This window comes from Pelodiscus sinensis, chromosome 1, assembly GCF_049634645.1.
Source record: "Pelodiscus sinensis isolate JC-2024 chromosome 1, ASM4963464v1, whole genome shotgun sequence".
NCBI classification, from domain to species: domain Eukaryota; kingdom Metazoa; phylum Chordata; order Testudines; family Trionychidae; genus Pelodiscus; species Pelodiscus sinensis.
The window spans coordinates 115,856,402-115,965,490 of NC_134711.1; the positions used below are offsets into that span (position 1 = coordinate 115,856,402).

Sequence of the window (109,089 nt, forward strand, 5' to 3'; positions counted from 1 at the left end):
ACACAAACTCTACTAGCATGGGCCCCATAGGCACTGGTGTGCGAGGGGAATGTGGGGAACGTCTTTGCTTCCACGCCAGTGAGCGTTGTTTTTGTTACTTTTGCTTTTGACTCGCGTGCGCTCCCAAGGGACTTTTCTGTGGGTCAGTGGCTCCCAACCCAAAGAAGTTTCCCCCTCCCTGTTCTATGGCTTGGCTGGGTCTTGCTGAGCGCTAGGGTCAAGGTCGCTGAGTTCAGTCGTGCCAAGAAAGCGAGGACAAGCGGGAGGGATCAGCCCTGAGTCGCTTGTAGAGGCTGAAAACGCGGGTCACAAAGGCGGGTCGTCCCCCCCCATAGTGACGGGTCCCGCCCCCCATAGTGACGCTGCAGGGCGGCTCGTTCCACGCACTCAGCGCGCCCGCGTCATAGCAACCTCGCCCCTCCCGCTGGCCATGCCCCGGCGCGCGCTACGTTGTCAGGCCTGGGGCGGGCTGGGTCACTCGCTAGTCGCTTCTGCTCAGACTGCCCCTCCCCGAAGGCAACGAGCCAGCGAGCCCTGGTTTCCTTTTACGCCTCAGGATGGAGGGGGGGGGGGAGGGGCTGCCTCAGGGGTATTTTTGACTCCGGGGCGGGCCCTGGCTGCGGCGCTGCTGCCCTAGCCCAGGCAAGGGGAGCCGGGGCCCAGCTAAACACAGCCACGGCCCGACGTTGGGCGGCCCAGCGCCCGTTGGCGTCACGTGGGCGGAGGCGTTAGGCGGGCGCCGCACACGCGAAAGGAAGGTGTTTGAGCTCCGCCGCGCGCCGTAGTCCTGGGACCTTTCCCCCCGCCCAAGTCCGGACGTCGAGATGGCGGCTCCCGAGCGGGGCCGGTTTGTGGTGGTGGGCGGGGGGATTGCGGGCGTCACCTGCGCCGAGCGGGTAGGTACCGGCCCGGGCGCGCGCACTACTCGCCCTCCCCCCTGCCAGGGAACCCCTCCCCCACCCCGCTGTGGAACGCGCGCGCGCCAATCGGTGTCCCTGCCGCTTGCCCTGTAAGAAAACCTCAGCCCCGCTGGAGCCCCCCTCGGCCGCCAGCTCCACCCGCCGCTGTGCCCGCCTCCGCCCCCCCCCTTTCAACTGTGCACGCAGCCCCCCCCCCATTCACACCGCCCCGCCCACCTGTGCCCCAAAACGATGTCGCTCTGCTTCTTGCAACCTCTTTCGCCGTGGACTTGTTAGTTATTTTATGATCCACTCTAGTCCCCCCCCCCCCCCGATCCTTTTCTGCCGTTTTCCTTAGCGGTCGTTCCCCGTTTTTACTTGTGCGAGTGATTATTCCTGCCTAGGCCGATGCTTTGCATTTGTCCTTCCTGAACTGCATCCTGTTTCAGACCGTTTCTCCAGCTTGGCCAGAATGATTTTAAATTCTAATCCTGCCCTCAATAGCGCTTGCAACCCCTCCCAGCTTGGTACCCCAGGTAAATTTTATAAGTGTACTGTCTATCCCATCATTCAAATAATTTAAGACTATATTGGAGAAAGGGATCCAGGACAGATCCCTGGAGGACTCTACTCTGTGGCTACGTCTACACTGGCATGATCTTCCGGAAAAGTTTTCCATTGAAAGCATTTTCGGAAAAGCACTTTTTGCAGAAAAGCATCCGTGGCCAATCTAGCTGCACTTTTCCGCAAAAAAGCCCCGATCGCCATTTTTGCAATCGGGGCTTTTTTGCGGAGAACAGTACTGTGCTGTTTACACTGGCCCTGTTGCGCAAATGATTTGCGCAAGACGGCTTTTGCCCAAATGGGAGCAGCACAGTATTTCCGCAAGAACACTGACGATCTTACATGAGACCGTCAGTGTTCTTGCAGAAATTCAAGTGGCCAGTGTAGACAGCTGGCAAGTTTTTCCGCAAAAGCAGATGATTTTGCGGAAAAACTTGCCAGTCTAGACACAGCCTGTATATCTCTCTTTCTCCCCCAGTTTGACTGTGAACCATTGATAATTGCTCACTGAGTGTAATTTTCCAATCAGTTGTGCACCTATTTTATAGGCTATGAGAACATCAGACGATCCAAAAAGGCCTTACTACAGTTGGTATAATATATAACATCTATGGCTTTCTCTTGTCCGCAAGTCTTGTTACCTTCTCACAGAGGATAATAGATTGGTTTGACATGATTATTAACAAATCCAGGTAGACTCTTACTTATCACCTCTCTGAAAGCATCTGCTCATTGTGCATCAGCAGTCACAAAAACAAGAGTTTACCATTAGGAAAGTGTTAGAAAATAACAGAGAAAATATCATCATGTCCCATATCTTGAAAGTGTGCAGTTCTGGTCTTCCCGTCTCAAAAAAGATATTAGAATTGGAAAAAGTTCAGAGGACAATAAAAATGACTTGGGCGGAAGTATAGAATGCAGGGAGCTGCCGAGGCAGAGGCACACTCCTCTAGCCCCAGCAACAGAGAGCTGTCGTGGTGGGGGATATGTATGTGCCACTGGCCCCAGCAGCAGGGCGGGATTAAGAAAGAGGCTTACAGCCCAGGGTAATGGGGGATAATGGGGGCCCCTTAGCTCAGAGCCCTGGGCTGCAGCCTGTAAAGCCACTATGTTCTGGGCCAGTTCTTTGGGGGTGGGGGCAGGGAGAGGTGGCACCATGTACTGCCATTCCTTCCCTCCCAGCTGGAGCTGTGTCACTTTGAGCATTTGGAAGATCTGTCCCAGCAGCTCCTGTTGGCCAGGAATTGCCAAACTGGAGCTGTTTCCTGGGTAAGTGGCCCGCACCCTAATTCCCTGCCCTAGCCCTGAGTTCTCTCTACCACCCTGACTCCCTTTTAGATCCCACACCCCAAGCTTGAGCCCTTTCCTGTACCCTAACTCCTCCCTAAACCCTTCACCCCACTCCCACACTCCAAACTTCTCTGACCCACTTCCACCCCAGATCATCCACATGCACAATGAATGTTATGTGCACCAATATGGAGGTGATGTGTTACACATCATCTCCATATTGATGCACATAACAAAGTCCATTCCTCACATAAATGTAAAAAGTTAGAGGGAACACCAAGAATGGGGGCTTCTAAATGAACTTCTGAACAAACAGGGAACATAAAAATCAGGAACAGTCTTGTGGTTAGAGCTCTCATAGCTGTAATTCCAGTTTTCATTGGAAAACCAGTTCCCAGGCATGCAATGCCCAGGGTATTGTGAGGGATTGGGAACGTGATGAATGTCATGGGGGTGTTTGGGAATGGCATAAAACCCAATTTCTGTAGTGGCTGAAGGGGGAGTTGGGCATGGATTTGTGCTGATTGCAGGCTAATGAGGCATTTCAATATCTCCCTTTGGTCCTCCAGAAGTTTTATCATCTGCTCCTACCTACCCCCATATCCTTTCTTGGCTTTCCTGCCTCAGTCTCATTAATTGTCGCCCTCCATGCTCTTGTTTTGCTATGCGCTGAATCTATTGACTTCAGCACTACTCAAAACATATCCTTATTCCTCCTGGGTCTGATGCAGGTGCTCTTTTAGTGTGAAAAGTGTGTTCTCAAAGGGAAATGTGCAGAAGGCAAAAAAAAAAAAAGAACAGAGACAATATTGTGAGTGCACAATATGTGAATCACAAAGTTACACCTCTTTCTCGCTATCCTTATAGCACACAGATGGCCATGAGTCCCAATTATGGTGAGTTTGTGGGTGGGAAAGGGCAAGAAGTTGCAAAGCATGATTTTCAAAGGGGTTATTAGAGAGTAGGGAGCTTATTTTGAATATTGGTACCCTAGGCTAGGGTAATCAAACTTGATATCTCACTCCTCAGAGTAATCTTGGATGCAAAGAGCCATCTCCTGCGTGTGGTTTCAGACTGACTCCATATGCTGCTTGTCTGTGTGCCACTCTGGTCCCTGTAGCAATAATTGCCTGTTGGCACGACAAAGCTTCCTGCACTGGGGAGAGTAACAAGGCAACAGATTGCAGAGTACCTACAGGAACTCTACTGTGGTCCCTCATATATGGACAGGCTCTTTTAATTTCTGTCCCTTATCCCTCCTCTCCTCTACCATATAGCAAAGTACATGAGAGCTCAGTCTCCTCTCAACATGCAGTATTAAAGCAAAACGAGCACTTAACAGCGCTCCCCTTTCCTGCATCCTTCATGCCAAAGCTAGAGTGCTGGGATTAGCTAGATTCTCCTGGATTGTAAGAGATGTTCTTCCTGTGGCACATTTTTTTTCATCAAATTAAAAATCAGTGGCTTCAAATTAATGCATAAATTCGCTGTTACTGCTTTAAAGTACTTTTGTTTAAAAAATTGTCTTTCACTTACCCACAGATTGTATTCTAGGAACCTTTGTTATAGAAACAATATATGCAAATTTTAGTCATATTTTTTTTGCTAGAGGAGTACGGAAAAGAGTGCCTCCCTGGCAAACCTATCCAAACCATGAATTTTAAACAGCTTAATAAAAATTTTTCATAGCTTCAAGCTGCATAACGAATGCCTCAAAAAGTCCAGACTTAGCCCAAAATTATAATCCATTTTCTATAAAACTTACTCAGAGATACCAGATTTTCACCATTCGTTCCACTGTCACAATTCTTTAACACAATGCTAAGTGAGTTACCACTGTCCACTAATAATTGGACCTCCATGGCTATAGGCTCTTCAGATCTAAATTAGTGTGACTTTATACCTCTCAGTTTGGCTAGTATTATGGTATGAAGGATTGTCTTCTGATTAGGTATTCATGCCACAATATGAGTCTTATGAATATCTGTCTCTATATATAAAAAGTTTTTCCTGCCATGCAACAGAATGACATCATGAGTCTCTCTGGTTATGAAAGTGGCCAGAGAGAGTGGGTTTGGCAAGTGTAGTAAGCAGGAGGCAGCTCCCTAGTATCTGTAATTAAATAAAGCCCTGGACCTGAGTCAGATTCACTTTCATGGTATCACCCAACCCAAGTTTACCCTTCTGTTAATGAGAGGTAATATTTGCCTATGTCTCTGGGTTTGACAAGACTATAATAATTAATATGATAACTTTTGGGTTTTTAGAACTGTTACCTTATTTAAAGTAAAATTCCACTTACAGCTGTGTTCATTCATCATTGTCTCTCTTTCTTTACAAGCTGGCTACAGAATTTCCATCAGAAGATATTCTCTTAGTAACTGCTTCTCCAGTTATAAAATCAGTAACAAATTTCAAACAGGTAAGAGAAAGGTTTAATGTTTGTTGTGTGTATAATTTAGGGCCTGACCCTGCAAATGCTTATAATTTCAGTCTCTTGCTCCTTCTCTGCCTCTGATCTATTCTAGCTTTCTTCTTTCAAACTCCCAACCTCAGTCTCAATTCACTCGTTCGGGCTCCTTGTCAGAATTTCTATACCTAGCCAGTTCCATTTTCTCTCCTGTATTCTCTTCCAGTTCCAGTCTCAGCAGATTACTTTCCCAGTCTACTACTTTCCCACTCCATGGTCTGGTTTTTTCCTCCTCTGCATTTGAAAGAGACGGCTTCATCCTCAATGCTGGCCGGGTGCCAACAAAAGAGACTATGCACCCCAGTGCAGAATAGTTATTACAGCGAAAGTCTGAGCACCCATCGACCTGGGCTGGAGCATACCAAGTTGCTTTGCAGGGATGGTGCATGCAGAATCTGGTCACACATAGGAGCTGTGAGAGAATGGATCATGATCGGTTGCTGTGTGGAAATGACATGTGCGTTTAACCAGATTGCACTAGGAACTATGAAATGCTGAAGCATGCATAGTGAGAATGGAATTTTTGGAGATTTTAGCTGTGAATCTCTGAGCTGAGATTTTTCATTCACTTTAATCACTTGGCCAAATGTTGGAGGTGCATTTTCACAGGAATAGCAAAATTCATATCGCTAATACAAAGGCCAGCCTCCTGCCAAATTTCAAGTCCCTGTTCAAAGCATAGGTGTCATGGATTTGTTCAAAGAAAAGATCAGAATTTTATATTTGGGCAAAACAGTGTATTTTTTCTAGCCTTATTCTCAGAAACAACTGAAATGTGGTGGCTAATTTAAAAAAAAAGGTTGGGGCAGACACCCAACATGGAACATTGCAACCCAAGTGAATTTAGTTTTGTAAAGTTATAAGCAACTGAAAATAGTCTTAAAATCAAAAGCATAGAGCTATCTTAATAATAGATGGTTCTATGAGACCCACCTACAGTAATAGAAATTAGATATGGAAAAGACCTATATGATTGCCTAGTTGATACTCGAAGGTCAAGTACAGTATTTTATACTATTGTACATAGGGATGTGAGTAGTCGACTACTCACTTCCCCCCTTGCTTGCCTGTATACCAGAGGCAACAAGGGGCGGGGAGAAACAGGAGCTGGTGCTGGGGAGGAGTGGTCTTAAAAGCCAGTTTCCCCTAGCACTGTCTCCGAGGTGCCACCTGCCCCCCCCCCCCCCATACTGCTGCCTCTATTAGAGGCAGCAACGGTGGAGGGGGCCAGGAGGTAGGGGAGGCTGCTGCAAAGCGGAGGGCGGGGGCAGCGGTTCCAGCTCTGTCCAGACTGGCACCAGTCTGGGACCTGCCTCTGCTGCAGCTGTGCAGTTTAAATGTAGTAGAAGCAAATTGTATCAACTACATCATTAGTCAGTTACCCACCTCTTAACATCCTTAATTTTATAGTTTCAAGTAGGGACGTCAATGTGTAGACGACGATACGATTAATCAATAAGCCTCATGCACTCCCTTCTCCCCCTTTCTGCCTCTGTATCAGAGGCAGCGAAGGGGGAAGGCAGGAGTCGGTGCCTGTGTGGAGCCAGCTTTTATGCTGGCTCCCCACGCCTGCGGTGGTACTTCTGATAAAGGAAGCAGCATGGAGAGTGAGGGAGACAGGTAGGAGCCGATACGTGTGAGGAGGTGGTTTTCAAGCCGGCTCTCCATGCTGGCTCCGCAGACCTGCCTGCCCCCCACCTTGCTGCCTCCTACAGAGGCAGGGGAGGCAGGCAAGAGCCCGTGCTGGGGGGAGCTGGGTTAAAAGCTGGCTCTCCCTGAGCACTGGCTCCACAGAGCCTCCTTCCCCCTCCACCTCCAAAACAGCATCTGTCCGCTGTGGGCCCAGGCTGCTCCGTGCAAGAGCAGCTTCTGTCCACGGGGAGCTCGGACCACCCACGGGCAAGGACTGCTGCTGTGGAGCTGCCTCTCTCTGCAGGGAGCTTGAGTGCCACGCAGACGGAGCGGCCGCTGACCTCAGATAGAGAGGCAGCAGTGCAGAGTGGAAAGGGGCTCCCCATGAGTGGGGCAGGGAGTGCACTGGTTGCCAGGCCCCGCCCCCTTGGACTATTGAATGAATAGTCCTGTTATCGCTAACATTATATGCAGTTACACAACTGTTCAGTTACTTGCTATCTAACAGCCCTATTTTCAGGTGCTTAATCTAGTCTAATTTTAAATTTCTTAAGATAGGGATTTAGAAGTCCAAGTTCCATTTTAATGGTAATGCACAGCTGAGAGCCTTTCTCTGAAAAGTTTATTAACAGACATGTATCTAAATGCTTAATTTTAGCAGCAGCTTTCTAAATTGGTTGATGAATTTTCTGTGGGTTGGTGCTTTAAATTTACTGATTGGGAGTGAACATAATTTATTTTCCAATCCGTAGCTTTGGTTAAAAGCTTAATGAAAAAGAAAAAATAATTAAAAGATAAATGATCTGTCTGTCTCTCACACACACATTTTGTTTTGTTTTTTATTTTGTTTTTAAACAATAGGTCTCCAAAACACTAGAGGAATTTGATGTTGAAGAACAACCAAGCAGTATGTTAGAAAAACGGTATCCCAACATCAAAGTTATACACTCTGCAGTGAAACAGCTGAAAAGTCAGGAGCATGTAAGAGAACTTTGACTTACCTGATTTTCTGTGGCTAGTGAAAGTGAATGTGTTTAAAAAGAGATCCAATTTTCAAATGACATATGTTAATACAGATTTTCTAATTATTTAAATTAATTTACCAAGATTTAGAGCAGGAGAAAAATGACACAGTTCACTTATAGTGCACTTTTAGCAGATATGTAGGTGATGGGGTAAAAAGCAAACATAAGTCATTAGAAAAATTCAGTGACTAGGAAGGTTAGATCAAGACTCCTGACGCTTCCAATATATTGCATGGATGTTTAGAGCAGAATAGCAAAGAGGTTGATCATGAAACCAGAAATAGTAGAAATGACATGCCTGAAATTTTCTTAAATCATTAATTGGAGCTCTCTGTAAACTCTAACTTAGTTTATTGACAAAGAGAAACCAAAAACAGTATTAAGCTTATACAGTTATAATAAATACCTTTATTTCTGAGGAAAACAAAATCAATAAATTCCTAAATTATGTTCTCCAGCAAAAATAAAGTACAGGCAGTCCCCGAGTTACGCGGATCCGACTTATGTCGGATCCGCAGTTATGAACGGGGTTTGCTCTGCGTCTCCCTGGTCTGCTGGAGACCAGCAGACCAGAGAGACGGGGAGCAAAGCCTCGGAGGACGCCGGCAGTGGGACAGCAGACCAGGGAGACGGGGAGCAAAGCCGCAGAGCACGCGGGCAGCGGGACAGCCCAGACGCACCGCGGCTGTCCCGCTGCTGGCGTCCTCAGCGGCTTTGCTCCCCGTCTCCCTGGTCTGCTGGTCTCCAGCAGACCAGGGAGATGGGGAGCAAAGCCGCGGAGCACGCGGGTAGCAGGACAGCCGCGGCCCATCTGGGCTGTCCCGCTGCCCCCGTGCTCCGCGGCTTTGCTCCGGACGCCTGTGGTACAGCAGCTGGGGTGCTGCCGGTTGGTCCCGTAGCGCCACTCTGGGCGCTACTGGACCAACCCGGCAGCACCCCAGCTGCTCTGCCCCAGGCGTCCTGATTCAGCCACTGCTGGTCAGTTTCAGCAGCGGCTGAACCAGGACGCCTGGGGCAGACCAGCTTGGGTGCTGCTAGGTTGGTCCAGTAGCGCCGAGGAGCGGCGCTACTGGAGCAACCCAGCAGAACCCAAGCTGCTGTGCCCCAGGCGTCCCCAAGTCAGCCGCTGCTGAAACTGACCAGCGCTGACTACAGGAAGCCCGAGGCAAAGTTGCTCTGCCCCGGGCTTCCTGGAATCAGCCGCTGATCAGTTTCAGCAGCAGCTGACTTGGGGATGCCTGGGGTTCTTAAGTTGAATCTGTATGTAAGAACTGGCATCCAGATTCAGCCTGTTGAAACTGATCAGCGGCTGATTCCAGGAAGCCTGGGGCAGAGCAACTCTGCCTCGGGCTTCCTGTAGTCAGCCGCTGGTCAGTTTCAGCAGCGGCTGAATCTGGATGCCAGTTCCGACTTACATACAGATTCAACTTAAGAACAAACCTACAGTCCCTATCTTGTACGTAAACCGGGGACTGCCTGTATACATAGTCTCTCTGATCCTTGTTCAGTATCTTGCCTATAGAGTAAAGTTGAAAGGCTTTGTTTTTCACTTCAGTATTATTTGTTTACCCACTTTGAGCCAACTCTGTTTTTGCTTTTATTATATGTAACCAGTAATTAATTCGCTGTACTTAGGTTACGGTAGTATATTCATATTCTATATCGGTTACGCTGATGTGTGTTCTGAGGTAGAATACGTTATTAAGACTGTTCTTTGTGTGCGTTATTAGTATGTTGTATTTTTGTTTTAGGGATGTCCCCTGGGTTGGCTATTATGACATTTTGGGGATCACCCAGACCAGTAACCTTGGATGGCCTTAGTGCTCTGCTGCTAAGGCTCAGAATCCTGACACAAGTAGCCAGACCACAGGCATAAAAGTCTCATCCTTACTTCCACCATACTAGTTACTTCTTTTAGGTTGACCCCAGTAGACCTTCTGGTCCTGGGTCTCCCCAAATGCATCATTTGACTTTGCACAGTCTCAAAGACAGAGGAAATATGTCTGAGTGTCACATAGTTAAGAACTTGGAGTAGGTAGATTTGGGGAAACTGAGGATAGAGTCATCCTGCAAGGAGTAATGAGGCAGACAGAAGCCAGAGTGAGATCTTTATGCTTCTGGGCTGGCTGAGCCCAAGCAGTTTAGCATTTAGGCACTCAAATTTATAAAGTGACTAATCCTTTTACTGATCTGGGTAATCCCCAAAAGTCACAGCAATATTGCATGTGTTCATCATCTTTCATGTCAAAGGATCCCAAAGTCCTTCTATGCTCTTTACAAGATAAACAGAACCATTGTAATATAACTTTCTGGTAGGTGGAGAACAGCAAATAAACTTGCAAAACGTTGAATTTTAAATATTCTGTGCTGCAGATTGATGTGGCTTCCTGACAGTGCTGCTTTTTTAGGATTTGATTCAATACATATTGAAGTCAGTGATAGCCTTTCTATTGACTTTAATGAGTTTTGGATCAGACAGTTGATTGATCAGATATGGCAATATGTAAAGTTGCATCTATTGCACTTATTTTCTTTAGAAGACCTGAGGGGGAAACATTATTTTGGACACAGATCCCCAAAAGCAACTATTTATACCACAGACTGCCCCAACATAATTTTGTGTACATACATGCAAATTAATCATAGCCTTCCATTCTACAAGTACAGAAGTAATCTCTGATATAAAATAGCACTAGGACGAGTAAAACAATGTAGGTTTTACCAAGATATACAAGTTAGTAAAAACAGTCTGATGCACAAAACAGACTCTTCCCTCAACACCATAACAAAATACAGAGTGCCACCAAGAGGCAAGCTTTATATTTTGTCTTGTAATCTTATTAAGTTTACTATATGCAATTTCTGTTTTAGGAACTCAGCACTCTAGTAAGTGTAGTATAAACTGCTAGATAATCAGTAAGAGAGGACTTGACTTTTTTGTTTTAACTTTTCCCATAACCAGTAAAAGCTTTCGATAGAAGCAAAATACTGTGATTTCTAGGTGTTGACTTGTAGATGGTTTTCCTTTTTAATCTTTTAACAGAAAATATTCACTGAAGATGGCAAACACTATATATATGAAAAACTTTGCCTATGCGTAGGAGCAAAACCTAAGATCATTTTTGAAGGAAACCCATATGTATTAGGAATCCGGGATACTGACAGTGCTCAGGTAACGTATTTTCATGGTTCATAAACTTGTTCACATTTTGCATCCTAACTTCGCATATGTGGTTAGTCACAATGTATTGTAAAAATAATTGTGGAATGAAATGGATAAGAACATAAGAACGGCCATACTGGGTCAGACCAAAGGTCCATCTAGCCCAGTAGCCTGCCTGCTGACAGTGGTCAGCACCAGGTGCCCCAGAGAGGGTGAACCGAAGACAATGATCAAGCGATTTGTCTCCTGCCATCCTTCTCCAGCCTCTGACAAACAGAGGCCAGGGACACCCATTTCTATCCCCTGGCTAATAGCCTTTTATGGACCTAACCTCCATGAAATTATCTAGCTTCTCTTTAAACAAGATGTTTATTCTAACAGCAGAAATAAAGAATAAAAACCATTATTATACATTTTAGAAATGGTTAAATAACTCTGATGTGCCATTTTAAAAAGTAAAGATCTTCATTTTCAAAAACAACTCATGAATGCATAGAGTTTTCTCATCTGAGAAACGTCAGAATAAGCAAAATAGTAGTTTATTTTGTGCTGGTGACAGGTGTCAGATTGAAAACCTACAGCATAAGCAGCAAACTTCCCCTTCTTTTCTTGCTTACTACATTATAGAAATGTCTGCACCATACATTTTTATCTCAAGTTCAGTACTTGCCAATTAACATGAAGTGTTCAACAAATTTGTAAATGTTTGTGTGGACACCTCACACATTTGATTCGGGCTGTTAATTCGTTTTTATAAAGAAATTGGCTGTCTATTAACTTGAGCTAAAGAAAGAAGTCTAAGTAACCTCTATGGACAAGAGGATCATTGTTTTCACTGCCTCTCAATTTTTTATTTCTCTGTTGTGACCAACAGCAAGGGTGATGAGGTGTATTGTATATTGATCATCATAGTATGGGATGGAGGCCACTGGCTCGTTCTTTCCATAAATTCTCAAAGCATCACCAGATTGTCATGACTCTTGATTACTGCTGATCTATTTTGTATTATCTCATAATTACTTGGGATGCTATATTGCAGTGGTAGACGCACAGCTCATTGGGGTAAGTTGCTTGTGGGCCTCTAGATGGGTTTACCTTGCATCCACAGATATGGCTGCCCACAGCTACCATTGGCTGTAGTTCACTATTTCTCTGGTCCAGGACTGCCCCAGCCCTGAGCCTCCCACCCCACAGGGGCCCATTAGGGAGGTGAGTGGGACTGGAGCTCCACCTCCCCCCCAAATTCGTATGTGGACATTGTTAGCTGTTCCTCCTTTGCCCAGGAGCGAGGGGAAGTGCACAGTTTGCTGCATTCCTCACTCTGGCTGGAAGTGCAGGGGGCAAATGACCTGTATATTTTGCTCTCTCTTCCTGATAGGGTCAGGAATGGGAAAAACAAGCAGCCCTGGCATGAATCTCGGGGCAGGGCTCCCCTCATTCTCTCCCCAGCCTCCTCCCCATAGTTGCATACTCTCCCCTACCCAGAGCCTTATCACTCCCCAACCCTGATTCCTGCACCCCTCATACTCCTTGCCCTGAGCCCCTCGTTAAGGACCTGAGCAACGTTGGGTAAATGTGCAAGTAGGTTATGTAATTCAGGGACTTCTTTTTCTTTTTCAAAAATCTCTTCTAGCAAAAAAAGAACAGTCTGTTAAGTCAATGTTATAAATACAAAATAGTCTCCTTATCGGGGTCTATTTTGACTTTTTACAAAATACTGAGTGAAATAAAATTGCACTCAGAACATGATTTCAATATTGGCTTTTAAATACAGTATATTATTTCAGATGAAATGTGCTTTAGTTGGTTAGGAGAAGAGAAAGATTCCTGGATTTTATCACAAGCTCTGCAATATAGTTTTATCTCAAGTTCTTATCTTTCCCCTCCTCAGTTGATTTATCTGTAAGAGCAATAGTAAACTGTGGCATCCTAACAGAGCTATAAAGTCTTAGTTAACTTCAATAAAATGCCTTAACATAATTAGATATGTATCATTCATTATAATTATTAAAATTACACGTTTGAGAATTTGAGAGGTACAGTATTAAATTATATAAATTGATCAAGTCTGAGTGACCAAAATACTGTAAATTGTCTTTTTTTTTAATATAGGCATTTCAGAGTCATTTGGCTAAAGCTAAAAGAATAGCAGTTGTGGGAAATGGTGGCATTGCACTCGAATTAGTGTAAGTAAATTATTTTCTTAAGCTACTAAAAAGTGTGTGCAAATAATGACTAGAACAACTGGGCTGCAAATTAAGTGTGTGCTGGTTTTTTGGCAGGGGGTTTAAAAACCTTCATAATAAAGTTGTAACTATTATTTGTTGATGTTTAGTAAGGGCATTGATAAAAATAAATACTTTCACATAACATGTAATTAGACTGTGGGACTCTTTATCACAGAAGATTATAGAGGCTAAGAATTTAGCAAGATTCTAAAACGGACATTTATATGGATAATAACGTCCAGAGTTAAAATAGTGTAAAAATAATTGCAAGGGATATTAAAGCTATTTTCTTAACTGTTAGAGAGTAGAATGAGGCCCTATGTGGGAGTAGGGAGTACAAATGCAGAATGTTTTCTACTATATATGTAGCTTTGTCTCATGAAAAGCGGGACAACGTGTAATCACCATAACCAGTACTAAAAGGCATATAAATAGCATGCATACAATTTCTACTTTCAGTTTTTTCTTCTGGTATGCATTACATTTGTCTCTATGTTTAGGAAGGAAAGCTCCTATCCTCCTTTTAATCTAGATCACTCACAAATAAAAATTTCCTCTGGGGCAATCCATAATTTTATCCATTGTTGAAATGTGCTTTCTAGGTATGAAATTGAAGGATGTGAAGTGATATGGGCTATCAAAGACAAAGCCATTGGGAATACTTTCTTTGATGCGGGAGCAGCTGAATTCCTTATTCCAAAGCTAACGGCTGAGAAACTAGAGACAACAATTGTTTGTAAAAGAACCAAATATACAACAGAAGGTACCATGAAAACACTTAAATACACTTTGTGCTTTAGTATATTAGCAAATCAGTTGGCAATTGAATTTACACCAACATCCAAAATCATCTGTAAACCTGAGCTCAGCCAAATAAACAATATTCAGAAAAACTTCACTGTTCAAATAGCATTTCCTCTTTAAAAATATAAACAGACAACAAAGATTTTAATTATCATACTGCAAAACTAAACTATTAATTTTCATTTATGAGAGTATCTGTAGTATAGAGCTGTGAAGATTATTTAATTTAATTTATATACTAGTATATGTGCATTTACGGGTTGAATCTCTGTCTGTCACCCATGAGACCTGACTGGTGCTGAACCAGAGAATTTGCTGAACCAAATATTTTCTAGTGGTATTACCAACACTTCCACTGCTTACTGGGCTCTTCGAAAATGTTTAGGGGTAAATTAGAGCTAAATAACTGCACAGAACACTGAGAGCCAGGATGATGGCTGTAAGCAAACTTTACGGGACTGGGGGAAACTTGGTCACACCCATGATAAGTGGACATCTAGCCAACTAAAATCATACCGGACCACGTTCCCAAACCAGAGAGTGCTGGACTAGAGAGATTCAATTTGTATCTCTATCTGTATTTGATGGTGTGTATTATATAGTTGCCCAAGAGTTGCAGGAGGTAATAGTAGTACAGTAAAACTCCAATAGTCCGGCATCCAATAGTCCGGCACTCCTGATAGTCCGGCATCAAAATGGCAAGAGCCTAGTGAGTGAGCTTCAGCAAAAAATGAGTCTCAAGGTAACAGCGGCGGCAGCTGAACTGAGCAAAAAGGGTAAAAAAGGCTTACAAAAACTAAAACATTACAGTATACTGTATACAGCAGGCATGTCCAAAGTCTGGCCCGCGGGCCAGTTGCGGCCCGTGTTCCGCTTTAATACGGCCCCCCAGGTAATTTGGCAATATCTATCTTTTATGGCCCCTAACGAATCCATATGTATTGAGATGAATACATTGTAAAATCTCAGTTAATGTCAGTTGGTCTAAATCAGTTATAAATATATTTGGACACAACATGTATACTTGGTGTTATGTTCCTGTTCATATTTTTTTAACTTAAAAGTTGACAGACAACCGTTATTACCAATAATATGTAATGTACTTTACAATGTTCCTGACATATATTTCAGCTTCCTGGATTTTTTTTTCATCTGGCCTTCAGAGATGAAAGGCAGAGTGATTTAACACCTGTTTAGATTTGTCATCCATGTGACGAAATGAAAAGTATGCCGTTTGCAATAAACTTTGCATAAAATAGTTAATTTGCATTTAATTTTACTGGTTCAAAGAATGTCAGGCAAAATGGTCGGCCCTCACGCATGTTCACTTCATCAAATCTAGCCCTCTTTGAAAAAAGTTTGGACACCCCTGGTATACAGTATGTACAATAAAAAGGGCTAATATACTTTATATACATTATATAACGTATACAGTATATATATATATATATATATAACCATCTTATAGTACCTCCTGATAGTCCGGCATATCTGATAATCCGGCACCACCTAGGTCCCATAGGTTCCGGATTATTGGAAGTCTACTGTAGTTGGAAGCACTTCACCCTCTTAATACTATATTAATGCCCCTGCAGATGTTAGGAGATGCTATTTTCAGTACAGTTTCTTTTGGATAAGACACAAAAGTAGTTTTCTAACTTCTTGTGATCATTCAAGATCTCATGATAATAGATGCTTTTTAAAATACCCCCATTTGTTTTACTTTAGATATTAATATTTTTTCTGTTACAGTGAGGACCTGCATTCTCTATTCATATAAGTAGCCCCATTGGTTCATGTAAGGGTCTGCTGGAACAGTTCTTTTAATCTGTTAAACTATTGCTGTGTGCTTTCACACAGTAGTTTTGGTTTTTTTTTACTATGCCTGTGGCTGCAGTGTGACTGGTGGCTAAGAGATGAAAATGGTGTTAAGAATATAAAATAAGAGATTATAATTCTGAAGCATATAATGTGTATGGGACGTAGTGACGTGTTTTGACTCCAGCACGTTGTTATCCTCCCTTCTCACCACAAGGTCGCACTTCTCTCTTCATTGGAGTTGAGAGCATTTTATAATAGTGTATAATGTCTTTGAGAATATGAATCTGATATTCTCCACATTCTTGACTTCAGGAAGTGAGAAGGAAGAAGGAAGCGTGGCAGCAACTGACAAACTTGGCAGTGCCTTAGGCCCGGATTGGCATGAGGGCCTACATCTTAAAGGGGCTAAAGAGGTAAGGCTGGCATCCTAGCTATATTTGTTTAGATGCTAAATTACTTCTGACTTTCACTGATGCGAGGAGAATTGGATCTGTTGCTTTGTGATTTTACACCTTTATCTTCAGATAGAAGCTCAGATGTTTGTTTCTGCACTTCTGTGGGTTTGTAATGTAGTTTTAATAAAGATCAACAATAGCTATTTGCATACTCTAACTGTGTCTAGACTACAGGGTTTTTTTTTAAAAAAAAAAACGCCTTTTTTTAAAGTGGCCTTTTTTAAAAAAAAAACTTCACCTGCATCTAGACTGCTGCCACGTTTTTTCAAAATTAAATCAAAAGAATGTGGCAGTTTTTTCGACCACGGAAAACCTCATTTTATGAGGAATGACGCCTTTTTTCAAAAATGCTCTTTTGAAAAAAGGCATTATTAAACATAAGCAGTGCTTTTTCGAAAGAGAGCATCCAGACTCCCTGGATGCTTTCTTTCAAAAAAGCGGCTCTCTTTTTCGAAAAAAGAGGCTGCTGTCTAGACTCTCTCTTTCAAAGAGGCTTGTAGTCTAGACATACCCTAACTTCAGCTGCTTCAAATAAAGTTTAATCACGGAAAAAGAGGATAATGAAACTCACCTAGAGATAGAGCACACAACAGTTACTTATCACTACAGATATAGATGGTTCCTTTTTTAACTTCTTGCATTAGTATACAGACAGATATCTATCCTATCTATCTTTAAAATATAAAATTCTAGAAGCTAAGAGGAGGATGGAAATTCTTGGGAGTCTTTGGCCATTGGAAAGAGGCACTTATCACACTGCCTGGTATGTGACACAGCTAAGAGTACCAATCTCAGGTCAGACAGCCAAAATAAAGACCATGTACTTCAGACTGGTGCTATATTCTTTCATAAGATTTCACTAAGTCAGTAATGGATGTGTGCTTCCAAAATACTATACTAGTTATTGTGAATTCACAGACAGTCCCCCTGAGGCCTTCTAGCCCCTCATGTACCAACCAGGCTTCTGTGATAAATGATTATTAAAACCAGACATCACATATATTAGGTTCTTCCAGCTCCGGAGAGCCAGCCACTTATCCCAGGTCAGAGTATACTTCAGATCTTATCCAAAAACGTGCTGGTCTGTCCTCCGTCCATTATTCAAAGCTTCCTTTATTAGAAATCACAGGGGGAGGGAGGAGGGCCTAGGTTGCCTTGCCCCCCCCTCAGAATTTCTTCACACACTCCGAGGGGGCCATGCCCCCGCAATTTGGGAACCCATGCTCTAAACTGCGTGGCAGCACAGCTTCACAGGTGATTAATCAGCTCCGCTCAGTCAGTCAGCTCCATGCTTGGAGCCCTGAGTCTCTGACTGGGCAGGGCTGATTAATCACCTGTGAGGCTGTGCTGCAGCATAATTTAGAGGGAACACTGTTGGAGAGGTGCAGTCTGTGGACATTTGGTTGGCTGTAATCAGTATAAAAAATGAGAACAGCACAAGGATTGAATCACAAAATGATTCAGAAAAACTGTGGCACCTCTCCATGACTAACATAAATGATCCCAAATGTTAGTCATAGATTGAGCTCAGAACTGGAATAAGTTGAAATGTGGCTGATCAAACACAAGAATGAAGGAAGGAACTCAACAAATCCAAATCTGTGTATGTTGTCATAAGAGATTGTCACAAATCATTTAATCAAATTAGTAGAAAAACTATGGAATTGAAATAATGAAAGACAGAAAAGTTGAATTCAGATTTATCAATTTTTTTAAAAATATGCATCTTTCTCTAGACAACTCAGTGTCAGCTGAGAATGTCTTTAGCACATTAAGAATAGTGATAGAAATGTAGCCGTGTTAGTCTGGTGTAGCTGAAACAAAATACAGGACTATGTGGCACTTTAAAGACTAACAAGATGGTTTATTAGACCTCAGGAAATGGGTCTGGACCACAAAAGCTCATCATCTAATAAACCATCTTATTAGTCTTTAAAGTGCTACATAGTCCTGTATTTTGTTTTAGCACATTAAGATTGTTTTGGTTAAAACTCTGATACAAAGGAAGTTAGGAGAAAACAGATAAGAATTCATACTGAAAGGCAGTAACAAAAGGGACTCAGTAAGTCAGAGTTCAACATTTGGGATGTTCTTTTTCATCTTATTAATATTCAATTGAGGGTAAAGTTTTCTAGCATGTATCATTACACATAGCATGTGTTGTTATTGCTAATTGTATATATTGTAACTGAATTTTCTCATTTAGTTTTCTCACAAGGTTCACATTGAAACACTGTGTGAAATAAAGAAAATATACCTTCAGAAAGAATTCATACAACTTCAAAAGACCTCTTTGTCTTTTCCTGAAGATAATTCAGATAACCAGAATGCACACCCAGATGAAGGTAAGTATCACACAAGAAACAATATACAGATACTAACACTCCTTGAGGAGGCAAGCATAACAGAAGTACAATATATTGGCATATTTTTGTTTTAAAGCAAATAAAATCGATGGGGGCAGCTAATCTGTTCCTGCAAATGAAGTCAATGAAGCTATGGAAACTTACAATAGGGATGTTAGATAACATTTATTTTAGTAATTGTGTAGCTTCAAAAAATATATTATCGGTCACGTGGTTACTAAAATATTTCCTGGGAGCAGGGCCAGCAGCCAGTGTGCTCCCGGTTCCTCGCCCCACTCCTGTCAAAGACTGCCCCCGGTTCCTGGCCCATGGTTCCAGCCAAAGACTGCCCCTTCCCCCAACACTACATCCCGTCACTGCTGCCTCTGTATCTGTTTAAAAATAAGTTCCCTGCACAGACTGGCTCCCATCTGCCATCCTGCACAGCTGCCTCTGATACAGAGGCAGCAGCGCTGGGCACCAGCAGCCCCTGTCCATGGGAGGGCCCAAGCAGTCAGAGGCTGCTTCGTGGGATGCCACTGGCTCTCCCGAGCACCAGCTCCCTCCTGTTCCCCTGTATCAGATGCAGCTGTGCAGGGCGGCGGAGGGGGCGGCCAAGCGTCTCTTAGCTTCCCATGAATACTGGCTCCCGCCTCTCCCCTCCTTGCTGCCTCTGATACAGGGGAAAGGGGGCTTGCGTATAGTCATTTCAATTAACCGATAAACCCTGGTTTGTGGTTAATTGTTTAAACGACTATACGCTAACATCCCTAAATTACACCACCTGAAGATCTGACCTATGGGATCCAAACCATCAAATAGATATGTTAGGACTGAGCTCAGTGGAATCAAGAGGACACTGTGCTGATCATTGTGACAGTTAGATAAAGGCATATACCTATTATCACAATAAAAACAGAAAAAAACCCTTTAATTTTCCTTATTTGATTGTCTCAGAGGGGTAGTCATGTTAGTTTGTAACTTTTGTTAATCTCTAAGGTGCCACAGGACTGCTCGTTCTTATTTGAATGTGTTCTCATCTGAACTGTCGAATAGTCTCTTAGGGGAAGTGGTGGAAGCCCCATCTTTTGTTCAGTTGTGATGTAGCGGTTAGGCCATACACTCTGGGCATCCACTGGTGGCAGTGTTTGCGCTGGGTATGACCCCTACTGGCCTCTGTCTGTAAGCAGGTCCTACCGGTTAAGGGAAGGGACAGAACAAAGGATGTGAGTGTTGGGGGAAGGAGCAGTCTTTGGCTGGAACCATGAAGGAGACAGACTAAGGAGGGGGCTGGGAGTTTAGCCGCCCAGGCACCCCATCCCAAGGGGTCTGAGGCATCCTGGCCCTGACTTCTATAGTCTCATCACGTCTATGCTGTGTTGTCCCCTGGAGAAGCAATAAACCCTCTCTATTCTACTGGCTGGTGGAGCCTGTTCTTGCTGCTGCAGGAGTGCAGGATCGGGGGGAACCCCAACGCGCCATCATATCAGTCAGATTAGACTGGGAAAAAGCCTAAGAGAGTATGTAAGGGATAATCCTGAGATGGTAGGGGAATTTACTAAGACCACCTCCTAGTTCCAGTTTTAACTTTTGATCCTATATAGATCCTGCACCAGCACAAGCTACTCTGTCATTCCTGTATATTTTATATTGTGGTATTGCCATGTTCCATTGATTACCATTTTCCTCCCAATTTTCGTGATGCCTTTTATCAGTATATCAGATATCAGTATCATTGTTTAATATGAGGCAGTTAAGTTCGCCCATCTTAGTATTTAGAGTAGACCTCCAGCCTGAATCTAACCCAGTGTGGCAGCAAGTGAATTTGTATACAAGCACTTATAAAATGTTTCATTATCTAGTTGTCTGCCTTCAAAGGATGTCATTAAATGCAATTATTTTCCATTTGCTAGTTTCTCTTCTGTTCCTACCTGTACTTTATCAACCTCTGTCGTCTCCTTTTTTACTAGTATGTAGAGTGTTCCCTTTAATAGAGCCTCCATAAGAGATTTCTCTGTCCAAACTTTATGCTCCTTCTCACCTATAATAATCTTAAAATGTTAGTACATTAATTCAGTAAAGCATTGTCTGTGTAGAATTAATAACACTTAGCATAAAGACTTTATATCTCCATAATACTTTATAAACAAAATCTAATCTACACAGTACAGTCGACACTCGCAATTCGTGGCATCGCTATTTGTGACTCCATGTATTCGCAGGGTCTCTCCTATCCTGGCTGAGGGGGCAGCAGGGGCTGGAAGTGATAGAGAGCGCACTGTGGCTCCCAGCAGCTGCAGTGAATTTCACGTAGCTCCAGGAGCCCCACAGTGAGATCCCCATGGCTGCCGGGAGCCGTGGTGAGTTCGGGAGCCACAGGAAGCTGACTGCTGTGCCCGGCAGCTGCTATGAGTTCCCCATGGCTCCCAGCCCCTGTGGTGAATTCCCCGCAGTACGCCCGTGAAGTGGTCGCTGTGGTGAATAGTAGTAGTCCTATTTTACAAAAAGGGAAACTGAGGCAGAATAACTCCAAACAGGAGTTAATGTCAGAACAAGAATTTGATCTTTGGTGCCCTCCTAGGTTTCTAATTAAAATAAGATAAGTGATGAGCAAATTGTGAGAATTATTTTTGGCTCAAATAAAAAGGTAGATTTTCTGCAAGGAACTCTATGTGTATTTCATGTCTTATTAAAATAGTAACTTGCATTGGTTGTGTTCTCAGGTTAGAATTTTCATTTTTTCAGAGCTGTGGCCTGTTTATATGGAATTAACCAATGGGAAGATATATGGCTGTGATTTCATTGTCAGTGCAACTGGAGTTGTGCCAAATGTTAAGCCATTTCTTGATGGTAATAATGTAAGGGTTATTATTAAATATAAGTATTGACTTTCTTTTTAAATTAAATTGGTTTTAACTCCAAAAGAATTGGTAACTATTTAAGAATTTGGTAGCTATTTAAGATAAAATGTTGAAAGGTAAGGATTTTGCATGTTGAAAACAAATTTTAAAATGAGGTAGCTGCTATGAAATGGAGTACTCTAGATATTCCTAACATAGTCAAAATGAATTTTATTAGAGTTATGGGTTCTGACAATTGGACTAAAGTAAAATCAATGCTGGAATTAAAATCTGAGAATTCCTAGCTCACAGGCGCATGTTGGGACCATGTGCTTTGGTTGAATGGAGTTGCTGAATGCAACATGTGGCATAATGGCAACTTTAAGACAAATCCCATGTAAATAAGATGGTTACTTAACCGGGATGCATATTTAGTTTGCTCTAGGTGACGATGGTGGTCTGAAAGTGGATAAACATATGCAGTCTTCAGTAGCAAATATTTATGCAGCGGGGGATATCTGCACAGCATCATGGGAACCTAGTCCAGTGTGGCAGCAGGTGAGTACATTTATATGCATTCTAATCTAAAGGCTAAATGGCACGGTATATTTGTAGATCTAATATATGTACACACGAGGTTTATTCAAGCGGTAAATCTCAGTAGAGTATGGTGATTCTGTCTGATATCAATGCACTTATAGTTTGTTTCTGAAGACCAAGTTAGTCTTTGTCTTTAGGTGGATGAGGCTAATGAGTATACAAGATATGTGAGCTGGTATGTTCATTACCCATAGCATGTCTATTAACCTTGTATTTTTTAGATGAGGCTTTGGACCCAAGCTAGGCAGATGGGATGGTATGCAGCAAAGTGCATGATAGCAGATTCTTTAGGGGAATCTATTGACATGGACTTCAGTTTTGAACTCTTTGCTCATGTTACAAAATTTTTCAATTATAAGGTAAGTAAACTAATGCTAACACAGTTAAAAAGCACTGATTAGTTGGCATTGTCATCTGCTGGTTTGGTCACAAATGATTTTTAGTTTGCTAAAATTGACGAGACTGTCTGTGTTCTGTATATAATATTCTGTTAATGTTTCATTCATTGTTTCTTTATTGATACTAACCTTGAAGGCTCAATACTGGAACTGAATAAAGAGCCTACAAACACAACTCTACAAAATGAATTTATCCTTCATCTTTGCACATACTTACCTCGCTATATCCTTATGGTACATTCTGTGGTTATAGTCACTGCAAGCTCAACATGGTGGCTGGTTAATTAAATGTTTTGCATCTCACTGGATGATTACTCCTAATCCCAAATCTTGAACTTAGCCTTATTCCAATTGTTACTACAACCTCTGTGCCAAAATGAGAGTCTTTATGTTATGAAAAAATATCTACAGAGATGAGAATTTAGATCACCATACTCATTTAATATGTGATCTAAAAGAGAGGCAAATTCAGTTTTCCACAGGTGATTAAATATCACTTATTTTGCCATCTGGTTCATAATATCCAGATTTGTAATGTCTGTGGAATCGTTCTATCAGAAATACATAGTGCAGTTCCCACTGTAGTCAAATTTCAAAGTTCTTTTTAAAGGTAAATAATTTATTACTCTTATGGATGAGGAAATTAAATCAGAGGGAAGATAGCAGACTACTCCAAGGTGATACAGTGATGTGGTGGCAGATTGAGAAAGAAAACCCAAGTCTCTTGATACCCAAGCTCTCTGCTTCAGATCATGCTGCCTCTTAGCCAGTGAGAATGTATGCACACATCTAAAAGCAGAATTTCCCATTAACATCAACCCTTTGGAACAGAGGTGGGATCAGGAGCCACTAACCCACAGAGGTTTCAGCTGGGGGCTACACAAAAGTGAGACACCAAAAAAAAAAAAAAGTTTATGTATGCACGCGCGCGCACACAAATCACACAAAACCCCTTGCTGTGGTGTGATGTTTTTATTTTTTTTATTTAGAATTTTAGTGTGATGGCTGAGTTTGGGAAGTGGTTCTGGAGATTGCCCAAATGTGGCCACCCCTTCCTCCCTAGAGGCACCCCATGCAGAGAACGGGATGCCCAGGGGCTTCCCTTTCCTCCCTGCTAGGGATTCCTCCCCACCTTCTCTCTGGTCCCACATGCCTCCTTAACTATTAAAGAGGTATTGCTGGCAGCATGTGGCTGGGGCTGCCAGACTCTGGTCCCTGTTGCAGCCACCTATGCAGGGAAGGGACTGGGGGGGAGAAGCAGGCCCTGCTTTGGTCTCCCCTTCCTCCCAAAAGGTGCCCCACACAGGGAAGGGGCTGAGGGACTTCCATTCCCTCCCATTCTAGGGACAGATTTTCCCCTCCCCTTCCCTCTAGGTCCTGTACGCCACCCACCGGAAGCTGGGAAGCAGCTCCAGCCTCTTCTTCGCTGCCACCTGGCTGCTTGGTGCGGGGGAAGGGCAGCAAGAACAGAAACGCTGGAGGTGCTCCTGTTTGCACAGGGGCTCCAGCACGTGGAGCTTCCCCTTCAGCCAGGTCTCCTACATGCACCTCTCCTACGTGCAGGAGAGAAGTTGGAAGTGTCCAGCAGGCACTACAGGGGAGATTGGGGAAAGTCTTTAAAGCAATCCCTGGGACTCCCTGCAGTGTTTCATGGCCACTGGATTCCCCCAAGGGCCAGATTAAAATGTTTGACAGGCTGGATGTGGCACGCGGGCCGTAGGTTTCCCGTTCCTGCTTTAGAAGTTTATAGCATTTGCAGCCAAGAGAAGGTTCTGAACCGTTGTCTTCTTGTAATGTCTTCATTTTATCCCTTGTCTCTAGGTGGTACTTTTGGGAAAGTACAATGCTCAGGGTTTGGCTTTAGACCATGAACTAATGTTGAGATGTACCAAAGGGCAAGAATACATCAAAGTGGTGATGCAGAATGGAAGAATGATGGGAGCTGTATTGATCGGTGAAACAGACTTAGAAGAAACCTTTGAAAACTTGATTTTAAATCAGATGGATCTTTCAGCATATGGGGAAGATCTCCTAAATCCAAATGTTGACATAGAGGATTATTTTGACTAAAATAAAAACATTGCTCTCCCTGCTTCTATTTGGAGTTTTGACTTTCAGTGCTGTACTTTATATAACCATTTGGAATTTACAGAAATCAAGTAACCAGGTGTAATTGTGATTCTGGAGTGAAGATATTGTGCTGGTGTTGCCAAGAACTAGCAGACAGTTGGGTGTTGGGAGATGTGTGCTAAAATGGAGCAGCCCCCAAAAAATGTGTTTTCTGCATATCAGGGCAAAGTGTATATAAATTATATTGGGAAATATTGTTCTTTTTTTCAAAACAGGAGTTTGTCACATTTTGGTAATATAACACTTGAAAACCATGAATTGTGGCAACCAGATTGGAATTGTATGTTGTTTAACAACTACAGGCAGTCCCCGGGTTACGTACAAGATAGGGACTGTAGGTTTGTTCTTAAGTTGAATCTGTATGTAAGTCGGAACTGGCGTCCAGATTCAGCCACTGCTGAAACTGACCGCCAGTTCTGACTTACATACAGATTCAACTTAAGAACCCCAAGCTTCCCCAAGTCAGCTGGTGCTGAAACTGATCAGCGCTGATTCCAGTAAGCCTGGGGCAGAGCAACTCTGCCTCCGGCTTCCTGTAGTCAGCGCTGGTCAGTTTCAGCAGCGGCTGACTTGGGGACGCCTGGGGCAGAGCAGCTGGGGTGCTGCTGGGTTGCTCCAGTAGCACCGCTCCTCAGCGCTACTGGACCAACCCAGCAGCACCCCAGCTGCTCTGCCCCAGGCGTCCTGATTCAGCCGCTGCTGAAACTGACCAGCAGCGGCTGAATCAGGACCTGGGGCAGAGCAGCTGGGGTGCTGCCGGGTTGGTCCAGTAGTGCCCAGAGCGGGCGCTGCAGGACCAATCCGCAGCGCCCCAGCTGCTCTGCTCCAGGGTCCAAAACAAAAGCCTGGTCTGCTGGGGGGGGGGGGCACACTAGCCGCGAACCCCCCCCCCCCCCCCAGCAGACCAGGGACACGGGGAGCAGAGCCGCAGCGGGGTGCCGCGCCTCTGAGGCTTTGCTCTGGCAAAGTCTCAGAGGTGCGGGACCCCCCCGCGGCTGCGGCTTGAGTCCCGGTGCCTGTGGTCTGCTGGGGACGGTCCCCAGCAGACCACAGGCACCGGGACTCAAGCGGCAGCAGCGGTGGTTCCCCGCGCTTCTGAGGAAAGCCTCAGAAGCGCGGGAACCCGCCCGGTGCCTCTGGTCTGCTGGAGACGGTCTCCAGCAGACCAGGGGCACCGGAGCAGCTTACGAACGGGGCTTTCTCGCCCCGGAGCTCGCAGGTAGCAATCCGCTACCTCGACCTCCGGGGCGAGAAAGCCCCGTTCGTAAGTGTGGATCCGACATAAGTCGGATCCGCGTAAGTCGGGGACTGCCTGTACTTTTAATTTCTTGTCATTCTTGAACAAGCAAATCCAGTGTACTGACGATACTGTGCTGGCTTCTCTTAGAAGTCCCAGATAGCAACTTTGAGCTGGTAGAGCACAAAGGCACTTAAAAAGAGGGGTAGTAGTCACACTGCATTTTCAGCATCACCTGTAGAAGACTTGCATTAACAAGCTCCCACAGGAGCCTTACTCTTGGTAACTGCCACATAATCTCCGTTTTTAATTGGTCTAGGCCCAAAGAGGAAATCCAGGGCATGCACTAAGTTCTTTGTGGCCATGTGTCCAAATGTGTGTACAGGTCTTCTCAAGTAACCTACAGTCTATAATTTAGGAAAGAGAGTTTTAAAGAGGGCTTGTGTTTGAAGAAGACTATTCTTCTCCCTCAGACTTATTTGTACTGTCATGCAACATTGTTTCCAAGGAGGAGCAATTGACAATGGAATATTTAATTGTGAGCTGTAAAATAATTATGGGTTTTTATTTCTGCCATGAAAATAAATCTACTTTATATTTGAGAGAGTCTGTTTATTTGTTCAAGAACTCCTAATCAATAAGAGCTACAACCACCAAAATCAGTGTACAGCTTCTTTTTATCAGAACTTAAAGCAACATAAGGGTTTGGTTGTGCCAGGAAAATGGGATGTGCCTAGGATGGGACTTCTTCTCGTAAAACCATACACAAAAGAGACAGAATCATCAGGCAGGTGAAAGGGGCTGTCTGGGATTGCCCCAGCCCTGAGCCTCCCACCCTCTAGACATCCCCTCCAGGTTTGTATAGGGACATTGCTGGCTGTTCCCCCATGTCAGTGAGCAAGGGGCAAGTGCAGTTTGCCGCATTCTTCACTCTGGCTAGGGAGCGCAGGGGGCAGATGAATTGTACACTTTGCTTTTGCTCCCTGACAGGGACAGGAAGGGGAAGAGCAAGTAGCCCTGGTATGAATTTTCCTTTCATTTTCAAAAAAAAATTAAGGACCTGAAAAACACCGGGGAAATATGTTAGCTCATAGCATGTTGGTAGTTATAAATGGCATGTTATGCATAGTGATGTAAGGATGCAAACTAACTCCAATCTCAAGCATTTTCCGCAGCTAGCTTTCAGTATCTGTTAAGCCTTGAAAATAAATACTCAAAGAAATCAAGAACTTTAATGTCATTCCTAAATATTTTCTCTGTATTCTATGGACTGCTTTGCTTTTTTATATTGAAATATTAATTTCCAAAGCAATATTTTTTTTTAAATTACACAAACAGTATTATGCACTCCACTAAATCAGAATGGCCATTTTCATTGCAACTTCTTCCAGGAAATCAATTTAGCCTAATTATGTAATATTAATTACTGTAATAAAGAAGCATGAGTCAATTAATTTCATTTAAAGGGAAGTTTTCCATTATGTGGTGTCTAATCCTGTATAAAATTCTAAGCTTTAGTCTTAAATACTATGAGAAATAGAGATGAGGGTTTTACCCATGAAAGCTTATGCCCTTAAGGTGTCACAGAGCTCCTCATTGTTTTTGCAGATACAGACTGACAGCTATCTCTCTTAAACTTCAAAACAAGTCATTTTAATTAAGTACAACTATGTTTTGGTATCTTTGTTAATATCTGTCTTGGGAAAGGGAAAAACTAGCTTGGTGGACTGTTAGATTTACTCCCAAAACTATACTAGAGATTTGAGCAAAAAATATTGAAACAAGGAAGTTTTAGCAGTTACAGATGCTCCATCACTGATCATCTCCTATTCAGAGAAAGGGGGAGTGTGTTGAAAGCATGACTATAACAGAGAAGGAAGAAATTTAACTTTGTCTGTTAGGGGTTTGGTGTATTCATCATGAAGCACTAACCTACAAACATCAGGTGTGACCCCTCCCCTGGCCTTGGCCAAATCAACTATAGATAAAAGTAGTTTTAATTACCTGACACAGCTGGTAGAGTAAATGCAGCACATACATTTTGAAAACAGCAGACTAACCTTATAAGTGCCTAAATATAGCTTTATAGCAGATAGCTTTTTTTTTTTTTTTAATCTTGACAAATGCACATTTATGTAGGTTTGCCTGTATGAGGAAGCTTGCATCATATCAACTCCTACTAAATATGCATCTAAGCACGTGAAGTCACTTGCTTATTAAAATCAGCTTTTTTTTCTCTTTTGTCTGGGGGAGAGAGGGGTGGTAGCAGCATAGAAGAGGAGAAAAGAGCAAGGTAAGTTTAATTGAAAAAAATCATTATTTGAAGATTTTCTTTATTGGTATGGACTGTTAAAATAGGCCCATGTAAAGACTTGGTAAGGGAGCAAAGGGTAGTTAAGGTGATCAGAGACACTTTGAAAACCTGCTTTTTTTCATAACCATCCTGTTATGTCCCAAAGCATAATCCAGTATTCCAGTATGATCTGTTACCTGCCTATTGTTTCTGTTTTTTAAAAAAGGACTCCTTACTCCAGTGTTTCCCAATTGGTGCTCTGGGGAATCCTGGGGTTCCGCGGAGCAAAACTAGGGGTTCCGCGAGGAGCCGGCACTCCCCCGCCCCCTCTGAAAGACAGAGAGCCAGCTAGCCAGCAGAGGAATGGGCGGCGAGTTGTGTGGGCTCGTGGTGCCCACGCTCCAGCAATATTTGGAGGAGCAGATCCCAACCCCCCCCCCCCCCCCCCACCCGTGCATCCTCCCACCCCGGCCCCAGAGCATCTCTCCCGGTCTCGTTCCTGCCGTGCACAACCTTCTCTGAGCTCCCCCTTGCTGGCTGCTGCTGCCCTGCGCAGCGTGCTCATACCAGTGGGTGGGTAGACGCCCGGACATGACGTAACGTCACGGCCCGGGATTTGAAACCTGCTGGGTGCTGTGTTGCGCCGCATGGCTGAGTTGCGGGTTCGGAGTCCGGGGACAGAGCACAGACTTCGGCCCCGCAAAGTGGAAGGCAGAAGGTACGGGAGAGGGAGGGAAGGGGCTTGTGCAGAGGGAAAGGAGAAGGGCTGGGAGAGGAAGGTGCTTGTGCAGAGGCGGAGGGGAAGGGGAAGGCACCAAAGGGACAGGGGTGAAGGAGAGACAAATGGCAGGGGACCAAGTGCAGACAATGAGGAAAAAGGCAGGAGGGGAGGTGCCAGTGGGAGGGGGACAGAGTGATGCTGGGAGGGGAGAGGGCAAGGGTATTGGGGGCTAGAGGGAGGAGGGGGAGTGCTGGGAGAAGGCTTGAAAGAAGGGATGGGCATGAGGAAGGCCAGGATGGAGCAAGTCATGTGAGAGGGCACAGGGGCATGAGGAGAATGGGGGCAGAGGGTGGTGAGGGGTGGGCATCAGGGAAAAAGGGGACAGGGGAAGTGAGGGAAGGGGGAGGCACCAGGAGGGTGCAGGGGTAAGAGAAGATTCAGGTGCCAAGGGATTCTGGGGGTGAAGCAGAAGGGCAGACACCTGCAGGGGAGGGACCAGCATCAGAGGAGAGACACAGGGCAGGTCTGTAGAGGGAGGTGTTAGAAGAGGGGATGAGGAGGGGTAGCTCACATGATCAGAGTGGGGCTACTGGAGGAGTGGGCACAAAGAGGAGAGAAGGGCTGGTGGAGGGAGGCAGGTTGCAGGAGAGCTGAGGACAGTGAGAAGAGTAGGAGTCAGGACAGCAGGGGAGGGGGGAGGGGGGAGGGGGGAGGGGCAGTAGGCACCAGGGGACCTGATGGAGCAAGGGGAGGAGACATGGCGGTAGAGGTTTAAAAATATTTATTAATAACTTGGGTGGCACATCCAAACAAGCCACATGAACTCAGTACTGGTGCACAACACAAAATTCATTTTGCTCATGGGAGGAAACTCTTAGACTATGTCTACACTGGTTGTTTCTTGCACAAGAACATCTTGCACGAGTTCTTGTGCAAGAACACATCCACACTGCCATGTGCAAACTGTGCTTTTGCACAAGAGCATTTATGGCAGTGTGGACGCTCTCTTGCCCGAGAAAGTGCCGATGGCCATTTTAGCCATAGGGCTTTCTTGCTCAAGAAATTCATGTTGCCTGTCTACACTGGCCTCTTATGCAAGAATAGTTGCGCAAAAGGGTTTATTCCTGAGTGGGAGCATCGTAGTTCTTGCGCAAGAAGCCCTGATTTCATACATGAGAATGTCAGTGTACTTGCGCAAGAACACATGGCCAGTGTAGACTGGCAGCAAATTTTTGTGCAAGAGCGGCCGCTTTGGTGCAAGATCGTGCCAGTGTAGACACAGCCAAGGGGAGGGAAGAAGGCAGGGGCAGGGAATCAGAGCTGGCTCAGCATGTCTGCATGATTTGGGGGAAGGTGCAGGGAAATTGAGCTCAGTGTGGAGCTCAGAGCTCAGTTTGGCTGCAGGAGGAAGGAGGTGCCAGGAACCAGGGCTAGACTCAAGGGGGGAGAGAGGCAGGGAATCCGTTCTTGGGTCAGTAGTTTTGCGGGGCTTGGGGGAGGTGCAGGGAAATGGAGCTCAGCAGTCCTGTGTGGGAGGCATGCAGGGATCCAGTGCAGGTCTCAGCTGGGCTGAGGTGGATGAGGGAGGGCATACGGAACAGAAGGGCAGCTCAGCTGGGCTGTGAGGGGCTGCAGGGAACTGGTGCTGCACTCCCTTGGATTGTGGGAGATGGTTTTGGGGGAGGTGCAGGGAACCAGTAGGGGTGAGCAGCTCAGTTGGGTTGCAGGGGATAGAGGTGCAAAGAAGCCTAGTGGGGAAGGGGGAAACCAGGAACCCTGAAATGACCTCCCCTGGTCCAAAAATTCCTCATCTGGGACCAGTCAGATCTAGAGGGTGCCAGATCAAGGAGGTCCAACTCCTACCCAAGTCCGCTTCTTGCACCCTACCCCCAATCTGCTCCTGCTCCCTCCCCCTGGTCAGACACCCTACATCCAGCCTGCTTCTGCACCCTACCTACCACCCAGACCTTGACCCCTTGCACCCCCCACCTCCTTCCCAGATCCTGCACCCCATCCCGCTCCTTGGCAGCCCTGCCATCCACTCTAGCACCGCCCTGGCCCCAGCACCTTGCCTCACACCCCAGGACTCAGCACCACCCTGGCTCTGGCCCCAGCACTCTGCCATCCACTCTAGCACCCAGCAGCACCCTGTTCCTTGTCCCAGCACCCTGCCAGTCACCCTACTGCCCAGCAGGACCATGTCCCTGACCACAGCACCCTGCCACCTGCCTGCCCCAGCACCTTGCCCCAGCACCCTGCCACCTGAGCCGGCATCCTTCCACCCAGCGGCACCCTCTTCCCAGCCCCAGCACCCACTAGCACTCTGTTCCCTACCCCCACCAGCGCATTTGGGACCACATTAGTGAGGCTTGGGCCTTGTTTGAGGAGTTTTTGTTTTGTTTTTTGCATCTCACTTGTGTGGCCCCAACTGACTTTTGTGTGGGTCAGTGACCTTTGACTCAAAACAGGTTCCTCACCCCTCTCACATATAAAGACAATGCTAAAACCTTTTGAGTTTGACATAATATTTTATTTTAAAAATGAAGCCTGGCCAACAAGCCCCCAAGTGGGACCAAACCCCCATTTCACTGCAGCATCATAACACTCCTGCACCACCTGACCCCAAATCTGAGCCTATCATACACTGGAACCCTCTGTCCTGAGCCTCTTACATCCCCAAACTCCTGCATCCCACATATTCAGTCTTCTGCCACAACACTCCTGCACCATCCACACATCACAAATCTGTGTCCTGAGCCCATCATACTCACAGCCTCCTTGCCCTGAGTCCCTCACATATCCAGCCCAAACTCCTGCACCCTCACATCCACAAGCCCTGGCTTGCTCAGCACCCCAACCTTCCACCTGAACCCAACACTCCCCAGCCTAGAGCCCCCTCCCCGAGCCAACAGCCCCTTCTCCTGCATCCAAATTCCCTCCCAGAGCTTGTACTTCTCACCCCTTTCCACACCCAAATCCCTCATTCCCACCCCACACCTCACTCTCTCTAGGGTGAGACAGGTATAAGGGCTGGGGATAGCAAGTGATGGAGAGGAGGGGAACAGAGCGGATGAGGCCTCATGGAAAGGAGGTGGGGGGAGGTCTCTGGGAAAGAATGTGATTTTCATGACTTGGTGGGTCTCTTTCTCCTCCCGCCCCCCCCCCTTTTTTTTTTGCTTGACAAACCTAGGGGTTCCTTGAAATTCTGAAAAGCTGAAAAGGGTTCCTTGGCCAAATAAAATTGGGAAACACTGCCTTACTCCAAAGAATTAATGACAAAAATACTGACTCTGGTGTTTGAAGAATGAGGCCCAGTGGTAAAAGTCTGGGTGGCAGGACAAGGTAGTGATGCTTTAAGCTCTGACCCAAGTACCATTAACAGCAAGCTGCACATTATCAGAATTTAATTGCCCTCCATGGGGGTTGAAGACACCAAGTCCATCAATTCCACTGGGCTTCACAGGGTTCGTTTCCCCTGCCTGAAGTTTGTGTGACCTGCTAGACATCCTGAGCGTGGTGCTTCAGTTCAGACCTGCTAAAACTGTTCTTGTTTGGGGAGGAAAATGGTGGTGCGCTCTCTCACCCACTCTTTTAGTTAGTATGGCTAAAAAAGCTGTTGGTCCCAATAGATTGTGCAGGTCTTTATAAATATGGTTTTTCCTCTCATCACTGATTGAATCTAAATTATCATTAAGCATCTGATTAGCATCCACAGAAATGAATGAGGTAGGTCACACTTCTGAGCTATTGTTTCAGGAACTATAGACATGCACTAGCTAGCCTTGAAAAATGACCCAAATATAGGCTACGTCTACACTGCAGGTATGTCAGCAAAGAGTATGCTAATGAGTATGCATTAGCATTTGTTGCGCTGTCATTTGCATATCTCTGCCAATGCTTTTTGCACAGGTTCCTGCACAAAATCAAACATTGTAGATTGGTCCATTTTGCGCAAAAAAAACCCCTTTTGCACAAGATCTCTTATGCCTCAAAAAAGGAGGTATATAGGGTTACCACATGGCCACCACTCCTCCAACACAAGATTACTTGATAGGTCAGGTCTCCTATAGGTTGTGTTTCCTCTCACTATGAACCAGGCAATAAGATGACATCCATCATGGATGGTCAGTGGGAAGGGAATTGATGAGAGAGGGAATTTCCTGTGTGGCTGATTTAAACAAGGCATTTTGTGAGACTCCTACCTGCTAGACAACAGCAAGTCAGATACAATTTGTACTCTTGGGGGAATTCTACATGACTGCATGTGTGTAGAATGCATAGACCCCACAATGTCTTTGATTCCCTGCAGAAAAATGATTTCTGATGGGGAAGTAAATGGAAGCCACAAAAGCAGTTGCGAGTCCCTCTCCAGCAGTGCATGCAGGTCAGTTTGGATAGCTCAGAGCAGCTGGTAACCATAACATCACTTTGGGGGGAGGGGGCGGGGGGGGGTTAGGAATTTTTTTCAGTCTTTCAAAATGTAGTCCATGAACTGTTTGTTACTGACCTTTCTGGAGCTGGCCAGTAGTCAACATAAATTATGAGTTTGAGTCCCCTGCCCGCACTTGCCCTTCAGTTGCCTATGATGTAACATTGAGCACATAGCTGCATAGATCTGTTGACTAGTAATACCTAGAAGTAAAGGGTAAATACTGGCTACATTACTGTGAGAGGGGGTTTGGGGATTTCCTCCAATGCTCTCCAATTCCATTCTCCATCTTTGTGCTGTAGTTTAAAATGTTACCAAAATATTTGAAAGTAGCATGATTATATTGCATTATTTTTTTTAAATGTGTATAATTTTAGTGCACAATGTTTAGTCACAGAATTCCCCCAGGAGTAAATTTGCAAGTTAAAAATAATGACCCAAAAGATGTGAGGCAGACACAATGAAGGCGTGGAGGGGAAGAGTAGGGAAAAAACAATACATCTTAAACTGAAGAAAATATAGGACTTTTAATGGCCAGAACTCAGTAGCTTTATATTGTTATCTATGTTTTACTTATTTTTCCACTACTGTAGCCACTGTTTTTATATAATCAAGCACACAGGGTTAAAATGCACTATTCAGAAATAAAACTATAGCAGTTGTTTCAAGATACAACATTTTGAAGCAAATTAGTAAGCATCCAAAGAAACACAATGCCCAGTTCTGTAACAAAGTGCAAAAAGTCAGTACAATTGTTTCTATGAAAATATTTTCTTTTTTAAGTGCACATGTGCAGGTACAACATCAGTGTGCAAACAGGGACCTACAGGCTACTTACATAAGTTTGTCTACCTTTAATAAAAACAATAATATTTGTACTTATATCTTGGAAATTAAAAACTGCTTGACATTTGAGCTTGCCAGCATAAAAACCTGGCAGTTGTCGTCATCCTGCAGTTACAACAAAACAAAGGCAGACCGGTACTGCTTTTAGGTCTTAAGTCATATGCTACAGTAAACTTCCGATAATCTGGACCTTTAGGACCCAGGGGGTGCCGGATTATTAGATATACCGGACTATCGGAAGGGGATGCTATGAGGGATCTAGGGTGGTGTGGGGGGGATGCCACCCCAGGCCCCTCATAGCCCCCCCCTTCCGATAGTCTGGCTCTGCCCCAGATGTCCCCGATTCAGCCGCTGCTGGTCAGTTTCAACAGCAGCTGAATCAGGAAACGTGCGGCAGAGCAGCTGGGGTGCTGCCGGGTTGGTCCCACAGCGCCAAGGAGCGGTGCTACCGGACCAACCCAGCAGCACCCCAGCTGCTCTGCCCCAGGCATCCCCAAGTCAGCCGCTGCTGAAACTGACCAGCGTCTGACTCTGGGAAGCCTGAGGCAGAACTGCTCTGCCTCGGGCTTCCCAGAGTCAGCCGCTGGTCAGTTTCAGCAGCGGCTGAATCGGGGAAGCCAGGGGCAGGGCAGCTCCAATGGTCCGGCTGCCCGGAGCACTTCCGGGTTCCTGATGGTGTTGGACCAATGGAGTTTTACTGTATATAGAGTTGGGCACCTACTCCATACTCACTTTGATTCTCATCCACCGTGATTTGTTAATGTACAATATTTTAAAAGTTCAATACTAGACTTTCAGGAAGCTTATATGTGGAAAAACCACAAGGATGTATTTATAGTAAAAAGCAAGATTAATGGTCTCAAAAAAATCAATTTTCTATTCCTATATTCTCTTCTACAATGAAATCTCCACCATTATCAGCCTCAGGTCCTATCAATGCTTAACTCGGAACAAAATTTGGAAATCGTTGCTGAATGTATTTCCAGCAATACCGGCTCTATTCAAAAAAATTTTTTTTTTTTAGAACAATGTTTAAACTCACTTTCCAAATTCCAGGGCCACTGTACATACCAACAATGGCTATATGTCAGAAATTATCAATTCCTTACCCATTCAAAATATTTAGCAATACTAGTTGTTGTCCTACCACCACCGTTCTCTGTGATCTAATACATCATTTTTCAGCACTATCTTTGTGTCAGTAATTATTACAGCTTTGACTATCTAGTTTAGCACCACAAAGAACACTTAGCACATGGCTGTTATGGACAAACACTGCCAGAAACATGTGCCAGCACAATGATGTAGTCTTAAACTTTTGTTACCACCCCAATAAAGGGATTAATTTATTTGCGCAAGTTTTGTCTACTAATACATTTCATTGATCTGCATGTTTTTGTGTTTACACACAGCATTACTTTAAGCAGCTGCACAAAAGTTAGCTAGTAAGAAAGCCTTAGGTAAATCTCTGTTTAAGTGCGATAAGAAAAAAAAAATTAGGCCATGGGCTTTTTGTGAAATTTCATCTCCAAATCTGAACTTCACTAGCATTTTAGGAGCTTGGGTCCATCTCTAATGTATATAAAATATATATGCACTTTAAAGCAAAAATTGGTAGTATAGGCAAGGATGAGCCCTATTAACAAGCCGCTGTACAAAACCTAAATTGGCCCACATAGCTCCCTGCCATCAAATATGCATAATTCTAACGAGTGTAGACAAGGCCCTGTATGTTCAGGATTTAGGAATGACAGATAGGATTGTTACACATCAGGACAATTCTCTCTCAGATTGACTAAATGCACACAGCTTTCCTGATAATCCTAAATGTAATAGTAGGGCTGTTGGTACTCTTATATCAACAATTTGTTGGGTACATAATTAAGATAAATAAAGTTAATCAAAGGAACATGTCAATTTCAAGCTCCCAGGGTGTCACTGCTGACCCAAGTGTTAACACTCAGCTAGAGTGCCATCTCAAAGATTTCCTAAAATCATCTTTGAACTTAATTATAAACATTCAGCTTCATCAGTTGTGGATGTTTTTTACAGCTACAACTGATCATTCGAGGAAGGGATGCTATCAATAATAGTTTAATCATGTATTTTTGGTTTTACTTTGTTCTCTCGTAAAATTTGAATCTGAGGGGCCAGATGCCCAGCTAGTGTAAATCAGTATTGTTTCTTTGCCGTGTGGGGGGTTCTTCCAACTTGCACCACCTGAGGATCTTGTCCAAAGGTCTCAATTAATAAATGTTGTTCTTTTCTGTCTACTAACCACCGATTTCCTGGTTTCTTGCATATGACCCAACAAAATCTGCTTTGTTTGCTATCATCATTGTCATCATCACCACCTAGCCTGTTGTCAATAATTATCAGCGGAGTTCTACAAATAGGCATTGTTCAGTGGCTTGTGCTCTGTTTGCTGTTTACAACATCTTGCGAGCATAAATAAAAATATTTGACAAAGTGGTTGATCTAAAAAAAATTAGGATTGAGAGGCCATACTGCAGATTAAATTTCTGTAGGTCTAGAATACATAAAACACTTAACTGAGCGAAAACTGAAAAACATTTCCATAGCTGCTCCATGCATCTTCCATGAAGTACTGATGCACCAATAGACTCCTGCCCACATTCTACCGCAGCACACTGGAGCAGAAGCATGCATGTTCCTGTGAGACTGTAGGCCTAATCATTCTCAGTGATAAGTTTCCCCACTGACTTCAATACGAGCAGGGTGAGGCCCAATATGAGGCATGATGAAGTAGCTCTATAGATTTGTGTTTAAAAGGCAATGATTTATGTTCTTGGTTAGATTCATTCATGAAATCATTGTTTGTACGTTCACCAAAATAATACAACATGAACTAAACCAAAAACATGCTTGAACAAGGGCAAGCAAGTGTTTTGGTTTTTCTTTAAATAAGATACTTTTGAAAACCCCACAGGGAGTTGGATGCCTTACTCCTGCTGACTTTCAGTAGGAGTCGGACACTAAGCTTTATTACACACTTTAGAAAATACAACCTTTAGCCAATGTATTCTTTTCTAACATTTAAACAAATCCAGAAAGGGTAATTCTTCCATATGAACAAGCAGGAGGAATTTAAGAAAATATGACCCCAGTTTCTAAGAGATGATATAATATATGTGTTGTCATGTGAATATATACTGTCTAGTTTGCTTCTTCCTTCCTATCATTAAAAGCAATGTAGCTAGAGGAAATAACAAGGATGCTTTATGTTTATATGCATTTGTAAGATTATTACTACAGTATACTGTACTATCCGACACTATGTGCTTTGTAACGTAAGAGGGTTAAAAAAAGCTATATATATTGAAACAGTCTGCATCTGTGACATCACAGCCATATCACAAGATACTGATTATTTTGGTAATAAGCAGTCAGTGGATAAACAAAGGGTTAACACCATGCTGCCAGATTTTTGTCTGCTTGCATGTTCAGAAATTGCATTAAGATTTTGCCCAATCTTTTTAAGGAACAACTAACACAAATGCTTTGCATTTAAAAGAAGCAATTAATAAAATACAAATTACATTTCTGCACCAAGTTCTCATAGAGAAGCAGAGACAGCAGGATCCTAGATACACTTTTCATTGTAAAATTCAGACAAGGACTACCAGCCGGTCATCATCATCATCCTCCTCCTCCTCCTCCTCAACCTTACTCTTCTTTGCTTTAAAGCTGTTCTCACGATGACGCCTTTTATGTTCTTTTGCCTTCTTTGCAGCAGCGTTTTGGACTGTCTTAGAAATGTCGTCTTGTACATTTCCACCAGTCCCTTCAGAATTAGAAGCCTGAGAAGATTTGACCTGTGGATCATAAACAAAACTCAGTTAAGACCATGACCCTCTTTCAATACATAGAGAACGTAGTATAATGATCAAGTTTTATTACGAGTGAAGTACAGATGAGTTCTTGTTATGGCCATTGCTTTGCTCCTTTGCAACAGCACCTATGAGAAGTTCCTGTGATATGCCAAATTTCTTCAAAAAGGTAATGCACACAGGACAGCATTAACAGTATATTACAGTACCTGCTATATTCAGGAGAATGATACAGCTGAACCTATAATAGATATTACTGGCTTTAAAGGGATATGACAAATACATATGATGTAGCAATGACGCATTCTATTAAGCTATGTAAAATTCCCGAGATTTTCCTGTTAATGACAAAGCCAACATGCAACCAATTGCAGCCTCACTAGAGCTGATCAAGGGTCTGATCTGATAAATTCTTGCTCACATGGCACAGTTCTTACATGAGCAAAATCTGGCAGGATCGAAACCTATTTCAACTTTGTCGAAATAGCTATAAAATGTAAGTGGTCCCTAATTTTATTTAAGTATCACAATTTTGTTAATCTGTATTTTAATTGGGGATAGACAAGCAACTTGAAATGTCATTTGTAGACTGATTCAGTTACACTTAATAATGACAGCAACAATTCTTCTAAATAAATCTATTAATTGATTCAAGTTCTTGTTACATGATATGATGTGAATTCTTATAAAATTGATAGCATTGCTAGGGATTTGCACAAGTTTAACAGGAAAGAATATGTTGCTATAGCTATATAGCTTTTGACTTATTGTCAAAAGGGTTTCAGCTATAAATCAACACTTCCATAATGCCCAATGTGAAACCTGTAACTTATGAGAGCTGTAAGAGACACTCCATAGCGACAACAGTGGTTTAATATTTATATTACCTGGAATTCAAAGAATGATATTCTTGCTGCAATATGCTTCTAAATGCATAGATTACACACGTTAATTCCACTGTATTACACACAGTGAGAACGAGTAAATCTGTTCAGGTGAAGTGTAGAGAATGACATTTCTGACTTTTTTTTGTTTAAATCAGTACAAGACTTTCTCCCTCCTCTGCACCCTCTTACGTTTTGCATCTTCAGACGTGCAGTTGGAAAAATAAGACACTATTGCAGAAGGCTTAAAATTAACATATTTCAGGTAGAGAGGGAGTACACTGAAGAAAACATTCTTGGTTCTCCGCACAGTAAACAGGCACTGACCAACTGTGGTAAATACTAACAGAAGAAAAATAATAAGTAATGTCCCTCTGTCTCTGTCTAAATATATATATATACACACAGAGATAGAGACAGATAGAGAGATACACACAAATATACACACACACACACACACACACACACACACACACACACACACACACACACACAAATACCTTTTTGTTTGATCTCCCTTGTATGGTGATAATATGTGCCTCATTTTTCAGCAGATCAGCTTTGGGTCCTATTTTCAAGTAGGCTATTGTAGCATACGCTGTGAAACTGAAGTCTTCTCTGCAAAAGTTAAGCCACCGTCAGATTAAAAACTCAGAGCAGTAAAGTGGGCAGAATAGATATGAGAGGAAAATGTGGAGACATTTGGGAACTGATATGAACAGATGCCCCACTAATGGCTTGACCTTGTTGCATCTATGCAAGCAAATAATAATTGAATTAAAATGGGAGTTGGCAGGACTGACTCTTATGATTGGCACTTTATTTCACTTTGCTGACTTTTCAGTGCTTCTTATTCATCTAGTGGGATACAAATGATATGATACCCGGATGCGAAGGAAGGGGGGGGAGAGGATAATATTTTGAGCCGGTCACCTTCCTGGCCACTAAGGCTCCTAAAGGTCAACCATGTAAATCCTTTGTCATTTGTTCATGACAGAAAGGATGTCAGAGTCCCATATATTTAGAGATCCTTATGTTGAAAAGAAAGCAGCAGACATACAAGGAATAACAAGTTACAAAATTAAATCAGTGTCATTTTCGCTGTGTTTTTTTAAAATCTCATGTGACAGTAAACCCCTAATGCTGCGAAAGGTTCTGCAGAGGTAGCTTTCTTCACTTATCTCATCTCACTGAAACTAATGCCATGCTCACAAATCCTCAGTGACACTTGAAGGATTGGGGACCATCATTAAAACATTTAGCATTTTTTAAAAGCAGCAGTGTTTTTAAACTACAAAACCAAAATCGTATTATGTTAAGCAACATTTTCATTATTAAATTTTTCAAGTTTTTGGTCTTAAAAATGACACACAGATTGTTTTCCAAGAGTAAATAGAAAAATAATACTCTGTGTAAACTTTTCATAGCCAGACTAGAAGCTTCTGAAATGAACAAATTGCTAACACATCCACTACTATGATATTATACCAAGACACCACTGTTGCACAGAAAGTAATTACTAGATTTCAAAGGTAAGAAATGAATGATCACACTTACTTCAGATACTGCTGCAGAAGGAAATGGGCAATAATCCTTTCCAGTTCATCACGGGGGAGTGCTGGAGGAACAACATCAGCCACTCTTAACTTTGACACACCTTTGCCCAGCCAAGCATCAATTAATTTCAGTGGAGTGAGTTTTTCACTCATGTTATCTGCTTGTTCTAGTATTTTTATTAGATCCCTGCAGTATCCAGTTACATCCATTCTCTCTGCCACTACAAGGAAAAGAAGAGTAGTAGTTTGAAAAGAAGCATACCGAGCCAGATGCATGTTACTTTTTAATAAAATATAAACAAACAATTCTATACTACTGTAATATTTTGAAATCAGATGTTTGTGATGGACAATACCTGCTAAAGTCACATTTATTCTCATAATTCACTCCAATCTTGCCAAGACTTTCCTAAATGCTCAATTTCGCACACTGAGGATACATCTACACTGCAGGCTTTTTGTGCAAGAATGGTTGTTCTTGCACAAAAACTTGAGGAGCGTCTACACTGCACACGCATTCTCGGGCAAGTAAATTTACAGTAACGCGCCGGAACAGAAAAAACAGCAAGCAAATGGTCTGGTAGCACTTTATAGACTAACAAAACATGGAGATGGTATCATGAGCTTTCTGAAGAAGTGGGCTGTGCCCACGAAAGCTCATGATACCAACTACATGTTTTGTTAGTCTATAAAGTGCTACCAGGCCATTTGCTTGCTGTTTTTTCTGTAACAGACTAACTCAGCGACCCCCTGAAGGGTTGGAACAGAGGGCTTCTCACGCAAGAGTTATTTCTTTCCCCACGAGGAATAAGCCCTCTTGCGCAAGAGCTCTTTCACAAGAAGGCAGTGTGGATGGGCAACAGGGGTTTCTTGCACAAGAAACCCCGATGGCTAAAATGGCTATCAGAGATTTCTTGTGCAAGAGAGCATCCACACTGCCAGGGACGCTCTTGCGCAAAAGCACATGGCAGCGTGGATGCATTCTTGCACGAGATCTTTTGCACAAGAACTCTTGTGCAAAACAGTTCTTGCACAAGAAGTCTGCAGTGTAGACATAGCTTGAATAGTCAATAATTTCAATGGCATTACTCAAAGCATAAAAAAGCATGTGCTCGAGTCTTTGCAGGCTCAAGCTGGTTATACTACAGCAGTTCTTAGAATTCTAGACCATTAGAACAACACTGACATTTAGTGTTACGTGGAACCCATAAGGGGAGAGGCAATTTCTTGATTTAGTCCTAAGTGGAGCACAAGATCTGATTCAAGAGGTAAATGTAACTGGACCACTTTGAAATAGTGATCATAATGTAATAAATTTAACATCCCTGTGGTGGGAAAAACGCCTTAGCAAACTAACACTGTAGCATTTAATTTCAGAAAGGGGAACTGAACAAAAATGAGGAAGATAGTTAAACAGAAATTAAAAGGTACAGTGGCAAAAGTAAAATATCTGCAAGCTGCATGGAAACTTTTCAAAGACACCAAAATAGAGGCCCAACTTAAATGTAAACCCTAAATTAAAAAACACAGTTAGAGAACCAAAAAGGGCCACCGTGGCTTAACAACCAAGTAAACGAACCAATGGCAGATAAAAAGACATCTTTTAAAAAGTGGAAGTCAAATCCTAATAAGGAAAATAGAAAGGAGCATCAACTTTGTTAAATGAAGTGTAAAAATATAAGAAGAAAAGCCAAAAATGAGCCTGAAGAACAGCTAGCCAAAAACTCAAAAAGTAACAGCAAAATGTTTTTTTAAGTACATCTGTCAGCCAACGGTCAGGGCAGTGAGTGGTGTGTGTGTGTGCTATACACCCGAGACTTCAACTGCTGAGACCGGGGTCCCCCACAGCGGGCAACCTGGAGGAGGTTGACGAGTGCCCCAATAAGTTTGCAGGGAGAGCTTATTACACTTCAGATTTTAGCTGCTAGAATCTGTGATTCCTTCGCAGCGGGCAGCCTGGGGGAGGCTGAGAAGTGCCCCAAAGGATCTGCCACCTGGGAGTGACACAAATCCAAACGCCCAAGCTCTCCCTATATCTGTCCCTTAAGACCGGATGAACTTCTTTTAAATTGTGCCTGGTTCTGTTACAGCAACTGAAGGAGTCAGGTTAAAGCTTAAACAGTTACAGGTTTATTGAGGAAGCTTATAAATCATATGGTTGCAATGGCTATTGTTCTATTTCTTAACTGCTAGCAAAATATAGGTCTTAAAAATGGTTACAAAGAAGATAAAGATAGGAAAAACAGAAATAATAGTACCAAGTAACAGCTCAACCTTTAAAGAGCTCTTAGTCTGTGTACACTTAAGACAGAGGACCACATCCAGGTACAATTTTTACCCCCTTCTGTGCCTCTCGACTCCAGCGTGTCAGGCCAGGGCCGGTCCCTCAATTCCTAGGAAAGACGAAAATACGAGGTGGGCGTCCCCATAGAACCTCGGGAGGTCAAACACCTAACCCGACCAGCAGGTAGAGGGTAGATTGACACTCAAAAGTGAGTGTGCTGCTGTACCCACTTTTATACCCAGGGGGTCACGTATTTCTCTTTCTTATCTGTGATGCCAAATGGTGCTGGTCTGTCTTTTGTGAGACCAGTTCTTACAAGGGAGTTGTGAACTTAATTTACACTTGTAAGAGAGATAACTAAATTGGAAGTACTGGGCATTCTTTTCTCAGTGGGAAATTCCTCTTCCAGGGACTGTGTGTTTGTATCAACATGGGTGCCAGCCGGGTACTTCTTGCAGCCTCGAGGCCAGCTTATTGCCTTAATCGTTCTCTCCTCATATCTACGTTTTCAGCTTCTCAGGATCAGATGAGCTAGCATAGACTATGCTGATTTTATTGCTCCTTCTCTGTCCTGTATGCTTCAGGAAGGCAAATAAGATGGATGATATGGGGGGGCGGGGTGTCTGTCTGGCTACAACATCAGAAGCAGGAAGATGGCTAAACAACAAGTGGGGCCCTTGGACAATCAAAATGCTAAAGGAGCATTCAAAGATGATAAAGTCATTGCAGAGAAGCTAAACGAATTCTTTGCTTCAGTCTTCACGGCTGAGGATATTGGGGAGGTTCCCAAACTTGAGCCATTCTTTTTAGGTGACAAATCCGAGGAATTGTCCCGGATTGAGGTGTCATTAGAGGAGGTTTTGGAACAAATTGATAAACTTAACAAGTCACTGGGACCAGATAGCATTCACCCAAGAGTTCTGAAAGAACTCGAATGGCAAATTGTGGAACTATTAACTGTGGTTTGTAACCTATGCTTTAAATCAGCTTCCATACCTAATGACTGGAAGATAGCTAACGTGACACCAATATTTAAAAAGGGCTCTAGAGGTGATCCTGGCAATTACAGAACAGTGAGTCTAACGTCAGTGCCAACCAAATTAGTTGAAACTATAGTAAAGAATAAAATTGTGAAACACATATATGAACATAATTTGTTGGGGGAAAGTCAGCATGGTTTCTGTAAAGGGAAATCATGCCTTACTAGTCTGCTAGAGGTCTTTGAGAGCGTCAACAAATGTGGAGAAGGGGGATCCAGTGGGTATAGTGTACTTAGATTTCCAGAAAGCCTTTGACAAGGTCCCTCTCCAAAGGCTCTTAAGCAATGTAAGTTATCATGGGATAAGAGGAAAAGTCCTTTCATGGACTGATATCTGGTTAAAAATCAGAAAACAAAGGGTAGGAATAAATGGTAAGTTTTCCGAATGGAGAGAGGTAACTAGTGGGGTCCCTCAAGGGTCTGTCCTGGGACCAATCCTATTCAACTTATTTATAAATGATCTAGAGAAAGGGGTAAACTGTGAGGTGGCAACATTTGCAGATGATACCAAACTGCTCAAGACAGTGAAGACCAAAGCAGACTGAAGAGCTTCAAAAAGATCTCACCAAACTAAGTGATTGGGCAACAAAATGGTAAGTGAAATTTAATGTTGATAAATGTAAAGTAATGCACATTTGAAAAAATAATCTAACTATACGTACAATATGATGGGGACTAATTTAGCTACAACTACTCGAGAGAGAGAGCTCTTGGAGTCATTGTGGATAGTTCTCTGAAAACATCCACTCAGTGGGCAGTAGTAGTCAAAAAGGCAAATAGAATGTTAGGAATCATTAAAAAAAGGGATAGAGAATAACACGAAAAATATCTTAATGCCTCTACATAAAACCATGGTATGCCCAAATCTTGTATACTACATATAGATGTGGTTGCCTCATCTCAAAAAAGATATATTGGCATTGAAAAAGGTTCAAAAAAGGGCAACTAAAATGATTAGGGGTTTGGAATGGGTCCCGTGTGAAGAGAGATTAAAAAGACTTGGACTTTTCATCTTAGAAAAGAGGAGACTAAGAGGGGATATAATAGAGGTCCATAAAATCATGACTGGTGTGGAAAAAGTGAATAAGGAAAGGTTATGTACTTATTCCCACAATATAAGAACTAGGGGTCACCAAATGAAATTAATGGGCAGCAGGTTTTAAACAAACACAAGGAAGTTTTTCTTCACATAGTGCACAGTCAACCTGTGGAACACCTTGCCAGAGGGTGTTGTGAAGACTAGGACTTTAACAGGTTCAAAAAAGAGCTAGAGAGATTTTCATGGAGGTAAGGTCCATAAATAGCTATTAGCCAGGATGGGTAGTAATGGTGTCCCTATTCCAGGGGTGGGCAATCATTTCTGGCCGGGAAGGGGCCAGAACCAGAAGGGGCGGGGGCCAGGAGGCTTCTGGGCTTCCCCTTCCCCAGACCATGATTGATCTGGGGATGCGAGAGCCTCTTTGCCCCTCCTTCCCACTAGGCACCCATAACCAGGGCGGGAAGAGGCTTCGTATGCTCCCCCACCCCCAGGCCAATCAGGGCTTGGGGGCAGGGGAGCGCATGATGGCTCCTCTAGCCCCGCGAGCAGCTCATGGTGTTTCAAAGCACCACATGTTCCTGGCAGGGCAGGAGGAAGCTTTGCGCACTCCCCTGCCCCCAGGCCCTAATTGGCCTGGGGTGGGGGAGCAGCAGGGCCTCCGCGGGCCAGATGAACCTGCTTGGCAGGCCAAATCCAGCCCTTTTGCTCACCTCTGCCCTAGCCTCTGGAGGTGCATGACAGGGGAGGAATCACATGAGGATTACCTGGTTGTGTTCCCTCCCCCTGGGGCATCTGGTATTGGCCGCTGTCAGCAGACAGGATACTGGGCTGGATGGACCATTGGTCTGCATTCTTATGTTCTTATTTCAAATAATGAACCTGATACACCCAGACAGCTTTTTTTTTTTTTTTTTTTTTTATATAAAGGAGTTCATATTAGATGGTCATGAACAAATTTCTTAATGTAGGGTAAATAAGCAATTTAAATCTCATTTGTACACGTGACGTGACTTTAGTGTTTTTGTTATTTGCTGCATTTTTCTGACTCAAAAGCTAGCTAAAACATTATTTGCTACTGGATTCCTTTTTTTCCCCAGTAATATTTATTATGAAACATTTACGGAGCAAAATAAAGTTACAAAGAGCTTTGCAAAATATCTACCAGACATTTCTTACCTCAATGAGTTTATAGACTAGAAAAATTACTCACTTTTTATTTTAAATTGTAAAGTTTGACAAATTTATTCCACTGGGAAAATGGGTAAAAATGTCAATGAGACAGATGGTAACAGCATCCCATGTGGGTCACTGAAATAAATATCTTCTGCATGACAATTTGCACTGACTACCTAATGTCAGTATGGTAAGTTTCCCCACAAGCATGACTGTCAGAAGACTGAACGTAAAATAGCAAATCAGAAAAGTCTTCCTTCAAAAAGTTTCACTAACCAGTTCTTATTAGACAGATCCAATCCAAAACCCAGGATCTGAACATCCCCAAACTAGGCCTACGTTCAGTTCCAGGTCTGATCTAATACTTCATTACTTGCAAAAATAAAATCTGGATAGCTATCTATTGTGATGGGGTCAAGCTAGATGGTTACAGGAAAGTAACAGAAAGCAGGTATATCAGACTCAGGTTAAACAAGTTCCTGTTTCTTTGATAACCACACAAAGTCTTGACAAGGTTAATTAAGACACCTAGAATCAATCAAGAACCTACTAGTACCAGCTGAAACAGTTTGGCTCCAGATGTCCCAGTCAAACCTATCAAAGGCCACCTAGGTTAAAAGCCTCCCCCCTTTAGTCAGTTTAGTGACAAACCAGAAGTGGTGGGAGTAGTATGCACTGAAGAAGAGCAGGAACTGTAGCGATACTATCAAGTTCCAGGAAGGAGCTCTGCAAGAACAGAGGTAAGGGGCAGGGAAGAGACCTGCCCAGGGGCCAGCCCCTTGGAGCCCCAGAAGTCAGAAGGAGATAAACCCCTGCTAAAGAAGGAAAGAACAGAATTTAAACATCTGGTCTGTTGGCTCCCAGAGACTAAGATTTTTTTTTCTTCTTTCTTCCCACTGCTATACCAAAAATGAGTGGCTCAGTCAGACTATGGCTTGTCCCTGAAACGAAGAGGTTAGACTGAGAACTGCAGAGTGCCACTAATGTGAGCAACAGGACCAGGAGTTGCTATTTTCCTGAGATGGGGAGACAGAATACTCTATCACTAACGAGAAGCGCAGGACCCATTCTGTGAAATTAGGAGTGTCCACATCCTATACAGAATATATATAAGCAAATGACAAGAAGATTATGTCAAACAAGTCATTTGAACATCTTCATAGGTCTCTCTTTCTCTAAGCCTGTTATTAAAAAGTACACGTGGAAGAAAGTAACCTAGTAATCAGAGCTGTGGAATCAGGATTCCTTTACTTTTCTCCAAGCTCTGATATTACACAGGTCTGTTGCAATGTTTAGATCACTCCAAAATCTTTGTATGACGGGTACTATATAAACGCCAGGACTGCTGTGTTTGGATTCTCCCCTTGAGTATTCACTGTAGGAATGTCAATGTGTAGTCGACTACGTGATTAACCAATAAACTTATCTTGGTGACTACCCACACTCTCCCCCCCCCCATGCCTCTGTATCGGAGGCAGGGGGGGAGGAGGGAGCTGGAGCTGACTTTAGGCAGGCTCCGCACGAGCACTGGATCCAACTGCCCCCTCCACTCCCATGCTGCTGCCTTCTCTATCAGAGGCAGCAGTGCAGAGGATGATGGGAGCAGGCTGGAGCCGATGTGTGTGCGGAGCCTACTTTCAAGCTCCTCTGACTCCCTGCTTCCCCCTTTGCTGCCTCCTACAGAGGCAGCGAAGCGGGGGGAAGGAGCAGGCAGGAGCCAGTGCTAGGGGCCGGCTTAGAGAGGCAGCAGCACGAGGGTGCTGGCTTTTATCAGATGCAGCAGCACAGGAGGATGGGGGCAGGGAGGCAGCCTCGGTCTGCATTGGCCCATGGAAGCAATGCCTGTCCATGGGGGGGTCCGAACTCCCCGCGGACAGAAGCTGCTCTGGCATCCCACAAAGCAGCCTCTGACCATGGTCAGTAGGGCTCACTGCAGACAGAGGCTAATCCTTAGCAGCAGCCCCTGTCTGTGGGTGGTCCGAGCTACCCGCAGACAAGTCTGCTGCCACGGACCGGCCTTTATCCATGGGGAGCTTGGACCACTGCGGACGGGGTTGAGGCCACCCCGCACTGCTGCCCTGGGGTGGCGCAGGGTGGCAGGCAGATGGTGTATGTGGGGAACTGGTTTTTAAACTGGACCCCTTTGCGGACCAGTTCCCACCTGCCACCCTGTGCTGCTGCCTCTGATACAGGGAGTGGGACCAGGAGCACACTGGCTGCCAGCCCCACCTTTGGGGACTACTGAATAGTCATGTAAGTGCCAAGATTTCATGCAGTTACACAACTAATCAATTACACATTATCTAACATCCCTAACTCATTGTACACTCAAGTTACAAAAAGCCAGCACTAATGCTGCCTGTCACATTAGTTCTGCCCCCTTGTGTACATGTATGATGATTACACCTGCAGATTTATCATGAAACTTTTTTTAAAACATCAGAATTGTTATAGTTCATTTAGGACAAGTCACAGGTTCAGCGATTGCACCACAATTTCTGATTCAAAAATGCCTTGACAAAAGAAATTCAACTATCCTGATTCAAAATTAGTGTTCCAGGGTCTTTCTTGTCCTCCATTGCCTCTTTACCCCACCAAAAAGCACAGAGCAGTTACAGCAGCTCCCTCTACTCTGGCACTGCAATGCTAATCCTGAGAATAGGAAAGCCTGCCCTACACTCACTTTAGGCACTGGCAGGGCTGAGCTTATCTTGCCATGCCAGACTTTATGATCTGGCACTTAGGGTGTGTCTAGACTACCTAGTTTTGTCGACAAAACTATACCAGCGTCTACACTACCGCTGAGTTCTGTCGAAATAACGTCGATAGAACTCAGCAGTTTTGTCGACGCTGGTAAACCTCATTTTACGAGGCATAACACCTTCTGTCGACAGAAGGTGTTATTGCCTGTAACGTTGCGTCCAGACTACGGAGTTCTGTCGACAAAGCAGCTTGCTTTGTCGACAGAACTCAATGTGTCTGGACGCTCTTTGTCGACGGAAGTTTTGTCGACAGTATCTGTCGACAAAACTTCCGTCGACAAAACGCGGTAGTCTAGACGTACCCTTAGGGTCACAACACTGCTCAGGTTTGGTCCTTCTGGCCCTCACTCATGATGGAGAGGCAGCTATGTAAAATCTGAGTGAACAGCGTTGCAACCCTGTGTAACACGTTGCAATACTATACACTCAGATTTAGCTCAGCCATCCCTGCTCCACTCGTGACAGAGGAGCAGCAAAGCCAAATATGAGTGGTACTGCAACCTCATGTGCCAGGCAACAACATGCAGACCCACAGGATAGGAACTGCCACTGAAGAGTGAGTGCAGCCAGACTTGCTCTCCTACATCTCTCCTCCCCTCAGACCAGGCCAGCAGGATGACCCACCAAGAACCTTTCCACAAGGTAGTCATAGACAAACAGAAGCCACGGTATCCAATAATCTTTCCACCGTTATGATAAGTCTGTAGTCTCGGGGGGACGGAGGGAGTGGATGTCACACCCACTTTGATAGCAGAGGAGTCTTTCGTTCCATTCCAGGCTCTGAAAAATAGTGTGCTCCAGTGGACACAGATTCTTCTGCCTGTTGCTCCTTCTGTCCCATCCCCTCAATATGCCTCTCACACACACCTGGCTCTCAGTCCCATTCTCCCTACCTACCACTGTCCCAGTCTGCACTTCTTAGACTTGCCACCCTACAACCTCATCTCCCAGTTAGTTCCAAATATTTCAATTCCCAGTCTGTCTTCCTCTACCACCACCAGGCTCCATACCCCAATCAACTCCTTACCCTCACCCCCAATTTTCCTCTTATCCCCATGGCATTTCAATTAAAAACCTTTTCCTCCATACGGCCTGGGAACCAGCAACAGCACTGAAAGCACAGCCTAGACAGCTTCCCTGCTCTAAATTCCACAGTCTGGTCCAATCCCAGTTCAGAGCAGTAATTACAGGGCAAGTCCTGAGCACCCACAACCTTAGACTAGAGCATGCTCAACTGCTATGTGAGGGTGGCACATGTGAAGTTTGATCAGACCTAGGAGGTCTAGGGATTGGAACATGCCCAGTGTGAATGGAATATTCTGAGATTTTGGCTACTGAATTCCACGCAGTCTTCACCAAGCATGTGTGAATTTTTTTTTCAAATACATAAGACAAATTTGGGAAGATTTGCACACAGGGACAGCAAAAAGGCACATCTGACACAAAAGCTAACCCTGGCCAAATTTCTTCAAGTGCCTGCTACAAAAGTATGAGGGCACTAGAGTTCTCACAGAAAAGGACACCAGAATATAATTTTAACAGACAAAACATTTTCCCTTAGTCTTATTCTTAAGAACAGTAGTATTGTTTCAACTGAAAATGTAATAATTCAGCCTAAGAAAGATACCCAGCAGCATTGAAAATTTCAGCCCAAATGGTTAAAGTTAAGCAAATTTATAAGCAAAGGAAAACAGGGTCTTGCAACATGAAGTATTGAGCAACCTTAATAAACAGGCAGTGCTTCTAGCTTGCCTATATTATTGACCTATTAGTTGAATTCCTCTTTCATAAGATTTTAAACACTTTGTCTAGACTGGACATTTCTTTGACATAGATAATAACCCTATCATCTGCTTTCAGATTAAAGCATCAGTTTACTTACAAAACTTGTCTCTACAGCAGTTATCACACATTTTGTTGCAATCTGCAGAATCCCACATTTCATCAAAATGCTGAGCAATCAATACACGGCGACACCTGAGTACAGAAATATATTTATAGATGAGAAGAATTAAGGGAGATTGTAAAATACAGATGCACACACATATTACATTAAATGAATGTACAGAGAAAGCCACTGATCCTACCTTCTCTCAAAAAAGAATAAAGGAGTCACTCAAGAAGTACATAACTGATGGAAGGAAATACTGTTTTACACAACATATGAATGTTATTTACTACTATGACTATTGTTGATTGAACAGCTTAAAAAGGATTAGTTACATGAAAATGAAGACCATCTGCAATTTCAGTGAGAAGGATGACGATGACAAGAACTACTGATTCTAATCCTTCAGAATATCGTTTGACAAAGGAAAGCTTTGGCCTAATCTAACCAATCTCCTGCTACATTTCCTAAACTGGCTAACAATGCTGCCGAGGACAGATGTTTTACCTTATTCTGAAGCATATCTGATTAAATAGACAATTCTGTATTAATTTATCTAAAGCAAAAAAAAAAAAAAAAAAGCAAAATGTTCCAATACACACAGATTGAAAGGGGTTGTGTTACTACTGCAACACAACTACTACTACTTCTTTGTGTATCTTTTAAATAGTGAGACACAGAGAGACGTAAATTAACACTCATCTGTTTCAAATGGAAAATTACATTTTATATGAGCTTCGGATATACAAATCCTGTCTCATAGAATGTTCTTTACTAAATTATCTACGAATATGGAAGAAAAAATTCAAAAGTTATTAAAAAAATAAAGAATCAGGAAGCCAGAGTTACTTACTTGTTCATGTTGTGGCAATAGGATACCATATCATAGAGTTTCTGTTGCCCTACATTCTCCATCACTACCATGGTGCTGATTCTAAATATGTCTCCAAACCCATAAAATAAAATGCAATCCGCTTTCTGGTCATCTCGACCTACAATAAATTTGAAACACCTTTTAGACTTTTCAGAAGTTAGGAAGAAAGTTTTATGAACGTGCCACTGTGACACAAGAACTAATTAATGGCAACCAGCAAGGAGATGCAGAGGATTTACAGGAACCTCTGAATTCTCTACATACATTCTGGGTCAAAGAACATACAGTGAGATCGCTGCTCATCATTACCGTTGTGAAATGAACCCAAATACCATGTAAGGAGTATACATGTATAAATGCCTTACAAAGTATCTGCATTCATTTCACAATAGTAATGATGAGCAGCATGACAATGGCTTTCACATACAGGCTTTTAAGAGCATATTTTTCAGTATCAAGGAATTAGTCTCCAGCAAAGCTAAAAAACAGACTGGAGACTTGTACATAAACTATTACTCCAGTCACAGTAGAGCTCCTTTCAACAGTCTGAACTGAATGAAAATGATGGACTGTAAAATGAATTAACAGGAAGAGAGAAAGCAGGGAAAGAAAAAATTTTTTGAAGGGCATATCAAAGTTTTGCTTGAGGGGAGAAAAAGGAAATGCCCAGTCACCCTCCACTGATGGAGTAAAATAAGCATTTTACTTCATGAAAAAGGGGCTTCAACTAGGCTTGACTGAAAATGCAGAAGGAAACTTGCATGAGAAACGTCTTTAAACAGAACATCAATCTGTTCATTTAGAAAGTTTGTTACATTTTATATTTAATAATTTTCAATATTCTTACTCACCATAACCTGAATCTCCACACTTTGATAACAGATCAACTTATTATTGTTTTCACTATAAATGTAAGTGCTACAGTATTAAGCAAAGTGTTGTACCTAAACTGAATCTTATAAACTGGTGTATACTGTTCCCTAGGGACAGGCAGGACCACTAATTCTATAAAGAGCTAGAGACAGCAGAGAACGCTCTGAGCATACAGGGATTGGAGTGCATGTACCCATTGCTATTAATACAGAGAGACTGAGGTCTGCAGAGAGCAGGAAGGCAGTGCTTGTGCTTCCAGAGGCTGTTACTATCAGGGAGTTGATCCGCAGCAGGCAGAGACAAGCCTACTCCACATTAAGTGCAGGTAGTAGTGAGGTGCTTCAGAGGGTGTCAAAGCAAGCATATAGAGAATTCTGTCCCTATTTATTTGTGTGTGTACGTGTATGTGTACGTGTGCAATCCAACAAACTTCCAAAAGGTTTCAAATCTATATGGACAGAGAATCTGGTATGCCCCATCTACTGAGAGAACTTTAAGAATTTAATACCACACAAAGCTTAGGAACAGAAAAGTGAATTTATCATATTCATATATAAATAAAAATTATAGATGATTAACACTGTGCTCCATCATCAAAAACTGCCACAAATCTATTGTATTTTGCAGACATTAAATTTAAGGCCCTCTCTCGGCTTAAGAGCATTCTTAAAGTATACATTAGAAGTCAATGCAAACACTGGTGCTTTTGAAAATCCCTCCTTAAAAATGTACATTGAAATTAATCCGATTCACATGAATTTTTGTATCAAATATTTGTCAGCTACACTATTTGAGCCATTCTGACTACAAGAGGGCCAACAAGAGAGAATTTAGTCCAAAGGCAGTTGTTTAACTGCCACTACGCCTCCTGAACCACACAGAATCAAATCCTCAAGTGTTGCTATCATATTGTAGAAATATTCCAACAAAGCATTCTATTTAACAACAATTCTTCTTATATACCTACAATAAGTGACAATCTTTCCTTTTGATTACTGGTAGGAGCATGTACTTTGGGGTGTTTTGCATACATTTGACAAGGTTATGGAAATGGGAGCTAGAACCTGAACACTTATGAAATTCTATCACAGACAGCAGTAAAGAATAATTTCATTTTGATGCAGGGAAAAGAAGAAGCTCTCCTGTTTCAGGAATACAGTCCAAATTCAGCAATATGCAACTGGAGTAAATGAGCCTCACATAAAGGAGTCTGAGTCAAATCAATAAGTTACATAATCTTGAAAGGAAGCTTAAAAGGGAGCAACTCATCCGGGGGGGGGGGGGGGGGAATAGACCTACTCTGCAGGTTCCTGAATAAGGGTGCTGAAGAACCCTCCATGTGAGTAAGATAACTGCCTGCTGAGTCCAGTTGGGGCTGAAGGTTTAGTGTTTTTTTTTTCTTTTAATGTCCTGTATAAGACTTGGAAATACTGGGGGAAGGCTCGGGCTCTCCTAACAGTCTATCCTTGTTGCAGGAGGAGTAAAAGCTTCATTTTCACCCCACTCACCCCCTTTTTCAGGTCATAGGGAACATCTATTCCCTATACAGTCTATAAAAGAGAAGGTAGGGATGTTGAGAATCCTGACATGAAGACAAGCCACATACAAGGGTTAGGAATGAGACTGAAAGCCTTTCCCCACTGGGAACCATCTGACTAGAAACCAGGCACATTAATTACTAGGCCACTTTGCCCTCTGAGAACTCTATTACAATGGCACACCAATGAACACAAGATTATTAGTTTTATAATGTCTATACCCTCTATCAGCAGAAGCCAACTTGTTCACAATACCTGCGCGTCCACTCTCCTGATAGTAGTTCTCCATGGATTTGCTCATTGAATGATGAATTACAAATCTCACATCCGGCTTATCAATTCCCATGCCAAATGCAACTGTTGCCACTACCACCTAAGGAGTATAACAGACCATCAGGATACAGATCTATAGTTCATTTAAGTCAAATAAGTCTATAGAAATAATTGTATAGCTAACCTGGATTTCATTGGCTGACCATCCCTTGTGAACTTTGGTCTTATCTTTGGGATCCAGATTTGCATGGTAAGCACCTGCCTTAATTCCCAATTTCTGCAAACTAATAGTAAGTTGCTCTGAGTCCTTCTGTGAAAAACAGTATATAATTCCTGTACCAAAGAACAAAATTAAAAACACTTTTTATAGCAATGAAATATTAAAAAATGCAAGTGAATTTCATGTTTGTGCAAAGAGCAGGATTAATAAGCTTGAAGGTAACTTCTCTTACATGTCCAAAGAACCTGATAAAACATGGGGAGACAGTGCGCAAAACATCCCGACTACTGACTCACTAATATATTGGGCCCTGCAAAAGCTTCTCTCTAACGAAAAAGAGCAGTTCTGTCCCTGCATCAATTCCAATCTTTGACTCAAGATATTGCTATCTATTTATAATAATAAAAAACAACTTCACCACACAGCTCTTAAATTGCATTTATCAGTGTATAAAAGATGTTTTATAAATAAGGTACTGGTTGGACACCCCAGTCCAGCATGCTTGGGACCTGACCAGATGAAGGATTTTGCCAGACCAGAAAAGGTCATTTTGGATCCCTGCCACTGGCCTCCCTGGCCTGGCCACTGGCCTTCTGGCTGGCTCTCTACCTCCTTCTGGCCTCCCTGCCCTGCTGACCCTGCTAGGCAACCATGGCTCTGGGATCCACAGGACAGCTATGCGCACCACCCTGGAAGCTCTGGGACCTGCTGGGCAGCTGCGCGTGCTGCCCTGGAGCTCCGGGACCCATGGGACAGCTGCATGCTCCCTGCCCCACCGAGCTACAGCAGCTCCTAGTCCTTCTGGGCAGCCCCATGCCAGGTCAGCCAATGCTGCTGGGCAACCCCGCTGCCACATGCTGGATAGCCCTGCTGTCAGCTCTCTGCAGGCAGCCCACTGCCCTGCCAACTCCACAGGGATCCTTGCTGCTGGCCTTCCACTGGGACTCTCTGGCCCTGCAACATCCATGCCAGACCATGGATGTTGCTGGAACCAAAGAATTCCAGTTAATAGAGTTTCAACCTATAGATATTATTAGCCCATTTCACAAAAATAGGGAAACTAAGGAGGAAATAAACTGCCCAATGTCACTCAACAGGCCAGTGAAGAGTTTCACAGCTAAATACAAAAACTGAACAAGCATAAGTATTTAGAACATGGGGCCATTCAAGGTGAGGATGCCTATTACTCCTCAGTAGTCATAGGACAAAAAGGGGGGTTAGTGGGATACAAAAATTGCTGTACTGGCCATAAATCCAGTGTCTGTGTTTATGATTTTTAGCCCTGAGCAGGCTTCCTACTGAGGATGAGGACTGATCACCAAATATAGAGTGATTACACTGTGAAAAGTGTTCACCTACAGGTGATAAAAAGCACCCTACCATTTTACTGTGTGAATTCATTCAGGAGTATAGCAATTGTCTGGTTTAGTCCACAAAGTTGTTATTGGATCATTTAGTTCACTGGATGAGCTACACCACATATTGTAAGACTCATGTATCTTGAAAGGTATGTTGATCATGGTAGCAGCGAAGATAAGTCTGCTGATTTTGCACTGTTCTGGCAGGGTCTGGCACAGCTTTGAGACAGTGTGTCCAAGTTTCTAAGAGTTTACCTCTTGTGATGAGCTCAGAGAGGTTGATGAGTTATATGAAAGTGAAGAAGGGGTTCAGGATTCCCATCCTGAAAAATCTTTTGTGGACCTTCTCCTCTGGCCTTCATGCACTTAATAAAGATGCTGGATTTATTACAAAAATATATACCCTCCAATATCCTTTTTTGTTCTATCAATTTAAGCAGGGCTCAACAAATCACTGTTTCGACTAGCCCGTGGCGAGTAGATTTCAGCCGATCGCCCCGTTCACCGGCGGCGCATGCATGCGCAGTGCGGGGCTGGTGAGTAGATTTCACCGCCATTTGTCAAGCCCTGGATATAAGGGTGTTAATGGGCCATCTCACCTTTAATAATCCCTTAGAATATGTGTTTACAATCATTCTTGTATTTACCTGTGACATTCTTAGTATCTTTCCCAGACCTCAAGAAGAGTTCTGTTGACACTCAAAACCTTGTCTCTCACTAACAGAACTTGATCCACTAAGAAATATTCATTCACTTTGTGTTTCTATTTTCCAAAGTATTTTTGTTCTAACCGTGTTTTTCAACACCTCTAAAATTGTCATAAAACCATTAAAACAATTTCATGCTACTATTCAAGGGAAACTCAACATTTTATTATTAGATGTACTGGAAGAGTGCCCAAAGACCTAATCAGGATCAAGGCCCCACTATGTTAGGCACTCAATACATAGAAAGGTATAGGCCCTATTCCAAAGAGATGACAATTTAAACAGATAAGACAAATAGCAAGGGATGATACAACATTGGACAAATATAGCTTGATACTTTTATTTTGATTTTAAATTGAATGCTAATGGCAGGGAGTCTGATAATGATGGATAATTGATACATTTTGGGGATGCTTTGGAGCAGTTTTATAACACAGGAAATAGCTTAAGACGGCCTCTTACACAGGTTTCATGGGACTGTATACTAATTGTGAGAAAGCAGGGGGGATAAAATCAATTATTTTTTTAAAATAAAAAAATAGGATTTTTATTGAAATTGGATTTTTTTTAAATAATCAATAAAATACTAGATTTCTCATTTAAAAATAAGTTACAGTGAAATCTTATCACAAACATGCCCCACCTACAGTGTCATACAAATAAATTATTGGCTCTAGTCTGTCCTGCCTAACAACCAGCTCTTGTCTTAAAAGTTCTGGGACTTCCAACTGATGCGCACACAGTCACGGGCTGGATAGGATTGTTTTCGTTCTGTGCTTATGTGGTGATGGCCCAGGGCCAAGCACGGCAAAGTTCGTTATGAAATTGTCTAAAGACAGAGACAACATATAGGAAAGAACAGAGGCAGCATAGAAAGGAACAGTAGACTGAAAAGGAAAAAAAAAATACTATTCAGCAAACACACAGATTCCTATATTCCCCTACACTTTCGCCACAAAAAATCTATCCTGGCTTCTTAGGGAAAGAGAAATCCTTTCTAGGAATATTTTGAAGATATTTATTTCCTGGATAAAAAAGGAAAACATGTCAGTTGTAAGCAGTGCAAGATGATGCGGGGTATTGTTGCTAGAGTGTAACATCATAAGGAAAATTGCTTATTGGGAGAAAATTATATGGATGTGGATCAACTTTACCATGCATTATTCTTCAAGACTCTATGCCTTTTAGTATAAGTGAAATTTAACCAGTAAATCAGCAAGCTGTTTGTTACGTTGGATGTTGCTAGAAAAAAAGGTTAGCTTACCTAATTCTTATGGTTTGTTTAATTAATTAGCTAGGTTTAGAATCTAACACCCAAGTATACAGCACAGAAAGTTGAAGTAAGAGAAATCTAGAGTTGCCATTGAGTATCATTTTCTTATTTTATAGTACATAATACATGCCCCTTATTTTGGAACATCATGGGCACAGACCATAACAGTGATGCCATTTTACTTCAGTATAACTCGGCTCTCTCAAAGGAACCCCATCCTATACATGTTTACAATGGGACTTATTCCAAAATAAAGTGCACTCGTACAGTCAGTCTTACCAAAAGAGCTAACTTGGAACCAAATCTGCATCAAAATGATAGTGGGAGTGGGGAAGATGAGAGCTAGTTGTAGAATTTTTAAGGACACCGTACATTTAGTGTTCTGAGGACTATTCTGTTAGAGTTAATAAAATGTGTAGAATGAAGCATCCAATTTATCCAAAGAAAGGAATAGACTGACTAGTAGTAATGCAAGCATCCCTACCAAGATTCAACTGAGCATCATACACAAACACAATAGCACTTTTAGTTTAATAAAACATATCTTAAATCTTATATAAACATTTCACACTTGTAATTGCAGCAGTCTCCTGAGTTGCTGGCTGGTGGCTGTCAAACTTTTTTAAAAAAATTTCAAATGTTATTAACTCTAACAGACAAGTGTTCAGAATACTACATGTGTGGTGATTTTAAAACTTATTTAGAAATTTTGTCACTGTTTTTAGCCCTTGAGAGGAGGAGGGCTCCCAAGTATCAAACAAGAACTTTTAGCCAGGTATTTTTTTTACTATTAACCTGATCCTGAACAAGTGAGGTGTCATTTATTATGTTGCAGTTTTTATTGTAGCTTTGCTTTTAATAAGTTAAACATTAATTTTTATCTTATTTACCAGAGAGTCCTTTGTATCTTCCATTGATGATCTTAACAATGTCCTCAATGAAGTCCTCACTGTTTGAAGGTTTTTGGCGAACCTGAAAAAGAGAGTACACAGACATCACATTTCTTTTTGTATATCACCATGCTTAAATGGCCATTCAGACAATTTGTTATATTCCTCTTACTGTACTCCTAATACAGTAATCTCATCTATTCTTCCCTTAAACTAATTTAAATTTGTTCTACAATTTACAGATCCCCTAGAACTAAAAAGTTCATACAGATCTTTTCCAGAGAAGAATGTGAAAGAAATCACAGAAGCGCCCAACTTTCAGACATTTGCACTGGTTTCTAAACCAATATTGGCCGTAGCTGTCAGTGCTTGCCAGCTGTCATTCAACTGTGAACTTTCTAGTCTGCCAAACCCCACTCTCAGAATGTATGGAACACCTCAAGTTCTCCTAAAGGCTTTAGGGTACAAATTTTAACAAGAGGTCATAGTGAAGCACCAAGACTCAACTCTGAAGCTAGTTCATTAAAATAGGAAAGGATAGTGTCCAATATTACTAATCACAAAAGCCTCGAGTTCATTACCAGTACTGCTACATAGGAAGTAGTAAGTGTGCGGCTTAAGTGTCCCAGTTTACAAGAGGCCCATGAGGAAGGGGGCCAGATGGGATCCACCGGCCGCAGGTAGAGCCTGGTGGGCCGCACATTACCCACCACTGATCTAAGACATAAGCCAAACAAGATCAAGACAACAAATACTTGTATGACGGGGAAAAAATCATCTCATTTTTAAAGAAGATCTTTTAGTGTTCAGGTTTATTTCCTATCATACTCCTGATTTCTCTTCTGTTTTGTTGTGTTTTTGCCCCTCATTCTGCGCTTGTCATTTCCTTAGACAGAAATTCAGACTGAAAAAAAAAAAAAATCAAGAGAAATTCATCTGCCAGAGATTTATCCTGGAAAAATCCAGAGGGAATTTAACAAACATTTCCAGAAGCCCCAAAACAAATTTAGCCATTACTTGTCCTCAAAGTAACTATTGGAACACTATTTTCCAATGAATAAATCACCACCACAGAAAAAAATGGAGTAAGTAGAACGTTCTCAAAGGCAGCCAGGACAATCAAGGCCTAGACTCTCAGGGTATGTCTACACAGCAACATTATTTCAAAATAACTTAATCCGTGTCTACACAGCAGGCAGTTACCTCAAAATACTGTCAAACTGGAGGACTTCTTACTCCAAATCCTGTAACCCTCACTGTACAAGAAGTAAGGGAAGTCAGAGGAAGAGTGCTCTATTTCAAAATACATGCTGTGTAGACGCTCCCAATTTTGAAATACGTTACACAATTGACATAGCTCAATTTGTGTAGCTTATTTCAAGTTAAGCCCTGCTGTGTAGATGCACCCTCAATGAAAAGGTCATAACTGTCCTCATTCTGCCCTAGAACTAAGGAATGAAATTCTGATTCCAAAAGGTACAACAGCGATTGTTCTGTGATTGTTCAGCACCTAGCACAATGGCGTCAGTGTCCATAACAGAGGTTTATAGGCACTACTCCAATGCAAATAAAATAGAAAATAAAATAAACACATACCTCATAGTAAAGATTAGGCCGATTGAAAGATGCAGTAAAGGTAATGCATTTCTGAACACACAATATTTTCTGAGCATCCTTCAAAACATGATTTGTCGCAGTTGCAGTCAACCCAATCAAAGGAGCATTGGGAAATTGTCGTTTTAAGATACCAAGTGACTTGTAGTCTAAATACGAATAAGAGAACAAAAAGTTTCTATCTTAATCGGTACCATATTTTTGCAATCAAATTGGCAGCAAGAACAAGTAGCAACAGAATTAATTTACCAATACAGCAGGCAACGCCACAGTGACAGAGCAGAGCGACTGGCCCCATAAGAGATTTATAAAAGCATCCTAAATTCAGAATGTACGTTTTATTAAAATGTATCCTTGTTAAGAGAATTAGAAAACAAAACTACCATTAAAAAACCTAAAACATTCAAAATTCATATTCTGATTGCTGTTGATTCCAACAATTGCTATCGTTAGCAGACAAAGCTCATTACATGCATCTAAAAATGTATACTGTTAGATGTAAGCAAAACCTTCTTTAAGAAATGTAATAGAAAAATCCAGAAAAATTTAGTAGATAATACTATAGTCATCTGTACCCTGAACTGCAAGTTTTTTCATAGTCTGAGAAACAGTATTTGATAAAAACTAATTATATGCAGCGGACCAGACCTAAGACCAAAATGCAGCACCATTTTGTTCTTGTAAATTACACTAGAGGAGCCTAAAGTGCATCCCATGAAATTTCACAGGGTAGCTATCGCATTTTCACCTTCAATACAAGACACTAAGCACCATGAAGCGAGCTACACAGACCTGTATTTTCCATAGATAGTACATCCATATTAGAGTTGACAGCCATAATCTGTTCCACTTAATGCATAATTCAGTCTCCTAGAAAACTGACAATGTAACACAGTTAAATGTCCCTGATTTAAATGGATGTGGGCCTTTAGAGATGACCATACATTATCTGTGAATGCTAATGAATTAAATTAAAAATCTGAGCCAGTGTACAAGTACTTTGTGTGTCATGTATTGCGCATACACTTAACTATCAAAAGGGAAACATTTTCTCTCGTTTCAGACCTAACTCATTTATTTATGCTTGAATAACTTTGCACACATATTTTTAGATGCGTGTACCAGGCCTGAAGTCATGTCCCCATTGACTGCAACAATGAACCTCGTCCACAGCAATACGAGTGAGTCTCCCAGCTTGATAAGCTTTCTCCAGTTTTGACATAAACATTTTGCTTTTCGCGATCTTCTCTGGCGTAACATAAATGAGCTTTAGCTGAGAATTCTTATCCAGCATTTCGGCGTGAACCCACTTTACATGTTCCTGTTAAAAAACAAAAAAGGAAACTGGAAATGGACAGACCTGAATATCATGCTCCTGTTCCTTAGTTCTAGAATCAATTGTGGCTCAATGCATAAAACACACTTCCACAACCAGCATAAGACTTTCCAGGTGATCTAATTATATCTACATAGATATAGATAATATATAAAGTGATGTTTCCAGAATAAATATTACAATTAAAGTCACAGATTTTAGAAAAAACAAATGTACTCTGAATATTCATACTGTATTATTTAGTGTTTTTCTTTGCAAAAAATCAGATGTCAACCATATGCCTGTTATGATGTTGCTGTTTTTTTTTGGGGGGGGGGGGCAGGAATCCCTGTGCAAACTAAATATTCCCAGGCTTTATTTTTGAATCCATATTTGAAATTTGCTAGATCACATCAAGCCCTTAATCCATTAAATCCAGTATCCTGCCTCAAAGTGGCCACAATCAGATTGTAGTCAGCAAAAAGCTACACGTCCACAACACAACCCTCCAACATACTCCAAAGATGCAGCTGGCCAATTAAACAATGTCATATCACTGAGGGGGGAAATCCTTTCTGCCCTTTGTAAGCAGTCATTTCATACATGAAATCAAGTCTCTTGTTTCAGGGTATATGAGTCTGCATTACTAAACTGATATAGTAACCTCTAACTTTTAAATCCAAACATTTGAGAGGTATGGCCCCAAAAAAAGTCAGAAAATACCAAATACCTAAAATGTCTGGTATTTTGATATTTTTTCCCTGCCAGGAAGCAAAATTACCAGCTACCTAGCAACCCTAAGACACACTCAGCAAACGGGCTCAGCCCCTGGACTCCACAGGACCCCCTCAAGCTCTTCCACACTCCCCTCTCCCCCCGCTTACCTGGTTCCACAGGGATTTGTCTTATGGCTGGAACAGAAAAACAAGATGGCGGCCGGAAAAAAAGCCTCTTCTTAAAGGGGCCATGCTGATTTTTTTTTTTTTGCTCAACAACTTTGTTCTCCCCCTCCCCCCCCCCTTTTTTCCCCCCCTCAACAAAAATTTTTTCCCGGTGTTTTTTTTTTGGGGAGAGGCGGGTGTTCGGCATTTTTGGTTAAACCATCTGGCAACTCTAGTTGGAACCCCAGGCAGCAGCAGAGGGGCCAGCAGCTATAACCTGAAGCTGGCAGCTAGTATTAGTAGTAGTAAGGAGCAGCAAAGGGCCTGGCAGCAGAGCCCTGAATGGGAGGCAATGGGGGGCTCAAAGCCTGGGGGTGCTGCTATACAGCCTACACACCAACTTCCCTCTATGCAGACCCACTGGCACTCTACATTTACCTCCCTGGGTTGGGAAATTCTCTGATTTGGGATGGGTCAGGTCCTGAGAGTGACCGACTAAAGAGGTTTAACCTGTATATTCCATTTAGATTAACAATATTTTGTAAGGTCTGCAGGAAGATTTTGTCCCTTGGCTTATAAATGTTCATAACAATCATGCAAAACTGAGCTAGTCAATCAGCATATCCATATAATGCTCATAAATAACATGAATAAAGGTAACAATGGCAGTCAAACATACCTTACTGCTTGAAGCATTTAATAAGGTTGCAGAAATTCCCAGTTGTTCTAAAACCATTAGTTGATCTTCCATAAGTGAAATCAAAGGACAGATCACAAGTGTGAAACCTGAAGCAAATAAATAAATTAATTAAATAAAATATTTAGCTCATTTAGCCCATTTTTCATTGGGGACTGAACTGAAACAAACCTCAACTACAATAAACGAAGGATCACATAAGAACTAATATCTAACCTAAGCAGGTCATGTTTACTCTAGCCATATAATATAAAGGGGACTAAACAATGCTAAGCAACATGTTGACCTTTTTTTGTAAAAATTAGCTTTTATAAAACAGAGCAAACGTATTGAGAAAAAAATTGTGTTTTTAAAATTTCTCACTTAATTAGCTAAAGTTGTTGTTAGGAACTGAGACAAAGAAATGTAGTTAGAACAAATGTTTGCAAGAGCTGTGCTTATATTTTTAAGTCAACAGCGTCCTTTTAAAGTGAAATAGAGAAATGAGCAGAAATATATTCCTAATTTTTTTGTCTCAAAATCATTCTTTCTTCCTGATATTTGTAGTTATGGTCCTTAGCATCAGACAATCTTATTTACAGTAAATGAATATAGCATTACATCTCTACAACTAACCATATAAAAAAGAAAAACTGATTTGCTTGTACATGACTACTATTTTCATATACCTTCAGAACATGCTGCAGGTAACTGGTAGCACAGACTCTTTCCACCTCCAGTTGGCATGACAAGAAATATATCCTTTCCTGCCATTGTGGCATTTATTGTTTCAAGCTGTAGTGACCTAAACTTCTGGAGTTTAAAGCTATTACGAAGCACAGCTTTGATCTTCTCACGCCATGGAAATTCTGTTTAAAAAAAGAAGAAAGCACTAAAAATACATTTTATAAGCTAGTACATCTAAAACATAAAAAGGAATGCCAATTAAAATAGAGAAGCAATTTTTACTGAGGAATAGTGTGCATGAGTCTATGACTTGCATGAAAATACCTTGCAGACCCTTTGAACGTATAAACACAATTAACAAATTTACCCAGCATTGGTCACATAGTTAATTCAAATAAGTTGTGTTTTTCTTTATTTAAATCATTGTCCTGGGGTGGGGATAGGGATGAAGAGTTCAATTTGTAGCCTGCTCTGAGGAGAGAGGACAACACCAGCCCTATCTCAGGGCAGCTGCTTGGGACCAAGTGAGAAGCATTGTCCATGGCTGCTGTAGCTCCAGCAGACACAGCTGGGGGAGGGTACATATCCCCCGAGGAGGGGAAGGACAGACAGATACAGACAGACAGACACACAAACAAGCTCTCTGAAATATAAAGTAGATAGCTATCCCTTTCTGCACTTAACATATCTCCACCTCCCAAAACATTTAACTTTTCATTATTAACTTCAAGTTCCCAAATTGTGATTCCATAACATACAAAGGTGAAAATTGACAATAATCAGTTAAAGGAGAATGCACAGCAAAGCCCACATCATCTTCAAGAATATCCGAGAAAGGAAATGCAAGCTTCACTTTCTTTAATTAAAATGCATAGCCAGCCAACCAACCAACCAAAAGCAACAACAAAAACTTCTTACCAAAAAGAAATGATACAATAATGAAATTATCCCAATGAAAAAATCAAAAAGCAACTCCTCAAGAAACACAGCTGGGCCAAAATCCCATATTCTAACTTTCATTAGCTCATCAACATTGATCGTTCTTGGCACAGTCTTCACATTAAAATCTCATTACTTTTAAGTGAGTGGAAAGATTATATTAACAATAAATTAATTTGATTTTGTAAACCTTTTTTTTTCCATGCCTCTGATGAGGTTTCAGCTTCTTCACTTTCTTCAGCCTTTGAATCTTCTGATAATTGTTTTATTTTATTCTTTAATACAGTCTTCTTATGAACAAGCTCCTGTTGTCTTTCCAGAAGTTCTTGAATCTGGATCTCTACTGCCTGCAGCTCACTATCAGTGGAAACCAGCTCCTCCTTTAGCACTGAAGTTAGAAGGGGGATAGAGGGCAGGAGAAAGAATACAGCCTTTAAAAATGTATATTTTGCTAATTACAACTTTAAATCACATTAGATTTTTGCATCCAGTGGTTCACAGCAATCCAATCTACAAGCAACCAAGAATGTCTGGAAAAATGGAACGAGTACTCTCATACCTATCTGACAGGACCGTTTCTGAGATCAAAACATGTAATATTTGTAAAGCACTCTGAAGGTGGAAAATGCCATCTAAATAAGGGATGTAAGTGACTAGGGACCTCTGCGCCTCTTACTACATGTAAAAGGTAGAGGCGCAGAGGAACATCCGACCACTGGGCCTCTGATTTTTAAATCTAGTAAAACTCTTACTACATTTAAAAAGCAGGAGGTGCAGCGGTTGGGGATCCAGCACAAGCTGGGACTGAAACAGTCCTGGCTCATGCCGGGTCCCCCAGGTGGTTCTTACTACATTTAAAAGGCAGAGGCACAGCAGTTCTGGAGCTGGTGAAAGACAGGACTGAAGCAGTCCCAGCTCACACTGCCCTTAGAAGCTAACCCCACTGCAGTTTTGAGTTTTAATGTAGCATGCCCAGCTCCTACTATATTTAAACTGGAGAGCCTCAGCAGGGGTAGCAAGTGCCCCCCCCCCACCCACCCACTAAATTGAGTAGTCGATGGAAATTCCATCAACTACTCAATTCACTAATTAAATGCTACTTAACATCCCTAATATAAATATATTAATAAATCACAACTTCTATTGTGATTTATTACAGCTTAGAAGTCTGCAACACTGTCATGATAGGAGATTACTTTAGTGCAGTGTTTCCCAATTTTATTTGGCCATGGAACCCTTTTAAACTTGGAAGAATTTCAAGGAACCCCTTGGGAAAATTTGTCGAGCGCAAAACAAAAAAAAAAAGAGCCACCGGACCTGAGCGCCCACACCACACACGCCCCCCCACAAATAAGTAAGGATAATAATAATGAACAAATGCTAAATAAGGTCATGAGATCAACATTTAGTTTAATTGCACATCTTTAAAAACAAAAATCACACTTAATGTGTACAAAAAATAAAGCTCAAAAACTATAGGCAGTCCCCGGGTTACGTACAAGATAGGGACTATAGGTTTGTTCTTAAGTTGAATTTGTATGTAAGTCGGAACTGGCTCCAGATTCAGCTGCTCCCACAGGACCAACCCGGCAGCACCCCAGCTGCTCTACCCCAGGCGTCCCGCAACAAAAGCCTGGTCTGCTGAGGGGGGGGGGGCGCACTAGCTGCGCCCCCTCCCCCCCAGCAGACCAGGGAGACCCAAGCAAAGCCGCACAGGCAGAGGGACCCCGCCGCCCGTGTGGCTTTGCTCCTGTCTCCCTGGTCTGCTGGGGGGGTCCAGCAAAGCCGCTGGACCCCCCCCAACAGACCAGCCACACCGGAGCAAAGCCGCCGCCTGGGCGGCTTTGCTCGTTTGCCTGGGAGCAAAGCCGCCCAGGCAGCAGGAACCCCGCCGCCTGGGCGGCTTTGCTCCTGTCCCCCTGGTCTGCCGGGGGGGGGTCCAGTGGCTTTGCTGGACCCCCCCAGCAGACTAGGGAGACCGAGAGAAGCTTTTCTCGCCCCGGAGGACACGGGCGGCGACCCGCCGCCCGTGAGCTCCAGGGCGAGAAAAGCCCCGTTCGTAAGTGCGGATCCGACATAAGTCGGATCCGCGTAAGTCGGGGACTGCCTGCAATATGAATTATATTGGCAGTTTTCAATGTGAAGAGTGTTTTTTCTTCTTTCCTTGGCAAATTCTTTTAATATTTTGTTTAATACTAAAAAGTTGGATTTGCATATCTGGCACTGCATTAAGTTGATTTCTGTATTTTGTTGTGGCATAATTTGAGAACCCAGTTTCATACAAGTATGTGCTGGTGAAGGTTAACAACTGATAAACTGCACGTCTTGATAAGGCTGAATATTCTTGACATAAGCTGCCCCAAAACGTAATCAGAGAAACTTCTTTCAAGTTTTGTATTAATTGGCCATCTGAAGTGATTTCAATTAGGTTTTCATAATCTTGCATAGAAAAACTGACTGGCTTTCCTGTTATACTTAATGGATTTCAAATCCAGTTATTGTTGTCATTTATGATTGGAAAATACTTCATGTTGTTTGTGTATAAATCGCAAAGATGATCTGCAATGTCCTGGCCAGGAGGGAGGGTACAGGAGGGAGTCTTGGAACATGGTGTCAGGCAAGGAGGGAGGGTATAAGAGGGGACTTGGGGCAGGGTGTCAGAGCAAGCTGGGAATGCGGGCTCTTGGTGGGGAGGAAGGAGAGTGAGGGGGATATGGGTGCAGGGTCTGGGCATGAGGGGGGACATTTACCTGGCCTGGCACCCTGCTGCAGCAGGGAAAGCCTCCAGGAAGCATGCTCCTGTTCCTGGAAAGGGGGGCGGGGGGAGGCCGTAGAAGCCCCGACCTTCCCCGCCAGATCAAACTCTGCCACTTCCCCAGTAAGCTGGGTAAGGACGCAGGGGAGAGCAGCAGCAAATGGGGGGCAGCAGAGCCCGAGCACACCCTGAGGGGGGCCGGCAGCAAAGCCCGAGCCGGGTTCCACGCAGGCAGCAAGTAAAAAACTGACGAGGTCCAAGAGTGACTCCTCCGCTCTGGCCACTCCTCCCCCTCCCAGCAGCAGCAGCCGCCGCCACTGTAAACGCTAATGCTTGCACACGAGAAGGAAGAAGCTGCAAGGCACCGGGACAGGGCAGTCCTGAAGGGTGAGGAGGGGCCACGCCATGCATGGGGGTGAGGCAGCTGCAGTGGGTGGTGGACCGACCAAAGCCACGCACCCTCAGAAGCCCGTCCTCGCTGGCAAAGCCCCAATGGGAGCTGCCTATGGGTTCTTCAGGGGGGAGGGGAGCAGAATTTTTTTTGGAAACCATTTAGGAAACACTGCCGTAGTGGTTATAAGGGAGAAAAAAATCATAGTGTAACTTCCAAGAGACTATATCCACTTTGGCACAGGAACAGACTGTTTCATAGATTTTAAGGACAGAAATGATCCGTGAGATATAATATCTCAACTTGTGACTCTATAATCAAATTTGGCCATGACCACTTTTAGTACAAAGGGACACATGTTATTGTCATGAAAGTAGCATTACTATTAACATGCTACTTTGAAATATTTCTAGCTGGCTCTAAATTGGGTGCATAAGCTCTGTCCAGCTGCTCGGTGAAAAGTTTTCTTATCAGGAACAACATTAAATTCTGACAGAGGAGAGTGAATTGAGGATGGATGCAAGGGAAGACAAGGAACATACTAAACGATACAGACCACACTTACAATTCTAGAAGCAGAAGATCTGCAGAGCATGAATTTTGTGTATATTTGTGAGCACAGTTTTAGGTGTACAGCTAAGATACATATTTGCTTTCACTGTGCACTAGTGTGAATTGAAGTCAAGTGTTTCAGTATTTGGCTTCATGCTATTTGCCATTTAATGCATTATTTAGTTGAATGTACCAATGTTTCTAAAACAATTTACAGTCCCATCAGATAAAACCACCTCGACATATTTTTTTCACAAATTTTATGCTTCGATCCAAACAAGCAACAGTGATAGTTCTCATACACTGCAGCTAAAGTAAGTCTGTGTGCCAAAAATCAGTGTTAACGTTTTGCTGGAAACAGAACAAAACATGGAAGTTTTCCTTCCAAAATAATCAAACAAACAATTCCATATAACAGACTAGAGGCCTGTGAAAGATGCCTTTGAAAAAACCCAAAACCACTTTGAGATAGTTAGAAAGCTTTTACAAACTTGTGCACGTACAGCTACAAAAATGAAAAAATGTTCATAATATGGAGGAAAACATAATATAAAAACTTATAGCAATTAAAACCATTTTCAACCTGAAGCAAACACACATAGTTGAAGTAACAAAAAATGAAAATAAGTTTTATAGAACCAGCTAAACAAGGACCATCGTAGTTTTGGATTACCTGAAATGGTTGTCATCATCAAAGTTGAAAGGACTCGTCCCTTATTAATAAATGTTGCTTATGGAAACAATTCTCTCTAAAAACAGAAAATGTTTTATTAAAAATGTTTATAAATACATTACAATGTAGGGATGTTACATTTTGATTAATTAGCTAATCAAGTAGTTAGCTGATAAGGGGAGGCAGTCACTATCCAGTTGCACATTGCCCTTTAAAATTTACAAGAGCCTCCTGCAGCTTTGTATATTTCAATGGGAGAGAGGTAGTGGGCTCATTGCCTGCAACTCTTGTGTATTTCAAAGGGAGAGATGCAGCAAAGCAGTCCCAGATTATAAATCAATGGTCAGTTGTAAACTTGAAAAAAAAACCCAGTTATGTTTTGCTCAGAGTTAGGACCATTTCAGAGTTACAAGCAACCTCCAGAGGTTCCTTTGTACTTGAAAGTAAGACAATTTAAGTATCAGTAACAAGGGTATGGTAAGTGTAGCAATATCATCACCTTAAGAGATTTAATGATCATTTCCAAGGATAAAGAGTATTTTTAAAAGAGAAGTAAAGTGTTAAAAGTGTATGTTCCACCCTGAAGAGAAAGGCAGCAGAACATCTCAAATGGGCTAAATACAGGCAGATGAATCAGCTAAGTGCAGGATGTTTACATGGAAAACGTGCATTGGCAAACTGTACCAGAGTGCCCATGTAGTGATTCATTGGAGAAATTATTTAGGAGATGGCTACACCCAACAGCAGATGGAGCATAGATAAGAGAAGCCACAAAAAGGGAAGGTGAGGACTAGGTGGGCAATTCCTATACAACGCAACAGGGAACTTACTTGAAGCTGGAGGTAGTGAACCCTTATTTAGCAATGAAGTGGTGGGATGGTTTTGCAATGTGGACATTGACACCATTTTAAAGTCCACCACCCAAAATGGGGCACCCATGCGGGGGGGGGGGGGAGATGGGGATGGGACCAATAATTGCTCAGCACTAGCAGCCACCCACCAATCAGCTCTTCTCCCTCCACTGTACCTCTTGCCTGTCACAGATCTGCTGTTTGGCAGTGGTCAAGAACCACTACAGGGAGGGGCTGAAGTGGGAGGGGAGCATCCGAGGGTGGAGTAGGGCAGGAAGAGGCAGAGTGGAGGCCTGTGGGCTGAACTGGGGTGGAGGCACCCCTGGGGAAAGCTGAAAGTGAGGACCTGCCTAACGCAGGTCAAATTAGATCGGCACCCTGATTCCTTCTGGGCCTGAAGCTAGGCGTGAGGGGGCACAGAAAGGAATTTCCGCACCTCCTGCTTTGATCAGTCGCAAAATAGCTTTTATCCCCCCCCATCAGATACCTCTCCCTCTTCTTGCCCTGCTCGCACGATACCCCTCCCCTACCAATACCCCTGCCCCTCCTTCTGCCCCCTCCCCATGCGATACCGATACCCGTCTCTCCCCTCCCAATACCTCTCCTGCCCCCTCCTACCCCTCCTCTCTGCCCCTCCCTTTCCCCTACACTTCTTGCCCCCTCCCCTCCCCATACTGATACCCCTGCCCCTCCCTCTGCCCCCTCCCCATGCGATACCGATACCCGTCTCTCCCCTCCCAATACCTCTCCTGCCCCCTCTCCTACCCCTCCCCGCGCAATTCCCCTACCCCTCCTCTCTGCCCCTCCCTTTCCCCTACACTTCTCCCCTCGCGATACTGATACCCCTGCCCCTCCCTCTGCCCCCTCCCCATGCGATACCGATACCCCTGTCCCTCCCCTCCCAATACCCCTCCTGCCCCCTCTCCTACCCCTCCCCTGCTCTCTGCCCCTCCCTTTCCCCTACACTTCTTGCCCCCTCCCCTCGCGATACTGATACCCCTGCCCCTCCTGTCCCGCCCTCGCCCCTCCACTCCGCTCCGCTCCCCACCCCACGGGTGACGCCCGGGCCCCTTCCCCCCGCGCACTCACCCGCCTCGCTCGCCTTCCCGCCCGCTCTCCCCAGCCCGCCTCCACTTCCGCAGCCGGCGCCGGCCGCGCCCGGCCAATCCCAGAGCGCGCTCGGCGGGCTTCGGCGCGGGGCTGCGGAAAGCGGCTCCCTCGTCGCAACGTGCTGCCGGCAGCGCTCTGCGAGGGGCTGGCTGCTCCGGCGGGACGCTGCGTTCCACAGGCAGCGCTTCCTTGCCGGGCTTTGCATCGAAGGGCTCCTGGCAGGGCTGTGCTACCGGTAGCCGTTACGAACACATTGGGTGGCAAGAAGCCGCTATTGTAAAACACTGATACCAGCACATTCCTACAGACCCAGTGAGGGTTACCATGGCTCAGGCTTCTCTCCCAGTCCACAAGAATGACTTCTTGCGTCTTGCTTCCAACACTGAGGCAGGAGTTTTACACTGTTGACTGGTCTTTAGCTTTTGGTCAACACACTTGCAAACCCTTCGTAATGAGAGGGGATCTGGAGCTGGGCAAGAGCCAGGACAACTCCCTACTTGTTCCTCCCCTCTCCTCCTCTGCCCTTGTCCTGCCCCTCAGCACTATTTTCCAGTGTTGTCTTCACGTCGTCATTGTCAAATCCAAGTTGAGTCTCAAGTCACTACAGTTCAAGTCTCAAATCAAGTCCCTAAAGTCACTTTCAAGTCAAGTCCCAAGTCGAGTCTTAATTTTAAAAATGTCAAGTCACTTTTGTACAAGCCATCAATATCGGCATTTTTGGACAATTTTTTCACCAAGTCGATTTAACAAAATTAGCAAGTCTCAAGCCGAGTCTCAAGTCACAAACAATGAACCCAAGTCAAGTCTCAAATCGAGTCACCTAGGCAACTTAAGTCGGACTCGAGTTCAAGTTGTGGGACTCAAGTCAACAACTCTGCTATTTTCAATTCACTTTGGCACTCACCTTATTATAGCTCCACCTAGGTTAAATCAGTATCAAAAACTTTGCTGAAGTCGAGATACTATGTCAACCCTATTTTGAAAAAAGAAACGCAGTCTAGGCGCGGTTATTTTGAAAGAAACCCTTCTTTTGAAATTACCCTTAAACCTAATTTTATAAGGAGTAAGGGTAATTTCAAAAGAAGGGTTTTCTTTTGAAATAACCACATCTAGACTGTGTTTCTTTTTTCGAAATAGGGTATTTCAAAATAGCGCCCGGATGCGATTATGCAAATGAAGCATGGGAAATTCAAATTCGCGCTTCATTTGCAATTTCGTTCATCTGTATTTGCATTCCTCTCTTGAAAGAGGAATGCAATGTAGGCATGCTCTATGTTAAGTGTCCAATCACCACCAACTTTGTTGGTGAAACCAAAACAAAAAATTCATTAAGGACCTCTGCCATTTCCACATTTTCTGTTACTGTTTCCTGCCCCCCTCATTAAATGGGCCTACCCCAGGGGCGAGCAATAATTTTTGGCTAGGGGCCTCTTCAGGCCCCGGGCTGGCCCAGAAGGGGCAGGATTTAATCCGGAAGGGATGAGTCATAATCCAGAAGGGGCAAGGCCAGGATGCTTCTAGGCTTCTCCACCTCCAAACCATAATTGGTCTAGGGGTGAGGGAGCCTTTTTGTCCCCTTTTCCCACTAGACACCCATGCAGGAGAAGAATAACTCTTGTGCGAAAAGCCCTCTCTTCTGACGATCTACTGTAAACTTTCTTGTGCAAGAACGGGTTTGTAGTGTGGATGCTCCGCAAGTTTTTGCGCAAGAACAGCCATTCTTGCACAAGAAGCCTGCAGTGTAGACATATCCTAAGAGCTCTCTCTTAAATGTTAACATTGCTCCTTCCCTGAGACTTTCACTCTCCTCAAGAGCACAAAGGCTGTGTGACCAGGGATGAGACTGTTCTACTGTGTTCTGGAAAATCTCATCTCTGTATCTGTCTTGGCTTCCTTAGCTCCCCCAGTTCACCCACCATGGTCTCCAAAGTCCATATAAGGTCCCTTAGGGCCAGGAGCTCCTGGCACCTGCGTATACGGCAGGTAATCATACATGCTATACTTGGTGCAATGAATAGGATAGCTTCCACTCTTGGGCTACATCTAGACTGCAAGCCTCTTTCGAAATAGTTTTTTTCAAAAGATACTTTCGAAAAAGCTTCTTTCAAAAAAAAGCATCTAGACTACAATCAGTACTTTTGAAAAAGCAAGCTGTTTTTTCGAAAGAGAGCACTCAGGCAGTCTGGATGCTCTCTTTTGAAAACGCACAGTTTGCATTACATAGCGTCTTTTTTCGAAAGAGCACTTTTGAAAAAAGGCGTTATTCCTTGTGAAATGAAGAGTACTGTCGTTGAAAGAAAAGCTGCGTTCTTTCGATTTAATTTTGAAAGAACACAGCTATAGTCTAGACGCAGGTAACGTTTTTTTGAAAAAAGGCTTTTTTTTAAAAAACCCTGCATTTTTGGGGGGTTTGGGCTTCTTCCTACATTCTCTTTTCATTCCTACAGATTGTTCTTTTTTAAGTTTTTTTTTAAATAGGGTTTGTTTTTATTTTAAAGAATTTTAAAGACTAAGTATTCAGCCTATCTACACTACACAGAAGAACTCAGGAGACTGTTGCAATTATAAATGTCGATTTTTGACATTTAAAATTTAGCTTCATAAAATGTAAATGCTATTGTGTTTGTGTGTGTGATGTAGTTCTTATAATTCCTAATGTGCTGCTGCTGCATCTGCAAATTGAAATAGACAATGAGAATTATGTACTATTTCCAAACTTATCTTTCCAAGTTATCTCAAAAAATCACAAAGTACAGGTTGAACCACTGGTCCAGGACTCTTGGGCTATGTCTACACTGCAGGGGTTTTGCGGGATACCAGAGGTATCCCGGAAAAACCCCGCCACATCCAGAGACTGCATTTGTTCTTCCGCTTTTTTTCTGTGAAGAGCAAACATGCTCTTTTGGGGAGCCTTCTATTCCTCGTTTCTCGATGAATAAGGGCTCCTCTAAAAGAAGAGGCTTTTCTGCCATTAGGCCAAATGGCAGAAAAGCCTCTTCTGGAAAAACAATCGGAAAAAGCTACGCAAATTATGGAGCGCAATTTGCGTAGCTTTTTCCAATAAAACACGATAGTGTAGACATAGCCTTGGATGATGCTGGGCTAGAAAGCTTAAGCACAGAGGTTGTCGGCAGCTGAGAGCAGAGCCAGTAAAGCAGCAGTCTTAAACTAAATTTACCTTAGGGCTAGGAGGTGCAAATGGCTATGTAAACACCAGCTAAACTGTCAGCATGTAACTGTTAAAAATCCTACCAGTTACACAATTACACACACTGCAGATTGCGCAGCTTTACACTGCAGAGCCCGCAGCAAGTCTGGAGCAGGGTCAGGAGCTGCAAGCTAGTGCATACTGGGAGCGCCCTATAAGTGTGCAGTGGCTCCTAACTGTGGGCGCCACTCCTGATGCTGAATGCACTGTGGGCTCTGCAGTAGGAGCTTTCTGCTACAGAGTACGTAGTGCAGGATCTAGCTCACAAAGCTCAGGGTCCCCTGCCCCCTGCAGCAGGACAAGACCTGTTAGTGCTCCAGCCATGTGGGGAAGAGGGGGCAACAGGCCTTAGAGCCCCTCTCCCACATGACTAGAACCACGTTGCCCTGTTGCAGGGTGCGGGAGAGAGTCCAGAGCATCCCTGCCTGCAAGCCGTCAGTTTGCCATCCCTGCCTTACAGGGACCTCATAATACAATTAGGCAGCTTCAGTATTTTGGATACCATAGAGGATTTTTTCCTAGAATTGTCCTGATAATTAGTGATCTGGGTGCGGGTAGGTGAGGGGTCATTAGAATCTGGAGCTGGGCTTTTCCCTGCTTTCTGTGTCCTAGAGTTCAGTGTGGATCTTGTGTTGGACTTTCTGTTCTCCATTCTGTATACAAATGGGCTGCGTCTAGACTGGCATGATTTTGCAGAAATACTTTTAACGGAAAAGTATTCTTGCGCAAGAGGGCTTATCCCTGAGCGGGAGCGTCAAAGTATTTGCGCAAGAAGCACTGAATTCTTACATTAGAACGTCAGTGCTCCTGCGCAAATTCAAGCGGCCAGTGTAGACAGCCAGTCTAGACGTACCCATGGAATGATGCTCATGAGGCATAGGGAGCTTTCGGGGAGGGGCGGGGATTAGGTGTGTCTTCCCTGCTGTCTGCTGATCCGCTTTGCTTCAAGTAGAGACTGGGAGGGTTTTTCATTTGTCTGCATGGATGGATACTCTACCCTCAAGACTGCAGTGCTATAACAATAAAAGATAGCAAGTACTGGAAGAGAATCTTTGCTATAACAATAAAAGATAGTAAGTGCTAGAAGAGAAACTCAGAAAGAATTACTAAAATCAGTAACTACCGTTTACTTACGTGTTTTTGAGCATTAGCTATTATTAAAACAAAACTAAATCATACAGTGACCTGCATCGCCCTGAGTAACAAAAGGAATAGAAATAACATTTTGCAGCAGAACAAAGCTGTAATTAAAACGGCTTACAGTGTGTGGGGGGCGGGGAGTGGAAGGTGCAAATCAGTGATTCCCGGGCAGCAGATAAAGACAAACGTGTGAAATGTTATGAGACTTCTCGTCTTCTCTTTAGCCCCCTTTTCCCATTTTTAACCCCCCGTAAAATAGTCAGCATACATCCATATAGCGGACAGGGCTACTGATCAGGATTTGTGATAGAGATGCAGCCCTGTAGTCTGGTGTAGCTGAAACAAAAGACAGGACTATGTAGCACTTTAAAGACTAACAAGATGGTTTATTAGGTGATGAGCTTTCATGGGCCAGACCAATTTCCTCAGATCAATATGTGGAAGAAAATCGGCACAACCATATATACCAAAGTGATACAATCAAAAAAAAATGACCACTTGTGAAACTGACAAATCAAATTTTAGAACAGAGTAGGGGTGAGAGGGGAAGGTTAGTTGCTGTGAGCTAGTGACATAGGGGTGATCAGTGGGGAAGCAAAGTGCTACATCGTTCTGTCTTTTGTTTGAGCAGGATTTGGTTTCAGCAGGTGAAACAGCCCCTCTGCCAGGGCCGCCCTGTGACTGGCGCCTCCTTGCCACTGGGGGCGGGGCTGTGTCTGCCCCTTCGGCCCTGCCTGCGCTGGAGCTTTGCCTCTGCCTTGCTCCCGCAGCGGCGTTTCCCTGCCGCTCCTGCCCCCGCCAGCCTGGATTGGAACCACGCCGGCAGCGAACGCTGACACGCAGCGAGGGCACGGAGACGGGCAGAGGGCTGCAGCCGAGCGACTGCGCATGCTCGGTGCCCCCGACATGCTCTCGCGAAGTAGCCCAGTCCCATAGGCTGCCGCACCGGCCGGGCCTCCGTAGCGCGGCGGCGCCGGGAGGGAAGCGAACGCAGAGGGCGCGGATTGGCTCTTTCCCCGCCAATGGGCGGTGCCGGGAAAAAGGGAGCGGGACGGGAGGGGGGGGCTGCGTGTTTCCGGAAGACGTGGCGGCCGCTTCTGCTGCTGATTCCATCCCCCCCGCGCCCCTAGTTCCCCGCCGCCGCCGCCATGATCTCCCTCACCGACACCCAGAGTAAGCGTCTGCCCAGCCTGCGGGGGGCGGGGCAGCGCGGGGGGCTCCGGCGGGCAGCGCGGGGGGAGGGGGCTGCGCAGTAGCGCGGTCCCGACGCCCCTTCCCCGGGCCGCGTGTCCAACCCCCCCCCCCAGCCTGGGACCAAGCCGCTGCCCCTTTGTTCCCGCAGCCGCGCTCTGTGTCCTGCTTCCCTGCCCCTCTTGAAGGAGCTGGGGGGGGGGGGGGGAATCCCCTTCAGCGCTGCTGGGGGCGGGGCAGGCTCTTACCGGCTCCGGGGTCCTTTCCTGCTCGGCTCCGGCTGGCCACCCTGCCCGCCCCCGGCCCGCCAGACACGTGCGCCGGGAAGCTTCTCCTCTACCCGGGATCCCTGGGTGGGCTTCATGGGCCAAAGTGAAGTCTGAGCAGCCCCGATTGCGGGGGGGTCTAAGGAGGGCTGCGCGGAGCTCTTCGACGAACCAGCCCTGCTTCATCTTCTTGCTCCTTCAAAACGGATACGCTGCCTCCGTCGCCATGCTCCCCCACCCCACCCTGCGTCTGATGAAATGTGGGAGCCGTTCCCCAGTTGACTTGGAAGACGAAAGTTTGAGGCAGTGTAGCTCCTTGTTAGTGCACCCTTCAGTAAAACGGGAGTGAAAGAGGACCATCCCCAGTAAAGTTCTGCAGGTCGTAGCATATAACTGATCAGCCAACATACTCCATGGTGTGAAATAATTGTGGGAACTATGGGTGTTACAAAACTAGAATCTGCTTAAAAACAATAAGACAGAGGACCAGATTTACATTAAGGCTCTTTTATACTGCTTTCTCTTATACTGCTCTTATACAAGCCACTAAAGTGAGTGTAAATGTAATTTATGCCTACTTCAAGACCTCTTTAATTGCCTGGTTAGTGTAAAGGGACCTTAGTGTAAATGGAAACCAGGCCAAAACACAACATATATTTCAGTAAGAATGGCCATAGTAGGACAGAGCAATGGTCCATTTAGCCAAATATCCTGTCTTCAAACCAAAGATAGGTGCTTCAGAGGGGATGAAACAGAACAAGGCAATCATCAAGTGATGATGCATTGTGATCCAGTCCCAGATCTGGCCCTCAGTGACTTAGGACACCCAAATCATGGGATTGCATCCGTTATCATTGCTGCTAATAACCACTGATGGAGCTGTTCTCCATGGACTTATCTTGCTATTTTTGAGCCTAGTTAAGCTTTTGTCCTCACCGCATCCCAAGACAGTGAGGTCTTCATGTTGACTATGCAAACTTACTGCCTATTCATTTCACTGAATGACTCCTGGTTGTTGTGTAATCTGAAAAGGGAAATAACACTTCTTTATTTTCTCTCTCCACATAGGTTGCCTATGGCTACGTCTGCATTGCAAAGTTTTTGTGCAAAAACCTGTGGAGCGTCCACCTCTTAAATACACTTTTGTGCAAAGAAATCAATAATAAAACGTCAGAAGAGAGGGCTTTTTTCACAGTAGGTAAGCCTCCTTTTATGAGGCATAACTCTCTTTTGCTCAAGAGTTCTTGTGCAAAAAGGCAAGTGTGGACGCTCCAGAGGGAAATGGGAAAAAGCACGGGTGCTCTTATGACCATTCTGTGAATGGCCATCAGAGCTTTCTTGCTCAAGAGGGTCCATGCAGTGTGGACAGTCTCTTGCGCAAAAACACATTGCTTTTGCGATGTGCTTTAAGGTGTGGAAGTGCTCTTGCACAAGAAGTCTTTGCGCGGAAACTATTGCACAAAAGACTTCTTGCGCAAGATGCATGTAGTGTAGACGTAGCCTATATGTCCTTTTTTCGGTGGGACTGTCCATTTTTTAAGCCCTATCCTAGCCTGCTACAGTCAGTAGTTCTGCTACTTCATATTTAAGTCCATTCAGAACTCTTGGGAGAATATCATCTGGTCTTGGTGATTTATTACTATTTAATTTGTTTAAAAACCACTTCCATTTATACCTCAGTTTGGGACAGTTCCTCAGATTTGTCACCTAAGAATAGCTCAGGCATGGGAATCCTCCCTCACATCCTTTGCAGTGAAAACCAATGCCAAGATTTGTGTAGTTTCTTCATGAGGGCCTTGTCTCTCTTGATCTCTCCTCGTGCACCTTTATCACATGGTAGTCTCACTGATGGTTTGTCAGGCTTCCTACTTCTGATCTACTTTAAAAAAAAATTATGCTAGTAATTGCAACCCAATTGGTTATGGGTTGATCTGTTCATCTCATCAGGGTTTTGTCACTGCATGTTGTACAGTATAATTAGGAATTCATCTCTCATTAGCCTGGTACTACTACATTTAGTCCCATGGCTAATGGATGTCTGATATGTCTTGCAAGCCCTGCTTCCTGGTGATGGTTGATGTTTCATCTCTTTTTCAGAATTCAAATTGATAAGGACATGGATGCTGTTTTCCTTTGCTAGTGTGAATAGAGTAGAAGAAGAGGGCAGATTCCAAATACAGTTCTCAGTTAATAATAGATATATTTAAAGTTAAATATGGGTCTGTATTTTTGAATGTTAGTTTGTGTGGATTTTTACAGTATTTTTAACAGAATATCTAAAGTAGTAATCTTGTCCATGTAATAGAGTGTAAATTTAATTAGATCTTGAATCTGTTTGCATTCCAAATGAAAAAGCAAGTTTTAAAAACATGCTGCTACAAATCAGTCCACAAAAATATAATTTGGATATTGAATGGTGTTAAACAACATTGAGAGATGAGCTCACAGAAGTGAAGAAGTTAAAGGCTATCAGAGTAGATACAATTACCTGAAGGCTTTGCAAAATCTGTAAGTAAATAGAAGTGCTAGAATGGATCAGCTGCCAGTGTATTTTATCTTGAGCTGTCTGAGCAAGATAAGACAACACAAGGTACATCTATGCTGCGATTAAAAATCCACAGCTAGCCTGTGCCAGCTGCCTCAGGTTTAGAGAGCCTGGGCTATGGGACTGTTTAGTTGTAGTATAGACCAGTGAAGGGCAATCCAGGCTAGTGAGTGGGCTGTATGACTGACCCTCCATCTCAGTGGGCCGCAACATTGTCATTGTCATAACAAAGACTGTGTCCCAGCATGGGGTAATTTTGCTAACTGCACTTGCAGGGTATGCTAATTTAACCATAGCAATGCTTTGGATACAGAGAGAGCACGCAGCGCTCAGAATGTTGTGTACAATCAGCAGGCATCTCACTTTGCATGCCCTTGCTTTATGTGCGTGTCACTTTAGTAATACCAGTAGGAAAAAAACTGCAGACGAAAACAGAATCTGGCATCTCTGTGCATGGGCAATGGTGAACAAACTGTCTCGTGGGCCACACATAGAACTCCAGTGGGCTGCATGCAGCCTTGAGGTGCAGGTTGCCCACCACTGGCTTGGGCTGGAATCCGGGCTCTAGAATCCTGCTAGATGGGAAGCCCCAGAGCTCTGGCTGCAGCCTGAGCAGGAACCTCTATGTTGCAATTAAATAGCTTCTTAGGCTGTGAGAGTCAGCTGGCACAGGCCATCTGCAGATACCTAATTGAAGTATGCAGTGTAATCAAAACGTCACCTTATTTACATTAGTGCTAGAACTGATGAAGCTTAGCTGCTGTTTACACAGCTGTAGGAGAACCTCACAAAAACCTCTGTCTAAGGTTATGTCTGCACTGCACAGCTTACAGCAGTACAGGTGTGCTTGTCTGTAAGGCATGCAGTTTGGTCACTGAGAGGTAGCTGTGTTAGTCTGATCTTGGTAAAACAAAAAAAGCAGTCATGTAGCACTTTAAAGACTAACAAGATGGTTTATTAGGTGATGAAGAAGTGGGTCTGTCCCAGGAAAGCTCATTACCTAATAAATCATCTTGTTAGTCTTTAAAGTGCTACATGACTGCCTTTTGTTTTAGGTTAGTCGCTCTTAATCTAGAGATCTACAGACAAAACCATCACCAATGAAGGGTGATAGCGTTTTCATCAGGAAAGCATCTCCCAATTACAAAGGGCTGTTTTGTAAAACTTTTGTCATTCGGGGATTTGTTTTCACACCCCTGAGCAACAAAAATTTTACAGACAGAAGTGCAGTGCAGACATAGCCTAGTATCAGGCCAAAGGCCCAAACTTGCAGCCCTTTCTGTTTTGATCTTGATCACTGTTGCAGAGAGAAATCTTCAAGATTTGGTCTTCAAACATCCCTACAGAAACTTGTATGATCTAACTCAGTGTTTCTGAACCAATGGTACGAGTACCCTTAGGGGTACTCAAGAGAAGTCGGTGGGAGGGTGTGTTCGTCAACACAACTGAAATTTAGAGAAAACTGAATTTTTGTTTTAAGTTTTACAGTGCTTTATTATTTTTGTACTTTTTAGACCCAAAAATTAAATAGCTTACCTGACTATGATTAAGTTGTTTAAATAAATGTGTTGCAATGGTAGAAAAAAAATTGTGTTTGAAAACTGTAGGTACTGGAGTACTTATAATTGTTTCTTTAAAGGGGATACTTTATTTAAAAAAAAAAGGTTGAGAAACACTGATCTAACTTACCTAATGAACTATAATTTAAAAAATTCAAACCTTGCTTTACTAATAATAAGTCACTCCTAATAAATCAGTGATGAAGCTATGTTTATTTTAGTCAACAATTGTGTTTGTATGTTGAGCTCCATTTCAATATGTAGCTTCCGATTTAGTGATGTAGTATTGCACAATATCATACAATACATTTCTCGAACACTTGCTACTTATAGATGACATTATCACAAAGTTTATGACAAGTTGGAAGCTTTAAGGTGAATGAGCTAAACTTGAAGCAGGACCTTACTTTATATTCCATGCTCAGGACAATTTTAATATAGCCATAGAGAATTCTAACCCCCCTATTAATACAAGAATTGAATGTTTCCACATTTTACCTTAATTTTTGCAGCCTATTCATGTCAACTCTCAATTTGTGAAATAAATTTTCTTATTCATGTATATATTGATGTTACTTTTTTACTAACTTTTTTAAAATTTTGTTTTTTATATTGCAGAGATTGGAATGGGATTAACAGGCTTTGGGGTATTTTTCCTTTTCTTTGGAATGATTCTCTTTTTTGACAAAGCACTTTTGGCTATTGGAAATGTAAGTGTTCATATTTTAGTTTGTTTCTACACCTAGTTTTGATGTGGAAAGATAGGACATTTTTAAGTCTGATGCATTTGTATTGAACATTGTCTTTAGGACCCTAGATTTAGAATGGACCATCAGGGTCATCTTCTAGTCTACCTGCCTGCCAAGATATAGGATTTGTTGTGTATTAACTGTTCAGGATAGATGGCTATCCAGCCTCCTTTTGCAAACCTCCAGTAAAAGAGCTTCTATGACTTCCCAAGGGAGTCTATTCCATTGTCCTACTTTTCTTCCACTTAGGAAGTTTTTCCTGAGATGTAATCTAAATCTGCTATAATGACTAAAATGGAATCTGGTATAAAAGAGACATTATGTTCAATGACTATAAGTGCTGAACTTTGACTGACACTGAAAGTTAAATCAATCTCCCACCACTCCAATGGTGCCATTGAGTCAGGCTTGGGTCAGCCTCAGTGAAGAAACTTGTGCTGCAGCTTCTTGTGTCACCGATTCAATAGATTGGACTTCTAGGATTGACTGTTGTGGCTAAGTTTACACAGCAAAGAACCACCTGGGCCAGCTGACTTGGACTCATTCTGTGGGTCTGTTTCATTGTTATGTAGCTTTCTGAGCATGGGCTGGAGCATAGGCGATGGGTATGCTGTGGGGTGAGAGAGTCACAGAGCTCAGGCTGCAGCCTAGGCCCAACTCTACATGTAGTGAAACAGCCCTGTAGCCTGAGCCGTGAAAGCCCGACATAGCTTTTTTTTAATCATCTTGTTTGTAAGATAACTTAGAGTGTACATATTTATTTCCATCCAAGAACTCTAATATTCTGTAAACACTAACAAATTTAACCTCTTAACATTTTTGTGGGGTAGCGAAGTATAATTAAGTGCAAATTGCTAATAATCAGCAATTAAAAAAAACACTCCTTGTCTGTGGTGTGTAGGAATTTTACTAGTCAGTGCCTTTATCTTCTGGAGTCTTAGGTTTTCAAATTTTAAAAAAATGTAGCTTTTGTAGTAGATAACTTTCCTACATAAACTGAATATAAACTGATGTTCCCATTGTAAATCTGACCATTCCAATACTTCTGGTGGTGTTCGCGGCTTTGCCTGTCTATAGAAAATGAAACTGACTCGAAATGTGTTGTTTTTCAGATAAGCTAAGAATGGTAGCAGAAGTGCCTTCCTCATAGCATCAAGAAAGAGAATTTCAATATGGCAAAACATACATAAAATAAATGTTTGGCATACAAAAGGAAAAAAACAAAAATATAGGGCAGGAAATAAAATAACTCGATGTAGGGAAAGTGATAAAAGGTGGGAGAGAGAAACAGAGCAAACAGAACTGAAGACCACAAAAGAAAAGATATACTGTCTTTATAGGAAGGGGGGGGGAATGAGTGACACCAAAAAGAGAAAAAAATGCAATAAGAGAGCAGTATGAAAGGAGTAAGAGTGACATAGTACACAAGTGCCTTATTCCTTTAAAATATAGGTGTGGCTTTGAGGGATTTACAGCACAAGCATATTTCACTCTTGCTCAGGGGTTCTCAAATTTCATTGCATCATGACCCACTTCTGATAACAGAAAATTACTTCAAGACCCCAGGAGGTGGGACTGAATTCTGAGCCCATTCAGGCTCCAGTGCCTAACGTAAGGGGGAGCCAAAGCTCAGCCCCACTACTCCAGGCATGAAGGGCAAAACTAAAGCTAAAGGACTTCAGCACCAGGCAGGGGGCCTGCACTCCAGGTTCTGGCTTCAGTCCTGGTTCCCAGCAAGATTAATCCAGTCTTGACACTATTCAAATAGGGTGGCGACCCAGTTTGAGGTACCAACCCACCAACCACTGCTCCAGCTAGTAGGATTAATTCTCATGCTGGCAGGTGGCAGTTGTGATTGGAGAAAGATAATTAGACCTGGTAGCTGAGTGTCAACTGTTAGCAATGGGACTACTTGGGCAACAAGATGAGTAGCATTTAGTCTACAACAGTGATCGATTGATAAATTAATCTCAAAGCTGTGATGTAGTGATACCGGAGTGATACTTTTTAATTCTTCCATTATGTTATAATGAATCTATTTAAAATATCTTATTATACATTATGTTAAATACTTATTAGGGTTAGAGAGTTAATGACTTACAGAAACACTGCCAAAGTTAGTCGAGCAAACTGTAACCTACTACCACTTATAAGGGTTTGTGTACACTAAAAGTTATTAAACAGTCCAGGGCTTCAGCATGGGTCGCAGACATGATTAGAGCCACGTCTACATTACAAAATACATGCTGTAATTTTTCGAAATAACTTTTGTCACAGAGATACCTGACAGTTGTGTTTGTAAGGTAGATAATTTGCATGTCTAATATACAAACCGGGGGGGACAAGGGGATGAGGTTAATACTTCCACATCGTAACATTTCTAGCTTTGTAGAATGGTCATTAAACATTTGTAAAACCCCAAGTCATTTTGGAATATACTCTCTCATTCATTGTTGGATTTTTTCTGTATCTCTTTCAGGTTTTATTTGTGGCTGGCTTGGCTTTTGTTATTGGCTTAGAAAGAACATTTAGATTCTTCTTCCAGAAACACAAAATGAAAGCAACAGGCTTTTTCCTGGGTGGCGTGCTTATAGTTCTCATTGGTTGGCCCTTGATAGGAATGATCCTTGAAATTTATGGATTTTTCCTTTTATTCAGGTAAGATTTGTTTAAAATGGGGTGCTTCATTTGGTTTTTTTTGCTATTAGTGGGAAATGTGTTTGCTACTCCGGCAGTACTCATTGCCTCCATAATAGCTGCTAAGCTGAAATTATATCTATAAGCACGCTTTATAATTTAAATCCTGAATTGGTATTTGTAACAAGCCGAAACTTGGTGTGTACTAGTCTGATGTTTTTAAAATCAACATCACCTAAAGCTATTTGATATTTGTTACATACATTCTCCTCCAAACCATGCAAAGATATTTTTAAAGATCCAAAATCTCCTTTGGGCTCAAAATGTGGACATTGTATAATAAAAACACCACCAGCAGCCCCTGGAAATACCCAGCTTAAATCCTAACACACACTATGTTCTTTTGGGAAAAAAAAATATTTAAACATTTCCCTCTACTGTTTGCAATCCTGGTATTGTGCTAGTGTATGAGAAACAAATTACAACAGACTTATTTTTGTTATACGGTCACCTTATGTTTCAATGCTTATGTCTGTCATAATCACTTAAAATGGAGTAGGATTTTGTTACACGGTTAACAAAACTGAATTTTATGTACATTTGAAAAATCATTCATATATAATACATTTCATACTTGTACCTAGAATTTCCCATAAGAAGCCATTTATTATTTTTCTTCATATCACTTTTGTCTTGCTGAAATCCCCATCCCTTGAAGGGAAAGGGAAAAATGTTACTCAGAGATGACATCATAGATTTTTTTTAACTTACCCCTGAACTTCTGATGAAATCAGAACTATTTAATTGAAATTGTTGTGTGACTCATGACTCCAGAATTACGGATTTTGAATGGTTAACCAGAAAGCCTCACCCTTATGGAGAAGCTTACTGGCTCCAGTTAACTGGCAGGGAGCTTCTCCAGCCCCACAGGGCCTACTGAAGGCAGGAGCTGCTCCCACCAGCTAGCTGGAGCAGCCCTTGTCTGCATTAGGGAAGAAGAGGGGGACTCCAACCCAGTGGGGCTGGAGCAGCCCCCTACATGTCCCCCTAAATGGATTAATGGGTTAAACATAATTAAATGGGATCCCAATTAAACTGGATTTTGCATCCCTATCCAGAACAGTAGCCACTAGCATATTTTCCATGGTGCTTTAGTGGCAGGTGAAAATTAATGCAGTTGCTATGGAAGTCAAAAGAAATGTAACTCGGATCATAATCTCTTTTACTAGTGAATGTTGGGTATATAGCTCTATATTTAAACATTAGGGTGGCATAGGGATGTAAGTGGCTAATCAACTAATCGATAAGCAGGGGCTTATCGGTTAGCACTATAGACTAGTTGCATTCCTCCCCTCCCCACCCTGCTACCGCTGTGAAATATTAAGAGCCGGGAGCTGGCCCACAAAGATGCTGGCTCAGTCCCTGGTCCCAGCTGGGACTCTCATTAGTCAGCATTAACCCTGTTTCCCCCACAGCTGCTCTGCATTACAAGGGACAGGGGAGCTGGTGTGTGCGCAGCTCCCCTGTCTCTTGTAATGTAGAGCGGCAGCAGGGAAGGTTATGCTGGGACCTGGCGCAAACCAGACTGAGTGCTCTAACTGCCGATCCTTATAGATTAATCAGTAGTGAATAATTTTTTTTATTGACTACTCGATTAGGAAAGTAACCACTTTTTGACATCCTTAGGCTGGGAATTTCAAAAGCAGTATTGACCTGCCTTTGCTCCTTCTGAAGTCAATGGAATTTTTATTGTTGACTTAAGTGGGAAAAGAGTTATGTCAAAAGCAGAGTGCTTTTAAAAATCCCATCTTTAGATACTAATTTAGAACTTCCTAGTTTTTGTTGGTCCAAGTTATTTCATTCTTAACTTGCAGCATATCACCACAAATCTTTTGCAATTCGATATTAATTGTTAATGCACCAATTACTGAAGGAAGTCTTAGATCAGAGAGGCAATTTTGTTTTTGTCACTTGTAAATTGACTTTTCAATTTTGATAAATTTGTAAAAGCACATGTTGATAGGAACTTCATCATATCCTTAAGAGATCATAATATGAATAATTTCAATATGTGTGTCATAATGGTCTATTTGAATGTATTATTTGCATCTCTAATCAGCCATTTTACAGCAAAAATTGTTTTGGTAACACTTCAGAGCTTTAAAGCAACAAAGGACATTGTAAGAAAAAATTCTGAAATGTCCGTGGTGGTACTTCATGCATCAAGAATGTTTGCTGTGTGACAGAATTTTAATATATATATATGAAAGAACAATCTCCAAAGTAATGAAGTGGCTAAAGTCAATTCTACATAAAGTCTTACCACAGTCTTTTAAATGAAAATAATTATTATTAACAAGAGACATTAAAGAACTCTCATAGTCTTTCAAACCTAAAAGACTTCGGAGCATAAAGCCACTTCTTTTCTTGACACTTCTTAAATTTGTTTTAAAATAAGTAGTTACTATTTTTTTAGCCCATCTCCCTCATAATGCTGCATTTGTGATATGCTGACTTCTGCAATAGGGATGTTAAATTTCGATTAATTAACTAATCAAATAGTCGATGGGATTTCTATTGACTATTTGATTAGTTGATAAGGACTAGCATGGTGTTCCACCTTTGAAATGCACATTTCAGAGGTTGAAACACCATGGGGAGCCCAGGGCCAGCGGAGAGTCCCCTGTTGACCCTGGGCTCCATGCGGCGCTTCCGCTTTGAAATGTACAAGAGCCCCAGCAGGAACTTCTGTACATTTCAAAGTTGGAACGCTGCAGTTGCGCTGCTGCCCCATCCCATGGAGCTGGAGCAAACCAGCTTTTAAGCAGTCTTCGTCCAGCACTCCCTTCTTTTCTCTCCCCTCCCCTCTTTGCTGCCTCTTTGTGATAGAGGCAGTAACGTGGAGGAGGGAGCGACTAGTCGACTAGTGTGTCGACTATCCAGTAAGCTTTTGCTTATCAGATAGTTGACTAGTCGATTAGTCGCTTACATCCCTATTCTGTAATAGACTGCAGTATCAAAAAAGTAGGTGTGACTGCTGCAGAATCAAGTAGAAAGAATAAGTTCTCTTCCATACATCAGTCTGAAATGTCAAAAGAAACCAGGAAATAACTGGCCAAATGCATAGCTGCAGCAAATGTCTAATAAGTGGCTGCTGCGCTGAGACCTTCATTACTTTATAAAATGCATTTGCACTACATTAACGGTATACTATAAACCAGTGGTCTCCAACCTTTTTACACCCAAGATCAATTTTTAAATGTCAGGGCAAGCCAAGATCTACCCCATCCCTTCCCCAAGACCTCACCCCTTTCTTGAGGCCCAGCCCTCTCTGTTCTCTTCCACTCCATCATTTCCTGTCCTCAGCCCTTACTCGCTCTCTCACTGGGTGCAGGCTCTGGGGTGGGAATGAGAGATTTGGGTGTGGGAAGGGATGAAAAGTGCAAGGTTTGGGGGGGAATCTTGGTACAAGAGGAGGTGGAGAAGGGGCTGCTGGTTCAGGAAGAGAGCTCCAGGCTGGAGAGTGTTGGGGTCAGGTGGAGGGTTGGGGTGTTGAGTAAACCACAGGCTCGTGGATGTGAGGGTGCAGGAGTTCAGGTTGGGGTGTAGGAGCAGCTCAGAGCAGGGGGGTTGGGAGCATGATTGGCTCAGGACACAGATTTTCAGTGTGTGGATGGTGCAGTAGTGTTGTGGCAGAAGACTGGAGATGTGAGAGGCTAAGGACAGGGGGTTCCAGTGTATGATAGGCTCAGGGTTGAGGGGTGGGGTTGGGGATGCAAGGGTGTTATGATGCTGCGGCCAGATGGGGGCTTGTTGGCCAGGCTTCATTTTTTAATAAAATATTATGTCCAATACAAACATTTCAGCACTGTCTTTATTTATGGGAGGAGTGGGGAACTTGTTTTGGGTCGGGGGTCACTGACCCACAAAAAAAATCAGTCAGGGACCACACAAGTAAGATGCAAAAAAACAACCCCTCCAAATCCCCCCAAGCCTCACTGATGAGATACCTCCCTCTCCTGGCACCCCAGCCCCATGTGGGGGAGGATAGGTAGGACTGAGGTTCAAGGCCTCAGGCCAGATTAATTCTTCTGGAGTTCCAGGTTAGTGGAATTTATGGGACCCTCTACGCTCTGAGGTGGGGCCAAAAATGAGGGATCCAGTGTGCAGGACAGGGCTGCCAGTGAGTGGAATGGGGATTGGGTGCAGAATCTGGGTGGAAAACAGGGTACAGAAGCAAATGTCTGGCCAGGAGGGAGGGGGCAGGAACAGGGTGCTGGTGGGTGTCTGGCTAGGAGGCAGGGGGCAGAGTGCTGGTGGGTATCTGGCCACGAGCTAGAGGCAGGGTGGTGGTGGTGTCTGGGCAGGGTACTGGATGGCGTCTGGCCAGGGGGCAGGAGCAGGGTGCTGGTGGGGCCCTGGACAGGAGGCAGGTGGGAATCTGGCTGGGGGCAGGGTGCTGGTGGAGGCTGGGGTAGGGGGCAGGTGGGGCCCTGGGCAGGGGACGGGATACTTGTGGGGGTGTGGGCAGGGGGGCAGGTTGCTTGTGGGGGGAGTCTGGGCGGGGGGCAGGGTACTCGTGGGGGTCTAGGCTGGGTGAGGGGACAGAGACAGCTTGGCTGGTACCTGGGGGTCCCGCAACAGCACGCCAGGTCGGGACTCAGGAAGCACTTGCACTGCTACCCCCTCCCCAGACTCTTCCTGAAAAGCTGGGTCTGTCATGCTGCCAGGGACTTCGTTCCCCCTTCTGCCTTCCTGCATGGTGGGAGGGAGTAGGAATCCCGGGACTGCGCGCCAGCTCCAACTGCTCAGCTACCCATGGCAGCGCATGCTCCTGAGTAGTTGGAGCTGGTGTGCAGTCCTGGGACTCCTCCTCCTCCTCTCATTCTCTCCCCACACCCCCCATAGGAAGGCAGCAGGGGGAAGGAAGTCCCCGGTGGCGTGACAGACCCAGAATTTCAGGAAATGCACCAGCTGTTTGGGGGAGGGGAAGAGCAGCCCGCATGCTTCCTGAGACACCAGCTCTGGCATACAGCTGTGGGACTTCACTCCCTCCCTCCCCTCCCCCACAGGAAGCTGACACTACCTCCATTTTCGCAGGACGTGGGGTTGGGAAAATGACGGGGCTGGGTTGCCTCACTATCAACTGGTCGTGCCCTCCCCCCCTCCCCCGATCGACCAGTCGATCATGATTGACAGGTTGGGGACCATGGCTATAAATAATCAATTAAATTAAACTTACTGTCACAGTAAGTGAACAGATGACATTTTAATGACGTACCCTTTGTTTTTGTAATTATTTGCTTATTTAATTGCCAGAAGTGGTAATCTGCAAAAGTCCCAGGTTACTCAGGAAGTTTTTTCAAAACTAAACATGGTGAGAGATTATCTTTCACCTTAAAACATCAAATCAGCCCCTGTATCTGTCATCATCTACTATAGCGTCAGCTTCTGAAATACTTTTATGCCCAAATATAGGATTAAATTTATGGGTAAAATGTGTTTGATTTCTATTAAATACTGGTGCAGTTTTCAAAAAGTACTTCAGTCTTTAGGATTGCAGGCTTCAGTGACCCTTAACATGCTGCTAACTCACTTAGATACTTTATTGTATTTATTGGGTGGGATTTTCAAAACATTTGAAAGGGGGGGGAACTATTTTGAATGTTGTATTTTCCCCTGCAATTTCTTTTTCTCCCTTTCCTCCTAAAATAACAGATCCTGTATATGTGTGCCAACATTTTTTCCTACTAACAAGCCACAAGTAATTTTTTTAATGCAATCTCATTTCAAATAACTCATTCTTTCCTCCTGTTTCGTATGTCAGAATATCATCATGTCATGCTGGACCCATGTCACACTGCAATGTTTTTGTTTACAGGGGTTTCTTTCCTGTGGTGATTGGTTTTATTAGAAGAGTGCCAGTGCTTGGTTATCTTTTGAATTTACCTGGTATAAGCTCAGTAAGTATTCATCTATGTAACATTAACTTTGGAATCTTATCATGTTGTACGTTTATCAAATACTAATGCAGTAATACTATGCACATAGTCATCGAGCGATAAATGAGATTGGTTACAATGTGTATTTTTGTACAGTTCTTGCACCATACGGCTCATATTCAGTCCTAAAGAAGAAATTAAAATTAGTTTCCATGGCAGCCTCAGCACTAAAGAGACTTATAGCGAATTGATTATTCCTGCATCATTGTAGTCAAGTTTTGAATCACAAATGCATGTTACAAATGCCAGTGACCTGAGACAGCATTATTCATGTACAACAGGGAGGCAAAAATAATGTTAGGAGTAGTTTTAACCCTGACTTACGTTTTTATGTTTAATCAGTTTATTTTGTGTAAATCAAGCATATAAGAGCCACAGAGTAATTTCAGTCTCTCATACACCTTCAAGAATATGCCTAGCACCTGGTTCTAGGCATGAGCATACTTTGTGTAGGTCATTTGGTACTATATTAGTAAATAGATTCTTTGAATGAGATCTACTGGATATTATTCATAATTCCAGAAGAACAATTGTGATGTAGAATGGAGGGATGTCTGGAAGCAGAGACTTGTCAATGTTAATGCAGGTATAAGAAAGTAGACTAGATTCACTATTTTTTACTATACGGTAAAATGAAAATATTGTTGATCCATAAACTTTCATGTGATACATAATCATTCATCTAATTAATACTTATTCAGGTCCATTATGCTTGGGCTAAGCTTTGCCACTTACTAGGATTTGTGTTTTTCAAATGTCATTTTCTTATCAAAATAGCCAAGAAATAGAAAAGGGGCAAATAGTGCCAGGGAGAGGTTAACCTAGGATTTGTGCTGAGTGTACGTCCCTTAGTATTTAGAAATTTGTAATGGGAAACATTTTCACTTTAGTTTTGAAAACTACCATTTAATACATACATAATAAAATGCAAACGCTGTACAACTAAGACATACAAAGTCCAGTATGCAAAGATGGATTCATTTTAAAGTTCAAGTTCATCTATTTGAATGTTGTAGTCTGACAGTGCCAGGCCACGGCCTTGCTCATAATCCATGATCAATTGAATGTTCCACTCAGCAATTGATCTTACCTATATATATAAATTGATCTTAATGGGGTTAAATCCTATTTAAAAAGATAATTGTTAATGTTTTGTTCAAAGCCTACGTAGGCTCAGAAGAGAATCCACAGTAATGGTCAGTTGAAATATCTTATTTGATCTGTTAATGCATGAGTGGCTGATATGTTTTCCTTTTAGTTAATATTTATATTTTATTGTATTTTATTTTGGCCATGAAGCTAGCAGTGTTACCTGCATTTTTCTGATTTATGTTTTCATTCTGTTGCATCTTCATGTTGCACTGTTAATATCCACAAAAAACATACCATGCAGAAACACAAAATTGCAATGTAAGGTAATGTTAATGTTTACAAATGTATATACTGTATCTCATGAGACCTTGGTGAGTACTATTTGACTATAATCATTTTCAGTCACCTACTAAATGCACCCAAGTACTAATTTATATTTTTGAGGTAGCATTTTGAATGTGCAGACATAAACATGCAGATAACTTAAAGAATTATTTCTTTTGTCTCTTCTCTCCTACAGCTTGTAGATAAAGCTGGAGAAAGCAACAACATGGTATAATGTCAAGTGGGCAGAAATTCTGGTTCTAAATTTATTGTATTATTTATAAAGTCCTTTTTGAAGAATATTCAGCACAAAGATTAAATTGTGTACAAAGGAAGAGCTTGTAACATTCTTTACATAAAGGTTTAATTTAAAATGCGTAGTCTACAAAATACATCATTAGACAAGAAACTCAGCAAGCATGCTTCTGAGACAAGCTACTCCAAGAACTTGGGAAGTAAACTGAAGAGATGAAAGTCATGGGATAACCCATGTTACAACTGTTCAGGACTGGTTTTAATGTTTTTGGAAAATATGCTAACCATAATGAACCCTCATGGAACTAACGGTGCCTGTACTTTACCTCCTTATTTTGAAGGCTTGGTAGTGTGAACAGGTTGTTATTTTTAAAGTGTTCTCCTTCTACCTACCTAATCTACCGCCTGCCACTTCAAAAAAAAAAGGGGGGGGGGAGGGAAATATTACTATTGTTTAACAAAATATGTCTTTCATGCATGAAAGTTAAGGTGCATAATCATTTTAAACATATGTAACAACACAGCAAACCCCTTTACACTTCTGCTGTAAACATTTTTGTAAATGTGTGGCTAAAATAAAACTTCATTGTTATCTTCGTTTTTCATAGCCAAATGTAAGTTGATTGGATTTGCCTTCAATTTTGAAATATGCAAAAGGTCAGTCTTTACTAAGTTCAGTCTAAAATCGCAATTGGTTCAGAATTTGGACAGTTTAGATGGGAACTCTTGATACTGACTTACACTCCTTTGGATTTTTTTTTCCTTGCTTCATGTTAATGTTTCACATCAAGATGAGAATGTAGCCCTTTGCCACTGAATAAACTTTTGCATGTCATGTTTAGTTAATGAAATTTGGTTTTCCTACCCAATATTTCCTACTCAATATGAAACATGTTTTTAAAAAGTTGGAGGCTCAGGCTTCCTTTTGCCATAGAACTACCAGTTACAGATCTCATTTTTACAACAACAAAATCAAATTTTAAACTGCGCGAGAGTTTCTGAAAAATTAAATTAACTAAAAAATAAATGCCGGTTTGAATGTCTATTTATACGACTTGATTGCTGCTTGATATCAGTCATTTGTAAATTATTTATCCCATCAATCATGAAAGCAATTGGATAATTACAGAGTATGTATATTATCTGAACTATAACTTTCTTTTGCCTAAATTGTGGTAAATGAAAATTGCATATAGTTCAGAGTAGTTTTTTTTCTAATATTGTTGGAATGTCTAATATGCAGTTCCAGTAAATCTGGATTCATCGTATTTTACATCTAAAATGATTGGCAAGTAATTTGTATCTGTGCAAACCTTGACTTCAGCAGTTTTTCAGTATTTTTTTATTCCAGTAGCAATAGTCTCATCAATCTAATGAGTGATTCTTTCGAAAAGTTAGAAAATACTAAACTAATTTTTTTTATAACGTATTTAAGATGGGATGAGCCATCACATACAAAATATACATTTTTGGAAGGCGTTTTAAATCATCTTTGCATAGGTGGTGGGTTTTTCAGTTGCAGATCTATAAATCACATGGCTTATATTCTAAAGTTCCAAATTTACTTTTCTTCTGGGGAACAATGTAATGGAAGGTAAAATGCAAAGCATTTGGGGAACAAAATGAATCGAGTGATACCCTGGTAGTCCAGTGCATCTTTAAGCTTAGTCAGTGCGCATTATGGCTTTTTAATTTTAATAATGAAAGAACTTGGTTGTGGATTGGGCTGTTTGGTCTGTTATTTTCCTGATGTGTGTTAATTTACAAACAGGACTAAATATCACTTGTGGCGCCTACCTCGAGAAGAAGCTATTTGAATTGCCCTGAGTATCTGTTCTGTTTCAAGCAATGCCTTTCTGACACTAGTTAATTTACTTTCTGAACAACCAAATGGGCTTGAAATACTAGTTTGCATCAGCTTCATGAGAATCAATTTAAAAAAAATCAATGTATTTAATTTACAGTAGATGTGGGAAAATGCTATGGTCTTTTCAGTAATCTAAAGTGCAAAATCTGGATTATACCACATGACTGTTTGCTGTAGTTCTATTTTTGGAAGCAAATTGCTTGATAAACTTACGCCAAGAACCTTTCTCCATAAACAATTTGGACAGAACCTTTAAAGTGTGACATCTTTTTGTCCCATGGTCTCTCAGCCCTTCATTGAAACAGAGAGGTCTGGAAATTACCTCTCTTCTACTTGAATTCACTGTTTCACATCAAGTGTCAGCCAAGTGGTGCTCATTTTTTGTCAGAAGTGAGACTGACAAATATACTACTCACCTGACGGGACAGTGTTGTGTGTAGCATTTAGCAAGCTGTATCCCTCAAGGTAACAGTCTCAAAGACAAGCATCAGTTTTGCTAAGTACCTGTAGGTGGTAGGGAAGAAGTTAAACTACTTCTTAGCCTTAAGTGTTTCTGTCACTGCAAAAATGTATCTTCTGTGACAGAAACATATTTGGAGCATTTCCTCTTTTAAATGTAATTTATAATTGCTGCATTAAGGCTTACTAACAGATCTACCCTGATCAGATGAATACTGTAAATACACTTGTCATACCTTGAATAAATGAGTACTTTTTTCTATTGTTTGTCTTATTATTTTAACTGCCTCATCTTTGAAGAAAATATTCTGTACCATATTGTTTGCAGGAAAATGGACACTGCAGTTCTTACATGCGTTGCTTGATTGTACAGTGAAGCAAATGGAGTCTGGAATGAGGGTCTTGTATTAGATCTTCGGGGCATTCTTGTAGTAATGTTGGTCCCAGGATATTGGCAAGACAAGGGGAGTGAGAATACTTTTTATTGAACCAACCAGGATATTGGCAAGACAAGCTTTTGAGCTACATAGATCGCTGTGTAACGGGAAAGATTACTTCACCCACCGTGTATTTTTTTTAATTAGACAAAATTTCTTAGGCATCCCTATTGCTACTATAAATATTTGACCATTTATCAGAATTTCTTAACTGACATACTTTTCACTAGTAGCAATCAGAGAAGCAATGTGGTTCAGAGGGTATGGTACTCAACTGAGATTCAAAAGGCCTATGTTCCATTCTTAGCTCTGTCAGGGTACGTCTAACTGCACAGCTATTTCGAAATAAGTTATTCCGAAATAGTTATTTCGAAATAGGTTATTTTGAAATATGTCTACATTGCAGGGAAGCCTCAAAATTAATCTGAGGCAGGCTTCCCTCATGTAAACATGCTATCTTGATTTAGAGCCCCAGGAGGCACTGGGGAGGAAAAACTTAGAATGATCCTGGTGAGGGACTATTTTGAAATAGCAGGAGGGGAGCGTCTGCACATGACTTATTTCAAAATAGCTATTTCAGAATAGGCATTATTCCTCATAGCATGAGGTTTACAGATTTTGGAATAAGTCCATTATTTTGAAATTATTTTGAAATAATGGAATGGCTGTGTAGACGCTCGCATTATTTTGAAATAACGCTAGTTATCTCGAAATACCAGTGCAGTGTAGATGCACCCTCACTGACCTATTGGGTAACCCTACACCCCTCATGTTTCCTCTTTCAGCCTTTGTCTATTGGGGTATATTTACACAAAGAAAATCTCTGGGTGGCCCTGCCAGGTGGCTTGGGCTGTGTGGTGGTTTCATTGCTGAGTAGATGTTCAGTCTTGGGCCCAGTTCTAGAACCCTCTCATCTTCAGTGCCAGAGTCCCAGAAGCCTGAGCCAGCTGGCAGGAGCCACTTGGAGGTTTTCCTTTGCTGTGTACTGTAGATATACCCTTAATTCCTGCCCCAGAACTGACAATCTCTCTGCTTTTACAGTGGCCTCACTCCAGATTGTATTACAGTAATACCTAGAGAACTCAAAGGGGAAAGATGACTCTTCTTGAATGAATAAAAGATTCTCCTATCAGCTGCAGTACAGAAGAGCCAAAAACAATTTAACTGTCCCCCCTGATAATCCTGGCTGGTTAGGGAGGTGCCTAATTTTTTCCCACCTCTGAAAGAAGGGCGATAGGTCCCTATGTCCCAAGAGTGATGTGAAGCTTATTTAATGCACATAAGTCACTTAAAGATCCTACCTGTCCCCTAGTGGTGTCATAAGCTAGGTTTGGCCTCTGCCCCAGCCCATGGTTAGTTATCAGTGCAGTTGGCATGTGGGCAAAAATGTTGGTGCTTTGCCATTTACCTTTTAGCATTCAATCTTGAATCTTTACTAGGCTCAACTTGTTCCTGGAGCAGGTTGTTCCTAGGTGCAGCACAAGCAATTCGCTTCAGTGACATGCCATCACAAGGGTAGTAGGGAGGGAGGCAGAGCATTATTGCTCACCCCCTGCCCTGTAAATCAGGGGAGACTAGCTGCTCATTGCTGGCTTTTGCCCAGCCCCTAATAGGCTGTAGTCTAGAGCTGCATGTGCAAGGTACTGACAGACCCAGAACCGAAGTTGCTCTCAGCTGAGAATGGCTTGGAGAGCAAGGATGGAAGCAGTGCCACACTTACCCAGCAGGGGGAGCTAAATGAAAGAGAAAAGGGTCCTGCTGCTTCCCCACAAGGAAATACTAGCCACTTGCCAGCCACCCTCCCAAGATGAGGGGCAGGGGCATCAGCAGCCCCCAATGGGCAAAGAGGGGCCTAGAGACTCAATAGCTTGGTGTGTGGCGAAGGAAGGAGGTGACAGACCATAGTCCAGCAATGATAAGAGGAGAGACCTGTTGTGCTGGGGAGAAGATGAAGGTGTAATAGGCACTACCTCAGAAGACAAAACAAAACTGAGACACATGGGATGATCCTGAGTCTATAAAGCTAAGCCCCCTTACAGCTTTCCCCAGACAGCCCCCTCCGAAAAAGGAATGATCCTGAGGAAATCTGCACAGGTGGCAACCCTAAGTGTGGGGGAGAGAGAAGGGTACACAGAGACAGCCTGGTGAGCAGGGGTGGATATAGGGCAGGGCGAGCGGGGCGGCCGCCCCGGGCCCCGCACTTCAAGAAGCCCCGTGCATGCGCCATGGCAAAGGGGAGCCCCACGAAATGGTCATCTGCCCCTGCCTGTTGTCAGTCCCCGTAATACACGAGGTTCAAAGGGATGCCGGAAAGGATGAGACCACAACTGGGGATTTTTAAAAGCACAAACTGATTTTATTTGGATGGCGCCAGACAATCATCAGAACAAAAATTGAACAGATTGCCAGACAACACAAAATTCCCTGAGGCTTTTCTAAATCACAATAATTCCCAATAACTGCCCAGGGGTTAGGAACAGTTGAATTAACACTGGTATTGTCCATAGGGCTGATTATTTACACAACTTTATACAAGGAAACAGTAAAAACCTTAAACCACAACTATTTATAAACTAACTTAGTAACTTTTTAACCACTGTCACTTGACAAGCAATAAGGACAACTCAGAAATCAATTAGGATAGGGATGATGGCTGGGGGGGGGGGGTTATACCAGTTCTGGAGACAGCAGGAACATAAGTACCAGTCACATGCTCATAAACTGTCTCCACTCGGGTCGACCAACTCGGAGTACGCTCAGTAAGACTCGAGAGCAGGGGGTGCAAGGCGTCTGGGTGTTCAGACCAGGCGTTCACTCGATGCAAATCCCCAGTGAGAGAGGGGCTGCCTGCCTGTTTTATTGCCTGTGAACTTATCACCCTATAGGTTGGTTTTTCCTGCAGTGGGTGGAGTAGCAGGCCTGAGCACAAGTCAGCCCATTGGCTGATCTTTCACTGCAATGGGTGGAGGAGCAGGGGAAGATTATTAATTTACATGCCCTTATATGGAAAACACTCCACCTCACAGACAGAGCCCCCTATACCAGCCTTAGAGGTATTACAGGCTATGGCTCCCTGCGATGGGCAGCCATTTCTGATGTTCTGTCTCGGACACCTGTGAGAGCTACAAGTGCACCACCCCAATTTGTGTGTGCATGTGGGAGGCAAAAGGAGAGATAATGGGGTCTGCACAGTGCTTCTGGTGTGAACGTTGGGTATTGAGAGCACACAGTGCCAATCAGCACATAATTGAGCCCACGTGACTGCCTCAGGGCCATATAGGTAATGTATACATCTTGCGTGCATGTGGCCCACATAACACAGAGAGAGCTGCATATTAGGGGTGCAAGTGACAAGTTGAGTAGCCACTTGACTACTTGCTTCCCTCCCCCTTCTGCCTCTGTATCAGAGGCAGCAAGGCAGGGGGAGCAAGAGATGGCTTAAAAGTCAGTTTCCCCCCAGCAGTGTTTCCGCTGTGTGCGGGGAGGGGAGACAGAGCTGCAGCAGTCCTGGAGCTACCCTGCTGCGGCTCTGCATTTTAAATATAGCTGGGCAGCTCTTCCTATATTTAAAATGCAGAGCCACAGCAGTCCCAGAGCCAGCACAAGCCAGAACTGCTCAGTCCCGGCTCAGCCAGATCCGGCACCTACCCCCGCTGTGGCTCTGCAGTTTAAATGTAGTAGGAACTGGGCTGCTTGTGCACCCGGCTCCTACTACATTTTGAATTGCAGAGCCACAGTGGGGGAAACTCCTGGACCCAGCGTGAGCAGGGACAGAGCATCTTCCCTTATCGACTAATCATGTAGTTGATACAAATTGTAGCGACGACACAATTAGCCAGCTGCCTGCTTCTTAACATCTTTACTGCATATGCAGCCCAGAGTGATAAATGGATTGAGAGCCACTGCTCTAGGGCAAGAACAAGAGGAACAAAGGTCTGGGAGAGAGGGAGACAATCAGAGACCCAATGGACACAAGAGTCAGTCTTAGAGCAGAAAAGAGAAGACAATTTGGCAGGGTGTGATTGAGATGGCAACACACACTTTGAACACAGCAAAAGTCTCTCCTCTCTGTCAGTAGGATAGAGGTGAAATAAGGCATGGGAATGCAACTTGGGCTTTTTGCATTCTATTCCTGACTCTGCCCCTAAGTTTGTGTGGTTCTGGGCATATTATTGAACTCTTTTATGCAGCACTTTGCCCATCTGTCAAGTAGGGCTAGCATTATTACCTCCAGGCATGTGAGGCTAAATTAATTCATGTTTTTTCAACAGGTTAGACCTATTAAAGTGATATATTAAAGTATACAGATAATTCATATAAAATGTAAGATGCCAATGGGAATTACTGGGTGTTCCTGAAAACACCAGATGGCGATAACAGACGGTCTGGTCTCCCACTTAATAAACAGGTAGAGGATGCAGGAAAAGAATAGTTGCAACTTGGAGAGTAGTGAGAATCAGTAAAAATTTCACTTTTCAAAAAGCATCTGAACTGATCCAAAGATCAGAGAAGCTTCTATATACGAGAGAGAGCGAGAGAGAGAGTATTGCTTTCTGTTGTGCAAGGTCTAATGCAGAATATAGTTTTCAACACTGAAGTCAGTTCTGTATATGATTTTAAATGTAATTTTTGTACTATTGTTACTAATTTTTGAGTTCTTACATTGGGGAAAAAACATGTTACCTCATTGTTATAACGTGATGTTTCATGACAATGTCAACATGTTTCATGTTTCCTTTTTTTACGGAGGAATAAGGAATCTTTTGGAAAAGGCTGTATTTTCCGAAAGATCCCCGTCTAGACTGGCGCTTTTTTCCAGCAAAGCCCCGAGCCAGAAAAAAGTGGCAGCCATGTTTATGCAAATGAAGCGGGGGGGATTTAAATCCCCGCTTCATTTGCAATTGCGATGTGTCTAATTTGCATCCCTTTTACGGAAAAGGGATGCAGTCTAGACACAGCCTATCTTTTTAGCTTTAGGCTCAGAATGGGGCCTTATTATGTGTAAGTGAGACTTGGGAAATATGGCCTCAAAATGGTTTGTTTTTCTAAGCTTACTTTGTACTTTTGTAACATTTGAATATCAAATCTTCATCTCCCTGTTTTAGTGTTTGGAGGCCTGAGGAACTCAAGGATGAAAGTGGTATTAAAATAGGAAGGGAATATTGAATCTTTCAGAAAAAGCAGTTCTGTCTGGAATGTCAATTCAACAGATTGTGACATACACTCAAACACCAAAGAATTTTAAACAGTCTGCCTAACATCCCCTCCCTAGTTATTTGAAGGTTGGGAAACTTGCAGCTCAGATTTAAGTCTATTGCAATCTCCTTATTCCTGCTTTTCTCCAGCCCTACAGATCTTCCAGCAAAAATCAGAGAAGCCAAGATTCAAACAAACAATAAGTATTCTAGGGTACAACTATCTGGAGAAATAAATGTTATTCTTCTTGGCAGTTAGCCTTTTAAATAAAATACTGTTTTAGATTTCATATACAGTAAAACTCCAATTGTCCGGCATCCAGTGGTCAGGCACTCCTGATAGTCCGGCACCAACTGGAACCCTGAAGTGCTCCAGCCAGCCAGACAATTGGAGCCCCATGCACGCTCATGGGCCGGGAAAGGGGAGGGGAGGAGAGGGGAAGGGGATTATACCCCTGTGACGGGTCTGCTGAACCGCACTCCTCCTGGCCGGGGAGCGGGGTGGGTGGGGAACAGCCTGGCGAGGGGCAAACCCTTCACTGTTTTGCAGGGAGGCGGGGGAAGCCTCGCACAGCTGCCTGCTACAGGCCAGCTGGGGCTGCAAGCAGCAACAGCGGACTTGGGGAAGCGGCAGAGCAGAGCAGCCGGGGTGCTGCTGGGTTGGTCCCGCAGTGCCGCTCAGGTGAGGGGCGGCACTGCGGGACCAACCCGGCAGCATCCCAGCTGCTCTGCTCAGCCGCTTCTCCAAGTCCACTGCTGCTGAAACTGACGAGTGGCAGCCCCCCCACTGGAGTACCTCCTGATACTCCGGCATATTTGATAATCCGGCACCCCCTGGGTCCCAAAGGTGCCGGATTATCGGAAATCTACTGTAATAAAATCAACCTTCAATTCAGCAGAATGTGCACACAATCCTTCCAGGTTTCATACACCGATTCTCATGCTCATTTTCAGAATTGTCCATTGAAATTTCTTTTTTTCAAAATGTTGGCCGCTGTGCACAGTGCAGTGTTCCCAGTTCTTCTGACTTTGTCACGAGTCTCATGATAATTATTGTTTTCCTTAAAGCCCCAGCCCCTGGAGTTATATGGAGATGTGATGATTTCAGCCTTCATTCTTAAAGAAAAAATAAGTTCTAGGCCCTCGTGACTGCGGAGAAGTCTTCAAAATGTGACCCCAGTATCCCCATAAGGCTCAAAAAGCAGAAGGCAAATAAAAAGAACCCCAAATCTATTGTTTTTACATAATTTCATGATTAGAGACCTATCATATTCATGGTCCAATTTTATAAATGTCATGGTCATAGCATTTTAATAATCTTGAATTTCATGGTTTCAAGATATTAAAATCTGAAATTTCATTGTGTTCTAACAAAACATGAAGTTGTATTTAAAAATGGCAACATACTAACATGTAAAGCCCTCAAGACTCAATGTTTTTCAAACTGGGTCCTTATGCAAAATGGGAGGTCACAGTATTGATACCCTGTGGATTTGGAAGGGCCCTACTCATGACTGGCTTTAAATATGATTTTTGGTGATTCTGACTTATGATTTTTGAACATTTGTGGTTGGCAATGCTAACAGTGTAATACTGTAAAACACTGTCTCCTTTTTTTCCTCTACCAGCTACAAAGTGAGTGAGAAGGGGAAAGAATCACCTCTGGACTCTCTACGGAGGAGGAAAGGAGCTGAAGAAGAAACACAGTCTAGCACCCCATTAGCTTTGAGGGATGAATGAGATGCTTTGAGAGCAATCCAGTTTTGGTGTGATCCAGTGGATAGGGCACTGGCTGGAGAGCCAGGAGACCTTGGCTCTGATCCTTGACCTTGGACAAGTTTCTATCTGTTTCCCCATTTGTAAAATGAGGATGACATCTAATCTCATGACACACATTTTGAGATCTACCACTGAGAAGCTCTGGAGCCACCAGGCCCACAGATGGGGGTGGGGGGTGGAGGAGGGCAATTGCCCCAGGGTCTGGCAAAAGGACCCAGGATCCCAGTCACCACTGCTGTGGCCCCAGGCTCTTTAAATCACTGCCAGTGCACTGTGTGGGGCACTCTGAATGGCTCTGAGTGGCTGCAGGGAGAGGAAGGGTGTGCTCCAGAAGGTGCTGAGGCCTGCCTGCCCCTCCCTACCCTTCCATCTGAGGCCCCCTCTCTTCCAAGAGCATGGAGCCAGCCTGTCTCCTTCCCCCCCAACACATACACACAGCTGGACCCCATGCCTGGCAAGGCTGTTGACTCCCCTGATAGGCACTTTATCTTGCAAGGCACTGAAAAGTATAACGGTAAGCAAATGTTTTATTATTTTTAAATGATTTTTAAGGGAAGACTTTCAAAAGTGCCACTGGCTTTCAGTAAGACTGGTGCTCATAAAAGCAGTAGCTATTTTTGAAAACATAGTTTAAGGAGTTACAATAAAATACACAGTTGTTCAGGAGGACTAGAGTGTGTTATAGATTTTAGTAGTACATAGCACAATTCATTTATGACAGTAAAATATTTCTGTCTATAAAACACACAGTATTGGCTATAAATTCTTCAATGTATTGCATAGTATATGTTCAATATAAATTGAGCCCACATTGCTGTGGGCAGCCTCTTGGAGAAGGAAGAATGAATTTGCCTATGACTCTTAAAGTGTCAATGCTGCCTCCAGTTTGTAAACATTATTAGCTGTGGAAGTTTGTATTATTGTAAAATATACTAAGTTCATGATACTAAGGAATGTAGAAGGGAGAACAGCAAAATAGAGACAATTTCTGGAAGGCAGATTTTAGTAAACTCAGGGAATTGGTAGGTAAGGTCCCATGGGAAGCCAGACTAAGAGGAAAAACAACTGAAGAGAGTTGGCAGTTTTTCAAAGGGACATTATTAAGGGCCCAAAAGCAAACTATTCCGTTGAATAGGAAAGATAGACAGTATGGCAAAAGACTGCCTTGGCTTACCCAGGAGATTTTGCATGATCTAAAAAATAAAAAAAGTCATATAAAAAGTGGAAACTAGGTCAAATTACAAAGGCTGAATATAAGCAAACAACACAGGTATATAGGGGCAAGATTAGAAAGGCAAAGGCACAAAACGAGCTCAATCTAGGTAGAGACACAGAAGGTAACAAGAAGACATTCTATAAATATATTAGAAGCAAAGTGGAAGACCAAGGGCAGGGTATGCCCATTGCTCAGAGAGAAGGGCGAAACAATAACAGGAAACTTCAAAATGGCAGAGCTGCTTAATGACTTCTTTGTTTCAGTTTTTACCAAGAAGTTTGATGATGAAGGGATGCCTAACATAGTGAATGCTAATGGAAATGCGGTAGGTTCAGAAGTTAAAAATAACTTAAGAAAAATTAAATGTCTTCGAGTCACCAAGGCCTGATGAAATGCATCCTAGAAATATTCAAGGAGCTGATAGAGGAGGTATCTGAGCCTTTAGATATCATCTTTGAAAAATCATGGAAGTTGGGAGAGATTCCAGAAGATTAGAAAAGGGCAAATGTAGTGCCCATCTATAAAAAGGGAAATAAAAACAACCAAGGAAACTACAGACCAGTCAGTTTAACTTCTGAGCCGGAAAAGATTATGGAGCAAGTAATTAGGGAATTCATCTGCAAACATGGAAGAAAATAAGGTGATAGGCAACAGCCAGCATGGACTTATAAAGAAGAAATCATCTCAAACCAATCTGACAGCTTTCTTTGATAGGATAACAAGTCTGTCCGAGACAGAACATCAGAAATGGCTGCCCGTCGCAGGGAGCCATAGCCTGTAATACCTCTAAGGCTGGTATAGGGGGCTCTGTCTGTGAGGTGGAGTGTTTTCCATATAAGGGCATGTAAATTAATAATCTTCCCCTGCTCCTCCACCCATTGCAGTGAAAGATCAGCCAATGGGCTGACTAGTGCTCAGGCCTGCTACTCCACCCACTGCAGCAAAAACCAACCTATGGGGTAATAAGTTCACAGGCAACAAAACAGGCAGGCAGCCCCTCTCTCACTGGGGATTTGCATCGAGTGAACGCCTGGTCTGAACACCCAGACGCCTTGCAGCCCCCCGCTCTCGAGTCTTACTGAGTCTACTCCGATTTGGTCGACCCGAGTGGAGATAGTTTATGAGCATGTGACCGGTACTTGTGTTCCTGCTGTCTCCAGAACTGGTATAACCCCTCCCCCCACGCCATCATCCCTATCCTAATTGATTTTTTAGTTGTCCTTATTGCTTGTCAAGTGACAGTGGCTAAAAAGTTACTAAGTTAGTTTATAAATAGTTGTGGTTTAGGTTTTTTTTACTGTTTCCTTGTATAAAGTTGTGTAAATAATCAGCCCTATGAACAATACCAGTGTTAATTCAACTGTTCCTAACCCCTGGGCAGTTATTGGGAATTATTGTGATTTAGAAAAGCCTCAGGGAATTGTTTTGTGTTGTCTGGCAATCTGTTTACTTTTTGTTCTGATGATTGTCTGGCGCCATCAAAATAAAATCAGTTTGTGCTTTTAAAAATCCCCAGTTGTGGTCTCATCCTTTCCGGCATCCCTTCGAACCTCGTGTATTACGGGGACTGACAAAGTCTTGTGGATAAGGGAGAAGTGGTGGAAGTGGTATACTTAGACTTTAGTAAGGCATTTGATACAGTCTCACATGACCTTCTTATCAATAAACTGGGCAAATACAACTTAGATGGGGCTACTATAAAGTGGATGCATATCTGGTTGGATAACCATTCTCAGAGAGAGTTATTAACAGTTCACAGTCATGTTTGAAGGGCATAACAAGTGAGGTTTCACAAGGGTCTGTTTTGGGACCAGTTCTGTTCATTATCTTCAGCAATGATTTCCATCATCAACAATTTAAATGATGGCATAGAGTATGCTTATTAAGTTTGCAGATAATATCAAGCTGGGAGGAGTTGCAAGTGCTTTGGAGGATAGGGTAATAATTCAAAATGATCTGGACACAATGGAAACTCTTAGGCTACATCTACACTGGCAGCTTCTTGTGCAAGAACATCTTGCACAAGAATAAGTCCACACTGCCATATGCAAGCCGTGCTTTTGCGCGAGAGCATCCGTGGCAAGAAAGTTCCAATGGCCATTTTAGCCATAGGGGTTTCTTGCGCAAGAAATCCCTGCTGTGCATCCACACTGCCCTCTTGCGCAAGGGAACTTACACATGTTAGAAAAGAGTGTAGCTCTTGCGCGAGACACCCTCTCTTACCACACCGTACTGTAAATTTCCTTGCGCAAGAGCAGGCGGGCAGTGTGGATGCTCTGTGGGTTCTTGCACAAGAACGGCTGTACTTGCGTAAGAAGCCGCAAGTGTAGACATAGCCTTAGAGGGAACACTTCCCCCAGCCTCTCTGCCCCCGAGTTAATGTCACACACATTGGGTTAATGCAATTGCAGGATAGTTGCATGAGGGGGGCTTGGTGGGGGCCAAACTAATTCCTGTTGGTAGGAGGATGGTGGGAAAAGTCCTTCGAGAGGGGTGACATGACACTTTTTACTTCTGGTCATGCCCTGAGCGTGTTACTTCCAGAGGCCTGGTTAATGGGGGTAAGGGAGTGTGGCTAATGGGGGTTGGGGCGTGGTTAATGGGGGTCAGGAGGTGTGGCTAATGGGGCACCACCAAAAATTATACAAATCTGCTGGCCCCGGAGTAGGAGTGCGTTGGCTGCCTGCACCACAGGAGGTGTGAGTTTAGTGCAGGGTTTTCCTGTGCTGCGGGAGGGTGTATGTGTGTTGGCGGGGGATTTTTTTGTGCTGTGTTTTTTTTTTTCTCTCAACCAAAATTGCTGTTGAGCCCCATCGAAATTGTTCAAATTGGGCCCCGCACTTCCTAAAGCTGGCCCTGTAGAGGGGACATGATAGCAGTATCTAAAAGGGTGTCACAGCGAGGAAGGGGGAAAATTGTTCTCCTTGGCCTCTGATGATAGAACAAGAAGCAATGGGCTTAAACTGCAGCAAGGTTGGACATTAGGAAAAAGTTCCTAACTATCAGGGTGGTTAAACACTGGAACAATATGCCTAGGCAGGGTGTGGAATCTCCATCACTGGAGATATTTAAGAGCAGGTTAGACAGACATCTACCAGGAATGATATTATAGACAGTGCTTGGTCCTGCCATGAGGGCTGGACTTGATGATCTCTCAAGGTCCTTTCCAGTTCTAGTATTTTGTGATTCTAGGTAAGAGGCTTGGGTACATTAACCAATTTTACAGATCTGAAATCACTTTTTTTTAAGATAATTTTTTAAACATTCAGTAATGGCAAAAAAGTGTCCCAAACCAATTTAACTCCGAACATTAAAATAGCCTATTTTTTAAAATGCAGAAATATTCCCACTTAAAATCTTTGGCTCTGTCTACAACAGATTTTTCCCTAAGATTTTCCATCATGCAGCGCTAGTGATAGCAACATGGGAGTGGGAGGAGAGACAAGGTGCTGGTATACAAACCACAATACTTTCTAACTCTTTTCAGGGCAGCTTTAGGTGACATTGTAGTACAAAATGCTGGCAAATGCTGGGGCACCTTGTCTGCATTACAACTTCCATATTTGATAGTGCTGAATTAATGGAAACTTTAAAAAGACCTAGTGTAGACAAGATCTTTGATTGTCATGGTTCAAGCCCATAAGCATATTCTTACAGAACTAGTCAATTAGCCCATTATAAGATGGGATTTTCAGGTCTTCTCTCCTGAGCTCTCTCGCTCCGTCTCTCTCTCTCTCCTCCTACTGCCTCCCCCCCTTCTCTCAGCTCTCCTCTGCATCCTGCCTCTCTCTCAGTCTCTTTCTTTCTCTTCTCCCTCTCCTGCCTCTCACTCTCCCTTTCTCTTCTCCTCCTCCTCCTGCCTCTCTCTCCCCTCTGTCTCTTCCCTTCTCCTTCCCCTTCCCTCCTGCTGTGGCACTTGGCTGAGTGCTGCCTGCTCAGCCAGGCTGCTGCGAGGGAGGGGGGCGGGGGGTGACGTACATGGCCAGGGGGCGGGGCCGTGTACTTCACCGCCCTCCCTTCCCCTCCCACTGCGGGGGAGCCCAAACGGCCCCTTGCGTTGCTGGCTCCCCCGGCAGCCCAGCTGAGGGGCAGAGCACTCAGCTGAGTGCCACAGCAGGAGGGGAAGGGGGCGGTGACATACACGGCCAGGGGGCAGGGCTGTCTATGTCACCCCCCTCCGTCCCCTCTCCTGCGGCGGCCTGGCTGAGTGGCGCACCACTCAGTGCCACGGCAGGAGGAGGAAGTGGGGGCTACACGTCCCCGCCCCCTGGCCGTGTACATCAGCGCCCCGCCACCTTTCCTCTCTCACTGGGGCTCAGCTGAGCGGCACAGCGCCAGCACCACTCAGCTGCGTCGTGGCGGGGGAGCAAGCAGCAGCAAGCGGCCGTTTGGGGGCCGCGCTCCCCATGAATGGGGAGCGAGGACCCCAAACAGCTGCTTGTCACCCGGGGCCCAGCTGAGCAGCGCTTCTGCTGGGTCTAGGGTTGCCAGGTGTCCGGTTTTCTACCAGACAGTCCGGTATTTGCACCGTCTGTCGGGTAGAAAAACTCAGAAAATACCGGACATGTTGAATGTCTGGTATTTTGTGAATTCCCAGCTGGGTGCCGGAGGGAAGCCTGGCGGGGCGGGGGGGGAGGGAGAGAGACTGGGAGGCGGAGCGCTTTTGGCTTTGGGAGCCCTGTGATCGCACGCAAAAGCCGGGAGGGAGGGGTTGGGGTAGGGCGGGGGCCGGTACTCCCAGCCACACCCCTCCCGCCCGGCTTTTGCATGGGACCAGACGGTCCCAGTGCCAATTGTGGCCCGTCTTCCAGCTGGGAGCCTCTGCCCGGCTTCTGCTGGCAAGTAAAGGGCGTGTCTGCTGGGGGCGTGGCTGGAAGGACTCCGGCTGCGGCCAGTGGCTGCACCCCCCTCCCGCCAGCTTGGCTTCCCGCTCCCTCTTCCTGCCAGCCAGCCCCGTGGCCCCTGGATACCCCCCCGCCAGCCCTGCTTCTCACCCCCCTTCCTCTGGGCCCCCCCATCCTCCCCTCCAGCCCCACAGCCCCTGATCCCTCGCCAGCTCTGCTTCCTGCCCCCCTTCCAGCCGGTCCTTCCCTCCCCCCGCGGACAAGTGTGTCCGGTTTTTTAGCGGGGTCTACCTGGCAACCTTAGCCGGGGCCCAGCTGAGCGGCAGGGGAGCAAGCGGCGGGGGAGCAAGCGGTGGCAAGGGGCCATTTGGGGGCCGCACTCCCTGGGGCCCAGCCGAGCAGCGCTCGGCAGAGCCACCACGGAGGGAGGGGATGGAGGGGTGGGGCGCTATATATATGATAGTTACAAATTCATGTAAACTTCATTTATCAGTGTATGAATTAACCCTGCTGTCCCTGCTGTGAAGATGCACAAGGTATTTTGCAGACCTTTCTGCTGTAGAAGGGAACTTTTCCCTTGCTACTAAACAGAGCCCATAAAGTAGGTGTAAATCGATGCTTAAGAATGTCAGATAATTCAAACTATCAAAAGCCTGAATGCCTCAGCATGTGTGCACATACACACACAAATCAATAACAGTACACGTTGTTTAGTTATTTTTACAGTTTAAAAGGTCATTAATATTGTAAGTTAAATAATGGAAGCACATTTCTGGCATTGCTCTAGCTTGCAGTCATTCAGTGGAATAATGATGAACAAGCAGCTGTTGCAACAGCAGGAAGCACCTGGCTTTTTCTCAGCTGTGTCCTTGTATTAAGAGTTCTTACACTGTAGGCATATTACTTTCAGTTCACAGGGTGGCAGCTCATGGAATACAAGAAGTCTTTGCAAATCTCTAGCTAGCAGCACACTATCTGTTGGATTTGTACAACTAGCATGCATTGGCCACCCTTTTTCCTGTAATTCCACTCCCAGCCATAAAAATCATCATTCTTTCATTGTTTATCATTGAAGTGTTCCCATGACAACACTTTGCCAGAGCTATTTTTGCAACTACACATACATATATTCAAGGGAGAATCATTCCCACAAATGCATAGCAAACCATTGTACTGAAATATTCACTTGGCAGTAGAATAGAAGAAAA

General features: G+C 43.3%; 3 protein-coding genes across 11 annotated transcripts; 2 read left to right on the top strand and 1 right to left on the bottom strand.

The window, feature by feature from the left end:
- Positions 1–425: 425 nt before the first annotated feature.
- Positions 426–26,503, top strand: PYROXD1 (pyridine nucleotide-disulphide oxidoreductase domain 1). Of its 4 annotated transcripts, none has more exons than XM_075898015.1 (13): positions 426–537; positions 1,349–1,435; positions 5,095–5,175; positions 7,717–7,836; positions 10,924–11,052; positions 13,156–13,229; positions 13,874–14,034; positions 16,209–16,309; positions 18,558–18,696; positions 21,442–21,554; positions 21,972–22,094; positions 22,358–22,495; positions 24,356–26,503. In XM_075898015.1, the coding sequence occupies exons 4-13, from the start codon at positions 7,765–7,767 to the stop codon at positions 24,602–24,604; spliced, it is 1,299 nt and encodes a 432-aa protein (XP_075754130.1). In that variant the 5' UTR covers positions 426–537; positions 1,349–1,435; positions 5,095–5,175; positions 7,717–7,764; the 3' UTR covers positions 24,605–26,503. The 4 variants fall into 4 exon arrangements, with proteins under 4 accessions (XP_075754130.1, XP_075754122.1, XP_075754142.1 ...); XM_075898027.1 differs by lacking the exons at positions 426–537; positions 1,349–1,435 and adding exons at positions 881–896; positions 5,390–5,680; XM_075898022.1 differs by lacking the exon at positions 426–537 and adding an exon at positions 5,390–5,680 and having other exon boundaries at positions 1,346–1,435.
- A 7,349-nt stretch (positions 26,504–33,852) lies between these two features.
- RECQL (RecQ like helicase) lies at positions 33,853–76,974 on the bottom strand. Of its 5 annotated transcripts, none has more exons than XM_075898057.1 (15): positions 76,904–76,974; positions 69,156–69,231; positions 64,975–65,172; positions 63,848–64,027; positions 63,162–63,268; positions 61,409–61,607; positions 60,269–60,435; positions 58,673–58,754; positions 54,409–54,557; positions 54,207–54,324; positions 51,520–51,658; positions 50,661–50,755; positions 40,483–40,702; positions 39,426–39,543; positions 33,853–38,026 (listed from the first exon to the last, which is right to left on the bottom strand). In XM_075898057.1, the coding sequence occupies exons 2-15, from the start codon at positions 69,172–69,174 to the stop codon at positions 37,820–37,822; spliced, it is 1,998 nt and encodes a 665-aa protein (XP_075754172.1). In that variant the 5' UTR covers positions 69,175–69,231; positions 76,904–76,974; the 3' UTR covers positions 33,853–37,819. The 5 variants fall into 5 exon arrangements, with proteins under 5 accessions (XP_075754172.1, XP_075754156.1, XP_006121339.2 ...); XM_075898041.1 differs by lacking the exon at positions 76,904–76,974 and adding an exon at positions 71,096–71,170; XM_006121277.4 differs by lacking the exon at positions 76,904–76,974 and adding an exon at positions 70,183–70,498.
- On the top strand, positions 76,472–94,674 carry GOLT1B (golgi transport 1B). 2 transcript variants are annotated; one of them, XM_075898088.1, is made up of 6 exons: positions 76,505–76,637; positions 77,990–78,115; positions 81,644–81,735; positions 84,254–84,432; positions 90,293–90,374; positions 92,026–94,674. In XM_075898088.1, the coding sequence occupies exons 3-6, from the start codon at positions 81,652–81,654 to the stop codon at positions 92,062–92,064; spliced, it is 384 nt and encodes a 127-aa protein (XP_075754203.1). In that variant the 5' UTR covers positions 76,505–76,637; positions 77,990–78,115; positions 81,644–81,651; the 3' UTR covers positions 92,065–94,674. The 2 variants fall into 2 exon arrangements, with proteins under 2 accessions (XP_075754197.1, XP_075754203.1); XM_075898082.1 differs by lacking the exon at positions 77,990–78,115 and having other exon boundaries at positions 76,472–76,637.
- Positions 94,675–109,089: the final 14,415 nt, after the last annotated feature.

Excerpts from the sequence above, each read along its gene's own strand:
- PYROXD1 (XM_075898007.1), top strand. The coding sequence starts at position 825 with ATGGCGGCTCCCGAGCGGGGCCGGTTTGTGGTGGTGGGCGGGGGGATT. Across the intron at positions 897-5,094 it reads GCGTCACCTGCGCCGAGCGG|CTGGCTACAGAATTTCCATC; the intron begins GTAGGTACCGGC and ends TTTCTTTACAAG. Across the intron at positions 18,697-21,441 it reads GAATGCACACCCAGATGAAG|AGCTGTGGCCTGTTTATATG; the intron begins GTAAGTATCACA and ends TCATTTTTTCAG.
- RECQL (XM_075898057.1), bottom strand. Across the intron at positions 61,608-63,161 it reads TAAATGCTTCAAGCAGTAAG|GAACATGTAAAGTGGGTTCA; the intron begins GTATGTTTGACT and ends GTTTTTTAACAG. Across the intron at positions 58,755-60,268 it reads GGCCTAATCTTTACTATGAG|GTTCGCCAAAAACCTTCAAA; the intron begins GTATGTGTTTAT and ends TCTCTTTTTCAG.
- GOLT1B (XM_075898082.1), top strand. The coding sequence starts at position 76,613 with ATGATCTCCCTCACCGACACCCAGA. Across the intron at positions 76,638-81,643 it reads CTCCCTCACCGACACCCAGA|AGATTGGAATGGGATTAACA; the intron begins GTAAGCGTCTGC and ends TTTATATTGCAG. Across the intron at positions 84,433-90,292 it reads GGATTTTTCCTTTTATTCAG|GGGTTTCTTTCCTGTGGTGA; the intron begins GTAAGATTTGTT and ends TTTTGTTTACAG.